This window comes from Schistocerca nitens, chromosome 2 (assembly GCF_023898315.1).
Source record: "Schistocerca nitens isolate TAMUIC-IGC-003100 chromosome 2, iqSchNite1.1, whole genome shotgun sequence".
NCBI lineage: Eukaryota > Metazoa > Arthropoda > Insecta > Orthoptera > Acrididae > Schistocerca > Schistocerca nitens.
This window is the reverse complement of record NC_064615.1, coordinates 228,480,501-228,624,679: the sequence shown is the minus strand read 5'-3', so window position 1 is coordinate 228,624,679 and position 144,179 is coordinate 228,480,501. Positions and strand designations below refer to the sequence as shown.

The window sequence follows — 144,179 nt, the reverse complement described above, 5'->3', positions numbered from 1 at the left end:
GCATATTGGTGTTGAGTAAATTCTTCTTGTTGAGTAGCAACAAAGCCGATTTGTTTGCCCATATGTGTAACAGTTTTGTTCTGGAAAAAGTAATCATCTTTTAAATTTCTAAATTGTGCTATTTTTATGAAAAAATAAACATTCAAAAAGTGTTCAGCAAGGAGATAGAACCACTCACAACAACCCAGTCCTACGACTCCCTCCGGCGGCATAAAAGTGCTTGCAGTAGATCTATTCAATGTAACAACTAAAATGCTTGAAAATAGGCAGATGAAAGTACATGTAAATCAGTTGAAGCCTTATTGTCAATGACAAGAAAAATCAAAAGGAGATAGTAGCAAGAAGAATTTTTTTTTTTCCAGAGCCAAGGAGGAATGCTCTGAACGAAACTGATCTCATGGGCACAGATCCTGCAAAGTGGATGATTGACTGCCAAATCAAGAGATCCAAAGAATACAAGACTCACCTGGGATTTACTATGGTCATCAGGGCAAAGTACAGAACACTAAAGCCACGTGGAAAATTTTGAAGTATGTCAACCTGAGAATGGTTGATGAGAAATCCTATAGAGTGGCCCAAATAGGAAACAAAGCTGTCCAACAGTGCAGATAAAGATCAAGTAAATTAAATCTGAGAAGAACAGAATGTAACCTTCTATGCAATGAGGTTGTTAGTAATATATCCAAATTCAAATACACAAAAGACTTAGATCAGCAATTAACCAAACATAGTTCAGATCCAGGAGAAGAGCTTTCAATTTTGTTGGTGAAATCCGTAAAACACTATTTGGAAATTTCCACAAATCAACATCAACATAATGGGAGCATCATTGAGAAGTCTGGTAAAAATATCAAAGGAACAAAATGTCTTAGTAAGAGCAATGTTATATGAGCTGAATCATACATTAGATTATACAGTGACTAACGAGTAAATCTTGAACAGTACAAATAAGTTCGAGCAATTCATTACTTTTCACTAGCAATGACAGATGCAGTACTAAAGAGAATAACTGTGTTTGCTGCCATCAATGAAATGATACAATTAGCATAACTATTTAGAGAATTAAGTATGAGCAGTGAGTAAGTGCCATCGTGCATCCACAGAAGGGGATCCTAGCGTAACATATCATGAATCTGATCCAGAGAGTAAAATATTTAAAGTTAATTCAAAATGATCTACCAGTCCCTGTACCCTTATGAGAAGCATATGAATACACACCTCTAAAAGTAGTAGAATTAAGATTTTTTCATGGTGGATAATGTATTAGGATATGTAATTAGCATTCCACTAGTAGCAAACAAATAGTTCAATTAATATACAATGCTGCCACTCCCAACTACAGCAAGAGATCAGACAGGTAAATGCATTTATACACAGCCAGAGAAAGAGCATTTATTATTAGACTGTTTGACAAAGTTGTATGCTAAACTCTCAGCATATCAATTAGAATATCAAGAAATTGGTATGGAAACAAAGGTGTGTAAACAAATCTTTGTAACATTGTCCACCTCCAATCAGAACAAGTGTGAATTTCAATTATTACGAAGCAGGGGCATTCCAAGGAACTTTGCCCGAAAGTTAATTACCTTAGAAAAAAGTAACGCATCTTAGGGATAATGAATGGCTAAACATAAACAAGAAGGAAGAAAGTGTGACCATTTTGTGCGAGTGACAGGTTTCCAGGCATATTCACCTACAAGGTGTGAGATTGTTACCATTCCATGGGGACACTGTGCTTAGTATTACAATGGAAATTGATTGTTGTGAAGAACTGGAGAAAAAGGATTACATTGAAAGAATCGTTGTTTAAAGAACAAACATTTTGGTCTTTCATACACACCACTATTAGCAGCCTCTATTTGTTACCAGACTCATTTCGGTTACTACAGGCATTTCACCATTTTATTGCTGTTTTACTTTAAGTTTTTACGCAATGGCAAAAAAGAATGTTATTTGTAAATACAATATAATTTTGTACAAATTTTATCATGCCAACATGTTATGTCATTTGTAATGCCGAAGGGCCTTTGTGACTAGTATGGAGACATTTTATATTTTTTATTGATTTATATTACATATTTGTAAATTTTGTTTGCCTGTTGACAATTTGTAACACAATCTGGCTATATACTTGCAAATAATGCCGTATGTGGCAGTATATTCCATACAATCTGTAAGTACTGCAATGGAATTTAGATCTACTACAATTAATAGGTGGTTACAGAATTTTGTCATCGTGTAATCTGTACTATTAGCATTACAATATTAGAACTTTTGGATTAGATAGTAAATATCTTTGTTCTATGAACACAAGCTACTAGTGGCCTCTGGCGCTATAATTTGGCAACTGCTGGTGTCATCCAGTGTCAGTTCTCTTCCTACTGTTCATTGCAACGAGCTTATAGTATGTTAAAACTATCTGCACTGCCATTTGGATTTTCTGATGTGGTAGTTCCAAACATGCTTAACTGACTGCATTTCATTTACTTATGAAGGTGGCACATGATCTTTCTTGTAATCTGTCATAACAGTAACTACTATCAATATTCTCACCACATTGGTATGACAATTACAACATCTGCTATAACTTTGTTCTTAAAGGATGGTTTGAGAATGGACCCAAGTCTGAAACTAGTCACCACCAATAAATAAAGGATACTAATCAATACAACTAACGACAAAATTTCAACCTTTTATTTCAAAAAAGTTAAAAGATACGAGGAGTGTCATTAGAATTAAAATTAAGACACATAGTTACTAGGATAAACAATTTTTGGATAGCTCACAAAAGATTGGAGAATGTGGCACATCTGATTAATAAACACCAAAGGGAAATCGATTGTGTGAGATGTCCAGCACTATTCTATAGCTACAAAGGTTTAATCTCAACTACAGTAATCATCCGTGCTAAGCAAGTTAAAGGTAACTGAGAAGACCTCAGTACACCTCGTTAACATCCTTATTGTGCCATATAGGCTACACCTTTGTCCAAAGCTGGCGCTAGAACCTGTACCAGGAAGTGACACACCATCTAAATTGTTGTCTCCCCAAAATGATCTACACTGAAGAACTTTGAAAGATCTTCACCACATAAATTCATCAATATTGGGAAAGGATGTGTTGCCACAGCAAGTCATATCAGATGGCATATAATTAAAGTGCAATTCCATATCCCACTGTGGTTTTGTTATGATCACAGTCATTTATTTTCACACTATCAGCTGACTGCAGCGATGTCATTTTCAAAGCGCTTACTCTGAAACCAATAAATAACACATATTAATTACATCATATAATGTCATACGTTTATACACACAGTACTCATTATTACTTATGTGCACATACCATATGATTTGCGTAGTGTTACCATATCCTCATATTTTATGAAGTCACCCATCTCCTCAGGTTGATTGGACTATGTCTAAACTACAATGAACAGCGGCTAAAAGATCTACCAGCATCAGCCACTACTACCCAGCTGATTAAATTATCACTATGTGCCAAAAATATAGTGCTTAACTATTACATATATTTTTTCAACAAGTTTCACATCATCATCATATTGTTAGAAACTATTCTCTACCTTAAAACTGCATCACGAATTATGGAGTACGGTGTCTGTCAATTCATGGATCCATATGTTAACCTAACCTGTTCTATTCTCATCACCTGTTTGCCTTATACTTTTTACACTTATGTTCAGGCTTATTGGCAGCACATTAGCTTGACAGGAGCAAAATGGGTGGGGGAGGAAAAAATGAACCCAGCCATGATCTATCAAATGTGCTATTTCAAACTTTATCTTTTGTGGTTTGATTTAACGATGAAACACTTTGGATCACTGGAGAGCGATTTGGTTTCTGCTAATGTATGCCACTAACATTATGAGATACTTCCTTTCAAAGGTTTTCAAACTCCACTACATCTTTCACTGCACAGTATTGTGTAAGACGATACAAAAGTCATTGAGCACAAGAACTTTTAAGGGAACAACGCCATCAAAATTTACTTTCTTAAAAATCCGAATTTTACAATATAATAAAACTGGTTATCATCCTTTTACTACAAACTAATCCCCTACTCAACATTCATTTGGTGAGCCATAATCTTAACTCAAATTGATAATCTGATAAAATTTTTGACCCCTACAATTTACCAACTGACTAATTTGTTAGTTTTTGCACTACTTTCACATTAAAATCTCCTACAGTGAGTTTCTAGTGAGGTTTGATATCATTTAACTGTTTTGTGACATCACAGAGGTTGGCCTAAAACTTAACCATGCTGGTGCATAAACCTTCACAGTTTACATGGAATATCTTCGGTTTATTTTTTAAAACAAGCATTGCTACTCTGTCAGAGTCCTTTAATATTGATTTTTTTTTAATGCTCTCGCCTACAAAACATCCTAGATCTGAATTTCCTCCCTGACTGCTCCTCTGTAATGGTTCAAAGCGGGTTCCAAGAATCATACCCATGGTACATTAGATGGCTTGGGCCTGAGGAGTTTAGTGAGACACAAATTGTGCGAAAACCTTGACAGACATATGGTCACACTAATCTCAGCCAAACTCTAGTGCTTCTGTATCTCGGGAACCCAAGATCAACGTGACCAGTTAGCATGCTAATCATGTACCATCAGAATCTTCAAGTTATCACACAATTCCATAATTTAATGTTCGGGAGAAGAAGAGATTGCCACAGGAGAGGAAATGGCGGTGCGCTGCTTCAGTCCAGTCAGAAAACCTGGAAGAAAGGTGGAACAATCTCATAAATCAAGCCATGGGCAAGGCAAATGTTTGATTGAGAATTACCGCGACAGTAATAAACTGTAATTCCCTCGTGAAAGGTAATTTACAAACTCAAAGTCAACCAATTCTTGAACATTACTCGTCAGCCTGTGGCCTTTCTTTAGTTAAGGAGAAAAATTCAAAGAAGATACGAGCATTCTATCAGGAGTTTATTTAGGTCGCATGGGAACAATACAAAAATAATGAATAAACTCAGATTAGGAATGATATAAGAAATGTACTGTGTCTTGCAAAACTTATATAAAATTAGGTACAAATCAAGAAACACATTGCTTATTCCAAATTATATTTCATGTATTGGCCACAAGAGAAAAATGAAATCTGGGATAATACAGAGCATTACCAGTAACTTTTCTTCTTGAAGAACGTAGGTGAAACAGGTAGAGACAAATGATTTGGGTATCACTCAGGCAACTTATGCAGTGCACATGTAGAGAGGTACATTGGAAACATTATCTATTGAAATCCACAACTATGCATACTTCTCAAATTCTATCTTCATAAAAAACGTTTCTGGCACCTTAACAATCCATTTAGCACTGCCTTACATCCATCAGCCCAACACATGTAGATTATAATCTTCATTATACTTTTCAACTTACTTTGCTGAAGGAAATCAGGAATGTAACATTTCAGGTTCATTACAGAGAAAATAACGACAATGTGGTTAGTTATACACGTTTATTAACAAAATATAAATTGTAATTACACAAACATTCAGCACAAAAAATTAATAATGGCAAAATACTTTATGATGCAGTCTATTTACTCTATTGGCAAGTGTTACCAAATTGTGCAATATCATTAGATTACTCCCAAAAGACGCATAGAAAACTTTACTGATGTTCCAAGCAATGCCAGAAGTCCCAAGTATGCAAAACCACCTTGCATTCTTTTTGCTGGATCTGGAACATAACAACATGGGATCATGCAAAAACGGCTTCCTTTTTATAAATGATGCATAAATTACACACTATTTTTGCTCTGTGTTTTTACATATGAAACCATCAACCATTTGCAACATCACATGGTCAATATCCATTCTGGTAAGATTATGGCTTGTGTTACACAGCAATAGCTTAATTTGCAACAAATAAAATGTAGACATCACTACAAAACTTTTGTAAAATACACTGTACTATGAAGTAATGTTTTATGCACATACTTCAGAGTACCTAAAACTGCTAAACCCAACACCAGGTATACTTTTCAAATTGTTATCTCCATTAATAACAGGATTGCCTAACATCTGTCAATCCAACACACAGTGAATTGTATAATATTCAGTGTACCTTTCAATTTATTTTCTATTGAGTACTTTAACAAATTGGCAGAATATTTTAACAAAAGGTATTCACATTATTAATTTGCGTAGCAATGAAAATATTAAAAACACATACACACAGCATGTAATTCTACTACTTAGCAGCTTATATCATTATTTATAAATCAATATAGCTGAAAGTAAACAAGTTGAACAACAGACTATCTAAAAAATATATATGTGTGTGTGTGTGTGTGTGTGTGTGTGTGTGTGTGTGTTTCTATCTGCTTGACAACACTTTCTACTCCATAGAAGACTTTCTGAATACAAGGCAATTCAAAATAAATGTAGCAGTTACAAACAATTTTAACTTTGTAATGTACAGTGATACATTCATAAGAATTACAGACAACATAAAATAATATTCATATGGCACCAGTATGATGTACCAGTATGGAGTTTTGCAAATTTTAACTCAACTGCTGAATTTGCTGCACTGGACATGACGATGCTGTGTTCTCTTCTTGGCCACTTATATGACCAGAACTGACATAAATGGATTTCTTTTCATGGATAATGTGAAAGTCTTTATGTGTGTGTGTACCACCTCTGCCAAAAACACTTCCAGAACTCAAAATGCACACTTCTAATGTGACTCCTCACATGTAAGAGCTCTGGTTTTCTTTGGTGCAATTTATTGATAAATGCTGTACTTCCGGGTGTTCTTCCTTTCATGCATATAATGGAAACAACAACTTGGCAGAACACCTGAAAATGCACCATTACTCTACAAATGCTTCAGAATTTTGGCATGAAATGGATTATCACTCAGATATTGTCCCTGTGAGCAAGGGCATCATATAAAACACCTATAATGACGTAAAAAAAATGTGAGTTCTTTCACATTCTCCACAACAGTTTAAGCCATTTGTAATTGCTAATTTTCATGTTGATATGCCCTGAATATACTGAAAACAGTTAAGTATAAATCATTGTTTTAAAGAAATAGCTTCAAGACAATTATAAAAATGGTCAGCATATTTTTCAATGAGAAAGTATTCTCCAATTTTAAAACAGACTCATTTTTGAAAACATTCAGTGTAAAGAAGATAATGTGAGAAAATTATAATTGTTATCAAGCAGAAAATCCTGGTTATGCTCAATGGTTCTTGGCTAATATCTGTGCAAGCTATCTCTTACAAGGATTATGATGAAGATTGTAAATTGTAAGCTTTCACGCCGGAACTGTCACAATTAATGGAATATTCCGGGCTATTATGCAGTGGTTGAAGGGATTTCACTGTGAAAACCCTATGTTTCATACCCAACTGCAGAGGACATTTTCAAGGAGGATCTTAGCCTTGTTGAATGCCCAATTCACACCCTGGCTCGCTAATGACTACAGCAAAATTCCACTTCTGTGCGGGAGCTCACGGAAGCAGAATTTTGCTGCAGACAGTAGTGAGACAGGGTGTGAATCTGATATTCAACAAAGCTACGATCCCCCTTGAAAATGTCTCCGCAGATGGCGACGAAACATCGAGTTTTAAAGTGAAATCTCTTCAACCACGACGTAATAGCCCAGAATATTTTATTAACTGTATGATGAAGATCGTGTACCAGTCATGCCAGTAAGCAACTGATTTGTGTGCCCAATCTCATCTTCGACCTTTGCTTTTACACGACCCAACATAATGTTTGTCAGGAGGAGCACTCATAGTAATGTGCTTGATGCTTAGGTCCAATCCCTGTGCCTGTAATCCACGTATTTTGTTTCATTTGAGACCCACCCATCCCCAAGTCCCACATATCACAATTAACAATGGACTCAATGATAGCATAGACTGCATCAGGGAAGCATACTTGGCATGCAAACTGGCAGATGGGGTGCAGTCTGCATCACCCTTCAGCCGCATGTTGATTGTGTAACATGGTGTTTGTATTACTACAGCAGTAAGCATGCCGTAACTACTATTGTTTTTTCTGCACTACCACCAAATCAACTCCAACTTGTAATGTTGTATTTTTTTTTTTTATAATTGTGTAATATAAAAAAAACTACTACTATGATATCAACCCTGCTCACTACACTTTCTAACCAATATGAATCATCACAAAACCCAGGAAGATAGGAAAGACTTATGGTAGAGAAACAGAAAGAACTGTCAGAGAATAGGTAACCGAGATCTTGTCCTCACAACAGGTTGGTCCCTCTCAACCCTAGGGTCTGAGTGAGCTAACCCTCCTTTCTAACTTTCCTCAGCTCAGTAATCTGTGTTCCCTGAAGAAGAAAAAGAAGAAGAAGAAGAAACTAATACTGAAATGAGCTGGGAACAGTTTTTTCACTTAAATGTGTCTGGTGACAGTGCCAGAAGTTTGCCCCCTGATTTTAAGTTTTGGCCATTCACTAAGTCTCTCCGTAATTTTTCACTTCTCAAGGCAATAACAGGAACATCACAACAGAAGTAGTACAACATCACTTTCAGGAATATAGGTGCATCCAAACTACCCCACAACAGGCATGGGGGGGAGAGGGAGAGGGAGAGATTATTGTTTGTATCTTGGGAAATACACCATCATGACAATTTGGGTTATTTGTTTAAAAAAGATTAATGTTTAACTAATATCTCAGTTTTTATAATTTTTATCGTGGAACATTTATCAATGGAAGATAGCTGTATGTGATCCAACTGCTGCAGTTAATTGACATTCATTACACAAGTATAACAAAAATCACAACTAGTCCACATTTACACTATGTGCTGCCAATAATTTTGTAGCCAACATATTCATTCGATGTCTGTAGCCACTGAGTTAAAAAATTTCTACTTCTTGCATGCAGCATTTGTTAAGTGCCTACTGTTATGGTCTGTATTCTCTGCGATTGCCAGTTATTTCTCTAAGCAACAACTTTTAACCCCTTTTATACAACTTTATACAACTTGAAATTAATTTTTTTCACTAAAATCACTCCATGACAGCCATTAAGCAATTTGGTAGATTACACGTATTTTAAAACATACATCTTCTCAATGCGAGGGGAACTTGCCATATGGGACACGAAGGTCAAGAAAATTACAGTTGAAGTGCACTGAAGTGCACTAATACATTAAAACATAGAAGCACAAAATAAATTAAGGTAGAACAATAAAGTCAATGAAAGCTATGAACAGCATGTCAAGATCAATGAGGGAAGGTATCTCCGCTTCCACAAAAAATTTTAACTACAGTACACTACCATTCTATTACATGCCTACACATCACAATCGTGTATAAAAAGTAAAGAGCACGAAGAAAAGGAATACTTACTGCCAGTGTAATAACCCTTTGCATAAGCAATGCGGCCGGCCAGCCACACACAGCCTGCAGCAGCAGATATGACAGGGTGTTCAAGACCACCCAGCAATAATAGAGTTAGGAACTGTGGGTAATTCTCCAGCCTGAAAAGAATGATTTTAACATTCAGAGTTATGACACAGATCAGTGTTCTACAGCGACGTGTCAGATAATGTTAAAAAAACTGGTACTGTAGCGCCTAGAACCGCACGGCCACTCCGGCCGGCCCTGCTCTCACTATTCATCATGTTTACTTGCAAGAGTAACGTATTCTTACCACATGACTCATATTCTATAAACAATGTATAGTATGACAACTGCCAAGATGACAGAAAGAGAACAAACATTTCAATGATCAGACGGACAGTTCATAATGTTGTGAAAAAAAAATAATAAATAGATAAAAAGAAATGCCACGAGTGAGTTTTGAACACGGCTTGTCTGCGTACGGCCCAACACTATAACCACTTAAGCACGACGCCGCAGTTGTTAATTATAGGTCAAGATGTGATCAAGCAAGCTGTGATAATTTTAATTCCCTCTTTTTTTGCCATCTGCCTCATTAAAATTCATGTTTTCATGTTTAACTGATTATCATTACCATACATGAGTATAATCTGCACTATCATTAAAGAGAAAGATTGGCCCTCAGTTTTAAAGAATGTAGCACCGGATCTAATTTTGTGCTTAGTTTGATGTATGTAATCGATTTTTGTAACTTAAATTCTATTGTTTTGTGTAACGATATCTGTAATTTCATCACTTAAACAAATAATTTGGCCTAACTCTTGCAGCAGAAGAAACTGTTAAAAAGAATGAAGTTTTCAATGTATTCAGTTAATTTAATGAGTTAAGTTTCAATTGTAATTTCTGTAAATTAGACATCAAACAACATACAGTTTCAGTATCTATTATTGTGAGGATATATAAGGACCCAATTTTTGGTCCCGAGACAGTCACTCCATGGTCGAGTTACATACAACAAACCAGTGTTGGTTAGATCAACAACAATGCTTAAACTTAACTGTGAAATAAGTGTAACACAATCGGGCCGTGTGTTAAAACGATCACAGTGTCTGTTCCATTAGTACCTTCCTATTCTTCAAGAACTGTGAACTTTGTGGTTAAGCTTTTACAGCTCATAGATGTTCAACAGTAAACTACTGTGGATGTTTGCCTGCATTAAATGTGTATATTGGGGGAGGGCGGGCGGGCGGGCGGGCGGGCGGGCGGGCAGAGGGGCAGGGGGGGGGGGGGGGGTTATTGTGAACAGTGAAAGTTTTTAATTTCGGACTTCAAGTGGTCCTCATCAGAAACAGTTTTTGCTCTATATACCAACGTGTTAACCGAAGTGGCTACACTACACTTTAAAGTGGCCCAAACACAGAAATCCTCGAGGTTCCCAAAAGGTTATCTTTGATGCCCCAGTACAGGTCCTCCTCGCCCAATCCATCTTTGGCCATATTGGCTCTTTAGGTGTAGATGTCACCTCACCATAGCAACAAAATGTGCCAGTGCTCCATTATCATGCATCCTCGGGCACTGCTCTACGGGAACATCTCAAACAATCTTGCAAGACGATGCTGCAGAAACTGATGTTAATTCTGATCACTCAGTTTGTTTAATGACATGTACTGCCCAATAAGATGATCACCTAGTATCCCTAACCACAAAGTCAATGAGAAACATCACCAACATGGAGACTCATTCACAGCATGTGGTGCAAGTGGCTCTTTGATTCTGTTTGCAACTTCACATCTCAAAAAGACCACACCATGTACCAGCAAGCAGTGTTTACACAGAATCATGTTAGCAGTGGCTAGTAACCACAAAGATGCAATTATCTTGCAAACCGTTTATTTGCACAGCTGCATTTACTGAGACTTCTTTGCTTCCAGCATTGTGTACTTTCAACTGTACACATTTACACCAGTACTTCTTTATGAACATTACATTAACAACAATCCCTTTTCTGTTAATGTTTCACCAGTAATTGCCATAACACAAGAAAAATTTATTACACTACTCACAGCACATCTTTGATTGGTGCGTGAAGTATTTAAAACAAATACACAGAAATATTGTAAGAATGAAGTGTCACAAGAAACCAGTCATAAGACGTAGTTTAGTTCAATGCAACATAGAGTAACATATAAATAAATACTTCATTCTGCATGTAGGAGATGCACTAGGATTTCGAGAAGGCACAAATAGGATCAACGATTACTGAAACCTGGGAAGTGAGTCAGCAATGAAATTAATGACTTCTAAAACTGGTGTTCAAGCTGTTCACAGTGTCCTGGAAGGATGAAAAATCAGCCCACGTGTTGCATAACACAGGTTTATTAGGACCCTTGAACTAGGTTTCGACAATCATAAAATTATCTTATTCAGAAGGAAATTGTCATTGCTAGGAATTATACATTGTTTACAAAAGGAGCAACTAAATTGTGTTTACCATGACTCCTAGAAAAGCAAAAAACTTCCTACTATACTAATTTATTTTAGCCAAGTAATAAAAACCTTGCTCCACGATTCTTATGAATATATTAAATTGGTAGGTGTGTTGTATTAACCCTATAGCTGTCACGCAGGGTGTTCAGAAGACCCTAACCATTACTACTGACATATTATTACATGATGGATAGTAGTGTACATTCACAATCTTTGGTACCTTTCTAGGAAGTAATGTGTGAGCCATGTGTAAAAATAGAATCGATTAAGGAAGCCAGAGTTCCAAGAAAATATGCAAGGATGTTGTCAACACACTGTGCAACTACTCTCTATGTTACTATGCACTGAGAAAGCTTACAGCTGTATTCCATAACAAATGCATGTCTGTTGTCACTCCATGTGGTTAACTCAGCAATGGATCCTTATGAAGTAGAACTAAAGAGAGTGAAAGCTTCTACAATTTATATTAGATGACAATCTTCTGAAGGAGAGGAAATGGGCAGCAATTAGACCCACTCCCTGAACAGCCACATGGAAACAGAGCATGAAGACAACATAGAATCACATGTAAGTACAGCAGATAACCACATCACACACGCCTTCTTTGTTGGAAATGATAAGGCTACTAAGCGGATGAAGAACTGTTAGTCACAATGTTAGAACTTAAGTATAGATCTTTTAAATTCACTTCCCTGGTGTGAAAGCTGTTGCATAAGCTGTAAAACCTCACATGGACTGTTTCCTGATATGTATTTATAAATGATGTAATAATTAGAACAATCACATAGTGAACAAACATTCGCATACACGACACTGCATCAAATTTCACAAGAGACCATGATGCCAAATCAAACAATGTGGAATAAATCAAGTCTCTCCTCAGTCGATTGACATTAGCAAGGCATTACCGGGCAGTCCACCAAATTTAGAACACTTATGGAGTAGAAATAGTTTTTGAATTACAAAAAGATTTCAAGCAACAATGAGTTTGCGACACTTTTGTTTCTTGTTGCACTGTTCGGGATTGAACAATATTTGAGACCGACCACAGTGTTTGCTCGCCTAGCTGAATTCAGACAAGTGTTAAAAGAGTTATTTCTGTCGAACTGAAATGCAGAAATAGTATTCCAACAGCCATTAGCTTTTTATTTAGACTACCAGTTTTGTCTCCTCAATAGAGTCACTTCAGACCCTGTAGTATAAATGACAAAAAGTAGCCAATCGCAGAAGTATATAACAGGGAACCCACATGTAACAGCTCATGTTACACATGTGAGGAGCACACATTGCTCATGAAGTCTTCTACAGAAACTAGGGACAAATATTTGTTCCCTGTTTCATAGCATATTTATCCGATTATAAGATGAGGTTTTCTCCGAAAATCGTCAGTTGAAAAATACAGGGTCATCTTATATTCGCAGCTTGAACTACTGCCGCGGAAGTCAACATTTTTACATTGCTTAGTAGACCGATATAGGGGTTGTTTTACATTTACAGATGAAACTCTGGCTATTGATGTCGCATGCAGATTTATTTTGAAGATTTCGGGGTTGGGCAAACAGTACACATGCTCGAACAGGCTGGAGATTTCCCGATACACTGAAGCACCCGATGCAGTACTGAACTTGCCTGAACAATCACGTGTCATTTGATTCGCACAGCACTAGTGCAAGAGTTGCAGGAGAAACTATGACCTACCTACAACAACAATCTATTGCTCAGCTTAAAATCAAACACATTTATGAAACAGAAGAGGACATAGCATTCATCTTACGAAGCTCGTTTGCAATTAAAGTTCCCGTACACATATGGATACCATATATAAACATTTGCAGTGCTTTTTAAGTAAAGGTAATATTGAAAGGCTAAAATTTTGTCCTTCAAAAAACATTTCCCAATTCCATACACAAATGAATATTTTATTTGGTTATTAGAGACAGTAATTATTAACCAAGTGGGTTGCAAATGAAAAATTTGGTCACTGTTCACATATCAGAATACCACATAAAAGCGTTACCACTTTTAATCAGCTTTAGAATGAGATGGTGACATACAATGAAAAAAGAAAATTAATCCATAATTAAATGTCTAGAAGCGAAACTATTAATCCATAATTAAATGTCTAAAACCGAAACTAATCATATTACACGGACTGTCGTTATTGCAAGAATAAATCACAGCGGCTACATCCATCGTGGAGACAGTGCCAACAGACATCATTAGATCACAGGACGAGCAGAAGTTCAAGAATTGGACTGAATCGTAATCGTAATCTTATTTACTTATAGGTTGCCACTGTTATATATGACTTTCACTCTACAAGATACTGCAGTTGGGTGTTTCAAATCTGCTTGAGCACAGAACTATGGAAAGTTGGCACGGGAGGGGGGGGGGGGGGGGGGGCTGTGACACCAACTTGGCTGGAAACTAGAATGAGTGTGAGGAGTGGAGTGTTGAGCAAGCAGCAAATTTCGTCCTGCTGCCAACCAAGGAAATCTACACTGCATACTTTGGCTTTTTATAAACATCTACCACGATTATAAACTACAGTTTGCCTGAATTCATTTGAACTGAGTAATATTTGACAATACACAACATTAGTATACATTTCTGTAAGAGATGGTAAAATTTTAGATAGGGGCCAGTGGTTTCCTGCAACAACGTTGTCGATGCTCACCACGAAGTATGACGGGAACGCAAGAGAGGTTATGTCAGCTATTGGTTGCGTGCAGCCAACGAGAGAGGTAGGCAGACAATATGTTGGAAGCCATAAACATTATGACATTCTCACATCAGTATAGGAGCAAAATCCGATATGTATTCAGCAAAAAACAGCTAGGTTCTCAGGTCCCCACTGTAACCACAACCTCAAAAAAAGTGATGTATTCGGAAGGAACAGCCACATGTTTGTGACAATGTAGATATAAATTTCACACCTGTGTGCTATCAGGATGTTGGTGATGATCAAAAATAGTAATACCCAGATGGCAGGCTTAGCGGGGGAGGGGGGAGAAGGTAGTGACGATTAAAGTTAATATAAACAATTTCTTTTTCTTGATTCTTCTTGTATTATCAAAATGTAGGCATTCAATAAATGGCCTCAGTGTAGACTAGGTATAATGCAAAAATTTTAGGCAGATACTTTGCCAACAAAACAGTTTGGAATTTTCAGGGTCGTCTTGTAGTCAGGTAAATACAGTACTTGTACGACTGGATGCTTTTTGTCATTCATACTACAGGGACTAACGATGACTACTGAGGAGTCTAAACTGATAGCCTAAATAAAAAGCTGTAAAAATACTGATAGCCTACATACAAAGCTATAAAAATAATTGCTGCTGAAATAATACTTTTACGGTTCATTGACCAGCCATTGTCCCACTCTCCATAACCACAAGACGGAGTTATGTTTAATATTTATTCGCTGTTTGAATGTATGATGAAGGATGAACAACTGGTTACATTTAGAGGCAAATGCAATTTCCATCAGTATATACCAAGTAAGCAAGTCAACACAATGTACATTTATGTAAAAAATGGAATCCCCTTCACACCAATGGCGGACTTTTGTTCTACGGACGTAGCGACCATCAAGATGCGGCAACGTGAGGAAGGTATCACAAGTGAGTTTGTAATGGCCTCGGCATACCTTCCTTACAAGGACAGTGCTGCTCCTCCTCCTCCTCCTGCTCAGGAGGTGAGGAGACTGACAGAAGCCTACGCACAAAAGGGCGACCAACTATTGGTTGGATGCGATGCTAAGCCCACAACTTAGTGTGGGGCAGCACCGACACCAACAGTAGAGGTGGGTACATTCTAGAATTTCTTCTTGCTAATAACTTAAGAGATCCTCAATAGTGCCAAGGAACCAACATTTAGGAATATAAGAATGGAAGAGGTAATTGACATAACCCTCGGTTCCTCTTTGATGGGCAGTTATGTCAAACAATGGCATGTGGCTTTAGAGCCATCCTCATCAGACCACATGTATATTAAGTTCGAGGTTGAAATGGGCATTAGACAGACCACGTCCTATATGAATCCCCAGAAAATTGACTGGGAGGCATAGGAGGGACCTCGACACAGGCCTATCGGAAGTCAGTACTTCAATAAGGAACCCAGTAGAGTGAGGAGGTAGCAGAGGGAGTGACCTCGGTCATCATGACCGCATACCATTACAACTGCTCAATCACCAAGAAGTGTATGAATAGGAATGTATCTTGGTGGAACAACAAACTGGAATCACAGAGGAAACAGATACGAAGACTGTTTAACCTTGCGAGAAGGAAAGAACAATGGGCAAAATATCGGGAGGCCCTTGCCAAATACAATCTTGCAATTAATCAAACAAAGCAGGCGTCCTGGAAGGTATTCTGTGAGGAGGTAGAGGGTATGGCTGTTTGGGCCAGACTTCACGAAATCTTCACTAGGATACCAACTAATCCTGGAGGAACTTTAAAACGACAGCACATGAAATGCTGAAACTCCTCCTCAAGACTCATTTTCCTCAATGTACTCTGACTGACAACGTAAAGCAGGATGAGATCCCTGTGAGATATCAGTTTTCAGGCATTCGAAGGGAAAACTGGGAATCTGCCAGAGAATGTGTTGACCATAGTAAAATCCAATGGGCAGTGGGAACATTCCAATCGTTCAAGTCACCTGGCCCAGAAGGAATTTTTCCAGCGCTCCTGCAATAAGCAGGAGCGGACTTAATAAGATTCCTACGCAGGTTATTTAGGGCTAGCCTAGCAGCAGGGATCATTCCTTACGTCTGGAGGGCAGTGAAAGTTGTCTACATTCAAAAGCCAGGGAGAACTGGCCATACCAAGACCAAGGATATGAGACCATCAGTCTGTCCTCCTTTCTTCTTAAAACATTAGAAAAAGTGGTCAACAGGCATGTTAGGGAGAGGAGGTTAACTAGGGTTGCTCTACACATAAACCAACATGCATACCAAACAGGAAAATTGTGTGCAACTGCAGTCCACCAACTTGTCGGGAAGGTGGACAAAGCGCTGCACCTTCATGAAATAGCCCTCAGCATCTTCTTGGACATCGAAGGGGCTTTTAGCAACACGACCTTCAAACCCATGGTTAAGGCAGAAGAGGCGCATGGCTTTGAGACTACCATTTGCAGGTGGATTAGAGCCATTCTTAGTGGTAGAATGGTGGAGGCCAGCATGATGCAAGAAAAAATGTTAATCAACACCACTAGAGGATGTCCACCAGAAGGGGTCCTGTCCCCTTTACTGTGTAACCCTTTGGTGAATGAACTCGTTGTAGAATTAAACTCTACACAGCACTTTTGCCAGTGGTACGCTGGATCTTGTCATAGTAATACTTGGCAAATTTTCAAGTATAGCTAAGCAGGCCAATCTCTGGACTTTAGCAAGCTCCTTAGTAGCTACCTGCTGTTCTACCTTTTTCCACCACACTGTAGCCTCATAAGTGATCATAGGTGCTTAGCTTTTCAACAAGCTATGGTGCGAGGAGCATTGAGCATTGCACAAAATTGCACGAAACATGGTCAGTCCTAAGAAGACTGTTGTAGTACCATCTATGAGGGAGCAGATCCAACACACATATTGGAATCTCAAGCTCTTCGATGAAACTCTACCAGTGAAGGGTATAGTGAAATATCTAGGGGTAACCCTGGACGAGAAACTTGTCGTGGACCCCTCAAATAAGTAACACCTCTTTCAAGGTGAAAGGTACTCTAATGAGTACCAGGAGAGCTTGTGGTAACAGCTGGGGCTTAAGCCCCTACACCACGGCAGTAAGACCTATGATCACTTATGAGGCTACAGTGTGGTGGAAAAAGGTAGAACAGCAGGTAGCTACTAAGGAGCTTGCTAAAGTCCAGAGATTGGCCTGCTTAGCTATTACAGGCAGAATTAGCAGCACAACCACTGCTGGGATGGGAACCGTACTAGACATGTCCCCATTACACCTGTGGGTAAAAATGGGGACAGGCACTGGAGCACACATGTTAAAAACTGCCAAAAAATGGAACTCATAATGGGGTATCCAGGATCTCACACTAAAATATTGAATCAGGTAGACATAGGTATCATTGGGGAAATGCCGGCAGACTATATAATAACCCCCAGCTGCTTCTACAAGCCTTTCAATGTAGTAACTGAAAGTAGAGAGCTCTGGTAGAAAAAAATTTCGACACCATACTGGGGACATAGTCTGGTTCACCGACGGTTCAAAAACAGGCCAAGGTGTTGGGGCTATGGAGTGCAGCCAAGGCTGGAGAGTGCACTCTCTCTAGGGAAGATGGCCACTGTGTTTCAAATAGAAATATGTGCTATCAGGGTGTGCATGGAGGAGAATTTGCAGAGGTGCTACAGAGGTCATAGCATTTTCATTTATTCAGACAGCCAAGCAGCCCTGAAAGCAATGGCAGCCTCTGCAACAAAATCAAAGAATGTGGCAGAATACCACAAAGTCCTTGTGGAACTATGGAAAAGCATTAGGGTAAACCTATTGTGGATCTCTGGTCACTCAGGGATTGGTGGTAATGAGCAAGCTGATTGTTTAGTCAGGATAGGGGTGATGACAGTCACCATGGCGATGATCAAAATAAAATTATGAGATTGGACAAGGAGACAGCATGTAGAATATTGGGCTACAGTCCAAGTCTCTCAATCCTGGGCTTGAACAGGAGAGAAATGAAACTCATGATTGGACTATTGACAGGCTATGGGAACTTTAAAAAACACTTGCATTCAAAGGGGATAATGAAGAAGACCCCAAATGTAGGATGTGTGGAGTGGGCAAGGAAACTGCATCACATTTGATCTTGGAATACGAGGCATTGGTAAAAGACACAGAATATTCCAATCAACCAGACCTGAAGAAATTGTGTCTAGCAAAGCACTGTTAAGGGCACTGGGTGGCTTTACTAGAGACACAGGGAATGGTACTCCACAACAAACTCTGTTTCGGTGCAGGAAGCATCGGACTTGACCAGTGTTGTCTATGCTATCCTGATCAAATCAAATCAAGCATATCAGCAAAATATGGATTGAAGAGTTTCACCTTGCACTATGCAAGAACATGGTATACTCTGCAGATGAAAATTATGCTAGAAAGAAACCACAGGGTCCCTTTGCATTGTCAAACTCACCTACGGAGATAGTAAACAGAACAACTGTACAGAATATCAAAGGGACAGGATGAAACATGACACTTGACAATTGGTTTTGTCCCACCCCACTGGCTACATAACTCTGAAGAAGAAACTGACAGGAGTAGGAACTCTTAGAAAGAACAAGATGGAGGTACCTAAAGAGTTTGTTTGCATGAGAGAGAGAATCAAGAAGCAGCCTCTTGCGATTAAGAAAGGATAGTATAGTTTCATATACGCCCAAAAAAGGAAAAAACATGCTCCGCCTGCATCACGATGTCATTGACACTAATACTGTGGATGATAAGAAACCAGAAATTATAATAATGTGTATGACCAAAACAGTAGACACAATAGAAGAAATGTACACTACTTATTCATGCTCAAGGTAAACCACACACTAGCCACTGCCCTGTTTAACTGAATGATTAACATTGCTGGCATTAACACCTTTATCATATATGCAAGTAATAAAGAGGATTTCCTGGAGTATGTTTTTATGTGAGGTGTGAAAAGCATTAGTAAAACTAGTAGTGCACAAGAGAGCAGCCATTCACTCCTTGCCTAAACATCTTAGAAAGAAAGCTGCTGAAATGGCAGGAGTTGAAGACAGCAACAATGTGGTGCCTTCTGCACAAAGCCCAGGCACTATGCCGTTTGTCCTCTGCACAAAGACTTACAAGTTAAATCGCACTGTGCCCGTATCTAACGTATGTGACTAAATTCATAAAACTGTTGTAAAATTTGACAGTATAAATGTTTAGTGAAATGTGAAATAAATCTGGAGCACAGAACAAAGAATACCAGAAACTAAGAATTTCAAAAAAGGGAAATACTGACTGTGCTTCAAAAGCGTAATCTGATATTCAATACACAAAATACACTCATATTCAATGAGGCAGCATTCAGAAGAGCCCATTTATTCAGTAAACATATTTATATTAATGATCACACACACACACACACACACACACACACCAGAGAGAGAGAGAGAGAGAGAGAGAGAGAGAGAGATTACAGAACTCTAATACATACGTATTTTGGTGTGCTCTCTGAATGCAGTTGAACTGATCATTGTCTTTGCTATACATTGTTGGATATGGTATGTTGTACTTCTTTCGTGCAACCCCGACCTAGAAATTAAGGATGGACAACACATATGATAACTTTTGGAAATAATCACACAGTCAAGTTAGGAAGTTGAAAAAAGTATTTAATTTACTATTTAAACATTAAAATAACACATGCAGCCTTATGTCACTACTTTATATGTAAGAGTCACTGAGAATCTAGAGTCAAGTGAGGAACACATGAGTAATGGAAACAGGAAATTAAGTTTGACAGAATTGTTATCTGGTACAGCTTTCACTCAAAAGTTCAGTACATCCAAAAGCAACATGACTAGTTAATGGAGAGATATTACTTATGTTGAGATGTAGATTGTAATAACCAAAATTTTTAAATTACATCAGCTTTCAGTTTCAGTCTGTATCTTGCATGCCACTTCAGGTGCAGTTCTTACTGATATCAATTAGTGCCAGTATGATGGATGCACAATCATTGAACATATTCTCTGTTTGAATATAATAAATTTCCTAGAGTGGGAGAAAGCTTCAGAATACTTCACAGTATGTGCACTGTAATTACTACCAGGCCAGTTTCATGTGCTAAAGGGGAAATACGGAAGCGTCCGATCCCATCTGTCTGCTTTGACCCATGACGTCACAAATATGGCGGACACAAAAACACACACACACACACTTTCCACAAGAAGCCTAATGACACTAACAGGACAAGCGCGGGAAATGGGGTGTTTTGGGTGGGGGGCAAACTAAATATAAACAAATTTAGACGCCTTCCGTAGCTACAAAGTGTAAGTGAAGACAGCCACGCATGAATACCCACCCACCTCCCCAGGGGTCGTAACCTCTGCAACCCATAGAAGATAAAGATGCTTCAGTAGCTGATTAGTGCTTTTTGTCTTTTAAAAAAAAAAGATCTCACAGGATAGAATGAACAGATCAGAAAGATAAACATAATAAACTAAAACAGAAATTGGAGGAAACAGATAATTAAAATAAGTAATAAGTGTTTTTAAATTAAAAAAAAAAACTCACGAGATAGAACGAACAAATCAGAAAAGTAAATAAAATAAGATAAAACAGAACTGGAGACAGCCACACTCAAACCAAACTCCGCGCCGTCATGACGTCACACACGACAACACCCTTACGTCAAGGGGTCAAAGTCGACGCGTTGGATCGGACGCTTCTGTCGACCCGCTGAAGGGAGACAGGATTAATAAACATTTATTGCCCAACAATGTATCCTTTTCTTAATAATCTGACATCATAGGATATTAATTCAATATTAAATGACAAAGCACATTTACTGTCTTAAAAATACCCATTTTAAGCAACAAACAATGTAAAATTGCAAACTGAAGAGCCATAACAACTTGCTGCCAAGAGAAGTATGAGGCACGTTTTTTTTTAAGAAAAAAAAGTAACATTTGGAAACAGAAATAAAACAAGCAAACTTTTCTAAGCAATTTTATTTTTTCTGTGAACACCAGCACTTTAACCTACTTTTCTACACAATTCCCAGCAATACTTAGGCACTTATCATATTATACGGCTAACTTTTGAATACCATCCTCATAGAAATCTGCCGCTTGACAACCATTGCAACAGGGTTGTTTTAGATTTTCATCGTTGTTGTGGCACTGACCACCCAGATGCTTCTTTAAATGCAATAATGCATGGTAGTCACTGAACACTAGATCAGACAAATGATCCGATCAGCTCTGGATTTCGACTGGCCACATGTGTGGATGGGCACTGTCATAAAGCAAAATGATCCCTTAATAAGTGTGCCACACCTATTGCTTGGAGTGCATGGCACAGTCTTTTTAAAACTGGTTCACTTAAATATGTCCATGCCACAGCAGCTAGTATCCAAAGTGTAGGAAATACCTCTTTAGAATAGCATATCCTGGAGAATTAACATTCAGATCCCCCTCCACATGGCTTAATTTATGTCTATTGCAGCTTGTTAAACCCCTTCATGCACATGTGTGTTACTTTGCAAGTATACATTTTTTTTCATTCATTTGTACACCTAAAAATAAGCATTTAAGCAGTGAGTTACTTAAAGTGTGTGTTCCACAATGATTATGTGCAAAGATAATCACTCAGTTTCTTGCCTGTACAAGCACGGATTTTGGGCCTTTTAAGTTACAGCTCGCCACAGGAACATCTCTTAATGTCGCAAAAACTGTTATACTTTTGACATTCATGTATTACTCTGTTGTAAAAGACAACATCTACAGATAGCAAACAAGCAAGTCTATATATTTCTTTACAAGTTAAACTGTACATAGGCCTAGTTGAAATTTGTTCTTGTTGCTCAGCAAATATATAACAACACATGATCAATGATAGCTCATATTTCAAGAAACTGCTGTATTAAATCATGCCTCCCTGTTTGTATTTGTAGAAGAAAGATGTTAAAGTGTGTACTTAAGTGCTAGAACAAACCTTGATCCCCTTCCACATAAGTACAAAGATTGAGCCCACTGCAACGAGAACGCAGTAGCCGTACTGTGATGGGACCTGAAGGGTAATCATCTCTTCCTTAATTGGTAAACTGAATGAGCTGAAAGCAAATAATTAAGTGTAAGTATGGAATACTAAAACATTTACACATTGCATATTTCTGCGAAGTTCTGTTAATGTTAACAAATACCATCAAATATACACTTTTTCGCCATATCTAAAGGGTCGTTACAATTAGATATAATGTATTTCATTTTGATTGGCGACGAAATTTCGAGAAGTTCACAATTTTCGAAAAGTTATAAATGAGATTCTCAAACAATGTCGTTATATTTCATTTAAAAAGAATGTGAAACCTGCATGCAACAACAGGCGCCCGTGAGTTTATTAACAGTTTACATTACGCAAAAGGGTGGGTGGCGAGTGTGATTATTACTATACCTGAACAGTGAAAGTGACAACAAATACTGTCGAAAATAGTCATTTATAAAATGACATATACACGAAGAATAGCAAAACAGTCAGAAAAATAATTGTCGATGCGATGTAAAATTAATGTTAAGGAACAATATGTACAGCTCTGAGATAAGAACAAGGACAATCCCAAAAGGCGAAACAGTTGTTCAAATAACATATACCTTCAAAATGCAGTACTGATGATCAAGACCTACGTAAAACACTACGAAAGCACCGCCGGCACTACTATACTCACGTAGCCATAGTAATCCCAAATGTTCAGCTTCCACTTTTATATATCTCTCTGTCACAGCGTCGCCGGCACGTATCTTCTATTCTCCGTATTACGTAAGCACAAAACCTGCAAGCAAGCATTGCCAACCTAACAACATGGATACATTAACCCTTTTTTCAGTTGTCACAGACTATGGTGTTATTATAGGCAGCAATGTATCTTGCTGTTGAGCCCATTCCATATCACAGTATAGTAAATAGTTTGGCCAACATATTAACCTCATGTCTAAACCTCAACTTGTTAAAAAAAATTACGTTGCTGCTGTTGGCAGCACAAACTGCTAGTTCCTAAATTGCGATGAGCAAGAATGACAAGCGTAATCGTTCTCGTGAAAGTCATGATGCGTTGTCGAGACTACAGGCTTTCTGTCACGAGTCACAGCGATTACAGTATCTCCGACTGTGGATACACATATTTTCTGATCAAAGCAAATGAAAATCCAGGCAGTTATAGATTCATTCTACGTTTCAATTAACATCCTCCCATTTCTTTATTGGAAGGCTCGTGCCCATCTCATTGCCAACAAAATGCATCAAATTTTGTTTGTACTGATAGCAACAACTGCACTATCATGGTCTGTTTCAGCTGCAGCACTAGCCTAAATGTCAAATAAAGCTATACTTAATTTCGCATTTTCATTGCATTATTGCCGTATTGTTGGCCACTGAAAACTGACATAAAAGTTCTACCGTTACTTTAATGTTATCACTTGTGGGTTAGTTTATTAGAAGTGAAATGCTTCATGTGCCAGATGTGTAAACCGACCAATACGCAGTATGAGATAAAATTTCCATTCAGGGAGTGAACATGTAATCCATTTCGGTAATATTCCATAAGTGGGGTTATTTTGAAGGACAGTAAATATGTCTAAATTTCTTGTCAACAAGTATGTCCCTGAACTAGTATGATACGTCTGCTAGATGGTGGACATCTCACCCCTTCTTTGGTCGCTCCGCCTTTTCCGTTTCGTGTACCTAACAATCGTAAGACAACAATACTGCAGCTGTTTACCGATCAATCTTCTTGCTGTGAGCCGCGGGGGTAGCCGTACGATCTAGGGCGCCTTGCATACGGTTCGCGCGACTGCCCCCGTCGGAGGTTCGAGTCCTCCCTTGGGCATGCGTGTGTGTGTTATCCTTAGTGTAAGTTAGTTTAAGTTGGATTAAGTAGTGTGTAAGCCTAGGGACCGATTACCTCAGCAGTTTGGTCCCACAGAACTTACTACAAATTTCCTATTTTTCTTGCTGTGGAGGCGGGGTGCCAACTGCTATTTGACTTTCATTAAATCCACAACAACGTGTCGGTAGGATCCCCCGCCCAGTAATTTTATCCCAAGAATTTCAACCCCACTAAAATATTGCGGGAGGAGGTGGTTTATGATAACGGGACAAACAGCAAAACACACACTACTAAAATATTTCTATTTCAAGAACAATTTTTCATTACATAAATGATTATAAAGCATTGAAATTTATGAGTACCAATTAAACTTTTAAAATATCACTAACAGTTGACTGGAAATACTGAATACTTCACTTTGAAATCCAACTCCAACAAACTCGGTTGACAACTGTTTTCAACTCGAAGTTTGACTTAGTTTTCAACTGTTGTTCAACAGTTGTTTGGAGTCGCGAGTCTGTACAACTACTTGAGGGAAGTTTTGTCTAGAGTTTGCAGTTTATGGTCAGTGTGCGAAAACACGGCAAAGTAGTGTGACTTGAGCATGCGCATTTTCCGTGTCGTCTGCTGTGTTTCTTTCTTCATCTGCTGTGTTTCTTTCGACAATGGCAACTTACGAGTCGTCAACAGATGCAACAATTCAGTTTTTGTTGGAAACTGAAATGAGGAAACCTCTGTAGTATTCTTCTGATTCTGCATATTAAAACATATAAAAGGAAAGATTTGTTGAAAAAAGTTTCTGACAAAATTGGTGTATCGCTTATGGGGTGTGAAAGGAAATGGACAAATATGAAAACTAAGTACAATCGTGAGCATTGTAAAATGGTCCAAACTAGAAGTGGGTCTGGGAGAACTGAGATCTTCGTTCCGAAATAGATATTTTACGAGCATATGAACTATTTGGGAGGCGTGAAGAAGCCACGGAGAAAAATATTTACAATCGTAAGTAAAATGTCATTTATCGCTTTAGGGCTGTTGGTCGGAAATTTTGTAATTACAACTGTATTTTCACGGAAATTTATCTATTTCTCTTGTCATATCATTTTGTCAAAATCTGGTATAAAGTACTTTGCAAATTAATGGCTTACATTGTTAATAACTAAAGCTACAAGGGTTTTGTTCGTAAATTTTAATTACATTTGTCTTTTCATTCAATATTTTTTATTCATATTCTTCTTGCCATTTCACTTTACCAACATCCGATACAAAGTAGGCCGGCCGAAGTGGCCGTGCGGTTAAAGGCGCTGCAGTCTGGAACCGCAAGACCGCTACGGTCGCAGGTTCGAATCCTGCCTCGGGCATGGATGTTTGTGATGTCCTTAGGTTAGTTAGGTCTAAGTAGTTCTAAGTTCTAGGGGACTAATGACCTCAGCAGTTGAGTCCCATAGTGCTCAGCGCCATTTGAACCATTTGATACAAAGTAGATTGCAAATTCACCCCTTATATTCTTGCGGTTCTTCGTGCGTTGTCTCCCTTTCTCTGAAGACATTTATTTTGCGGAGGCATCCTCCAAGTGCCATCCGAAACCCTGCCTGTTTCTGGACCTCCCACATCAAAACTGCCAGGTGGGGAGTAAACTGTGGCACTTTCTTTATTTCTTCTTAGAAAATTGTGCAAAGACACAGTTGCAGAACCCAGGAATGTTGCTTTTTCATGTCCTAAGTGCACAGTTGTTCTAAGACAGCGAAAAATTGTTTATAATATTCCAAAAAAATTATCCACACTTTTTCTAGCGCGAGATACACAGCAATTAAAAATTCTTTCCTGGCTGTCTTTCTTGCCATCCTGCGTATGGTTACATCATGTACTCTGAAAGAGCAAAAGCATCATCTCCCACCATAAAAAATGGTTAGTCTGCACAGTTAGAATCCATTTACATTGCTTTTTCTGTTACAAAAAATAAAACCGCCGAACGTGTGTTTACAAGAGTTTGAAACTTTTGCCAACATATTTCAACAGTCGTGAGTTTTCCAGACTCACAATAGTTGGAAGTTTGCCAAACATACAACTGTTGTATGTTTTTGTTTGTTGGAGCTGGTTTTCGGTGTGAAGGTACCTTAAAAGCTGTACAGAATGGCGCTTGAGATTACAAGCTTTGCAACTCTGCATTGAGCAGCGGTTGAAATTTTAAACGATTGTTGTCAGCCTCTCTATTGAAACAGCGGAATAAACAATGAAAACTGACTCAGTGAACGTAGAAAAGTGAATTAATCACTCATGTCTGTAAACGTGATAATGTTAATACTAATACTAACATACCATCAGTACATTCGGTGATACCACAAGGTTTAGCAAGTGAAAATGTGCACGAAATCATGAGTAAATTACTTAGAACTGATGAAGCGATCTCGGAGGTAGGGTATTTATCTTGTGATGCGAATGAAGTCTTAAGTCACAATGAAACTCAACGTACATCAGCAAAGAATGACAGTGCGATAGGAAAATCCTTTCAACTTCCTGGCAGAAAAATCGATCATGATTAAAGTTTATTACTAATAATAAAAAAGACGAGGCAGTGACGTCGTGCAGTACTTCCTTTAAACATCTTCAGCAAGTATGTAAAACAATGAGAACGTCATCAAGTGATTTTTAAGACCGTATAGCAAAGAAGAATAAAAAAATGACGCCATATATGAAAATTCGGATTGTGTGCAGCACGAATAAGATGCAAAAAGCAGATCATAGAAACATGTACAGTAAATACTCGTGAGTCATGTTTAAAAAATAGGAAGGAAAAATTAGATGCAACGGTGATACGATTAGTTTATATGGGCGCAAAAACAGATCCAGAACTTATGTAGCAACAAACTGCGAATGTCGTAGGTACGGGAATATATCTTCACACCGATAAGACGATGACTAATTTCAAAGCGGAACAGTTACTTTTAAATCGAAATTGATTAACTTTTTTTCCATTTCTGTGGATGAGTCAGACTATAGGTTTTCTGAAAATCACTGCTTTTATATGTTACGTAAGTGAACGAATAAAATAACGCATGCTACTGTTCCTATAAACTAGTGAAAAATGCTGACACGAAGTCCCTTGAAGTAGAAATTATCCAGGTTCTCTCAGAAGACAGCATAGGTGTGGAAATGCTTAAAGGAAAGCCTGTAGGATTCCGTTCCGATGGAACGGCGCAAGGTGTTGCAGCTAAAATTATGAGAAACGTACCTTCACACCCGATTACTGTACTTTGTATGGCTCTTAGGATGGAGCTTGTTTCTGTAAATGTTTTTTGTGTCGTAAATGCTGTTCATAACTTTGAATGCTGGTTAGACAAACTTTATAAAATTTTCAAGTAACCACATTTTCAGCTGCAAAACTTAAAAACACTGAGACAGTTATAGGCACCACGGGTTATCTGAATGTTAACTGTTGTTTCATATTCGTTGGATTTCTAATGAGAAGGATACTTTGTTAGCAGTACTGAAAGAGTTTCGTTGTATCATGCAGTTCCTAAACGTTTAAACTGAAAGCTGTGAATCTTTAAGTGCAGATCGTTGTAAATTGGCAGGGCTTTCACTGAGAAACAAATTTTCTATTGTTGGATTTGTTATTAAATATATCATGTGTTATGCCTCTAATTAGTACAACAGTGCGAAAATGGAGTGTTTCTTAAATTGAAGGAGAAAATAAAATGCTTGTTAAGGATGACCTTTATTTGAGTCTTTGTAAAGAAAATTACTTAACATGCTGTAAATATTGTAAACTTCAGTCTGAAGATAAAGGTGAAAACAGAGAGTTTGCAAAATATAATTCAAGAGTCGAACTGGTGTGTTATTTAACTGTCAACATGGCTTCCTTCAAACCAAGTATTAAATTCGGACATTTGAAGAACAGAAGACTACAGGAAAGCAAATGAGGTGTCTAAAAGTTCATTCTTCCAGGCACAACTATCTATTTTGCGTACATAAAGGTGTGTTGGTGTGATACTTGTTTTGTAAAATTGTTTCCTTAAATTTAGGAAATTTCGAGAACAGCTTTCTGAGCAAAACTAGAAAATAAAAAAACCGAGAAAAGGGCGGTCAAATTTTTTTGTGAAATAAAATAGATTAGAGAAGCACTTGACGTGCTTTAAACGATGCTCGAAATCATCTACAGCAAATGAAGTGTCGATGGAGAATGCGCATTCTCTTTCCTGATATTTGAAGGATTCTCTGCAGAAAAAATTTTGAGACACAAAAATTGAAGGAGCCTTTTTACACATTCAGGCGTAGGTGACAGAAATACCTCAATGCAACGCTACAGTAGACCACGTTCTACGTAATCCACCAGACGAATACTCTTTTAAGTTAAACATCGAACTTCAAACTCTCAATCGCCATCCCAGTTGCCATAGACAATTTCGAACATCACTCAAAAGATGCATTAAATGTTTTCTAATTATTGTATTCCTTATTTTCGAAAGATCAGTTCAGAGAACGTTTCACCGGCTTTCTTTCAAAGTCTTTCATTCTTCTTTATTGAAAACAACGAGAAGCCTTCAACAATCGCAAGCACGGTGCCGCCGGTCCGTCTGTCAAATCAGTTGCGCAAGTGTACCTTTCACTCCACACGTCCGTACTGCAAATGTAATACCCCGAAACTGTGGTACACTGACTTACTTAAGTTTGTATCATGTATGTCAGCTAATATTTTTTAAGTCGTCATGGTTTTTCTTGCGTCTTTCGCCTACTTCTTTTAATTGCACATGTGCTAATAATTACCCAGTAACAGCCTGTTTCTTGTTTTCTGATGCAAAGTACCAACACGTAAATACAAATTCATCAGCGATTTCGATAACACATAAGAGTGGTTCTGACATAATTGATCACTTAAACACAAAAAGGCGTAAAGATAATTCGAAACAGCAGCTTAGTGGCTCGAAAAATGGTTCAAATGGCTTTGAGCACTATGGGACTTAACATCTGAGGTCATCAGTCCCCTAGAACTTAGAACTACTTAAACCTGGTCACCAGTCCCCTAGAACTTAGAACTACTTAAACCTAACTAATCTAAGAACATCACACACATCCATGCCCAAGGCAGGATTCGAACTTGCGATCGTAGCGGTCGCGCGGTTCCAGACTGAAGCGCCTAGAACCACTCGGGCCGACCTAGTGGCTCGAACGTTGCCAAATTCCTTGAAAAGGTTAGACCTGGCTGAGAAGAAAATCTGATTCGTTCAGGCGAAGGTACATTGGTTTAGCACACAGTTTTTCACACCATGTTTTTCAAGTCTTAGGATTGCGATGGTTCCCTAAACTGAGTAATGTTTCCAGAGTGAAATACAGCAAAGAAAAAAGTAGCATGCAATTGCATAAAAGCTACAGCTATTGTGAAGAATATGTTAAGACATTTGTGGGTTGTCGAAATGAAAAGTTACCTTGAAGATGCGCCATTCATAAGTGTATCTACCCGTACTATTAATTACGGGAGCACTAAATTATTCCCCCTTGTCATTCAGTATGTTCGTCAAAAGAACATGATATCAAAGCTCCTTAAAATCCAAAGTACGGTTCCCGTACTGAAAATGAGACATCCGATATAATTACTAAGATTATTCTAAAGCAACTTGAAAGCGTTATCGTCTGTCAAAGTAAATAGACTTTTCCGATGAGAACTACAACACAAACTTTGGTGGGAGAATTGCGATGTAACAAGTCATGTCGTCCATATCCTGGAAAGGGAACTTAATCCAAATATTATTGGTTCAAATGGCTCTGAGCACTATGCGACTTAACGTCTGAGGTCGTCGGTCGCCTAGAACTTAAAACTAATTAAACCTAACTAACCTAAGGACATCACACACATCCATGCCCGAGGCAGGATTCGAATCTGCGACCGTAGCGGTCGCTCGGCTCCAGACTGTAGCGCCTAGAACCGCACGGCCACACCGTTCTGCCCATATACTCATAACGTCGTGCTTCATGGCTGTAACCTACTGTCTGTCGACGTAGAGTCTATGATATTGATAATCTTTCAACTTTTTCTCATTTTACACAGTCCGCACAGAAACCCTGCACCACAGCTGAAACAGAATACAGACACCTATTATTTCACTCAAAAACACGATGGCCCAGTGGTCGCCTATACTGACACTGTGATGTCACCCCGGGCTGCATGTTACTGAGCTTATTATTAATAAGTAACCTAGAAATGCATTATATATGCTATATACACTGAAGAGCCAAAGGTAATGGTTCACTTGCCTACTATCGTCTAGGGCCCTCGCCTTCACGCAGAAGTGCCGCAACACGGCGTGGCATGGACTCGACTAATGTCTGAAGTAGTGCTGGAGGGAACTGACACCACGAATCCTGCAGGGCTGTCCACAAATCCGTAAAAGTACGAGGGGGTGGAGCTCTCTTCTGAACAGTACGTTGCAAGGCATCCCAGTTATGCTCAATAATGGTCATGTCTGGGGAGTCGGGTGGCTATCGGAAGTGTTTAAATTTAGAAGAATGTTCCTGGAGCCACTCTGTAGCAATTCTGGACGTGTGGGGTGTCGCAGGTCCTGCTGGATTTGCCCAGGTCCGTCGGAATGCACAATGGACGTGAATGGGTAGAGGTGATCAGACAGGATGCTTACGAACGTGTCACTTGTCCGAGTCGTTTCTAGGCGTATCAGCTGTCCCACATCACTCCAACAGCACACGCCCTACACCATTACAGAGCCTCCACCAGCTGAAACATTCCCCTGCTTACATGTAGGGTCCATGAATTCATGAAGTTGTCTCCATACACGTACACGGCCATCTGCTAGATATAATTTGAAACGAGACTCGTCCGACCAGGCAACATGTTTCCAGTCATCAACCGTCCAATGTCGGTCTTGAAGGGCCCAGGCGAGACGTAAAGCTTTGTGTCGTTCAGTCATCAAGGGTACGCGAGTGGGCCTTCGGTTCAGAAAACCCATATCGATGATGTTTCGTTGAATAATTTGCACGCTGACACTAGATGGCCCAGGGTTGAAATCTGCAGCGATTTGCGGGAGGGTTGTATTTCCATCACGTTGAACGATTCTCTTCAGTCGTCGTTGGTCCCCGTTCTTCTGGCATCTTTTTCTGGCCGCAATGATGTTGGAGATCTGATATGTTACCGGATTCCTGATATTCACGGTTGACTCGTGGAATCGTCAACGGGAAAGTCTCCACTTCATCACTAGTCGGAAATGCTGTGTCCCATCGCTCGTGCGCCGATTATAACACTACGTTCATACTCACTTAAATCTTGATAACTTGCCATTATAGCAGCAGTAACCGATCCAACAACTGCGCCAGACACTTGTCTTATATTGTCGTTGCCGTCCGCTTGCTTAGCTGGGCGGTAACGTGCTCGCCTTCCATGCAAGCGGGCTCGGGTTCGATTCCCGGCCGGGTTGGAGAGTTTCTCCGCTCGGGGACTGGGTGTTGTGTTGTCCTCATCATCATTTCATCCTCGTCACCGGCGCGCAAGTCGCGCAATGTGGCGTCGACTGAAGTAAGATTTGCACTTGGCGGCCGAACCTTCCCGGATGGGGCCTCCTGGTCAACGATGCCATACTCTCATTTCATTTCCATAGGCGTTGCCGACGGCAGCACCGTTTTCTGTCTGTTTAAATATACTAGTTTCTTTGGCGCTTCATTGTGTATACGGCCCCGATGGGCAAGTTACAGAAGGGCGTGTAAGTTGATCGCCGGCTCCCAAGTACTAATTTCTGAAAATTGGCACCATTTGAAATACTTCATGTCGTCTGTTCGGTGTTTTAGATTGCTGCCACCCTCAGTGACCCTCAAATTACGACACTAATTAACAGACAAAGTTTTGCTGTGCTGTCTGTGTGAGCAGATGATTAATTGACTAAAAACAGTAATTGTACTCATATTTAAATACATTATGAGACACGAGAATGTTGACTAAATGTTTGGAATGTAATTTTTCTTCTACTCATTGCAATGTACCGTAACATCCTGAATTTGGCTTCATATTCTTTGCTACAAATATGTACCAGATGCGTTATTAATGCGCATTCAGGAACCCATGTTTTTTTGCGTTCGAAACTCATACAATAGCAGCTGATCGGTATGAACTGCACGCCCATGAGTTGTTAGTACTGGAAGACAAACAATAAAATATCCACCCCTGCCCCTACCCCCACCCCCTCCCCCAATCTTTCTAACTCCGCAGTGACCACACTATTTAAGCCTCTGCCCCTGATGTAAGCGGCCAACTTTGCTTAGCTCACGGGCGAGTTCACCAGCGTCAATTAAAATTAAGCACATCTTAAAACATTATTCCCTCATTAAGTACTTTTGTTTGCTATCGAGCACGGAAACGATAGCTTTAAGAGGCTCTTAACATTAGTTGACGTTCCGGATTCGGCTGTTGGTTGCTATAATCCGATCCACGAACGATGGTGGTTCGCGCACATGTCGAGGCATGGACGGGGACTGCATTGTTGACGCCTGCTTGAAGAAAGCGTATACCCTGCAAATTATGTCTCTCGCTTGTTTATGCAGAATTTATCACTTATCACCACAATCAGCGATGACAACTCGCAACAAATGGAATCGAAATTCACTAAACGACTGCCGGCCGAAGTGGCCGCGCGGTTCTGGCGCTGCAGTCTGGAACCGCGAGACCGCTACGGTCGCAGGTTCGAATCCTGCTTCGGGCATGGATGTGTGTGATGTCCTTAGGTTAGTTAGGTTTAACTAGTTCTAAGTTCTAGGGGACTAATGACCTCAGCAGTTGAGTCCCATAGTGCTCAGAGCCATTTGAACCAGAGCCACTAAACGACTCGCTGCTATCACGTTTAATGCTCGCATTAGCTACGGAATTTACAGCAGAGCGCTCAGAACACTACTGAAACCTCATTGGCTGTCGGAGAATGCGTGACGTAGATGCGCAGAATAAGCCTGAACTCGACCACCGTCGTTGCTGATTCCAACCATAGACGCATGTTATTATAAAATACGGCTGAGAGCCGCATGAATACTTCACTAGGGCCGTATGCGGTCCCCGGGCCGCAGTTCAACTACTGCTGGCTTAGCCTCTTTCCGCCTTAGAACGACTTTAAAACTTCTACAAGCCATTGAAGGCTTATTTCGAAAGCTTAAGTAGACTATCAGAAGCACATTTCTTTCTCAGTTACTCATTGATGCACGTTTCCCATGGCTCAATTGAAAAACTGGACAAATACAACTCTCTTACAGAAACTAGAGTCAAATTGGTTTCTTTGGGGAAAAAATTAGAAGACAGAATAAATGAAAACACTATATGCCTGTAAAGGTGCAAACTATTCTGAGCAAACAGAGTCAAACATCAAAACCGAGTTCAAAAATCAATGTATGGATTTGCACAACGAAACGAAGTTCTGTGTAGAAAAATGGGAAAAATCATTGGAAGACTGGACTGGATCATGTTATCTAACATCACAGAAAGTACTGCGTGGTGAGATGTTGAACAAACACTTGTATTCCTCAGCGAGATTAATGTCGAGATCGACGACATGAATATGCTTCACGAATAGGTGAATTTACACTGATGAGCCAAAACAGTAGGACCACCTACTTCATAGATTGTTTGTACGTCTTTGGGACGAAATACATCACTGATTCTGCGTATCAGGGAACCGACAGTTTGTTGGTAGGTTTGTAGAGGTATGTGGCGTTACATGTCTAACCACAGGTCATGCAGTTCGCGTAAATAACGGGCCGCTGATTTGCATACGCGGTGTTGGCGCCCGATAGCGACCCAGGTGGGTTCCATGGTATTTACATCAGGTGAATTTGGTCGCCGAAATATGAACGTTAGTTCACTGTAATGCTCCTCAAACCACTATAGTACGGTTCTCGCTCCGAGACGCGGACGATTATGCGCGCTGCATGTTCGAGCCGCCGTTCATCTTGAAAGACGGCGTTCGTGGAGACGACCATCGGCCTAGTGCAGCAAAAACGTGATTCACCCGAAGGGCCGAATCGACGGTCGAACCCCCATGGTCCCGTGACTAGTACAATCGCAATTAATGCCGTCGTTGGGTCAACGTGTTGAACACGTAGGGGTGGTCTGCTGTGGTGCTCCATTTTCTACAATGTACGATGAACGGTACGCTCCGGAACACTTGCGAGTGCACCAGCATTGTGCTCTTTCGGCAAAAATGCCACAGATCACCATCTATCCTGTTTTACACAGCAGACAAGACTCAGAACCCAGCGTTCTATGAAGAGTCGTGGACGTTCAGTCATTTAGCCGTAGTGGTAGTTTCACTGTCCTTCTACCTCTTTCTGTAGACGCTCACGACAGTAGCACGTGAACATTCGACCAGCTTCGCTGTTTTCAAGATGCTCGTTCATAGTCTCTGCGTAATAGTAATCTACCCTTTGTCAAAGTCGCTTATCTCAATGGATTTCCCCATTTGCAGCCTATATCTTAGCTAGGGTGATCCTACCCTCAGTGTCTGATCCGCGTACATAATTTAGTTACCGCGTCACGTGCACGCAACGCCACAGGCGGTATCCAACGTCTCGGTGGGCAGTCGTCATAACGTTTTGGCTGGTGAGTGTAAAAGCTTTTAGCTTGAGCCTTAGTAATGGAGATAAGCATTTGAGAGCAAACCAGTTGTGGCTAAGGTTGTTTAACCCTTTCGGGACGGAGCACGTTTCCCCAAAGCTCAGCAATTCAGCGGCGCTGTGCGGGTTCCATATCCTTTAGGTTTCTTTCATCGCTTGTAAAATCTACAGTTTTTGACTTATCGGTGTTTTTTTGTTTTTGTTTTTTTTTGTAAATGAAGCTTAAAACACACTCTTTACTGGAATACTGTTTTCATTATTCCATATCGCGCACTTTTTGACTTGGCGGTGGTGTTAAAATAGAAAAAAAATGTAAAATTTGATTTTTTGTTACTTTTTTTTAGTTGAGAGGTGAAGCATTGAATTAGACATATTAAAATTAGTTATATCTTATTCTTTAAAGTTTTAGCTTTAAAAGGACATATAAAACACAATTTATCTCTTATGGGACGTCCGTGAGATGAAAAATTTAATTGATGTCAATAAACTACAAAATTTCATAAAATTTGCTTAAAACAAGCTTTACAACTTTGGCATATCGATTTTTCGGTAGTCAACCATATTTTACAAGTCCTTTCGGTACTTTGCTACTTTGTGATACATGCTGAAGCACTCAGGCACATGAAGAGAAGGGTTGGACGGACAAGTTTCGCAAAAATAGGGGGGCCGTTTTCGCCCTCCTGGCTTGAAGCGATCACTGCAAACGACTCAGTCACCCTCTTTTCCGGTGTCTGTTCTTGCGATAGCATGGTACAGGCCGTGCATCCTGTGTAGGTCACCATGCTCAGAGAGTGGCCTCTTCCTCGTTGAGCCCTGACGTCGCCCACAAGCTCCTTGACGAGACTCTTCCAAAACTTGCTATGATGACATATAGCAAGACAGCGTTGACGATCCCCACCTGAAATTAGCCAGAACAATTACCCTTTTGTCAGGAGGCTCCCCGTCCCGTGTCGACACTCCAAGCCAGTCCCTAGATAAAGCGCTGGGTGTGTGACTCGACAATCGGGCCACGTATACGGGCCTCGCGTCCCGAAAGGATTAAAGGGAAGAACGCACATCTATAATGTCAAATGTTTAAACTTGCGCAGTGTGAACACTTGCCAATAAAACCCGAAATTATCTCCCATTGCGACACATAAGTTTGAAATTTGGCCCAAAGGTGCCTACAAATTTCCTCTGTAGTGCTCCAAAAGCGTGGCGACCGCGACATCACCCTCGGGCTCGGCGATGCTTCAAACAGTGAGATGTCGACACAAGTGGAAAAAAGGCCACAGCTCGGAAGTTCACGTGGCATGTAAAGTGTGTTAATGATGTCACATTGGCACCAAATTTCACCACAATTCTGTCCAACGCCGCCGTGGACGTTTCACACGATGGGAAAGTCGTCACACCCCCTGTTACCCATATTTTACCTCTTCTTTTGACGCCTCACATTGGAATCACGAGATTATTTAAGGATCGTCAGTCATACCTCCCTCAGAATCATCAAGAAAAGGCCTTAGAGGGTGGCGTAAAGGGCGTTAATGAAACCATCCCTTCCCTTTGGGTGTCGATTGCTACACGTTACACAGTCGAAAACGACTGTTGACAGTGCGATGAGCAACAGCACGACGTTTCTCACGACGTTCGACACTGATGCACTTTTTGGGCGTTTCAGACATAGTCTAAGGACGTCGTGGGTCTGCAGCCCCATTGAGCGTAATCTGGCCCCTTTGGAATGAAGTACGCCCGCTATCTGTACAGGTTGGAATCACTAGGGACTGTTCAAAAGCATTTGAACTTGATCCGAAGCAGCAAAGAGTGTTCATGCTTTTTCCGCCCTCCTGTGGTCTTATCAAGGAAGGTGCCGGAGGAGGGGGGGGGGGGGGCGTTGCAATATTAATAGAACGACGGCAAAGGGTCCCTTTGAGATCTCCCTATTCGGCAACATCCACGGTGCCACCCAAGCACCTTTGTTGAGCACTTTAAAAATGTGCCTGTCGGAAACGTTGACATCAGTTCAGCTTTGCGGCTGTTCTAGCACCTGCGACATAGGCAACCCCTTCGATATGCCTTAGGTGGGGCTTGCCTGCCGTCAGGCGCTAGAGCAGCCGCGAGGCTGAAGAGCTCTTGCTTATGTTCGTGAGTTGGCTTTAGGCAACAAAGTTATCTACTTAAAAAAATATTGAATGATAACCATCACTTATTTGGAATATAATAAGTTTTTGTGTCAACTATAAAATTTAGTTCTTGTGGCACGGTACGTCAGGAAATTGACCAACTCATTTACACGTATATCAAATATGGCAACTTTCGACAAACTTCAGAGGACTATATTTCGTTAAGTGATGTGTATGCACATATATATCTATGCAATCAATCAATCAATTTTTAAAGCATCTTTCTTTGTGGCTGTAGGATATTTATCCCTGTATTTTCTGAGTAACAAGTCATACAGTTGATTCTTAGCATTTTTGTGTTTGTACTCATATACCTAACGCCCAACAGTACAGCTAATGGTTTATACGTTTCGATGCACTGTAACAAGAACGGCCTGTCGTTTTATTTTGAAAACATTTTCAACAGAAAAACAACACTGAACAGGGAACATAAAGATATCCAGAGGCTGTAGCACATGAGCAACTGGCAAAGATATTGTCATTGGCAACCGGTTATCATGTGCTAATGTGCCATACCAAACTGTAAATATCGCTCTAAAAATGTGCCATTTTGCTTCGCATATGAGCTTGAAATCACACTAAAATTACGCCAGTTCTCTTCGAACGCATGCTGGTATGCGAATAAAATGGACGAAACCAAGTTTTGTAGCGCTGTCTCCACGATGACTAGAAACGAATGTCGTGTTACGATCAATTTAGGGAAGCGACGCAGCTTTGTTTTCAACTGCGCATGCTCTGATGTAACGGCATCCCTTCCGGCACTTAGAGTCCTACGTTTCTCACAGCATCAGGTCAAAACTTTTCTTTGAAACTGTGTATAGCGCATTGTGCAAGCGTAGAGTGTGGGGTCCGTTTGGAGACCCGTTGGCATGATAGCCCTGTGGGCGAGTGGTGTGAAGCACAGACAAGTAATGTGTGGATCTGGGTTTGATTTCTGCGGATACGAAAACTTTTTTAATTTTATTTTGTTCCTCACAATGTTAAACTGAAGTTCTTGTTCTTGTGGTCTTCAGTCCGAAGACTGGTTTGATCAGCTCTCCATGTTACTCAATCCTGTGCAAGCTCTTCGTTTCCGAGTAATTACTTCCACCTACATCCTTCTGGATGTGTTTATTGTATTCATATCTTGGTCTCCCTATACGATTTATACCCCTCCCCCCCCCCCCCCTCCACACACACACTCAAATCCTCCAATCAATACTAAACTGGTGATCCTTACATGTCTCAGAATGTATCCTACCAACACGTCCCTTCTTCTAATCAGGTTGTGCTACAAATTCTTTGCTCCCCAATTCTGTTCAGTACTCCCTCATTATTTACGTAATTTACCCACCTAATATTCAACATTCTTCTGTAGCACCACATTTCAAAGCTTCTATTCTCATTTTGTCTAAACTGTTTATCATCCATGTTTCACTTCCACACATGACTACACTCCATAAAAATACTTTCAAAAAAGCTAATTTTACTACATTCCATTATTTTCGTTTTGCTTTTGTTGATGTTCATCTTACATCCTCCTTTCAAGACAATGTCCACCCCATTCAACTGCTCTTCCAAGTCCTTTGCCGTCTCTGACAGAATTAAAATGTCATCTGCAAACCATGAAGTTTTTATTTCGTCTCCCTGAACTTTAATTCCTGCTTCAAATTTTTCTTTTGTTACCTTCATTGTTTGCCCAATGTACAGATTGAATAACATAGGGAATAAGCTACAACCCTGCTTAACTGCCTTCCCAACCACCGCTTCCCTTTCATGCCCATCGACCCTTAAGGCTGTCGTCTGGTTTCTATACAAGTTGTAAAAAAACTTTCACTCCCTGCATTTTACCGCTTGCTTCTCTCAGAATTTCTAGGAGAGTATTACAGCCAAAATTGTCAAACGCTTTCTCTAAGTCTACAAATGCTATAAACGTAGGTTTTCCTGTCATTAACCCAGGATCCAAAAGAAGTCGTATGATCAGTATTGTCTCACGTGTTCCTGCATTTCTCCGTAATCCAAACTGGTCTTCTCCGAGGTCGGCTTCTACCAGTTTTTCCATTCTTCTGTAAAGAATTGGTGATAGTATTTTGCACCCATGACCTATTAAACTTCGATAATATTCACAACTGTCGGCACCTGCTCTCTTTGGAATATTAAACTACACTGGTCAACACTGATTTTGTTGCCCATTAACTGACAGTGAATCTAGGGTAACTTTATGGCCCTGAATTCGAATGTGTCACTCGTTTTGCTTGATTGGCTCTATTTACTGTGGTAACATACAATTTGTAGATAAACAAACAAACAAATATTCCAAATATTAATTGAGATACGTTGTGTACCCAATCAAATGAAAATGAGAAAAACATATGAGAAGGATCGCAAAAATGCAGTTTAATTGTTGATTCAGCATGTAATAGAAGGAAAAAGGAAAAACGGACAGTCTTTTAAAAACATTACAATTAGCATATGGAAAAACTCCACTTGTGTGATGTTCTCTTGTCTTGATCGTCAGGACGGTCACGCAGAAGATTCCAGCAGTAGTCTGCCATCATGTGCTTGTCCCATCTACCTTGATATCGTACTTCCATCACCTCAAAATCTTAATGGAATCTTTCACCTTGGTCCTAGCTGTAGTCACCAAGATTGTCCGGATGTCTATCAAGATGGCTGTGGAGGTAGTGAATCTTAATGCTCTTATTAGCCCCCAAGCATGTTTTGCACCAGTTCCTCATAATCATATGCGTTGTGGTTACCCAAGAAATTCTTGACAACAGAGACAAAACTGCTTCAGGCAGATGCTTCAATGCAAATCATAACTCTATGGAATTCCAAATCATGTATAGGCTTCCTAATTTGAGTCTCAGAAAGATTTGTGAAAATAATCACTCCAGTGCAAAATATGAAAATAAGCCAACATGAATGACTGTATAGGGAGTTCTATGCTTGAAAGATTTTTGAGAAATGTTAAATTGTTTTAAATGTGACAATATTCTTTCTTTTAACTACTTTGCACTAGTTTTACATCAATAATAATGGCTTTTTATTATCTTTGAAGTGTAATTTCCTTACCTGACTATCGATGGTGAAATTCATTATATTTAAAAGAAACTATGTGGTAGCCTTAGTGCTAACTATGTTTTTATCGCTCTTACTACATCATTCTGAGAAGTATTGAATTTGCAAATATTAACGGACTTTAGGATCACCATGTATATTCGACTTTACGGCCTTGCCACGGGCCAAGCAGAGAACCTCCCGTGTTGTTGAGACACTGAAGATATCGAGCGAGGCGAATAATCTGCATACTTGCAGGCCTGAATCCAATAGCGCATGCGCGGAATGCTACCGAGAGAGAGATTACGCGCAGTGGTGAGCCACCTCGATGCCTCTGGGCCTGCAGTTCACACAGGGAGGGGGAGGGGGATGGGGAATGGGGCAACTAATCTATAGACGGAACAGCTTGTAGTAGACCGCGCTGGACGTTTGTTGATATGTGATATATCAGATCACGCATGCGCGTTAACTGATACCAAAAAAAGGCGTGAATCGTATAAGGGGCAGTCAAACGAAAACGAGGCAGATAGGAAAAAAGGTATGTAAACTGTTGATTATTGCAAAAGCAATTGCCATAACAGTTAATATACCGGGTGATCAAAAAGGCAGTATAAACTTGAAAACTTAGTAAACCAAGGTAGAGAGGTAAAAATTGGCACACATGCTTGGAATGACGGGTTTTATTAGAACCACCCCATATTGCTAGACGCGTGAAAGATCTCGTGAGCGCGTCGTTTGGTGATGGTCGTGTGCTCAGCCGCCACTTTTCGTCACGCTTGGCCTCCCAGGTCCCCAGACCTCAGTCCGTGCGATTATTGGCTTAGGGGTTACCTGAAGTCGCAAGTGTATCGTGATCGACCGACTTCTCTAGGGATGTTGAAAAACAACATCCGACGCCAATGCCTCACCATAACTCCGGACATGCTTTACAGTGCTGTTCACATTATTCCTCGACTACAGCTATTGTTGAGGAATGATGATGGACATATTGAGCATTTCCTCTAGAGAATATCATCTTTGCTTTGTCTTACTTTGTTATGCTAATTATTGCTATTCTAATCAGATGAAGCGCCATCTGTCGGACATTTTTTGAACTTTCGTATTTTTCGGTTCTAATAAAACCCCATGTCATTCCAAGCATGTGTGTCAATTTGTACCTCTCTGTCTACATTATTCCGTGATTTATTCAGTTTTCAAATTTATACTGACTTTTTGATCACCCGGTACCTATCCCACTGCGAGGCAAGATGGTCAATGCCTTCACGGAAAAATTTTTTGTAGTGGCCTACTGAACCATGACAGGAGTGCACCTAGTCGTCCGAAGCGAATCGACGGCAACGAATGTCTTTCTTCTGGGCTCAAAAAATATGGAAATCACATGGGGAGAGATCGGAACTGTATGGTGGATGTGTGCTGGCTTCCCAGTAAAACTTGTGCAGCTTAGTCGAAACAACCTTGGCAGTGTCTGTGCGGGCATTATCCTGCCGTAGAATGATGCCGTCCGCCAACATTCGTCGGCGTTTGGACCTGATGGCGCGCTTGAATTTTTGTATAGCGTCCACGTACCGCTGTGCGTTAATTGTGGCGTTGTGTTCCAGAAAGTCAGTGAGCAGTGGGTCGAGGGACGGCATCATTCTCTTGCTGGACAATGCCCGCCGACATGATGCCACGGTTGTTTCGAATGCACTGCAGAAATTCGCTGGGAAGCGCTAGTAGACATTCCCCTTACAGCCCCGATCTCTCCCTATGCGGTTTTCATATTTTTGGACGACTGATGAAAGACATTCGTGCCCGTCGATCTGCATCGGACGAAGAGGTTCACGCCCGAGTACGGTTTGGTAGACCACAGCAAACATCTCTCCGTGAAGGCACTGGCCGTCTTGTCTCACAGTAGTGTATTAAAAGTTATGGTTCCAGAATGAGATTTTCACTCTACAGCGGAGTGTGCGCTGATATGAAACTTCCTGGCAGATTAAAACTGTGTGCCGGACCAAGACTCGAACTCGGGAGCACTTGCCCGCGAAAGGCAAAGGTCCCAAGATCGAGTCTCGGTCCGGCACACAGTTTTAATCTGCCAGGAAGTTTCAAAAGTTATGGTGATTACTTTGGGAATTCTATTTCCTTATTTTCCATCGGACTTGTTTTCATTTGGCTTACCCTTACACACAAGGAGTTTGCCTAAGAGCGTGCAAAAATGTAACAGGACATAGAGAATATTCCACTGAACAATTTGAGGTAGGGAACCTGGGGTCGGAGAAGCCAGCTTAAGGAGATACGAAAGTAAGCTTGTCTACTGCTTTGTCCATTATTACTGTTTTCCTGCTTATTTACAGCTAACATGCGTGCAAGTTTACACGTACTGTGCTGTTTATTTACTTGTACATTCTTTATTTCCTGGTTCCTAGGAAGTCATGGTGCAGATTTTGTTTATTTTTTCTTGTCCATAAGATGGCTCTGTTGCATCATATTTACGTAGTCCCATGACAGAACGTGCTATGAATCACCGACAAAAAATGGTTCAAATGGCTCTGAGCACTATGGGACTTAACTGAGGTCATCAGTCCCCTAGAACTTAGAACTACTTAAACCTAACGACATCACACACATCCATGCCCGAGGCAGGATTCGAATCTGCGACCGTAGCGGTCGCGCGGTTCCAGACTGAAGCGCCTAGAACCGCTCGGCCACACCGGCAGGCAATCAACGACAGACCCATTCATTACTCAGTGCTATTCAGAGACGTACAGCACAATACGATGAAGTAGTACCGCTACAGTTTCGCAGAACTCGCTGACATGCACCTTTTGTATGGGGAAGTACGTTGTAATGTTCTCGCTGCTGAAAAGCTGTACAGGGAACTATTTCCTAACAGGCACCATTCGCCACAACGAGAGTTTATTTCCCTCGATCATTGTGTCAGTGATAGTATTTGCTGTTAACGTACGCCTACACCATAATTACTTTACCACGCAAACATTTGAGGTTACACTCGTCTGGTGTGAGACGTTCCCGGGACCGAACCGCACAATAACCCTGGGTTCAGTGTGGGGCGGCGGTGGGGTGAGTGGACTGCTGTAGCCTGTAGTGGGGTTGTGAACCACTAAGGGCTACGGCGGGGACGAAGCCTCTCCGTCGGTTCTAGGTCCCCAATTCCATACAATACAAATAAAAATTACACGTTAATTTGATTTTATTTCTATTTTCTCCTTAAGCTGGCTTCTCTGGCCCGAGGTTCCATACCTCATATTGTTCAGTGGAATATCTTCTATGTCCTATTAAATTTTTGCACGCTCTTACGGAAACATCCTGTATAAATTTCTTAAAAAAGGTTTGCACCATCTCCATGTCTTGCATAGTCTTTTTTCTCACAAACCCACTTTTCTTGTTATTTCTTTTTTTCTTTTATTCGTACCCAGCCTCTAATCTTCGAGGATTTTTCTTTTTTTTTTTAGAAAAAGAAATGTACTTTCCGCACGAAGGTGAACACAACTTTTCCCCAGGAACCAGTTGCCATTAAGTGCGAAAGTCGTTACTGCGTTGGAAGTTTGGTGAGACTCATATATCCACTGAATGGCTTCAATAGAGCTAATACCATGAGACCATTCTGACGTTCAAGCTTGCTCATTTAATTGCCAGTACTTGAAACTGGTCTGTTGAACTCAAACTGGCCAGTTCGCTTCATGCAATAAGCAGAATGCCGCAGAAAATGTGGGAGCCATGGTGGAAATAATATCAACATTCGATGCCAGCGTTGTCGCGCTCTCAAAGCCCAAACAATACTAATAAACGCAATTCGTGGCACTCACTGATCGATAAAATGTGGAACCCTGTAGTACGATGCCTGCATTCGCCTGCTGCGACGAAAGCTGACTGATGACCGTGATCTTTGTGGCCCCACCCACTAGTGAATTCACTGTTTAGCGACTGATGCCGTTGCCAGAAATATCTCGCTTATCTCGGAAGGTTAGTTCACGAGATAGCGACCCTCACCGCCGAGCACACTCGAGCTAGAACGCCGACTTCGTACAGTGTTTACAAGAAGCATGTGTCAGAACATAGGACACCACAACTTCACTGGCAAATGAACTAAGGGTGGGTGGCAGAATTCACAACCCCCCCCCCCCCCCTGCTCCCTGCGTACGTTGTGTCAGAACACTGCGATGCAAATGACGGAACAAGTGAATTCGAACGTTGGGAAATTTCTGTTGCTTTTCATTTAACCGTTTTGGTCGCAAAATTTTTTTAAGAAAATTAATTTCAGCTATGCAATAACCATCATTAGAAACTACAACAGAAATAAAAGGAAATACATTACTAGCTAGTACCTTAAAACATCCTATATACATGGTGATTTTTTTCCACCGTGTGCAAACTCTAGGGATTGATCGATGAGAGGATGCGGAACAGAAAAGGTCTAAAATGAACTTATGTCAGAAAAATGTATGGTTTCCATGCTAGAGAGCATTTATTCAATCATACTTTTCTTACAGAGACTGTGGTCTAATAAGCGCTGTACCATGCAGCCACAGTTACAGTATGCATGGTTTCCCCCTGAGGGTGGTACTGTTCCTCACACGTCATGCTCTAGCGTCCTATCCTGCCACAGTAATTGGTAATGTGTCCGATTCACTTCTCTTGCTGACTCACCTTGTAGAGGATGTGATACAGCGTTGTACACAATGGCTCCGTGCCGGCTGGTGTGACCGAACGGTTCTAGGCGCTTCAGTCTGGAACCGCGCGACCACTACGGTCGCAGGTTCGAATCCTGCCTCGGGCGTGGATGTGTGTTCTAAGTTCTAGGGGACTGATGACCTCACATGTTAAGTCCCATAGTGCTCAGAGCCATTTGAACCAATGGTTCCGTATTCGAATCGAGAGCTTGCCGACATGATGTTTACTCACGGAAACGCAACGGGCGGCGGGCAACAAGGTTCTATCCCAAGACCTATTCCCGCCGACAACAACCACAGCATTTACTGTTTGCCACAGTGTTCCGCCGTTTGTGGGACAGGGTCGTTTCAGTAAGTAGGAAATCACAAAGGACGTACCCGAAATGTTCGGACGCCAGACTTGGAGGAAAATGTGATGAACACTGTGGAAGGCGACCACCGTGTCAGTACCAGATAGTTGGCCCCAGAACAGGGTAAGCCAGACGACCGTGCGGAACATTCCCCACGACAGTCGTTACTACACTTATCACTTACAGCGTGTACAGGGCTTACAAGGGAACCTCCCCATCGCACCCCCCTCAGATTTAGTTATAAGTTGGCCAGAGGATAGGCCTTGAAAAACTGAACACAGATCAATCGAGAAAACAGGAAGAAGTTGTGTGGAACTATGAAAAAACTAAGCAAAATATTCAAACCGAGTAGTCCATGTGCAAGATACGCAACATCTAGGAGAATCCGAGGTTAGGAGTGCCGTGGTCCCGTGGGTAGCGTGAGCAACTGCGGAATGAGAGTACTTTGGTTCAAATCCTCCCTAAAGTGGAAATTTTACTTTCTTTATTTTTGCAAAGTTATGATGTGTCCGTTCGTTCATTGACGTCTCTGTTCAGTGTAATAAGTTTAGTGTCTGTGTTTTGCGACCGCACCGCAAAACCGTGCGATTAGTAGCCGAAAGGACGTGCCTGTCCAATGGAAACCGAAAACATTTGATCACAAGGTCATAGGTCAACCGATTCCTCCACAGGAAAACACGTCTGATATATTCTATACGACACTGGTGACGGCATGTGCGTCACATGACAGGAATATGTTGTCGACCCACCTAACTTGTACACTTGGTGAATGGGTAAAAAGATTCTTCTACCTTGCCCAATTTAGGTTTTCTTGTGGGTGTGATAATCACTCCCAAAAAAGTGTGAAAACATAAGAGTTTGTCACATAAACTGCAACAAATGAATGCAACAGTTTCACAGTCGCACAGTTTTCTCTGTGCTCTGTCAAAACATATGTTTTTAACGTTTTCAAATTTTTCCGTGTGTAGACCGTCAAATCCTGCATATGTCCAAGCAAATCTGAACATGTCCTGGAATTTTGGAGAGCGAAGTTGATTATATGTGAGTGCCTGAACTTTGATAATTGTCTGAAAATAAAAAATTAAAATTTCCTCCCGAGATAAGACTTGAACCAAGGACCTATCGTTCCGCAGCTGCACACACTAGCCACGGGACCACGGCGCTCGTGGCTGCACGCTTGCCTGGATGTTGCCTATCTTACACGTGGACTACTCAGTTTGTACATTTTGCTTATTTTCATAGTTCCACACAATTTCTTCCTGTTTTCTCGATTGATCCGTGTTCAGTTTTTCAAGGCCTATCCGCTGTACCAACTTATAACTAATTCTGATGGGGGTGCGATGGGGAGGTTCCCTTGTTAGTAACGTCAGACTTTCCACATCGGGAGGAGTTTTGTCACTGGTTCCTTCACCAGGCAACCACGATTCCGGGATTTGTGTCGTCCATCCTATTCACAGAGGAGGCCACCTTTATGCAGAGTGGTATCATAACAGTCAACTGTGGGGCAGTATGCTGAACCCCTATGGTATGCTGACAGCGAAACATCAGCATCGGCGCAGCCGGAATGTGTTAGCCGCGATAATTGCCGACAGCATTTTGGGACCAGTCTTCCTTCCACGTTGCCTAACAGGCCGGAAATGCCAGCGCTTCTTGAGGGTGACCTTGCCTTCCCTGCTAGAAGAAGTGACACTGATGAAAGGTTATGTGGCTTTACATGATAGCACTCCAGACCACTTCGTCGTTAACGCCCGGATGCATCTCACAAGGGAACCTCCCCATCGCACCCCCCTCAGATTTAGTTATAATTTGGCACAGTGGATAGGCCTTGAAAAACTGAATACAGATCAATCGAGAAAACAGGAAGAAGTTGTGTGGAACTATGAAAAAATAAGCAAAATATACAAACTGAGTAGTCCATGGCAAACATATGCAACACCAAGGAGCATGTGGGCACGGGAGCGCGGTGGTCTCGTTAGAGTGAGCGACTGCGAAACGAGAGATCCTTGGTTCGAGTCCTCCCTCGAGTAAAAATTTTACTTACTTTATTTTCGCAAAGTTACGATCTGACCGTTCATTCATTGACGTCTCTGTTCACTGTTATAAGTTTAGTGTCTGTGTTTTGCGACCGCACCGCAAAACCGTGCGATTAGTAGACGAAAGGACGTGCCTCTCAAATGGGAACTGAAAACATTTCATCGCAAGGTCATAGGTCAACCGATTCCTCCACAGGAAAACACGTCTGATATATTCTGTACGATACTGTTGACGGCATGTGCGTCACATTACAGGAATATGTTGTCGACCCACCTAACTTGTACACTTGGCGAATGGGTAAAAAGATTCTTCTACCTTGCCCGATTTAGGTTTTCTTGTGGATGTGATAATCACTCCCAAAAAAGTGATGAAAACATAAATGTTTATCACATAAACTGCAACAAATGAATGTAACAGTTTCACAGTCGCACAGTTTTCCCTGTGCTCTGTCAAAAAATATGTTTTTAACGTTTTCAAATCTTTCCGTGTGTAGACCGTCAAATCCTGCATATGTCCAAGCAAATCTGAACATGTTCTGGAATTTTGGAGAGCGAAGTTGATTATGTGTGAGTCCCTGAAGTTTGATAAATGTCTGAAAATAAAAAAAATTAGACTTTTCACTCGAGGGACGACTTGAACAAATGACCTCCCGTTCCGCAGCTGCCCACGCTAACCACGGGACCACGGCGCTCCCGAGCCCAGACTCTCCTTAAAGTTGCATATGTTGCGCATGGACTACTCAGTTTGTATATTTTTCGTATTTTTTTCATAGTTCTATACAACTTTTTCCTGTTTTCTCGATTGATCTGTGTTCAGTTTTTCAAGGCCTATCCACTGTGCCAACTTATAACTAAATCTGAGGGGGGTGCGATGGGGAGGTTCCCTTGTCAGTAGTGTTTTCCCTGGTCTATGGATCGGACGGGGTGGGGGGTTCAGTTGCATGGCCTTCTTGTTCACCGGATTTCAACCCGTGCGATTTCTGGTTATGGGACCATCTCAAAATTATAAGTCGAAACTGGTCATTTTAATGAAGTACCATCGCGACCTAGACTATTTTTTCACTGATTTTAAATAGATTACAAGATAACTGATTCCCGACAAAGTTAGTATCTCAAAAGTATCGTGTATGCAGAGGCCATTCCAGATATGGAGACACTGAAGCAGCGTATTCATGCTGCCTTTGACACTGTTCGGATGCAGCGTGGCCGATGTGAACGTGTGAGACGTATCTTGCTACGGCGCGTATACGCATGCGTTGAGGCACATGGAAACCATTTTCAGCGCATACTGTCTGGCTGCATGGTACAGCGCGTCTTAGGCCGCAGTCTCTGTAGCAAAGTATGATTGAATAAATTGCCTGTAGCGTGGAAACTATGCATTTCCGGACATAAATTCATTAGACCTTTTTTGTTCCGTATTCTCTGATCGATCAGTCCCTAGAGATTGTACACGGTGGAAAAAATCACCCTGTATAACTGGTTGAAATATGCGTGGCAGTTTTTACTCGTGTCGTTTTTACATGTTGTGATTCGTTGGAGTGCAGCAGAATGAGAGGTATATCTCGTTTTTGTTACAAATTCTGCTATTTTGTTTTGATGCCTTAATGCAGTAGGCGCTAATAATGTATTTTCTTTCACTTTTACTGTAGTTTCTGATGACGACTCTTACATGGCAAAAAACCAGTAAATCTATTAAAAGTTCTGTCAAGCCTTTTAAAGCCGGCCGCGGTGACCGAGCGGTTCTAGGCGCTCCAGTCCGGAACCACGCTGCTGCTACGGTCGCAGGTTCGAATCCTGCTTCGGGCATGGATGTGTGTTATGTCCTTAGGTTTAAGTAGTTCTAAGTCTAGGGGACTGATGACCTAAGATGTTGAGACCCATAGTGCTCAGAGCCATTTTTTGAAGCCTTTTAAACAAATTTATTTGCTATCCAGATTTTCATTTTATGGCAAATTCCATGTGGAAAATGTCACTGCATACAGGGAAAGCGGAAAAACATCATCCACTAACTCGCAACTCGTAAGAAAGTGTGTGTTGAGTGATCTTGACGGACAGTCAGTGAAGAGGACTGTGACGGGAAACAAGTGGCCGACGGGTGCAAAAGTCACTGCAGAACTGAATGTCGCACGCTGTCATCACCAAAACAACGCGAGGGGAGCTCCATAAGCAGAGAATTGCAGGGCAAGCAGGAATTCCAAAACCACTCACGTGATGCAAATGCCCATAACAGGAAAACGTGGTGCCGAAGCCATTGAACCTGGCTATGAGACTGTGGGAGAAGGTCACCTGGGCGGACGAGTCTTGCTGCACACTGTTTTCCAACTTGCGGCCGAGTTAACGTCTGGCGTACGCCGTACCAAGCCTACTGTGCAGACTGCTTGCTGCCAGGAATAAAACATGACGAGTGCACGGGGTTGATTTGTGCAGTCGTATCTTATTCCATGGGCCTCATGGTTAGTCTGCAAGGTGGCATTACTGCCATGAATTATATGACCATTTTGGCTGATCAGTTTCACCCCACGGTACAGTGTTTGTTCCACAATGGTGATGCTGTGCTCCAAGGTGACAGGATCCCTGTTGTCACAGCTCGCATTCTCCAGGACTGTGGTGAGTACGAGGATGAATCGTCGCATCTCCCCTGGCTACAGTCACCAGGTCTCAGTACCAGTTAGCGTTTGACGTCTAATTTGAATAGACGGGTGCGTGATCGCTCTCCACCTGCATCATTGTTACCTGAACTTGCCGCTGTTTTGCAGGAACACTGGTACGTACAAGACTCCCTTGAAAGCCATACAGGACTTGTATTTATCCATTCCGAGGCGGCTGGAAGCTGTTTTCAACTCAAACTGTTTTCCTGCACCGTATTAGGCATGGTAATGTGTTGTGTTTTTGGTGTTTCGATATTTTTGTCCACGCCCTATAGATTTCCACACGTACAGATGACGAATGAGACTTGCAGAGAATAGACTAGCTTTGAGAGTTGTATCAACGAGTCTTCTACATCTACATCTACATCCATACTCCGCAAGCCACCTGACGGTATGTGGCGGAGGGTACCTTGAGTTCTCCCTTCTATTCCAGTCTCGTATTGTTCGTGGAAAGAAGGATTGTCGGTATGCTTCTGTGTGGGCTCTAATCTCTCTGATTTTATCCTCATGGTCTCTTCGCGAGATATACGTAGGAGGGAGCAATATACTGCTTGACTCTTCGGTGAAGGTACGTTCTCGAAACTTTAACAAAAGCCCGTACCGAGTTGCTGAGCGTCTCTCCTGCAGAGTCTTCCATGGGAGTTTATCTATCATCTCCGTAACGCTTTCGCGATTACTAAATGATCATGTAATGAAGCGCGTTGCTCTCCGTTGGATTTATCTCTTCTATCGACCCTATCTGGTACGGATCCCACACTACTGGGCAGTATTCAAGCAGTGGGCGAACAAGCGTACTGCAACCTACTTCCTTTGTTTTCGGATTGCATTTCCTTAGGATCCTTCCAATGAATCTCAGTCTGGCATCCTCTTTACCAACGATCAACTTTATATGATAATTCCATTTTAAATCACTCCTAATGCGTACTCCCAGATAATTTATGGAATCAACTGCTTCCAGTTGCTGACCTGCTATTTTGTCGCTAAATGATAAGGGATCTATCTTTCTATGTATTCGCAGCACATTACACTTGTCTACATTGAGATTCAATTGCCATTCCCTGCAACATGCGTCAATTCGCTGCAGATCCTCCTGCATTTCAGTACAATTTTCCATTGTTACAACCTCTCGATACACCACAGCATCATCTGCAAAAAGCCTCAGTGAATTTCCGATGTCATCCACAAGGTCATTTATGTATATTGTGAATAGCAACGGTACTATGACACTCCCCTGCGGCACACCTGAAATCACTCTTACTTCGGAAGACTTCTCTCCATTGAGAATGACATGCTGCGTTCTGTTATCTAGGAACTCTTCAATCCAATCACACAATTGGTCTGATAGTCCATATGCTCTTACTTTGTTCATTAAACGACTGTGGGGAACTGTATCGAACGCCTTGCGGAAGTCAAGAAACACGGCATCTACCTGTGAACCCATGTCTATGGCCCTCTTGAGTCTCGTGGACGAATAGCGCGAGCTGGGTTTCACACGACCGTCTTTTTCGAAACCTATGCTGATTCCTACAAAGTATATTTCTAGTCTTCAGAAAAGTCATTATACTCGAACATAATACGTGTTCCAAAATTCTACAACTGATCGACGTTAGGGATATAGGTCTATAGTTGTGCACATCTGTTCGACGTCCCTTCTTGAAAACGGCGATGACCTGTGCCCTTTTCCAATCCTTTCGAACGCTACGCTCTTCTAGAGACCTACGGTACACCGCTGCAAGAAGGGGGGCAAGTTCCTTCGCGTACTCTGTGTAAAATCGAACGGGTATCCCATCAGGTCCAGCGGCCTTTCCTCTTTTGAGCGATTTTAATTGTTTCTCTATCCCTCTGTCGTCTATTTCGATATCTACCATTTTATCATCTGTGCGACAATCTAGAGAAGGAACTACAGTGCAGTCTTCCTCTATGAAACAGCTTTGGAAAAAGACATTTAGTATTTCGGCCTTTAGTCTGTCATCCTCTGTTTCAGTACCATTTTGGTCACAGAGTGTCTGGACATTTTGTTTTGATCCACCTACCGCTTTGACATAAGATAAAAATTTCTTAGGATTTTCTGCCAAGTCAGTACATAGAACTTTACTTTCGAAGTCATTGAACGCCTCTCGCATAGCCCTCCTCACACTACATTTCGCTTCGCGTAATTTTTGTTTGTCTGCAAGGCTTTGGCTATGTTTATGTTTGCTGTGAAGTTCCCTTTGCTTCCGCAGCAGTTTTAAAACTCGGTTGTTGTACCACGGTGGCTCTTTTCCATCTCTTACGATCTTGCTTGGCACATACTCATCTAACGCATATTGTACGATGGTTTTGAACTTTGTCCACTGGTCCTCAACACTATCTGTACTTGAGACAAAACTTTTGTATTGAGCCGTCAGGTACTCTGTAATCTGCTTTTTGTCACTTTTGCTAAACAGAAAAATCTTCCTACCTTTTTTAATATTTCTATTTACGGCTGAAATCATCGATGCAGTAACCGCTTTATGATCGCTGGTTCCCTGTTCTGCGTTAACTGTTTCAAATAATTCGGGTCTGTTTGTCACCAGAAGGTCTAATATGTTATCGCCACGAGTCGGTTCCCTGTTTAACTGCTCAAGGTAGTTTTCAGATAAAGCACTTAAAAAAATTTCACTGGATTCTTTGCCCCTGCCACCCGTTTGAACGTTTGAGTCTCCCAGTCTATATCCGGCAAATTAAAATCTCCACCCAGAACTATAACATGGTGGGGAAATCTACTCGAAATATTTTCCAAATTATCCTTCAGGTGCTCAGCTACAACAGCTGCTGAGCCAGGGGGCCTATAGAGACATCCAATTACCATGTCTGAGCCAGCTTTAACCGTGACCTTCGCCCAAATTATTTCACATTTCGGATCTCCGTCAATTTCCTTCGATACTATTGCACTTCTTATCGCTATAAACACGCCTCCCCCTTCACTGTCCAGCCTGTCTCTGCGGTATACATTCCAATCTGAGTTTAGGATTTCATTACTGTTTACGTCTGGTTTCAGCCAACTTTCTGTCCCTAGTACTATATGGGCATTGTGACCGTTTATTAATGAGAGCCGTTCTGGGACTTTTCTATAGACGCTCCTGCAGTTTACTATTAGCACATTAATATTGTTATTCCCTGTTGCATTTTGCCTACTCCTACCTTGCCGCGCCTCAGGAGGCGTCTTGTCGGGCCTAGGGAGGGAATTCTCTAACCTAAAAAACCCACATGTGCATTCCACACGTACTCCGCTACCCTTGTAGCCGCTTCCGGCGTGTAGTGCACGCCTGACCTATTCAGGGGGACCCTACATTTCTCCACACGATAGCGGAGGTCGAGAAATTTGCACCCCAGATCTCCGCAGAATCGTCTGAGCCTCTGGTTTAAGCCTTCTACTTGGCTCCAAACCAGAGGACCGCGATCGGTTCTGGGAACGATACTACAAATAGTTAGCTCAGATTCCACCCCGCGAGCGAGGCTTTCCGCCTTCACCAATTCCGCCAACCGCCTGTACGAACTGAGGATGACCTCTGAACCCAGACGGCGGGAGTCATTGGTGCTGACATGAGCAACAATTTGCAGTCGGGTGCACCCAGTGCTCTCTATCGCCGCCGGCAGGGCCTCCTCCACATCTCGGATGAGACCCCCCGGCAAGCAGATAGAGTGAACACTGGCCTTCTTCCCCGACCTTTCCGCTATTTCCCTAAGGGGCTCCATCACCCGCCTAACGTTGGAGCTCCCAATCACTAATAACCCCCTCCCCCCGTGTGCCTGCTCGGACCTTGCTGAAGGAGCGGCCACGTGTCCACTCACAGGCAGGGCGGGCGATGCCACACGGCTAGCCTCCACATTGACCCTCCGCCTCGTGCGCTGCGAACGCCGCTGAACCTGCCACCCCTTGGGGAGGGGGTGGCCCAACCGCGCCCGTTACCCACGAAGATGTCTCGAGAGCAGGGACAGTGGGTGAAGCATGTAACACCTGGGGTGTACCATGCGACGCACCAGACTCCCCACTGCCGCTACACTCCGAGGCATCAGCCTGAAGACGGCTGACCGCGGCCATCAAAACGTTCAGCTGTTCGCGAACAGTGGCCAGCTCCTCCTGCGTCCGTACACAGCAGTCACACATCCTATCCATCCTAAGAAATCAATTTACTGTAGAGAGTTAATCAACTTTTAACTAGACTGCTAATTCAGTAAAGGCGGCTGATTGTTGACTAAACTGTGGTTGCTAGACACTTCTTGTAGAAAACAATGAAAATACTGAAGAACACAACAACGGCAACGTTAACAATTTTAAATGCATAATAATAAAGCACGTTTCTTATTCCTGCGATAAGTAGTGCCAGAAAGTTTTGACGTCATTCTGGTGAACTGATTCTGAGCAAGTACTCTGTCACACACACAGCGACGATGTTACTCCTGGCTCCCCTCTAAGATAATGTTTTATTTGGGACCTAGGTAACACAGAAAGAAACTTAAAGTTACTTCCACAGCTACCTTTTAGGTCTTCTTTTTGTGTATGCTGTTGAACGGTAATGTGGTTTTTAATCTCAGTCAAATTTTACGACCATAATTATGCTGGAAAGTCAAAAGTTAGGAAAAAACTTATATATTGCTGCTCGGTATCATACATAACGACCCACGTAACATTTGATCGGTTGGTCCCGGCGGAGGTTCGAGTCCTCCCTCGGGCATTGGTGTGTGTGTTTGTCCTTAGGATAATTTAGGTTAAGTAGTGTGTAAGCTTAGGGACTGATGACCTTAGCAGTTAAGTCCCATAAGATATCACACACATTTGAACATTTGATATTGTGCTTCAAAATTTCGAAGCAGGTCATGCGAATAAACAAAAAAGTTATAATATTGGGTGTAGGAGTATTATTCTTTACCTTCCTGAATTACTGTATTTCAGTCGCAGACCTTCACAACCAGTTTAAAAGAAACAAAACTTTGTGGAGTCAGTACACTTTGCATTTCTTGGAACTAAATGCTTTTAAATCAAACTGCCTGATACTTGCGGTGTGTGTGAAGTGAACATATAGCAAAAAACGTTTCTCACTAATTAATGGTGCGTCCCATGCTGGGACTTGAAGACGGATCCCGGTGGTCGGGGGCAGCGCGCTGTAAGATCTCGTCACACCGAGTCAAATTTTCTACCCGTCATTAGCTCGTCTCTGTGCGTCCCAAGCTTCAAACACACGCTAAAGCTGTAGCGCTGTAGCACCACCCTACCACAAAAAAGGTATTAGCGTCAAATTCGACTTAGACACTACTTAAGGGGATCCAGACGTGAAATGACTGAAATTTACGAAAACATTTTTTTGTCACCATCTGAAAGACACTTTAATCCTGTTTCAAAAAAATGTATTTTTTATCTAATTTTCAGTTGTTGATTTGGTCTTAATCGCTCTTTGAACAAAAGTCTGCAAACCAGCCACGCTCATGCGATAGGCAAGGAATATCACCATAAAAATTTCTTGCCTGCCACAGTCATGGAAACAATAAAGCCAATATACAGGGATCTTGCAGATACAAAATTACACACGGCAGTACACAAAACCCTAATGAGAGTTTCAACAGCTGGGTGTGGTAACGAGTACCAAAAACAGTGTTTCTTGCATGGAGAGTTCAAATGGTTCAAATGGCTCTGAGCACTATGGGACTCAACATCTTAGGTCATAAGTCCCCTAGAACTTAGAACTACTTAAACCTAACTAACCTAAGGACATCACACACACCCATGCCCGAGGCAGGATTCGAACCTGCAACCGTAGCAGTCCCGCGGTTCCGGACTGCAGCGCCAGAACCGCTAGACCACCGCGGCCGGCTGCATGGAGAGTACTCAAGATGGATGTGATGGATGCTGACATCTGTTTCAATGATGGTGTAATCAGCAGGACAAAAGTAATGGACAAATTAGGCAGCCAGCCAGGAAATAATATGATAGCTGCTCTGGCTGCCATAGATCGTCAGCGATTAGTTGAAACTGAAAGGGCTGTGGAAGCCACCACTAAAGAGTCCAGAGTAGGAAAAGGCTCCCGAAGAAGTCTGCAGAGGATAACGAAGCAGCTGGCCAGCAAGATTATGCTGCTAGAATGTTCGAAACAAGCATACGGTGAGTCAAAAACAATGTGACCATTCTTTTCTCATTTTCTCGAAACTACATTTTCAGAACATTAGTTACATATAACTTCACAATGGTTTTCTCCATCTTTCTCTCAATTGAAGAATGGGATAGGATCTTTGTATTATGCCTAATACATCGCAGAAATGATCTATGTTTGTCATTCTGTATATAATTTTAGCGGTATTTTTTAGACAAAATATTAATGTGGTATAATAAGGGTTTTTCTATTTCCTCAGATATACTCCAAACTACAAAACGAGAGGCATAATGTGTTCCTATGAATGTTGACAGCATCCTGCCACAGTTTGAATGCTATTAGATTGATGATGAACCAGAAAATTGTACCAGAATGGGAACGTGTTTTATAAAAACATCTATTAGGCAAAATACTGTAATTGCTTAACTGTAACAGATATTTCAATAAATTTTCTTTTACAGCTTGAGTTAATGTCATTCATTGATGGTAAAAAACCACAACTTCCTCCGCATTGTAGATCAAGAGTAATGTGTACTGAGAGCGAGGTATAAAAATGCAGCCCGTTCACGTCCACGCCCCCTAGCTCCGGAAAGGATCAAAATCATGAAAAGTTCAATTTTTACTTTTTTGCGTTTTCTGAATCTGCAGACTATTACCTTTTAATAGATATATAACTTATTCAATTCCGAAGACTACAACTATTTTTAAATTTTTTTTGAAATGTGTTCTACATGGGCGTGACCCACTGTGGCGCTGTTAAACTGCTGTCAAATGGTGTTATTATTAACGTCCGTGTTCATCAGGTACATTTTAGTGATGTGAGATAAAGTATGTGTTGTGGCTAACCTGTGATGGTTCAATATACATCGCTGGTGTGATTGTCGATTGTTTCATGTTTATTTACTCTGTCGTTATCTCGAAAATATTCGTAATTAATTCTGTTTCTTGAGTCTCTGTTTTATTGAAGTATAATAATGAGTAAAAGTAAAGTTATTAGAAATCCTCTGAAGGCTTTTAAGAAAAGGAGAAATGTTGGAAAGCCAAAGGTATTTAGAAATATGGGAATGAAGATAGGTTCTAACATGGTACGAGCGATGCTTGCTTTAGACAAGGAACGCCTTCGGGCTGCAGACAGGGCTGTAAAGAGTCTAGAAATACAAGCAAGAGTAAACAGGAGGAGGAACAAGAGGAAGCTGGAGGAGGAGTTTGCAGAGGATGAAGATAATCCATCCTATGGACCTGGAATGCACTAAAAAGTTAATCCAATCTTTGTCGCTCGATTCCCAAAACTTTTATTTTCTCATACTAATTACATGTTTTCTAAGGATCTTCCAAACATATTTGTTTCAAACTTTCAGTAAATGTTACACAGTACCTTCTGCATAATTTAACACAGCCTTTTTCCAAAAAACTGTATATTTTTGAATATATAAATAAAAAATTGCAAAAAAATGTTGTGAATTTTCATTACAATTGAAAAAAATCATCTTTAATAACTGAACTAAAATTTTGTAAAATCCCTGTGTTAAGTTGTAGCCCATATTCCAATAAATAATCTGTAAAAAGTTCAACTTCCTACCTCAAATACTTTGTGAGGAAAGATGTAATTTATAAGCGTTATTTTAACATTGCAAGTATAGGGCGTTCCGGAGCCCCTTAAGCAAATTATTTGGCTGCAGTGGCGTCCACAGCTAAAACAAATTTTTTAGGTTGGTTAGTTACATATGCCATTGATTGCTTGAACAATTTGTTATCTTAATGGCGTGGAACGAGTCAGTAACAGGATATGCACACATCATTAGTTTTAACGTGAAAGGCCTTGTATATTTTTCAGTACTACTCATATAACTTCACTTGAAAACTACGTTTTGTTTACTATTTTCGTTTTTGCCGGCTACCAGTTACATCGGTTTCAACACCTTCGAGAAGAATATGTGGGAAAACGATTGGAATTTTGCCTTTCGCTTGTCACAAATCGCCTGGTAATCCCAGTAATAATGTTTATTGACGAAGCCACTTTCACTCACGACGGCATAACAATAACGGTCGTAGCTTACATCGGTGGTCCGACCAAAACCCACACGTTTTAAAGGACGCTTCTCTGTAAATATGTGGTGTGGTATGATAGAAAATCAATTTATTGTACCTGTTGTATACCTCATCTTCCTACATGTACCCGTTATCTATCTTGAAAATGAGCCTGCAGCATTATTGGAAGAGGTTCATTTGGCTACAAGCACAGGTATGTTCTTCCTACAAGATGGGACCCGTGCACATTGCAATCGTCAGGTGGCACATAATCCTCGAAACCTAAATATTCCCCGGAAGATGGATTGACAGAAACGGTCGGGACAAATCTTGAACACGAAGATCCTCCGACCTTGTCCCTTAAATTTTTGCCTGTGGGGCTGGTTGAAAGAAGAAATCTACAAAGTAAATACAAGAGACGAATTGATCGTTCGGTTTATGAATAGTACTGACCTCATCAAAGAAACCATGGCGACCTCAGAAGAAACACACGTCGTGTTGTCAAAAGAGTTTGAAATCATATTGAAGTAGGAGGTGGAACTGATGAAAAATGACTTAGCACTTAATCATTTGCCTATGGTTAATATCTTCTGCGAGTATTTGTGTGGGTTACGTTCTACAGAAGCGGCATCTCTATATTCGCTAAAAAAAGGAACATAAGCTAGCTATATGGAATGTTTTTAATTCGGTCTGTATTTCCATCTCATAAAATATTTAATATTTCTCCTAAAACAACATGTATAGCAGTAGCATAGGCTGTTTTAGAATCTTAGTGTGGGGTGAGGGGCAACAATAAAAGCCTGTCAACAAATATAGCAGTCAATCAAAAACATTATGTCTTCCACACTCATCACTTCATTGTCTTCGTGTAACGGAAATCTCGCGACACTCTGTTTTGGCATGTGTCAATTGACTTTCTGCACAGTTTGTCAGGTCTCGAATACCACTGCCAGACTACAGGGTTTCCCTGCGTCTGCATTACAATCATTCGAGTTTAACGATCTTAAGGCTATCTAGCTAGTAATGTTTGGTATTTCTCTTCTGTTCGTATACGGGAGTCATCAAGTTCTTTTCTCCTCTACCAATACATGTACAACTTTCCCCCTCATGATGTTCAATAAAGTGCGCTGATTCTGGATAGTGACTACGTTAATGCCTATTGCGTAATGAGCAACTCAGCTCTGATATCGTCAAGATATAACTCAATATCATGTGAATAGTGGGCGTAAACAAGACTTATCTCTAGTGCATTTGGTAATCTCAGTAGTGACCACATGTTATGCGCATAGTCATGATATTTTTAAGACAACGAAAGGCCGGATCCTGACGTAATGTTTTAATCTCTGAGTACACCTGCTGTGACAGCTGTGAGGCAGCCTCTTCATTAAATACTGGTTCTTCAATCTTTGTAAGTGAAACATTCCTGCTGAAACACCCTATGTAGCTCAACCATGAAAATATTCTTCAGTGTAAATTCCATGCTGTTTTATTATTTTCTGGATTATTAAATTGATGACCCGTTCTATTTTTAACGACTACTTTTATTTCGTGCGCTTGTTTTAATGAGAGCACTGCAAAAATACTACTCAAAACAAGAACAAAAATAGTGCGCTGCTAGACCTTAAGCACTAGCTGTGATAGTAGCCTAGACAAAGACTTGAGAATGCAGCCCCCCCCCCCTCCCCACATACACACACAGCACGGTTGGAAGGATGTATAGCGAGCAGCAAGAACACGACTATAGTAGCAGAAAATCTCCATCCCTCGCTGTAGTTGATCGTCCCTGTTGCCTTCCCTTCTACTGCCTCTTGTGCAACGCCGGACGAGTCGCGTTATAACGGTGTACATCCAGTTCTAGACTAACAAGGAGAGGCAGCATCCAACGCCCCTTTGTTCGTGCAGGTTTTGTGAATGCGGGACCTTCCGCTAAAATCCAGTTGGCTGTCTTTTCCTGCATCTGAAGGCAACGATCTGTTTTTAAATTCAGTGTATCATAGCTACGAGTGTACAGCTGCTTTCTTTGGAGTCCTCCGTATTCTGTTACGTTAAATACTCGAAATCAGCTCCTTCTACATCTACATATAAATCCCGCTAGCCACCAATCGGTGTGTGGCGGAGGGCACAGTTCGCGCCAAATTCATATCCCCCCCCCCTCCCCCTCTGTTCCACTCGCGGATCGCACGAGGGTAAAACGACTGTCTGAACGCCTCAGTACGAGCTCTAATTTCCTTTATCTTTGAATGGTGATCATTGCGCGATTTGAAAGTTGGTAGTAATAATATATGCTCAACATCCTCGGTGAAGATCGAATTTCCGAATTTAGTGAGCAGCCCCTTCCGTTTAGTGCGTCGTCTATCTGCAAGTGTGTCCCATTTCAAACTTTCTATGACATTTGTATCGCTCTCGCGATGGCTAAATGTACCAGTCACGAATCCTGCCGCTCTTCTCTGGACCTTCCCAATCTCTTGAATCAGACCCAACTGGTAAGGGTCCCATACAGACGAACAGTACTCTAAGACTGGACGAACTAACGTATTGTAAGCTATTTCCTTTGCTGAAGGACTGCGTCGCTTCAGGGTTCTACCAATAAACCACAATCTAGAGTTCGCCTTACTCGTTACTTGTGTAATCTGATCATTCCATTTGAGATCACTTCGAATAGTCACACTCAGATACTTGACGGATGTTACCGCTTCCAAAGACTGGGCATTTATTTTGTACTCGTACATTAATGGGGATTTTCGCATTGTTATACGCAGTAGGTTACACTTACTAATATTGAGAGATAACTGCACAGTCCTTACACCACGCATTTATTTTCCGCAAATCCTCATTGATTTGTTCACAACTTTCGTGTGATACTACTTTCCTGTAGACTACAGCATCAACGGCAAACAGTCTAATGCAGCTGTCACTACCATCAACCAGATCGTTTGTGTAAATCGTAAAAAGTAGCGGACCTATTACGCTGCCCTGGGGCACACTTAAAGTTACGCTTGTTTCTGTTGAAGTCACCCTGTTCAGGACGACATACTGCTCCCTGTCTGTTAGAAAACTTTCTATCCAACCGCATATGTAATCGGATAGACCGTAAGCGAGCACTTTTTGGAGCAAGCGACAGTGCGGAACTGAGTCGAACGCCTTTCGAAAGTCGAGAAATATGGCATCAACCTGGGAGCCGGTATCTAGAGCCTGTTGTATATCACGCACAAAGAAGGCCAGCTGTCTCTCGCATGACGGTTGTTTCCTAAAACCGTGCTGGTTTCTGCAGATGAGCTTCTCAGAGCCTAGAAAGGTCATTATGTCTGAACACAAAATATTTTCCATGATTCTACAACAAATCAATGTCAGTGAAATTGGCCGGTAATTATGTGCATCCGATTTTCTACCCTTTTTGTAGATTGCTATGACCTGGGTCTTCTTCCAGTCCCGTGAAACTTTCCGCTGTTCCAATGATCTCTGATAGATGATGGATAAGAATGGTGCTATATTTGTAGCATAGTCAACATAAAATCTTATGGGGATACCGTCTGTGCCATATTCCTTCCTGGCGTCTAAGAATCTTAACTGTTTTATAATTCCAGTTTCACTAAACACTATGTCAGCATTCCTTGAGTTTGTTCGATAATTGAAAAGGAGAATGGTGCTGCAGTCTTCTACCCCCCCCCCCCCCCCCACGAGTTTTTGAAAGCTAGGTTTAGAACTTTGGCCTTCTGTTTATCATCAGTTACATTACGCGTACTGTCAGCAAGAGAAGGTATTGAATTATTTGTAGCGTTCATAGATATTACGTACGACAAAAATTTTTTGGGGTTATTTTTAGAATCTGCAGATAAACTATTGCTTTCAAATTCGTTAAAAGAATCTCTCTTTGTCCTTCTGACAGCTGCTTTCATTTCGCATAATTTCTGTTTGTCAGCGGGGCAGTGACTACGTTTAAAACGACAGTGCAAAATTCTCTGCTTCCTCAGCAACTTCCTAATATGTTTGTTGTACCAAGGTGGATCCTTTCCCTCCCCTATATTTTTGCTAGGTACGTACTTCTCTAGCACATCGTGGACAATACCTTTAAATTCCGACCAAAGATGCTCAATATCTTTGTGTCCCGTGGTGAATGCTTGGAGCTGACTATGAAGATATTCATTAATGACACTTTTATTTGCTTTCCCAAACAAGAAAACTCTTTTTTTTCCAACTCCCACTGACGTAGAAGCCACAACGACATTTTGGTCGCTAATACCTTCTTTAGATTAATTTCCTCAAAAAGATCAAGTATGTTTGTCGCCAAGATATCTAATATGTTCCCATCTCGAGTTGGTTTTCTAATCAGTTGCTTCAGTTAGCATTTGTAGACATAGGCAAGCGTATGATAACACACCTTTATGCTGTTTCTGGAAGACTTCGAAATCATCTAATATTAATCCTACCATAACTGTAGCAGTTCAGAACCTACATTAAAACTCTACAGCAAGACTAAAAATACAAAACTTTCTCTCATCTGGATTTAAAGTTACATCAGGATTATGTCAGAGATGCAGTCTACTGCCGACAATACAAAATGTACGTAGAGAAAGTGTTGCAAAATTAGAAGGAAACATGTAAGAATATAATAGTACTATATATTCACTATAATGTGCTGATGACCAGCTAATTTTGGCACAAGATGAAAAGACATTGGATGTATCGTCAGGAAATTAACAGAGGAGTATAAAAAAATGGGGACTTCAAGTAAACACGAACAACACGAAATGCATGGTAACAGGAGGACAAATCAAGATTTGACACTGGAAGAATGGATGGGAACAATTACATATACAGAAGACTACAAATACCTAGGAGCAATGGTCTCACAAGATGGTAAAGAAAATTTGAAAATTAATTCAAAAATACTCGTATATGCTGGAAAGTCCACTATTGGAACATTTAAATGGTATTTTATAGGATCAACAGGTTAGAAATGAAACGAAAGGAAACATCTTCACAACAATTATGACATATAGATCAGAAGTATGGACAGTTAAATTCCATTCAACGAAAAGATTGCTGGCAGCTGAGACGGACTCTTTGAGACGGTTCTCAGGGGTATCCAGGTCGAAAAGGGTCAGAAATGAAGTCATTAGAAAGAAAATGAATGGCACAAGTTCGCTGGTTGATTTTGTGGAAGAAAGACAACTAACGTGGTATGGACATACGAAAAGAATATCAGAGGAGAGATTTTGGCATATAAACCATCAGGAAGGAAGAAAAGAGGGAGAATACCGGACACACAGATACAAGGAATTCAGTCGTTTATTAGAAGAGAAAATACTGAAGAAAATCTACGAACAGACAGGCACAAATTGAGGATGAAAATTAAATCTGATAGATAATCTTGTGTTAACGCAAAATTTTAATATACGTAAAACCTTCATGCCAGTAACGTGGCTATAGGAAACTACTTCGTATGCTATAATTACAGAGGGTATTATGTGGTACGATAGTAAACGTGTGCGTACGTTGTCAAAAATAACATGAATATCGCTTTTTTTTCGTTTCATTCTGCAACTCTTTGTGCCACTGCAGCCAGATCAAAATTCTCAGGAAGCAACGTCACAACACAAGGCGGGGGTACTTCCGACGGTTGTTTCACTGTATCGTTCGTTTGAGAGACGAAAGAAAATTTAGCGTAAACTAACTTATTTTGCCCTCTTGCTCCTTAGGCGAAGTATAGTGAGGTGACAAAAGTCATGGGCTACCTCCCAATACGCAAGTAGCGAACGTAACCGTTACCAGTCAATAATCCGTTCAGTTGGCCCAGATTACCCAATCCATTCCATGTAAAGACAGCGCACACATTGATTTCTGCGGTTATTTCACACAGTGTTGGTTGCCTGTTAGCGTTGACAACTCTACACAAACACCGCTGTTCTCGGTCGTTGAGTGAAGGCCGTAGGCCAATGCGTTGTCAGTTGTACGTGGTAATGCCTGAAACTTGGTGTTCTTCCCACACTTTTGACATTGTGGCACGCGGAATACTGAATTCTTTGAAGATTTCCGAATGCAATGTCGCACGCCTCCTTCTGCGCGGCGTAGTGCAGCAGCTCGACGTGGCATGGACTTAGTACGTCGTTGGAAGTCCCCTAGAGAAATATAGAGCCATGCTGCCTCTCTAGCCGTCCACAATTGCGAAAGTGTTGCCGGCGTAGGATTTTGTGCACGAACTGATCTCTCGATTATGTTCCATAAATGATGGATAGGATTCGTGTTGCGCAATGTAGTTGGCCAAATCTTAGCTCGATTTGTTCCAAATTTTCTTCAAACTAATGATGAACAACTAGGGGCCGGTGACATGGGGCGCTGCCATCCTTAAAAATTACAGCGTTGTTTGGGAACGTGAAGTCCGTGAATGGCTGCAGATGGTTTCCAAGTAGCCGAACATAACCATTTCAAAAAATGGTTCAAATGGCTCTGAGCTCTATTGACTTAACATCTGATGTCATCAGTCCCCTAGAACTTAGAACTACTTAAACCTAACTAACCTAAGGACACCACACACATCCATGCCCGAGGCAGGATTCGAACCCGCGACCGTAGCAGTCACGCGGTTCCAGACTGTAGCGCCTAGAACCGCACTGCCACTCCGGCCGGCTAAGGTCATCAGTCCCGAAGCTTAGACACTACTTAACCTAAATTACCCTAAGGACAAACACACACACCCATGCCCGAGGGAGGACTCGAACCTCCGCTGAGACCAGCCGCACAGTCCATGACTGCAGCGCCTTAGATAACAATTTCCTCGCAATCATCAATGTAAGCACAGCCCACGCCATTAGGTAGCCACCAGCAGCTTGAACAATGCCTTTTTGATAACTTGGGTCTATGGTTTTGTGGGGTCTGTGTCACACTCGAATCCAGCTGGCAGGCTATGTCGTGCTGTTAGCAAAGGTACTCGCATCAGCTGTGTGCTGCCACAGCCCACGAACGCCAAATTTCTCCAGACTATCCTAACGGATAATTTGTCCTACGTGCGACATAGATTTCTGCGGTTTATTGACGCAGTGTTGCTTGTCTGTTAGTACTAACAACTCTACACAAACGCCGCTGCTCTCGGTCGTTAAGCGAGGGTCGTCAGCCAAAGCGTTGGAAATAGTACGATAGTTTGTAGGAGGGGTAGGGGGGGGGTCATGTCTGGGCGTTTTTTTTTTTTAATATTTTGGACGTCGAATGGCTTCTTGTAAGCAGCCATAAGTGTTGTATTCTCGAACATTCTTGACACTGTGGATCTCAAAATATTGAATTTCCTCACGATTTCCGAAATGGAATGTTTCATGTGTCTAGCTTCAACTACCATTCCGAGTTCAAAGTCTGTCGATTCACCTCGTGCGACCATAATCACGTCGGAAACCTTTTCATATTAATCATCTGAGCACAAGTGACAGCTCCGACAATGCAATACCCTGTGTACCCGATACTACCGCCATCTGTGTATGTGTACTACCGCCATCTGTGTATGTGCATGTCGACATCCCATGACTTTTGTCACCTCAGTAAGTTTTGTCCTATTGCTCCTTAGGCGAAGTATGCATCCAGGGCTGTAATTTGAAATAGTGGCGCAAATTCTCCTACCCTCTGAAATACGGGACTTAAAAATTCTCTCAACACTCTTTAGTAGGCTAATATTCCAGATAACATGTTACGTTTTTTTGGGGGGTACTCACAACGGCGCCGGTTTATTAATGGGTCCCGATCTAAATTTTCTGAGCACTTTCATGTTGGTGCTGTGGTCTTCAGTCGAAGACCGGTTTCATGCAGCTCTCCACGCTAGTCTATCTTCTGCAGACATCTGCATCTCTTCATTACTATTGTAGCCTACAGGCATTTGAACAAGCTAGCTGTATTCTGGCCTTGGCAAGGGCACCCATACGATATTTTGTAGGGCGAGTGGGCAGGAGGCTAAACCTGGGGTATGGAGCAAGGGCGCTCGTACGATAGTTTGTAGGAGGGGTAGGGGGGCGCCGGCCGCGGTGGTCTCGCGGTTCTAGGCGCGCAGTCCGGAACCGTGGGACTGCTAGGGTCGCAGGTTCGAATCCTGCCTCGGGCTTGGATGTGTGTGATGTCCTTAGGTTAGTTAGGTTTAAGTAGTTCTAAGTTCTAGGGGACTGATGACCACAGCAGCTGAGTCCCATAGTGCTCAGAGCCATTTGAACCATTTTTGGTAGGGGGGCATGTCTGGCCGTTTTTTTTTTAATATTTTGGACGTCGAATGGCTTCTTGTAAGCAGCCATAAACAATTTCCAGTTCTGACTCTGTTAACAACCTACGTAATACCGAATTAAAAAAAAAAAAAAATTTGTTGGATGCACTGAAAGACCTGAGTCGAAACAAGGCCCCGGGAGTAGACAACATTCCATTAGAACTACTGACAGCCTTGGGAGAACCAGTCCTGACAAAACTCTAGCATGTGGGTAGCAAGATGTATGAGACCGGCGAAATACCCTCCGACTTCAAGAAGAATATAATAATTCCAATCCAAAAGAAAGCAGGGGTTGACAGATGCGAAAATTACCGAACTATCAATTTAATAAGTCACAGCTGCAAAATACTAACGCGAATTCTTTACAGACGAATGGAAAAATTGGTAGAAGCGGACCTCGGGGAAGATCAGTTTGGATTCCGTAGAAATATTGGAACACGTGAGGCAGACCTTACGACTTACCTTAGAAGAAAGATTAAGGAAAGGCAAACCTACGTTCCTAGCATTTGTAGACATAGAGAAAGCTTTTGACAATGTTGACTGGAATACTCTCTTTCAAATTCTAAAGGTGGCAGGGGTAAAATACAGGGAGCGAAAGGCTATTTACAATTTGTACAGAAACCAGATGGCAGTTATAAGAGTCGAGAGGCGTGAAAGAGAAGCAGTGGTGGGGAAGGGTGTGAGACAGGGTTGTAGCCTCTCCCCAATGTTATTCAATCTGTATATTGAACAAGCAGTAAAGGAAACAAAAGAAAAATTCGGAGTAGGTATTAAAATCCATGGAGAAGAAATAAAAACTTTGAGGTTCGCCGATGACATTGTAATTCTGTCAGAGACAGCAAAGGACTTGGAAGAGCAGTTGAACGGAATGGACAGTGTCTTGAAAGGAGGGTATAAAATGAACATCAACAAAAGCAAAACGAGGATAATGGAATGTAGTCGAATTAAGTCTGGTGATGCTGAGGGAATTAGATTAGGAAATGAGACACTTAAAGTAGTAAAGGAGTTTTGCTATTTGGGGAGCAAAATAACTGATGATGGTCGAAGTAGAGAGGATATGAAATGTAGACTGGCAATGGCAAGGAAAGCGTTTCTGAAGAAGAGAAATTTGTTAACATCGAGTATAGATTTAAGTGTCAGGAAGTCGTTTCTGAAAGTATTTGTATGGAGTGTAGCCGTGTATGGAAGTGAAACGTGGACTATAAATAGTTTGGACAAGAACAGAATAAAAGCTTTCGAAATGTGGTGCTTCAGAAGAATGCTGAAGATTAGATGGGTAGATCACATAACTAATGAGGAGGTACTAAATAGGATTGGGGAGAAGAGGAGTTGTGGCACACCTTGACTAGAAGAAGGGATCGGTTGGTAGGACATGTTCTGAGACATCGAGGGATCACCAATTTAGTATTGGAGGGCAGCGTGGAGGGTAAAAATCGTAGAGGGAGACCAAGAGATGAATACACTAAACAGATTCAGAAGGATGTAGGTTGCAGTAGGTACTGGGAGATGAAGAAGCTTGCACAGGATAGAGTAGCATGGAGAGCTGCATCAAACCAGTCTCACGACAGAAGACCAGAACAACAACACATTGTTGGATGAAGGACACCTAACCACACTATATTTTTTTTTCTTTCTCTGAGAGCTAGGGAGGGTCAGGGGCGTGTTCCCGCTTGCCCCAAGGTGTGGGCGCCCTTGGACCTTGGTCTCAGCACTTCCGTCCTTTACTAATCTGAAGATTCTTTGATGACTCAGGATGTGTCTTACTAGCCAGCCTTTTCCTTTACCGAAATTGTGCCATAAATTTCTTTATCCCCAGTGCTATTCATTATCTTTTCATCTGTTATTCGATCAACCTGTCTAATCTTCAGCATTCTTCTGTAACGTCACATATCAAAAGCTTAGATTGTATAAATGTGGTATCTGTTCTTTCAGATATTTTGATCCTGCAGCCACTATGATCAAGACACAAAGGAATTGAAGATGTTAGCTGCCAATGGGGATAGATTTACATCAATGGGGAAGTTGAACATTTGTGCCAGACCTGGATGCGAGTTCAGGTCTTCAACTTAATGGGCAGGGAGCACTACATCTGTCGTGTGTGGATAATTTGAGAATTTGGGTCTGAAACGAGGCGTGCTAGGGTAGTACGTGCAGTTGTCCCGACGACTGTTTCCGAATAGAGTAGTGGTCAGTGCACCTGCATAGTGAGCAGGAGACCCGCGTTCGAATCCCGGTCTGACACAAATTTTCAACTTTCCCCATTGATACAAATCAACGTCCAGTGGCAGGTAATGTCTTTAATACCTTTGTGGCGTAGATCGTTTTCTGTGTGTTGTCCACATTTCGCTTCCGCACCGGTTTTACAAGTCCCATAGTGCTTAGAGCCATTTGAACCATTTTTTTGCCGGCGCACAGTTTGTTCCGTGAGCTGCTGTTGAAGGCAGTCATCGTGACGAAGTAAAATCAAAATTACCGTGCTGTGTCGTCTATCAATCATCGCTCTATGTAATATCTTAATATAGCCTTATCTCCGTTGGACGTATTGTTACCACTCTCATACGTGGTAGGCAGTGGAATCTGCACCGTCACGGAGGCTGGTGGCAAGAAGCTACCGACATTTTACAGAATCGTGGATCGACATTTACTGTACGAGTGTCATTCAATTACTGAACAGACGTGCAAAAATAATGTATAAAATCAAAACAATTTTTTGCCTATTTTCCGACATAGCCTCTCTTCCATTCTCCAACTTCTGTGCACTTGTCCCATCTACTTACAAACCTTCGTTTACCCTCAGCAAAGAATTCCTTACTTTGATCTCGAAGCCAGTTTTGTACTTTTTTTTCTTCATCTTGTTTCTTTTATTGCCGTTGAATTTGATGAGACGAAAGGTTCTGTCATCGGACCAAATGGATAAAAATTCGGAGGGGCAGGATCAGGGCTGTAAGGATGAAGAGGGAAGAGCACCCAATTCACTGTGTGTGTAGTTTACAGCGTAAGCTGTGCCTTATGAGATCGAGCATTGTCCTTCTTCTGCCACCGCGGAAATTTCCTCTTCAACCTACGCTTGAGTTTGTTTCCAGTCACGCATGAGTACAAAACGCTGTTGACATTGCGTTCCTCCTCGAAAAAATCAAAGAGAATTGTACTACAGGTACTCCAAAATACAATGAGGTGACCGAAGTCATGGACACCTCCTAACATCGTGTCGGTCCTCCTTTTGCCCGGAGTATTTTAGCATTTCGACGTCGCACGGACTCAACAAGTGGTTCAAATGGCTCTGAGCACTATGGGACTTAACATCTTTCGTCATTAGTCCCCTAGAACTTAGAAATACTTAAACCTAACTAACCTAAGGACATCACACACATCCATGCCCGAGGCAGGATTCGAACCTGCAACCGTAGCAGTCGCGCGGTTCCGGACTGAGTGCCTAGAACCGCTAGACCACCGCGGCCGGCGACTCAACAAGTCGCTGAAAGTCCCGTGCAAAAATATTAAGCCACGCTGCCTCTATAACCGTCCATAATTGAAAAGTGTTACGGGAGACGGATTTTGTGCACGTACTGACTTCACGATTATGTCTCATAGCTGTTCGATTATTAAATCCATGAATGGCTGCAGATAATCTCCAAGTAGCCGAATATAACGATTTCCGTCAATGGTCGGTGCATATGGACCGGAGGACCCAGTCTATTCCATTTAAACTCAGCCCACACTATTACGAAGCCACTAACAGCTTGCACACTGACTTATTGAAAACTTGGGTCCATGGCTTCGTGGGATCTGGGCCCCACTCGAACCCTACCATCAGGCCTTACAAACTACACTCCTGGAAATGGAAAAAAGAACACATTGACACCGGTGTGTCAGACCCACCATACTTGCTCCGGACACTGCGAGAGGGCTGTACAAGCAATGATCACACGCACGGCACAGCGGACACACCAGGAACCGCGGTGTTGGCCGTCGAATGGCGCTAGCTGCACAGCATTTGTGCACCGCCGCCGTCAGTGTCAGCCAGTTCGCCGTGGCATACGGAGCTCCATCGCAGTCTTTAACAGTGGTAGCATGCCGCGACAGCGTGGACGTGAACCGTATGTACAGTTGACGGACTTTGAGCGAGGGCGTATAGTGGGCATGCGGGAGGCCGGGTGGACGTACCGCCGAATTGCTCAACACGTGGGGCGTGAGGTCTCCACAGTACATCGATGTTGTCGCCAGTGGTCGGCGAAAGGTGCACGTGCCCGTCGACCTGGGACCGGACCGCAGCGACGCACGGATGCACGCCAAGACCGTAGGATCCTACGCAGTGCCGTAGGGGACCGCACCGCCACTTCCCAGCAAATTAGGGACACTGTTGCTCCTGGGGTATCGGCGAGGACCATTCGCAACCGTCTCCATGAAGCTGGGCTACGGTCCCGCACACCGTTAGGCCGTCTTCCACTCACGCCCCAACATCGTGCAGCCCGCCTCCAGTGGTGTCGCGACAGGCTTGAATGGAGGGACGAATGGAGACGTGTCGTCTTCAGCGATGAGAGTCGCTTCTGCCTTGGTGCCAATGATGGTCGTATGCGTGTTTGGCGCCGTGCAGGTGAGCGCCACAATCAGGACTGCATACGACCGAGGCACACAGGGCCAACACCCGGCATCATGGTGTGGGGAGCGATCTCCTACACTGGCCGTACACCACTGGTGATCGTCGAGGGGACACTGAATAGTGCACGGTACATCCAAACCGTCATCGAACCCATCGTTCTACCATTCCTAGACCGGCAAGGGAACTTGCTGTTCCAACAGGACAATGCACGTCCGCATGTATCCCGTGCCACCCAACGTGCTCTAGAAGGTGTAAGTCAACTACCCTGGCCAGCAAGATCTCCGGATCTGTCCCCCATTGAGCATGTTTGGGACTGGATGAAGCGTCGTCTCACGCGGTCTGCACGTCCAGCACGAACGCTGGTCCAACTGAGGCGCCAGGTGGAAATGGCATGGCAAGCCGTTCCACAGGACTACATCCAGCATCTCTACGATCGTCTCCATGGGAGAATAGCAGCCTGCATTGCTGCGAAAGGTGGATATACACTGTACTAGTGCCGACATTGTGCATGCTCTGTTGCCTGTGTCTATGTGCCTGTGGTTCTGTCAGTGTAATCATGTGATGTATCTGACCCCAGGAATGTGTCAATAAAGTTTCCCCTTCCTGGGACAATGAATTCACGGTGTTCTTATTTAAATTTCCAGGAGTGTAAAATCGGGATTCTTCCGACCAGGACACGGTTTTCCAGTCGTCTAGGGTCCAACCGATATGGTTACGAACCCAGGAGACGCGCTGGAGGCGACGTCGTGCTGTTGACAAAGGCACTCCCCATCGGTCGTCTGCTGCCATAACTCATTAACTTCAGATTTCATCGCACTGTCCTAACGGATACGTTCGTCGTACGTCCCACATTGATTTCTGCGGTTAATTCACGCAGTGTTGTTTGTCTATTAGCACTGACAACTCTACGCTGCTGCCCTCAGTCGTTAAGTGAAGGCCGACGGTCACTGCGTTGTCCGTGGTGAAAGATAATGCTTGGAATTCGGTATTCTCGACATACGCTTGACGCGGTGGATTTCGGAATATTGAATTCCCTAACGATTTCCGAAATGGTATGTCCTACGTGTCTGGCTCCAATTACCATTCCGTATTCAAAGTCTGTTAATTCCCGTCATGCGTCCAAAGTCTCGTCGGAAACTTCTTCACGTGAATAACCTATGTACAAATGACAGCTCCACCTACACTGCACTTTCATATCTTGTTTACGCGATACTACCGCCATATGTATATGTGCATATCACTAGACCATGACTTTTGTCACCTCGCTATATGGCTAAAATGGTCTTACCAGCCGATGGTTGCGTTCTGTATGGCTTACGGACAGGCGATTCTGAGCCGCGTCGGGTAGCTGAGCGGTTTGAGGCGCCTTGTCACGGTCTGCATGGTTCCCCCCCCCCCCCCCCCCTCCGTCAGAGCTCGGAGCTTCGAGTCCTCCCTCGAGCATATGGATGTGTGTGTTATCCTTAGCCTAAGTTAGTTTAAGTTAGGTTAAGTAGTGTGTAAGCTTAGGGACCGATGACCTCAGCAGTTTCTTCCCATGAGACCTTACCACTAATTTCCAGGCGATTCGGTGTATTTCCATTGCATACTTTCACGCTTGGACTCTGGCTGAAAATAATGTATCCAGGTTTCACCACAAGTTAAAATCCTGCCCAAAAATGCGCGACCTTCACTATCTAAACGACATTTGAGCTTGGTGGAAATGCGAAATCTCAGTTCTCTCTGATGAACTCAAGTTCTCTGGGAACACACGTTGAACAAAAATGGTTCAAATGGCTCTGAGCACTATGGGACTCAACTGCTGAGGTCATTAGTCCCCTAGAACTTAGAACTAGTTAAACCTAACCAACCTAAGGACATCACACACATCCATGCCCGAGGCAGGATTCGAACCTGCGACCATTGCGGTCTCGCGGTTCCAGACTGCAGCGCCAGAACCGCGCGGCCACTTCGGCCGGCTCACGTTGAACAGGTTTTATGATAGTTCAGTTTGTTTTGAATGACGGGATGAGTTGTGTCAACACTTACTCGACATTAAAAAAAAAAAAATGTTTAACTGTAAGTCGTCGGTTTCCTAGGAAAAGTGAATTAATGCGAGGTTGCACCGCCGATATCGATACTGTCAGCAGACGCCCGGAGTAGTGCTCTATGGTAACTCTTTTGCGGCCAGTTTTAAACATATCCCCGACGCGTAAATCTAGAACGGTTCATGCAACTGCTGAAGTTTTATTTGCTCATCCGACAGAAAATTTCTGATGCTTGTACAGTTTCCGAACGTAAAAATCGGATCATGGAAAGCTGTTTTTCAAAAGTAAATTCTTTGAGTGGACACGCCTTCGTAACTAAGGCCTTAGATTTTAGACGTCATGTTTACATCAATATTAATCGAACAAATGCTTAACACTCTTCGCGAGGTTGCCAACTATCACTTAACAAAAGTCTCAATTCCTTGCAAGTCTCAACTATAAGCGTTTACATTCTGAAATTATTACTGGATGACCCTTGTAATTAACCAGTAACCCCCAACACCTGATTCCTTAAATAATCAAACTCCCATGTACAAAACACCTTCAAATGTCTAATTACTTTACCAGTGAGTTATTGTGTCAAATATTTGACGTTAAATGTGTAAAACCCTTATTATGTTGGATTCGTTGCTGTCGGATTATTGACACATAGACTAATGAAAAAGTGAAACCAAAACTAGTAAACCAAAAAAGTAGTAAGCATTTTATATGTTCAAGTAGAACCTTTCAGGCAAATAGTGCATATTGTCAAACCGGTTTATATTGGGCTTGATCACAGTAAAAGTAAGTTATAAAAGAAAAGGTCAGTAAATTATATTTGTTTGGGTGCATTATTAAACACTATATGAGTATACTGTGGCTAGTCTGCGCTCCGTTTTAAGACAAGCATACGGTGATGTGCATTGAGGTGAAAAAAGTCATGGGATACCCCCTAACACCGTGTCGAACCTTCATTTACTCGGTGTGTGCAGCAGCTCGACGTGGGATGGATTCAACAAGTCGTTGGAAGACCCCTGCAGAAATTTTGAACCATGTCCCTCTACAGCCATCCATAATTGCGAAAGTGTTGCTGGTGCAGGATTTTGTGCACGAACTGATCTCTCAATTACGTCCATAAATGTTCGGCGGAATTCATGGCGGCCGATTCGGGTTGCCAAACGATTCGCCTGAATTGACCAGAATGTTCTCCAAACAACTGTGGTCTGGTGAGATGGCGCATTGTCATATGTAAAAATTCCATCGTTGTTTCGAAACACGAAGTCCATTAATAGTTGCAAATGGTCTCCAAGTAGCCGAACAGTTTCTGGTCAGTGATCGGTTCCGCTGGACCAGAGAACCCAGTCCATTTCATGTGAATACAGCCCACACCGCCGCCCGGTGTGGCCGAGCGGTTCTAGGCGCTTCAGCCTGGAACCGCGCTGCCGCTACGGTCACAGGTTCGAATCCTGCCTCGGGCATGGATGTGTGTAATGTCCTCAGGTTAGTTAGGTTTAAGTAGTTCTAAGTTCTAGGGGACTGATGGCCTCAGATGTTAAGTCCCATAGTGCTCAGAGGCATTTGAACCATTTTGAACAGCCCACACCATTATAGAGCCACCACCAGCTTGCACGGTGCCTTGTTGACAACTTTGGGTTCATGGCTTTGTGGGGTCACATTCGGACCCTACCATCAGCTCCTACCAAATGAAATCGGGGCTCATCCGATCAGACCATCGTTTTCCAGTCGTCTAGAGCCCAAGCGATATAGTCACGAGTCCAGGAGAGCACTGCAGGTGATGTCGTGCTGTTATCAAAGGCACTCGCTTCGGTCGTCTGCTGCCAAAGCCCATCAACACCAAATTTCACCGCACTGGCTTAACGGATACGTTCGTCGTACGTCTCACATTGATTTCTGCGGTTATTTTACATAGTGTTGCTTGTCTGTTAGCACTGACAACTCCTTCAAACGCCGTTTCTCTCGTTAAGTGAAGGCCGTCGGCCACTGCTGAGTCTGTGGTGAGAGGTAATTCCTGGAATTTGGTATTCTCGGCACACTCTTGACACTGTGGATATCGGAATATTGAATTCCCTAACGATTTCCGAAATGGAACGACCCAAGCATCTGGCTCCAACTACCATTCCGCTTTGAGAGATTGTTAATTCTCGTCATGCTGGCCATAATCACGTCGGAAACTTTTTCACATGAGTCACTGCCCTTTTATACCTTGTGTATGTGATGCTACTGTCATCTGTGTAAGTGCATATCGCCATCTCATGATTTTTGTCATCACAATGTAATTTTCGGAGTACAATCAGTAGAATATGTGCATACCGTTTGGAAAACGTGTTGTAAATAGAGCTAATAGTTAAGAAGCAATAAATTAAAACGTTATTTCCCATGCTGAGGTTTTACTGCGTGAACGAAGAAAATGTGGCCGGCTATATGTAAATTTTATAATTTTTTTTACTTTCATTATTTTGTGGTGGGTGTCAGTGAGAAATAGTTTCGTAAAGGTTGGAAAATATATGTAAAGTTTGTTGGAAGTTGCTAAATGCTCTCGTTCTCAAACACTGAATGAATGTACAGGGCGCTCAAAAGTTAGTTAACATTTGGAAATGATATACTTCACGGAATATTGTAGGCAGAGAGATAAAAATTGACACATATGCTCTAAATGACATGGAGTTTTATTGAAACCAAAACAAAGTGCACAAACAAACAATTGGCCCTCCGCCGCCAATTTTTCTCTATTTTTGGCGCCTTCCAGGGCTCAGAGATAGTCTACACTGATGGCTCGACCCTCCCTAGCTCTCAAAGAAAGCAGCCTACAAGCTCTCGACCAGTGTTACCCTCACCATCCTTTGGTAATGACTATCCACGAGTCTTGTTTACGTCCTCGAACAACGTAGACATTCGGTGGCCTTCATCTGAACGCCAGGCCATGTCAGAATCCTGGGAAATGAACTTGCTGGTCCGGCCGCTGTGGCCGAGCGGTTCTAGGCGCTTCAGTCTGGAACCGCACTGCTGCTATGGTCGCAGGTTCGAACCCTGCCTCGGGCATGGATGTGTGTGATGTCCTTCGATTATTTAGGTTTAAGTAGTTTTAACTCTAGGGGACTGATGACCTCAGATGTTAAGTCCCATAGTGCTTAGAGCCATTTGAACCATTCTGAACTTGCTGACAGGCTCGCCAAACAGGCTACCAGTAAACTGACTCTAGAGATTGGCACACCGGAAACCAATCGCCAATCGATGTTATGCTGTAAGGTTTATGGGATCTGGAATACCGAATGGCACTCCTCGACTGTGCCAATAAATTATGTGCTATGAAGGAGGCAACAGATGCGTGGAGGTCATTCATGCAAACCACTTGCAGGGACTCCATTGTCCTTTTCTGGCTCCTCATTGGCCACACTTAGCTGACTCATGGTTATCTCCACTGTCGCGTGGAGCCACCCCAGTGTTGCTGCGGTTCTCGATTGACAGTCACCCACATCTTGTTGGATTCTCAAAATTTAGCCGTCCGTCATAGTCTCCCTGACATCCTCCCTTTGATTTCAGGTGACAATGCCACAATGGCTAATATAGTTTTAAGTTTTATCCATGAAAGGGGTTTTTAACATTTTATTTATGGGTGGTCACCTTAGCCTCAACTTTCAGGCCCTCACTCTACTTACATTCTTCCTCACTCCATCTGGAGCTGTCTGTTCTACTTGGTGTCCGTTTTCTCAGCTTCTGTGTTTCTCTTGCCTTGTGTTTTTTGGCTGGAGATTTTAGTGTGTTGCAGAGTGACTGGCTAATCCTTTTTTTATTCTTGCAATCAACCAGCCAAGGATGGTTGTTATATTCTTTTATCACCTTCTACCATCTTTTCCTTTTAGTTCATGTTATCCATTTTGGCTTGACTCTTTGGTTTTCTGCTTCAGTGTGGTTACACACATAGTTTTATGCATTTTATCCCTTTCCTGAATTTCAGACGATAGGATACTTTTGGGTATGGTTTTAATCCAAGACTCGTGTGACTAAGGAAAAAGGAACTGTTGACTTTACAGTTTGGTCCCTTTAATCTACAAACCAACCAACCGTCATACCGCTCGTCTTGCCAGTCATATGGTAGCAGGCCTGGCCAAGATTTGCACTCCCAGAGCATGCTTGCACCCTGCAAGTGTAGCCGAGTCTGCTCTATGCTCTGGCTTCCTCCAACACTGCAGGTGTGAGAATAAGACGGCTATATGCTGAAGGCTGCAAGCTTGGAAAACTTAGGAAGACGTGTTTGCAACACAGACGAACTACTTCTAAGAGGCAAATATTGATGCATGGATTTATAAGCAGGAGTCTATTTTCAACTTTTTATTTTTCTGTCCAACAGTAACTTCTATTGCTTGACTAAATAAATACATTGCATAGTGCTAATAGATGAGCAGATCTACGTACAGGCATTTAACATTAATTTGCAATGTTCATATATTTATATACATTTCTGTTTTAATATATGACATATCTGGGATTACAGTTCATGATACACTATGTGATCCGGACACCCCCTGAAACATATGTTTGTCATATTAGGTGCATTGTGCTGCCACCTACTGCCAGGTATCCATATCAGCGACCTCAGTAGTCATTAGACATCGTGAGAGAGCAGAATGGGGCGCTCCTTGGAACTCACCGACTTTGAACATGATCAGGTGACTGTGTGTCACTTGTGTCATACGTCTGTATGCAAGATTTACACACTCCTAAACATCCCTAGGTTCAATGTTTCTGATGTGATAGTGAAGTGGAAACGTGAAGGGACACATACAGCGCAAAAGCGTATAGGCTGACCTCATCTGTTGACTGAGAAAGACAGTTGAAGAGGGCCGTAATGTGTAATAGGCAGATATCTATCAAGACCATCACACAGGAATTTCAAACTGCATCAGGATCCACTGCAAATACTATGAGAGTTAGGTGGGAGGTGAGAAAACTTGGATTTCATTGCCGAGCAGCTGCTCATAAGCCACACATCACACCAGTAAATGCCAAACGACACCATGCTTGGTGTAAGGAGAGTAAGCATTGAATGATTGAACATTGGAAGAACATTGTGTGGAATGACAAACCACTGTATACAATGGCAAGGTTTGGGTATAGCGAATGCCTGGTGAACATCATCTGCCAGGGTGTGTAGTGCCAACAGTAAAATTTGGAGGCGGTGGTGTTATGGTGTGGTCATGTTTTTCACAGAGGGGGCTTGCACCCATTGTTGTTTTGCATGGCCCTACCACAGCACAGGCCTACACTGATGTTTTAAGCACCTTCTTGCTTCCCAATTTGGGGATGACAATTGCATCTTTCAACACGATCGAGCACCTGTTCATAATGCACGACCTGTGGCGGAGTGGTTACACTACAATAGCATCCCTGTAATGGACTGGCCTGCACAGAGTCCTGACCTGAATCCTATAAAAAACCTATGGGATGTTTTGGAACGCCGACTTCGTGCCAGGTCTACCGACCGACATCCATACCTCTCCTCAGTACAACATTCCATGAATAATGGGCTGCCATTCCCCAAGAAACATTCCAGCACCTGATTGAACGTATGCCTGGGAGAGTGGAAGCTGTCATCTAGGCTAAGGGTGGGCCAACACCATATTGAATTCCAGAATTACCAATGGAGGGCGCCACGAACTTTTATGTAATTTTCAGCCGGATGTCGCGATACTTTTGATCACATAGTGTACAAACACATGGAGTTACGGAGATCAAAACCTGTTGAACCCTAACATTGGCGAGATGTCCATTTCATAACAGTAAAAAAACTTCGGCACACATGTTTTGAACCAAGCACTGAAATATCTGTATGGGCTTCTTTGCACGGTCACAGATATTGCTCTGGGGGCAACATTTTATGACAGTCTTGTAAATTACTGCATTGGACAAATAGGTCATTGAGCTGGGTGCTGCACTGTGAGTGTCCTCAGCTCAAGTTCAAAGTAATGAGGTGCATTAGCAGCCAAAAGCAACAATGGTCTGACAAATAAATCGAAATCTGTCTTCAGTCATGCAATGTCTTGGAATCTTTGAGAATTCATGATAAAATGTTTCAGTTACTGAGATGTAATGTCACATCTTGCTCTTGTATGGTTGATTTGAGTTACTGGAAATGTCACAAACTAGAAGCTCATTTGTCCATAGGCTTACTTTTTTTTATAGCATCAACCTTGTCTGCCATACATGTTACCAGATTTTTCTCCCCTTGGATTAAAACATTTAATGAATTCAGATAATTGGTGATATCGACCATAGAAAGATTTTGTCATCACTCTAATTACCTTTAACTCAGTTTTTCTCCTTAATAGCAGCCTTCAGTACGGCCACCATTCACTGTCGTTATGCAGAAAAATTCATACTGTAGATAGTTTTGTAACGAAGTTCCAGTAAGTGTTTTCTCTGCTCATGAAAGTGCGATGATATATTAAGCACTTTGGATGGCACTGAGTAAAACAACGCGCATTGGGCACTCAACGATGTGGCTTCTACAATTTTTCTTCTTTGGACAAGTGCGTAGACGCCATAGCATTCCTAATGCAGAACATAAATCCAATTTAACGCAAATAGCATTGTCAGCAAACTGCTTGGCGTCTGGCAACTTAATATTTCTCATAATAACATCAACATGCGAAAAATAACGTATACAGAACTCGAAATCACGAACAGTATGCATCATCATATGATGTTTCACTTCAAAAATGTAATTATACATCCTTGATCTACAAGGATAAACATCAATTAAAAAAGAATGACATTGTGTTGTGTAAGACAAACAATGTATTGTTAGTTTTATTTACAAAATAAATACATAAAAGGTATATAGGAAAAAAATCTTAGGCTAAGGCATTCTTGTAACAAATTTTCTGCATATTATGTACCAGTTTATGCATATTTTCGATACTTGCTCTTAAATAAACATTTCCTCTTTGAAATGTGAACTTTATTTCACCTCTTGCTCAAAATTTGTTTCTCTCTTTCGTTTAGCTGCAGGCATGATTTTGACCTCACTTGATTCATTTGGTTTTTGACGAAATCGTTTAGTACCATATTATCTGCAATGTGTGTAATTCATTCCTGGATCCCTCTTCCAAGAATGACACCTTCCAGCTAAAATTTTATATCGCTCCACTGATTCTCTCCTTGCAGAAACTGCACCCTGAAGTGGTTGAGTAACGCGTTCATCACAGCATGTACATAAGATGCACATCATCACTCTTAACAGAACACTTTCTAGAATATTTTTTGTTGATAGTATTCTTAAACATATGTACCTGCAGATGTGTGCACACTCCGCTATTAAATATTTTAGTTCTTCCAAGGAAGTCAATATGATCTCACAGCATGCCAACAATGCCATACGATCATTTCATTTCATTACTAATTGCGAGTGAAGATGTTGTGGAAATAGTCTCCATTGACGTATCACATAGTCGAAACCACTGATCAGTGGATAATACCACTTAAGCATCACACAAAATCATGAATTCTCAAAAACAACCACCAGAAAGAAACCCCCAATCCAACGTCATAGACAGCCTTTGTAGTCTGGTACCTTCAACCCCCACAAACCAACCAACCAACCCAACGTCATACGGACACTGGCGTTTACAACCGGTGTCGTTTAGACAGAATATTTACCACGTCATGTAGCTGCTTCTTGAGCTCACCTACTGTGCATATCCACATCTTCACCCTTTGCCAGTTCTCTCGTGACTGGGTGAACATTTATCAAATGCTGTTAATATACAGTATCTGCAGCATTGTGTCAATGTTTTTTTTTTTAATTATCATCACATTATAAAATACGAATATAGTTGACTCTACAGCCAGTTCGTCCTTGGAATGAGCAAGATTATGTTCATTTGAGGAGCGATGGTGCTTGTTGTTAACTAATCCGAGAACAGTTGAGTGTATACTGTAAGTACGGGTCCGCCATTACCTCTCAATTGGGGGGAGAACAGTAACTGCACAACTTCGGTGTATTCAAGAAAACAACTTAACCCTGACGTTCTGGATATTCCTGAATATGTTACAACGATTCAGCCAGAAGATTATGGTTTCCAAGGTGATGGCGATTGTGTCACTATCTCTTCTTCTTATTTCGAATAACCCATTTTGGAGGGTACGATGAATCAACTTTGGCTACTCTTCATTGTATTAGATTTCCTTAGTTTCCAAATTTCCTTCATCCTTTTAGAGTTTTGTTCCCTTTCTTCTTGAGTCCACATTTGTCTAGTTGTTTTCTTTCTCTCCTGAAATTTTACCTTTTGAACTGCCTATCTGAAATGTGTTCTGTTTTTATTGTGTCTATTGCAATTCCAGCGTTTTCCATGTCCTTTTCAGTCCCTATGAACCATAGGGGCTTGGATTTGTAGCTATTGAGTAATGTGAATATCTGCTTGGTCAGTCTGTTGTTATCCATTCCGAATATATGTCCAAAAAACTGTAGTCTTCTCTTCCTCATTACATCAGTTAGTTCTCCACGTTTCAAGTATAGCTCTCTGTTTTGTCTTAACCTGTATTCAGCATTATCGTTTGTTTTAGCTCCCAGTATTTTCCTTAAAATCCTTCTTTCGACCTTCTCTACTTTCTCAAGATCTCCATTTCTTGTTAGTTTAAGTGTTTCTGCCGCCTACAGAGCTTCAGGTCTGGCCACTGTTTGGTAGTGTCTTAATTTAGTGTTCCAGCAAACAGATTTTTTGTTATAAATGTTTTTGATCATATGAAACATTCTTTCCATTTTGTGCACTCTTAGTTTCTATAGCTGTCTTTCTTTTCCATTTTATGTAATCCAATCCCCTAGGTATTTAAAGGAATCAATTGTATTGTTGTGAACTGCAATATTTTGAGGAGCATCACAGATTTTGTCATGAACTTTGTTTTTTCAAAGGATATTTGTAGTCCTACTTTGCCTGCTTGTTTTTGCAGTTCTCTTATTTGTTCTCGGGCATTATCTAGCGAATCTGTAAGCAACACCATGTCATCTGTGAAAGCTAAACAGTCAACAGTGATCTTGTTTGGATTTCTTCCTAGTTGACTCTCTTTATAGTATTGATGGCCTCCCTCCCTTCTCGAACTACGTTCTCTAACACACAATTGAAAAGCAGAGGTGCAAACCATCTCCCTGTTCAACACCTGACTATTTCAAACGATTTTGAGAGCTCTCCCCTAAATTTTACTTTTGATTTTGTATTTGTCAAAGTTGCTTTAATTATTCAAGTTGTTTTAGTATCGAGTCACAATTCTTCTAAGATATATAGCAGTGTATTTTTGTCAATTGAATCATAGGCTTTTTTTAAATCCACAAAAGTAATTACATATTTTAATTTCCTGATTTTCCTCATTTCTACTATGTTCTTTAACTTTAATATTTGTTCTGCACATGACCTTCCCTTTCTAAATCCAGCCTGATACTCTCCTGGCTGCTTGTCAAGTATTTCTTCTGCTCTTTTTAAAATAGCCTTAGACATGATCTCATAAGTCACTGGTAAGAGGGAGATTCCCCTATAGTGGCTAGGGTCTGTGCCACTACTGTTTATTACATATTCGAGTGGCTGAAATTATGAAATATTTGTTAAGTCCTTTTAAGCATTTATAGGAAAATTACTGAAAGTCGTGACAGTCTGAATGCTGTAGACCATGTGTTGGCAACATGGGATCTGAGGACAGGAACCCCGAGATTGGTTTCAGTCCTGGCCACGGGAGAAATTCACGAAGTTACTCCTAATCGTTCATCGCCTGGAGTTGCCTATCTCATTGCCATATTATGTTTTCTATTCTTTCTCGTATTAACAGTAGTAAGTAATTCTTACCTGTTATGGATGCATAAGAACACTGAATCTATTTAAATCTAAGGTAATTAATAATGAATTACCTGCAACCAGTTGCTTCTATTGGTGGTTGTTTTTCTATGATGACATTTTCAGATGTTTACAAGGATTTACATGGCGTGAACATTGTTTCTTAATTAATGGCATTGCAGAATTTTGCGACAGAAGTTTTTAGACAGCTATTATTAAACACCATAAGTAAAGATACAATGTTAACGATGCACAAATAAATATAAATATTTGAAGATGGGGTGAACATAAAATGAATTTACGGTAGAGCGTCGATTATCCGAACGTCGGTCAACCAAACGACTCCTTAACCGAACTGTGTACTCGCTCACACCTGTTACTCTCCCATCCTACCGTCCATCATCCCCTTCACTTGACTTGAAAGACGCATCCTACATGATCAGCGCAGCATGGAATAGTGTAAAGGAAGAGAATTTGTAGAAAGCCGGGAATAAAATTTTGGCCACAGAAGAAAATTCACAAGATATGATTGAAAATGACGAACAGAATGATATGTCCGAAATTCTTGGTATGCTAAAAGAAATAGATTGCCATGAAATTGATGAAGAAGACGTTCATGAATGGATGAATATCGATGATGCAGATCCAGGACACCAAATCATGCAGGACAGCGAGATTGTAAACGTCGTCACTGATAAATATGACGCCGCCAGCATCTCATCAATCAGTGCTCCAGAAAGTGAAGATGGAAGTATACCAACAGCTTCTGAGGCGTTCACTGCCTTGCGGGGGTTTGAAGCCCAAGATGAAAGTGACCAGTTTCAGATATGTGTAATGAAAAAAGTACGTGACTTAGCTGCTCGTAAGCGTGTAGGCTTGCTTAGACAGACCAAAATAAAGGATTTTTTTAAACATTAATTTTGTATACTGTGTGTATTGTTCATACAAAATGCGTATGTAATATGTATATATTTTTGTTTAATAAACTGTGTCACATACTATAAATTCCTAATGAAGTTGCCTTTGTATGTTACTTTGTAATACTAAAAGAGATGCCTGTTTTTATGAATAAATTTACTGTACAAAACTTCTTTTTGGCAAATAAACATGTACAGTTCGATTATCCGAACAAACCAGTTTTCCGAACACCCATGTCCCCCAATTACTTCGGATAATCGACGCTCTACTGTACTCTGAAAAACGTATGTTTTGCGGCATAATTTGTTTGTGTGGACATTGGGAAAGGGGTGCCATTCATATTGATGCGTTACCTCATAAACAACTTCATGGACACTATTGTTTTGCCTTTATGAGATAGGAGCACTGCTGTCATCTCACGTGACAACATGGCCCTTGAGCTGATGGACATATGTGTATCAGGCTCATAGGGCACTAGATGTTTCCCACGGCTGGTGTAGATTACTCACTTCCTACACAGCTTGTACCTTTGCTATGTGATATTTCACATAGATTTAACTTGCTGTGTCAGGTGTTTAAAAATGATGTGTTTCTTTCTGTACGAGACCTGCTAGAAATATTATGATGCGGACGCATTTTGCCAGACTGATGGGACTCCTGCTAAACTGCACAGTGTTATATGCAAAAATGAAAATAATTTTTTTCTACTGAATGTATTTTTTTTTAAACAATTAGATGTGTAGACACAGCAGCTTAGTAGGTATATGGCAGTTTTAAAGACACTTCTGACTAAGCCACAGTGTCTACACCTTTTCACAAACTCTTTCTTTCATACATCAATGAGGCGGCTGTCTCTCACTCCGTCCACCTGTTCCAAAGTGCAAGGGATGTATTCGCAGTTGCAAATATGACAATGAAAATTTGTGCCAAACTGGTTATCGAACCTATATTTCCTGCTTGTCATGAGTGGTTGCCTTACCATTAGGCTATCTGAGCACGAATCATGGCCAGACCCAAACTTCCACATGTCACAACCATTCACCTACAACTTGTATTCGTACATTCGGTAGTCACTTGCCTGGTGCCAGCAGAAGTACGCATGCATGGATGCATGTCTGAAGAAACATTGCATCGTAATTCAGGCTAACATAGGCACTGCAATATCGTGTTTATCTGGTAACACCGGGCAAGCGACTTTGATGTAAAATGTCTTACCTGTATGTGAATATACATAATGGATGTACAAGTACAGGTTATAGACAAATGATTGATGACACGTGGAAGTCTGGGTCTAGCCGTGAGTCGTACTCAGATAGCTTAATGGTAAGGCAACTGCTCACGTTAAGTGGGAAATCCAGGTTCGAGCTCTGGTCCAACACAAATTTTAATTGGCATCATCCCATTGTGCAGTTGCACTAGCTAGCAATTTGATACAAAATTATCCACAGGAAATTATTGCATATGTACCCATACCATTCCCTTGCCAAATGTCAAAGGTGGCGTCCTAAAGTACTTACATTTGATCTAAAGGTAGAGTGAGCTTTTTATTGTAATGGATTTTACTGAAAACTACTCATTTATCATTCAGGATGCAGGGCAAGGTTTCCATGGGAAAAATAGTAAAGCGCCATTCCATCCGATTGATTGTATTCCTCAAAAATCAGCAGGTGGAATCTATTAGTTTTTGCATTGTCATTAACTGACTAGGACATGAAATAATTACTGTTCATGTTTTTATCGAGGAGCTGATAAAATATGTAAAAACTCAAGAGGTTCACATTTCCCACACCCCTTATTTCAATGATGGCTCAACATCCAACACAAAACTTTCAAAAAAATTTCTCAGTTTGTGCTACGATAAAAGACTTTGGAATGACAACAGAATGAAATTTTTTTGCTACAAGTCATAGAAAGTCGCCTTGCAATGGGACCTCAGGTACAACACAGTGATTAGCAGCAAGAGTAATGCCACAATTTAATAGGCATATTTCTACACCTGTAGATCTATTTCATTTCGGCACTGAAGGTATTAAATTTGCTTTCATCAGTAAAGGAGAAATCAAAGGAAAACAGTCACAAGAAGAGATGTTTATACATGAACAACTCTTGCAGGAATGGGAGAAAAATAATCATTTTTGACAACTGATAAAACAAAATTCAGGTCAGGAGAGTTTCAAAATATGCATAATCTTTTCTGGCCAAAACTAGTGCCAGTAGAGAATGAGATATGTTAACATTGAACCTAGAGCCAGGACAATATGCTGCATGCAATTATGAAAAAAGTGGTAAATTAAAATTTTCTGTGAAATACCCGCTGAATGGAAGGATGCTTAAGATACTTTATGTCTCCACATGGCCCAGCAAATTAATTTCATTAGCCATCAAACAGTGAAAAGTGTTGGGTTGTGCACCACAACATTACTGTAGTTATTCCAGTTCTATCAGTGACAGTGTTTGGCTGGCAATGGAGTCCTCCTCACGATATTCAACAGCAAATTAACAAAACCTTTAAAAAAATTCAAGCTGCTTGGAGTAAACATAAGCTTAAGATCCAAAAAGAAATCTCTTCTATCTTTGGCCTGGAACATTTAAAGAAAAAACATCATTAGACTTGGGATTTTGTGGAAGGAAACCCTTATGTTTGTGATCCTGTGCTAAAGAAAACCACTCATGGCTGCTGTTTGATGCCTTCAGGCATGACCCTTAAGTTGGTGGGGATGCTGGTTTTCTCACTTTACAAGAAACCTGCAATGGTGAAGCCACCATGAACCGTAGCAATGCAATTTATACAATTTTTCAGTACATATAAGTTCCACATAAACAGCAAACTATACGAACAGAAAATATGCCACACTCTAGACCTGAATTAAACTACTTCATCAATAGCATCAAAGAATAAAAAAGATACACTCAAAATTCTCATTAACTGCGTTTTATTGGCAGGACACTTAGAAAATGTAACAGACCTACTAAGGAGACTGCCTACACTACACTTGTCCATCCTCTTTTAGAATGCTGCTGCGTGATGTGGGATCCTCACCAGATAGGACTGATGGAGTACATCAAAAAAACTTCAAAGAAAGGCAGCACATTTTGTATTATCGCGAAGTATGGGAGAGAGTGTCACAGAAATGATACAGGATTTGGGCTGGAAATCATTAAAAGAAAGGAGTTTTTCATTGCGACGGAATCTTCTCATGCAATTCCAATCACCAACTTCCTCCTCCAAATGCGAGAATGTTTTATTGACACCGACCTACACAGGGAGGAATGATCACTGTGATAAAATCAGGGAAATCAGAGCTCATACGGAAAGATATAGGTGCTTATTCTTTTCGCACACTATACGAGATTGGGATAATAGAGAATTGTGAAGGTGGTTCGATGAACCCTCTGCCATGCACATAAATGTGATTTGCAGAGTACCCATGTAGATGTAGAATATGAACCCTTTTTAAAAGATGCCAGGCAGACTGCTATGCACATCACCAAAATTTACACGTGACAAGATGTGTGCAACTATTCTGCAATAGGTTTACTACTAAGTTTGTAGCAGTTGTTTCAACTGTGGCATGTATTATACACATGCTTCGCATTATTCTTACTCTGAGGAACAGAAAATAGAGGATAAATGCATTTACTTTTCGAACAAACAATTCAGTTTTTTGGAAAGCATCAGTAGTAGTGAAGATATTACCATACACCCACAGTACAATGAGTTGTACGACGGTGATGTTAAATGGAGAGAGAGAAAGTGTCTACAACATGAAAGTGACACAAATGTTTGTGAGTAAACTAAACGTTTTTACCGTTTAAAGCAGACTTATTTCATCTTTATGTAACTGCAAAAGTTTAAACAATAACTGGACAGTACGAGGATAAAAACATTTAATAAAGTAAAAAGTGTGCGGTCACATTACCTAAAAAATGTCTTTTTGAACATGACATCTGTGAACAGTGATTGCAAATGTAAAAACATGTAAACAGCAAGGAAAACTCCAGAATATTCTGTCTCTGATTGGTGTAGTGAGGTTTTGTAATTGTGATTTGGTTTTCACATGAGAGGATTGTCATTTTACAAGTAAGTTAAAATGCTCTTTTGGGTTAAGATTCGAACCAGTAATCCATGAACATCATCTTATAAAATTTGATATTATACTGTCCAAACAACTGACTTGAAGTTGGGTAAAATGACAATATTCACTAGGAGTTTAATTTCATTGAAAGATGCTATCCTTAGTTGCAACAGAGGAAGAGCATATCTCAAAGGTAAGTTATTGTTAACTTCACAGAGCAACACATTTTTAATTAAGTTCGTGAACTTGTGCATCGACGTGATGACAATTCGCCAGTACAGTGCCACCACATTTTACACGTATTCTCATTCCCTGGACACTCAAAAACAATTTTTCATCAGTTTTTACAAATGTATTTGTACTAAATGCCATTTGTAACTCATTTTCCAAAACGTAAATCACAAAACAATACATCAATGTGAATTAGCATTATGACAGTCAGAGCAATGAGCTAGCCAGTGACGTCAGTCATCACATGATTCGAATGGAATTTCATTTCAATTCTTATAAAAGAATACTTAAATTCAAGAGGGGGAAAAAGCTTGTTAGGAACATAAAATGACATAATTAATCAATTAAGACCATTTCCAGAAAACAGACAAATGCCCTATTGTGTACACTAAGGGTAAACCGAATGAGGTAGCACTGTCTTAAACAAAATGCCCTTGTATACGGGAGGGTGGAGGCACTTCATCCAGCCATCCTGACTACAGTTTTATATGGTTTCACTAAATTATTTCTGGCAAAGACCACGAAGGTTCCTGCGATAAGGCTATGACCTTACCTAAATCGTACTTATCATTCTAGACCTGTACATGTGAATTACTTTATTTTTCTTGTTCTTAAATTGCAATACCAAGGTATGTCCAATATCTTTGTAAACCACTACTACTGTAAATTACACTGCAGTTGTATCATTGTCATTGGCCCACATTAATCTCGAAAATTAATTTTTTATTATTGAGTACAAAATGCAGACATTAAGTAATCTGATACCTTTTTTAAGTTCTACCACCATTTACGGTGATGGTTCTGTAATCATATCACATATGTAACATATATTTACAGATGAATCTGCAACTGCGTAAGACGACATTGGCATTTTTCAACGACTGAAGTCCATAAAGATAAATAAAATTTACTTTAGAAAGTTACTGAATAAAACAAGGGATAATGATAAACATTCCATTTAATTTTTATCATGTTTATTGGAGTTTTCTTCAAAATATTTACAACATATACTATAAAAAATCTTTAGACAGTTCCATACATAAGGGTTGGATGAGCCTATTGAATAAGCTACACAATATATGGTACACATAAAATAAAATATACAGTCGACACATTTCAAACCATTCTTCGTAATGTTCAAACAGATTTATTTACTGTTGCAATAATGGGTTTTGGACGCGACTTGAAGAGAAGTTTCCTTTTTACAACAGCACGCACAAGGTACTCAGTTCTGGTGCTATCTTCTGACTTGTGCCTGACACGCTCTGCCACAATAAATGGTTTCTCCAGTGCTTGTTCCTTGCCATAAAGGATATGATGGCCAACTATTAGAACAGGAGCTCCCTGTATTAACAAAAAGCACCCTGTATTAACAAAACAAGAGTCATACAAAGCAGGCTTTCACAGCTGGTATTTAAATTCTTGGCCATTTTATTTGTATTGACTGTGTGCTAGACACAAGACCATGCCTTAGACCAGGCCTAATGCCCATTAAACTACATTAACAAGAATCAAAATCCAAAGTTTTAATCATAAACATGAGCATTCATTTTATGACAGCTGTTAAAATTACAAACCTAAAACCACAAAAGGGTACAATGATTGGAAGGATTTAGATTGTTCATTATACAAGGGCTGTTCGGAAAGTAAGGCCCAACTGGTTGCGAAATGAAAACCACAGAGAAAATGAAAAATTTTTTATTCACAACAGTTAGCCACACCCTCCAGCTACCTCTCTAAATAGTCACCACTCTGACTTAAGACATTTGATGTGGGGTTGTACAAACTTTCTAGTATCTTCGTCACAGAAAGCATCAGCCTGTGCTTTCCACCACTTCTCTACGCTGGTCTGCCTTTCGTTACTTGTGCCAAAAAGTTGTCTTCGTAGCCAGCGGTTTGTGTGAGCAGATGAACAATTAAGGGCTGTATTGTGTGTTATCAAACACTTCCCATCGAAAATGCTGCAGGAGCACCTTCTTTGCCTCTGCAGAATGCAGCTGAAAATTTTCTCGAAGAAAGAAATTTATAACATTTATGTTATGTGGGTTGCATAGCTTCAGGTGAAATCTCTGACCAGATTCACATACTTTGCAGGAGATACTGTTGTTTTAGGCATTTCTACGTGATCAGTTTTCACTCTGAACTGAAACAAGTGACGTGATGCGATGCGATCGTCAGACACACTAAAGACAATGCCACCCAAGTGGGTGCAAAGTTCCATCGGATTTTCACAGTGTTTTCCATTTCGTGCCTAATTGGACAAAGAGACTTTACATACCTCCTGGTGTTTTATTGTGTATACGGATGGTATTATATGGAAGTGAAACACATTGTTTGAAAACTAGAACAAAATAAATTTAAGCATTTGAGGTTTGGTGCTATAGAAGGACACTGAAAATTAGGTGGACTGATAAAATTAGAAATGAAGTTGTTCTCTGGAGAATTGGAGAGGAAGGGAACATGCGGAAATCATTGATCAGAAAGAAGGACAAGATGATTCTACATGTCTAAGACATCAGCAAATAACTTCCACGGTACCTGAGGGAACTGTTAAGGGTAAAAACTGCAGGGGAACGCAGAGGGTGGAATACATCCAAGAAATAACAGAACATTTCATGCAGCTCTGAGATGAAGTTGGCACATGACAGGAATTTGTGGTGGGTTGCATCAAACCAGCAAGACAAACAATGGATTAAGTTGAGTTTGTGCTTACAATGTGAGTCAAGTGGTACTTTATATAGGAAGACGTTCACATAGTTAGGGGAAAAATAGAAAACTTAACATTAGCATTCTCCTCTTGGGGAAACAAACACAAAAGAATAAGTACAGACAGAACTTCAAGCAGTCGCAAGATGCACTGTAACAGTGCTGGGATATAATTGAACAATGGAATGGATAGAATCATGACAATATTACAAAAAAGATAGATCGTTACCATGTAATGGAGAGGTTTAACTGCAGATAAGCACAACAAGTAAGCTTTCAGCCAGAACGGCCCTCATCGGAACACACACACACACACACACACACACACACACACACAGTCTGGCAACTGAGGCCAGTCTGGTGTGTGTGTGGGGGGGGGGGGGGAAGGTGGGGAGGGGGGGTTGCACGCGTGCAGGCACATGCGTATTTTGTCTCATTCCGATGAATGCAGTTTTGCCTCAAAGCTTATCTGTTTGACAGTCATTTTGTTGTGCCTGTCTGTGACGTAACACCTCTGTTATATGGTGAGCAGCAATCTATCCTTTTCACAATATTTTCATTAGTCCAGGGATATAGTTGGAATTTTGAAAAGATGTTATGCAAAATGACAGTACTCAAATATAATACTGACAGAGAAACACAAACATTGTTAATAGCACTGCTAGACTTCAGTAGAAGTGTAGGATGCTTCTCGGAGAAGTGAAAGAAATTGGTTGAGGTATGTTTGCCAGGAGGAGAAAGAGGGAGGGTGCTGAATGACAACATAGGCTGGAGCTACTATTACGTGTAGGCATGTCCAGCCTAAGTCCAGAGGGCGGGACTTCGGCTGGTCAATTTCCAATAATAAAATACCAACAGCCGTTATTTCGGTTTTATTTGTTAGGCAACCGGTTTTTGTATTACATTATGCCATTTCAGGCCTGCATACATCGAGTAACCCTCATGTTAGGAACCAATGCAGTAATGTCAACTGGTATTGTGAAGTACTGTGATGTACAAGGTCACAATATAAGAGAAAAATAATTTTCATACATACTTTGTCTCCTTGTTGCGGTTCCAGGGTTGCCACAAGTTTCCCCAAGCAAAATTCCCTGATTTCTAGACACGTCTTAACATTTCTCCCTGACAAATTTTGATACTGACTGATTAACTGAGAGGGTTTATGGAGCCTAACAGCGAGACCATCAGTCCCACAACTCCAAAGTTACTCACAGAAGAAAGAGGGTCAGCTAAAAGTGGGTGGATCCGGTCAAGGAAGTCAAATTAGAAAACAAAGTTAAAACACACAAAGTAAAAGGAACAGAAGGTTAGACCAAATCTAAAAATGGAAAAAAGAATGATCTTTCCATGAGGGAGTGGTCATGGGGTCCCAAACAGAGAAACGGTGAAGAGAGGCACCAACCACAATCACACTGCCTCTGCTCCTGGAGTAAAGTAAAACCTTATACCCAGAAATAACCACTTTCACAGAGGAAACTGAGAACATTCTATCATCCGTAAATTGTCTGCTAATACTGAAATTAAGGAAGACTATACTTAGGGGATATTCTACCAATGTGGGATATCACCAGTCTGGCTCGGCAACCATATTGTTGTTGTGGTTCATTAAACAGGACACAATGGGTGAGCCTGGTACAACCAACGCGTAGACGGCATAAAGAAGTGGACTCCTTCTGAGAAGAGGGGAAGGAAGAGCATTAAAGCGCAGCAGTCTCCTTGATAGTGCGGAGTTTATTATTGAGAGCAGTAGCGTACAAAATGTCATTACAGTTTCATGCAAAGAGAGATTAGACATAGATATGCACATCCGCAGCTGTAGTCACAAAAGGGAATGGAGCGTGAGTATCAGCTTATCTAGCCAAAACAGTCAGCCCGTACGTTCCCTGGGATACCCACGTGACTTGGGACTCAGAGAAAGATAAATGAGCAGGCAGCATGGCCAAGGAAGGAGAGTAGGTCATGGAAAGCAGAGACCAAAAGATGAGGACAGCAGGCTGCTAAATGAGTCAGTACATATTAAAAACTGTGGAGGGATGCCTGAGTAACAAAATGGAGGGCCTTGGTAACAGCTAGCAGCTCTGCTGTGAACACACTACATGATTCCAGCAATAAATGGTGTTCTAAGCCAGTAGGAGATGTGAAAGTGTATCCCACTTTATCTATCGTCTTAGAACCATCAGTGTGGAAAACAATAGCACCCTGGAACTCTGCTAGGATGGAATGTAGAAAAGGCCGAAAGACCATAGGGGCAACAGAGACCTTAGGACACTGGAATAGGTCAGTCCTAATCCGTGGTCTAAGCACCATCCCAGGGGGTGCGAGAGGAAATACACAGCACACATTTCCGTGAATGGAGATGGAGATACTGAACAGAGGGAAGTGAGATGCATTCCAATTGGCTATCCCACCCTTGGGCAATGATCAGGAGGGAGATGTCCCTTGCTTGCAAAAATAACAGGGTATGTGGGATGGTCAGGGAATCTGCGAATGGCGATTGCTTAAGAAACCAGGAGTTGGCTTCATCATATTTGTAGAGTGGAGAATCCCCACTTCTGTGAGGAGACCGTCAATGGGACTAGTGCGAAAGAAACCAACAGCCTGACGCACCCCACAATGGTGAACAGGATCAGGTACTTTCAGAGTGGAAGAAGCCACTGAGCCATAAACTTGACTTCCATAATCTAGTCTGGACAAGAGCAGAGCACTGTGAAGATTGAGACTAGTAGCATGGTCTATGCCCCAATATGTGTGGGCCAGGAAGCAGAGAGCATTAAGCTTCCGCATGCATGTAGTCTTCAAGCGGCAAATATGGGTTAGCAACGTCAACTTTTTTTAAAAAAAAAAAAAGGCCCAAGAAATGGAACTGTGCTATGACATCTATAAGGTGGTCACCTAGGTGAAGTTCTGGAATAGGGTGTACTATGAATTGATGACAAAAATTCATAACCCGCTTTTGGAGGGAGAAAATTTGAGGCCATGGAAGACAGATCCATCAGATGGCATCTAGTAGTTGGCACTTAGCAGATGCTACAGAGTGGGAGCTGCACGAGATGTAAAAATCATCGACATACAACGCTGGGGTAACATGAGGGCCAACAAAGGTTACAAGCCAATTGACGGCTATGAGGAAGAGAGTGACACTTAATACCATTCTCCTGAATCTGAGAGATGCTGAGTGAAGTACCAACTGGTACCCGGAAGAGCCGGTGGGTTAAAAAAAATCGTGAATAAAAATCGCAAGGGGGTCTCGAAAGCCCCAGTCAAGGAGGGTAACTAAAATGTGATAGTGCCAAGCCATGTCATGTGCTGACTGTTAGTAAAAGCCAGTCGGATTGCAGTTTCGAATCTGAGTAAATGGTCAGTTGGAGATAGTCATTCCCAGAAGTCACACTGATATGGGGAGAAAAGACTTCGAGATTCTAGTACCTAACATAACCGGAAGCTAACCACCCTCTCAAGCAGTTTACAAAGTACGTTCGTCAGGCTAATTGGGCAGTAGCTGTCGCGAGACATTGGGTTCTTCCTAGGCTTAAGGACAGGGATAACTATACGGTCTCGCATTGTGAGGGGGAGGTATCTGTGAGGCAAATGTGGTTAAAGACCCTCAGTATGTATTGCCACTGTGTAACGTCCGAGTGTCGGATCATCTGGTTGTCGATGGAATCTGGGCCTGGGGCCATGTCATGTGCCTTCAAGAACTCCCATTCAGTGAAGGAGTGAAGGGTTCATTACAGGGTTCAGCTTGGTAAGGGCTGAAACAGAAGGGGTGTCTGTTCAGTTTTGTGTTTCTGCCAGAGAAAAGTGGCAGGATAGGAAGAGGACGCCGATACTGTTGCAAAGTGTGTCACAAGGTGTTCTGCAAGGACCAATGGCTCAGTAGCCAGAGCACCTTGGACGATAAGCCCCTGTACAGTTGACTGTCACTGGTGGCCCAGAGGCTACAGAGCTTGGGCCAAACCTGTGATGAAGAGCCCTTATATAAGTCCCCAGGGAGGAAACATTGCACTTCCAGCATTCCTTTTTACTCTACTTAATAAGGTAACGAGCCTTAGCACAGAGATGCTTAAAAGCAAGGAGGTTGGCATGTGAAGGGCGTCGTTTAAATCGTTGCAGCGCCCGTCAGCGGTCCTTGACAGCAATTGCCACAGGACTTTTGGATAAGGGGACAGCATTGCCAGCATCATGAAGAATATTGGCACAAATACCGTGCACGACCATATCAATGCAGTTCAAGAGAGAGGTATCGAAGTGCACAGCAGACGTATATAAAGGCCGATTAGCCCTGTGCAATGCCCAATGTGCGGTCCTGTCTGCCTGGCCTGGGAAGTGGTCACTGTCACAAGGATCATCGGGGAGTGACCAATGTTGGCAAGCCAAGAGAGCAGGTGAGGAGACTATGACATCAAGAGCAGTGAAGGTTCCATGAGCAGCACTGAATTGGGTAGGGAAACTGTCACTGAGGAGAAACATGTGAGCAAAAATCTTAACATCGCCATCTTTTGCAATGATCTGTTTTTAGATGGAGAAAGCAAGTCAAATATTATATATGTTTCATTAAGACCAGAGATGTTATTTTATTTCTATAAAACGAAACACACCTGGTAACAAAAATACATATTTCATTGGAATTGCAAGACAGATTTAAAATATCTTCACTGATTTCAGAAATAACCTCAGAAAAAAGTAGGCCTCTTGAAAGAAGTGTATAAGGCACAGAAGAGTTGTGTAAACCAATGCTATAGGTGACTGCCAATAAAATGTTAGTTCTACTATGTTTGTTACTGTCAGTTATTGCCCACTGTGTTGTGTCTATTATTTTACAGGTATTGTGTGGTTTTTCCTTCATGCAATATGTGAGTACACGGTGTACAAACTGCCAGTGACTCCACTATTTTCTTTCTCTTATTAAAGTACCAAAATGTACTAGAATAAATAAAATGTCGCGGTGAGACAGTCAATTTCTGAAATCCATTGCACATGGGCTCTGGCCTGCCAAGGAGCACCACAGTCCTGAGTCCACAGATAAATCACGAAAATCTGCAGCATTACACAATACACAAACAGACCTGGCCTGCAGGCATATCGGTGAGACTAGATCCAATGGGCAGGACTTGCACATTAGTGGGAAATGATGGGCTTCAAATTCGCAGGCCCAATCAGTTAGAGATACTCACAGAAATGTCCTGCAGTTTTGGCCCGTTATGGAAGTCCACTGGTGTGGCCAGCTATTTACATGTCACAGACACCATGTTGACAAAATGAGACCGCAGTGATCAATCCATGCAACAGATAACTTGCGTGAATACTCTGAAAATCAATACTAATTATGATAGGTAACAACTCACCGTGAAGATGATCACCAAGTCGCAAACAGGCACATAGAAAAGACAATCACACTCTCACAACTAAATTTTTGGCCATAGTCTTTGTCAGAACACAAGAGCATACACAACCATTCAGACACAACTCATGCACACATGACTGCTGTGTCTGGCCACTTCATCAACAGTCTCTGATAATCAGATGCCTCTTGTCGGCCACTACTAGGCTAGCAGCAAGTAGTAGTGACAGCACTGACAAAGCTGAGGGGAGCAGCAGAAAGGGAAGAAGCAATAAGAATGAGGGAGTAGGGAAGCGGCTCACATACTCAGCTGCACCCAGCCAATAATGATGCATGATGTCTCAGTAAACAAACCATTCCATCTACTGAGACAAAAGCTAGATTTTCCCAAGTTTTTTTTTTTAATTTCCCTGACACATTTGAAATTCCCTCCCTGATTTCCAGAACTTGTGGCAAACCCTGGGTTCAGAATGGATTTATGTACTGTGGTGTAAAGCTATTCAATAAATACCCAGCCAGCACAAAGGAAGAAATTTGGAAATCAAACAAGTTCAAACGAAAATTAAAAAACATCCTTCCTTAGCCTCTCTTTTTGCCAATTATCTGAATATCTAGATCCAAAAATCTAGGAAGTTCTGTTAGCTACATGATACAGCAGAATCTCTATAGTATGTCGTTCTTTTCAGCATTTTCCTGCATTCTCCCTCATCGCTTAACATGCTCAAATTTGGTGGTATCAGTACTGTTTGACCACAGCAACTTTTGCCGCCGTGAGTTCTGTAAGTGGTGGGAGTAGGATGTTTGGAGCCAAAGGGGGTGAGGACACTTGAGGAGAGAGATTCCTGTTTAGTACAGGTAATTTTGCCACATCGTACAGATAATTTGCTATGGTAGAAATGACCTGTAGAAATAGCTCATATGGCCTGAAAGACTCTTGGACATGCAGCCGGATTGGTCGATCATCCTAGGACAAATTTTCGACAGTATAAAATGTCATCATCATCATCATCAAGTTATTCCTGTTCACTGACTTCCTGGGCCAGTGGGTGCAGTATATATACCAATTTGTCTCCTCCCTCCACTGACCCTACTAAGTTGAAACCCATTATTCTTGTTGATGAGGTTCTCATGTAGCCACATTTCGACAACATGCTTGTACACAGTTCCAATAGTGGGATGTGTTTTGCAGAATTTTTGTGTCTTCGTATTTCATTTTGTGGTTAGTTTCAAGGCAATGTTCAGCAATTGCTGATTTTGTGGGCTGTACTGGAGGTCGGCGTGCCACTTGTGTTCCTGCGCACCTTGATTCAACTGTGCAAATACTTTGTCCGATATATGCTTTCCTACACTCGCATGGTATGTAATAAGCTCCAGATTTCTGCAGTCCCATATAAACTTTTACTGTCGCCATATAGTCTTTTACTGCCCCAAAATGGGATTTGGTCTTTCAACATCTCTACTCAGATCTAGTTAATTAATCTTTGCTAGTTCCAGCAGCCTACACATGTGAAAGACAATGACTGTGGGAAGGACGCAAAGAAAAAGTTATGAGAGCTACCAATGAAATCTTGCATTTAAACGTATGATGAGAAAGAAAAATAATAATCTGAAGAAAGAAGCCAAATGCAAGACAATCACCCTTTTATTAGTTTGAAAATCAATTATGACTCGTAAAAAACTTTTTAAGTATAGAATTGGTGGCAGAAAGCAACTGTTCACACTGTGTAATGCAACAAACAACAGTTTTGATTAATTTGTTTCTACTGTCTCACCGCTTTAACATTACATGTTGTTGTTGTTGTTGTTGTTGTCTTCAGTCCTGAGACTGGCCTGATGCAGCTCTCCATGCTACTCTATCCTGTGCAAGCTTCTTCATCTCCCAGTATCTACTGCAACCTACATCCTTCTGAATCTGCCTAGTGTATTCCTCTCTTGGTCTCCCTCTATGATTTTTACCCTCCACGCTGCCCTCCAATACTAAATTGGTGATCCCTTGGTGCCTCAGAACATGTCCTACCAACCGATGCACATGATCTGTTGTTGAAAAACAACAACAACTAAAAAAAGGACGCAAAACTGAAACATAACAACTGTCATTAAACCAGAACATACCTATGTTTGAGAACCATTAATTCTGTACAGGAAAGCAGATACCAAACATTTTGTATAAAAAAAGAAAAAATTTAAGAAAAATCCTAGGGCAAAAATGCAGAGATGATCGGATTAAGAAGCAACCTATAACATCACACAGTGCAGAAACATTTGCAGTGACATTAGAAAATGCCAATTAAACCTCGGGTAAGCGTGTTAGTGTATTTTATACACCAGTCACCTTTTGCACTTTATTGGAAAAATGCCAAGTCTTGAGCCATCTCACTGGTGATACCTTTCTAGTCACTGTTCAACTTCTGTTTAGTTGTGTCAGAGCGATTGCAGCATCAACAAGATGAAAAACAATAATAAGTTATTCGTGGAACTGCATCTACGGTGTAACGTATACACCACGCACCTGGTCATGTAAGTACTATTTCAAATTAACGTTGTCTCTTGTACGTTTACACAAAAAATTGCACTAAAAGTGGTATACTTTAGAGAAATCCATTATTATATTTGATAGGTACACACAGAAGAATGAATACCCCCCCCCACACACACACACACACACACAAAGTACCTACATGGTGCTAGCTGGAGTAACATCGCCAATACTATTTTTTTGCCAGGTGGACTGTGTGTGGTGTGTAGAGGGAGAGGGAGGTGGGAGACAGGGAGAAGCACTGAGGTTGGCTAGTGGCTCGGATGGACACAGTCGGTTTGCCGGCTAGTAATGAAGGAGGGCCGGGTAGCAGGTATACGGGCTGGCATGACTGTATCAACTGGTGCGAAACACCACAAGCTGAAGGCAATGTGGGGACATGAATTGGAAGAGTGCGATAGAATGCAGGAAGTGGAAGTGTTGGGTTGAGGGTGAGGGGGCAGTGGATTATGTGAGATTAATGCCAGAGCGATTATAGGAGCAGAAAATGTGCTGTAAGGGCAACTCTCATCTGCATAGTTCACATAAGCTGGTGATGAAAGGAATGATCCCGATGGCATGGGTTGTGAAGCAGCCATTGAAATTTAGCATGCTGCTGCACATTGTGCCACTGGATAGTCAACTTTGTTCTTGACAACTGTTTGGCTGCAGGCCATTCATCCTAGTGGACAGCTGCTTGATAGTCATACGAACATAAAAAGCTGTGCACTTTTGCAGCAGAGTTGATATATAACATGGCTACTTTCACAAGTTGCTCGGCCTCTGATGGGATAGGATAAGCCTGTGAGAGGACTAGAGTACGAGGTCCCGCGTGCATGGATTGAGACCTTGGTCTGCCACAGGTATATGATACCAGTGGCAAAGAGTTGGGATGGCAGTGGCAAAGTGATGAACTAAGATGTTCTGTAGGTTGGCTGGGCAATGGAACTCAATTTTAGGACTGGTGGGAAGGTTCTTGGGTGGGAAGTCCATTTTAAGGCAGGATGAAAGATAAAGCCCTGGAAAAGAAAATGGTTCAGTTGCTCCAGTCCAGGGACATACTGGGTGACGAGGGACTGGCCTTCCGCATACTGGGGAAGGGAGTTGTCACTGCAGAGGTGCGGATGTGGTGTCCATGGGTGGCTATGCTATATGGGAGGGATTTTTTTGATGTGGAAGGAATGGCAGCTGTCAAAATGCAGGTACTGCTGGTGGTTAGTAGGTTTAATGTGCAGAGAGGTGAGGACAGAGCTGTCAGAGAGGTGGAGATCAATGTCCAGAAAGGTCACGTGTTGAGTAGAGGAGACCCAGGTGAATCAGATGGGAGAAAGGTATTGAGATTCTGAAGGAATGCAGATAGGAGTCCAGATCATGAAGCCGATATGAATGAACCTTAACCTTTTGCAAAATGTAAGTTGGTGGCAGTAGGGTTATTCTACAACCAGCTTTAGATGCCAGATCTCTAAAAGAACATTGCCTTCCCTACAAGGATTCACATTTGAATTCATGAAGCACCTCCGTAACACTTGTGTTGATTGAACATGCCAGGAACAAATCTAGCAGCCCACCTCTGAGTTACTTCTATGTCTTCTTTTAATCCAACTTGGTGGGGATCCCTACCGCTTGCGCAGTAGGCAAGAATGGATCGCACTTATGTTCTAAATGTGGTCTCCTTCACATGTGAACCACACTTTCCTAAAACTCTCACATTAAATCAGAGTTGAGCATTCGCCTTCCTCACGACAATCCTTACATGCTCTTCACATTTCATATCACTTTACAGAGTTACGCCTAGATCTTAAATCGACCTGACCGCATCATGTGGCACTCTAATACTGCTGTTTTCAAGAATCATGAGATTTTTTTTCCACAACTCATGCTACGGTCACTCAGTGACATCACCACAGCATCATCAGCAAACAGCTGCAGACTGCTGCTCACCCTGTCTGTCTGATCATTTACGTATACAGAGAATAATAATGGTCCTATTACATAATTTCGCAGTAGCACTCTTGACGATACCCTTATCTCTGAAGAACAACTGCCATCGAGGACAATGTACTAGGTCCTTTGTGCTATTCACATATCTGGGCACTTATTTGGTACAATCTTGCTTTTGTTAGAAATCTGCAGTGGAGCATGGTGTCAAATGCTTCTTGGCAATATAGGAAAATGGAATCTGCCTGCAATTCTGACTTGTTCCATTTCCACATGCAACAACACACAATAGGACTTCTGGGATCAACAAAAATCAAATCAATTTAAATAATGCAAGAGAGGTGGAAAAGGAGGTTCTCCACATGTTATTCATGGTTTCACTGCATGCTACAAGAGAGCTTTAAACTTCCGTTGCCACAGCTTTGAAAATAGTTTTTAATATAGTAAGCAGTGCTAATAGTAGTATTGACAGACTGTCCTGCTACTTGGCCTGGTTGGTTAGATTAGACTGGAATAGGTAATTAGGTTGTGAGCTGGCACAAATTATGAGTGTGATACCAGTTTTCATGCAAGTACTGAACAGTTAAGAAGATATCCTGAAGACAGGCCATGAACAAAAGTTACACATCTTTAACATTACTTTACACTATAATGCTGATTGTTTCTCATTTACTATAAAACAATGTTTAATGTAACCTTGAACAGTCTGTGAACTTTGGGCATCACAACCAATATTCTTTCGAATACATTGAGCATTTCACACTTTTTCTCATCTGAGGATTTGGCATAATTACTTTTAACTGATTGCTATGAAATATGTTGTCTGCTTGTTGTTCCCTTATTAGATATTTACAGTCAAGTGTTCATTTACCTCCAAGTCCTCCCATCAAACTTCATAATGAGTGCAGCCAACATTGCTCCACAAACACACCTACCAGTCTTTGTATTTTATTTATGTAAATACATAAACTGGACATGCAACAAAAGAAGCAGTGTGTCTCAACACTACCAGTGACAAACTGGTTGTTGACATCAAGAAATGCTATTGCGATTACGTCAATAAGTGAATAAAAGAAACAGATACCTTTAAATAGACTGGGAGCTTCTGATAATTCAAATAAAGTTTTCAAAAGTGATTTACAGTGTCTCTCATTGAAAAATATACAAATGTGTATCACCTGGAGAGAAAAGAATACAGGTGCACGAAACAGAATGACACAATGGAAGATGTGTAGATGACAGTGGAAAATATTTACGAGCAATGTGGACGCCTATATCAGAAGACCATTACGCATGAAGAAATCTGAAAGGCATTCTTATTCAGCAGAGGGTTTCAAACAGCTTATACTGCAGCTCACAATAGTCTCAATGGTGTATCTTTCAACAGAATATATGTGATTTGATGCCAATTACAATTCCTGAATTTTATTAAACAGAGGGCGACTATATTCTAAAAGTAGTGCTATTTAAGGCTCTAAACGTTAACTTAAGGATTATATTGGGTAGAGAGGACCAATCTGACACACAAAAATGAACATACTTCACAACTATAATGATTAATACTAGATTAGCAATAATGATGATAGTAATTTCATAAAAGCTTCTCTACAGAGAAAGCAATATATGATCTGAGCAACGCACTTCTGGTAGAACAAACCAACAAAAATTTCACTGTTGACATTTTTTCTGATCTTGTCAAGGTCTTCAACTGTGTACTATAAGATTCTATTGGGGGAAACCAAAACTGTTTTGTATTAAAGTATTCCTCTTGCTTAACAACAAAAAACAGAGGGTTGAATAGAAGTAGATTCAGAGTGGGGAAAATTTAAATATTGTGTATCATATGGTTCGGTGTTTCCCCACTATCATTTTTGACTTACATGACTGATTTGCCAATCCACGGGGGGCGGGGGGAATTGTTAAGGAACCGATGTGCAAAAGACTTGTAAAGGGTCCAGACATACTCAAGAGAATAATGGAATAAGCTTACAAATGATTGACACCAAACAGCTTAGCCCTTAAACTTAAATGTCTATATTATGCAATTCCAAACATGTCAAAATGACTTACAGGGTAGAGAGAAATATGCACATACTAGCTGAGGCTCAAAATGTGAACTTTTCAGGCTTCCAAGTGGATAATAAACTACAACGGCGCCAGCATACAGATACATTGGCCAAAAAGTTCAGTTCTGCCTGGTTTACACTCAGAAAACTTTCACGATGTGTTGACTTGCAAACAGGATTGCCGGCATAATTTCACCCAATACTGCCCTATAGCATAATATTCTGTAGCAATGCAGTTATTCCAAAGAAACAGTAAGAATATTGTGTAAAATTTATAATCAAACCCTTGCAGAAGTTGGTTTGGATACCCAAAGTGTCTTACATGACAATACAATTTCTCCCAAGTGGAATTTGTTGTTAACAGTGAACGGGAACCTGGAATGAACTGTGAAATCCATAACGACAATGGTAGAACCAAAAATAATTATATATAAACTATGCATTCCTATCTAAGTTTCAGAGTAGTTTTGGGGTCTGGTGCTAAAGTCTGTAAGTCTTGCTGGGAGATATCTGGCAGGAAACTAGTACCCCATTAGCCACCTCTACATGAGAGGCTGTTCATAAAACCAAAGAGGATAAATCTTTTATAAAAATGTGTGTCGCTTTGAGGATGAAATGTAAATTAAAAGCTAAAGAGCTAAGCGGCTGACAATGACACAAAGAAGCATGTTTACTGTTATTACATAACAATAGTAAATTGATTAACCCTGTTACATTCACCTTTTCTGTGTAATGCAAGTCTCCAATCAACTGGGAGTGTAGAGTGTCATTTGATCTGTTCCGAAGGTCTCCTTGTAACTCAATAATGGCCCATTCACCCAGTTTACTGCCATCAGCGCTGAAAAGGAAAAATACGTTTTGTGAATATAAAAAATGTCAAAGTTGATTACATTCACACACTCCTAATAGCTCATATGATTACAAGATCAATAATAAATTATTACAAGTAAAGACCATCTGCCCATTCAAATTCCAAAATCAATAGTGGCAAAATTTCTGCTCCAGAACATGTAGTGTGCAAACATACTTGGAATAAAAGCAGCAATAGAAAGGTCAGTTTGAACATTACTGTACTTTACAAGGCTTATGTTTCTTGTAGGCAGTCTGTCCTTGCCATTCTTTGACCTTGACGTGACTTATCAACCCGGATCTAAGTGGACTTATAATTCAACATGTAATCAAAATAACAGTAAAACTTGGCACTTTCCACTGTGAAGTAAGCCCTATTACTGGAGGAGAAGGTAATGAAAGTAGCAAGAAACGTCCCAAAGGTACCATCAGAGCAAAGCTAAATAATGTAATTACTATAAAAAAGCTGAATGCTGAGATACTGTATGTATCGGGTCATGTATGCTTATGTACAAATCGCACAATTTTACTTGGCCCCTCTCTGATGGGTGCATTTCAGCTGACTTTGTGCCACTCTGGAATGTTTGTGCTCATTGCCAACCTTAGCTATGTAACAGTACTGCATGCTGTAGCAGTAAATGGGCATTGGGAATCTAGTGTTGATTCATGAGTGGTATTGTAAGCATTAACTGACAATATTATTTGTAAAAATAATCAAGGAGTCTTTCTAGTGACTCGCTATCAACTTCTATATAACTTCTGAGGCGCATTAATAAATTATGTGTTCTTTCTTCTAAGAGCTATAAGCTGGCTGCTCTGGGAGGAGGAGGTGGGGCTTGTCCTAACAGCTAATGTTCTATGAGCCAATCACAAGCTTCTGCTTCCAGTACCCTCTGCTCATGGGCCAAGTTAAAGTGTGTGATCCGCCAATTATCATTTTGAAGGAAATTTTTAGAAGCCACAGAACTGACAAGATGTCTTACAATACACCCATAATACTGATTAAGATTACCAAAAGGAAAACAAAAAGGATGCACGCAAAAATTGTAATTGTAAGACAATAGCTGCCCAAGGACTAAGGCAGCATTGCACCACACTGTGGCCCATATGAGTCAAAAGAACCAACTGATTGACCACCATGTCGTGTTGCATGACATTTCGCAGATGCGGTAAGCATACCAATCTCCCAGCTGTTGCTGGTTTGGAGACCTTGCAGCCACCACGTTTCATTTAAATAGCTCCTCAGTTCAAAGTTGACATCACAAAGTCAAGTGCACCCATACCAGTCCTCCCACCAAGGAAAAATTCCTGACACTATTGGGAATCAAACCCCGACCCTCCGCATTGCAACCAGATATGGTGATCACTGAGGGGCAGACTGTCTCATACACAGCCAGATTAAATTCTAGCAGTGGCTGAATTTTTCCATCAGCAGAACCCAGTAGTAGGGGGAGACAATGTGGTAAAATTCAACTTCTGAACACCGCAACTAATTTCTTAGAAAATGTTGGGTGAAACATCAAACAATATTTTTAGTCATATAAATGTTTAACTTCGTCAGGTTACCTTCTGTTAGGAAAGTGGGTGCACATGACGACAGTGATATGATTTATAAATTATGGAGTGCTACAATCAGTCGTCTTATGCAGATTTCAGCTAGTGCCTAGCCATTATTAATGCACTATTTTCTAGTCTCAACATGTCCGTTCCTTGTTGTTCGGGCATCAGTCACAGTTCTTTGAAAGAAAATAGTGCAGTGATAATGGCTAGGCACTAGCCGAAATCTGGATTTAGTCGCGGGGGTGGGGAAAGACAACTGATTGCTGCGCTCTATAATTTATGAATGTTTAAAATGGCTGTGCACAGTGTGGCAAACAGATCACAGAAAAGAAAAATCTAGCACAAAAAAACCATACATTTTAATGCTGTGTAAGAATGAAAACAATGGCTGAGATGCTTGAGGAAAGCATATATAATACCCTCACCAATGTTACAAATAGATATACAGTGTGTAAAATGTATCTAGTAAATATTCTTGTGTCTCAATAGTTAGTCTGTTTAAGCAGAAACACAAGTACACTTGTAACAGACATACTGATTAACAATGTGTTCTGACACTAGAAAACAGCCTGTGCCTCTATGCAGATATTTATCTACTATATTGACACATGAACTCTTACACTAGGCAATGCCAAACAAATAGTCTCCAATTCCTGAAAATAAAAGGAAAGAAAAAGGATTATTAAATCTATTTTGGAGTTTTTTAAGAACTGGGAACAGTGTGTTTCTGCATTGGTATTAATATTGAGATCTAGAAAATTTATGGACTTGTCATGAATCTCTATTGTGAACGTAACTGTGAGTGTTTCTTCTGTAAAAGCTGTAATCTCCCTTGGTTATCCCAGTCTCAAAGACATTTGCAGCCTAACAGTCCCATTGTTCCTCTCCCACAAACAGCACAGTTCAGTCAAGGGGAAGGGGAAACAGGCATGAAGGTGTAAGAGGAAAAGTCGAGGCAGCAGGAAGAGAAAAGAACAGTAGGGGCGTGGAGGGAAACGGTGAGGACACATTTGGGCACCAGCACCACTACCAACCCTTCTTGATCCCCATACCATTCCATGATCACAATACAATGGAACACTAGGGGGGGAAAAGACAAGGAAAGGGGAAACAACATGGCAGAAAAGACCAGACAAGCCATAAGGAAGAAGGGGGGATAACATGGCTGGTGTGGAGGTAACACCAAGGCCTTCACAACCATCAATGCTAACTGAGGGACTCCAATTCCAGAGGGAAATTCAAGGACATAAACCTGGGAGGAACATTGGCCACTGCTATACAAATAGTCTCCAATCACTGAAATGCAATGATCGTCCACTAATAACTGTACAAGGAAGGTGGGAGGGCACATTTAGTGTGCAGGGCCAAAATGTGGGGGCAGTCCAGCACAATATGCATCACCATGAGGGGGAACTTGGCAACCACAAACCGGGGGCAGCTCATTGTGGAGTAAAAATCCCCGTGTCAACCTAGTACAGTTGATACAAATATGGTAGAGGATTAGATGGCAAACTCCTGCCAGGAGAGGTGGAAGGAAGAATGCTACATGGTGAGGGTCTCTTTGATTGTGTGAAGTTTACTAGATGGGGGAAAAGGGGGGGGGGGGGGTTAGTCCCCAAGAGTCAGCCTAAAAGGGATCTGACGTAAAGCTGCAAATCTGCCCCTGGAGGAATCACGGAGAACGTAGAAGTGGTGGTGGGAGGAGGGTACATCTAGATAAATAACGTGCAAGGCCAGGGATTTCCTCAAGAAATTTAAAATTTAGCCCCTCATGACCTCTGAAGTTGAATTTTTTTTTGGCACTCAAGTGTTCAAGTGATGAAGCAGTATTCAATAATGTAAAATGATGCAAGTTTTAAGTATTTTCCATATCATGGTGTGTCATATTTGTTCCCACACAAGAAGAAAATTTGGAAACAGATCACCATAAAATTTATTGGCACCCTTAAAATCTGCAACCATGTCCTGACTTGAGATCTTACATACGAGACAAAACTTATGCTAAGAGGAACCCACACTATATTAGAAGGAATTTTGGCACCTTTTACAGGTGAAGACTGACACACAAACCTGAGATCTACGAATGCTGTCATTTATTTTTAAGTACCAATTCATAAATCATAGCCAAATATATTATCTACATTTATTGTAAGTAAACTCTTTTTGAGTTTGCTAACAAATATATTTCAGGAAGTTTTAGGGAACTAGTAATTTTTATTACAGGTTTTTGTGTTGCTTTAACACAGGGTGTATACGTGGACAAGGAAAAAAAATTCCTGGATTTTTCCCGGATTTCCCGGTTAAAAATATACTTTCTCCCAGATGAAAACACACTTTTTCCATGTAATTAAGTGACAGTATATTTTCCCCTCAGAACTGTAAAACTTATCAATCCTTTGAATGGATATGTTTTTATACACGGGCGTAGAATTTCCCGGCACTTTAGAAAACAAAACTTAGGGAAGAAAACTCCTTTTGGAAAGATTTTTGATGTGCAGCAACATGTATGCTGCATATTTTCGTATTGCGAAAGTATAAATTCGAATTCCACTAAACACTGCATGTTACTTTCCGAACCATTGTAACGAAGATTGTGATGTGCTTTTGTAAGACAGTCATAGCTCTTGTCACACGATCCCGCCAGCCGCTGACAGCGGATATTCAGACCACAGGACACGTGATGTAGTAAGCCAATACCAACATCACTTAAGTAGCGTGGATACACAAACAGGAAAAGTTAACGTTTTAAATTAATATACATAGTGTTGCTACAAGAAAAGCAAAGGTTTCACATATAATATTGGCCTCTAATGTTAATAAGCTTCAAGAGAAGCTAATCTTTCACATATAATGTTGATATTTTTTGAGCATGTTACGCTTTAAGATATATCATTGCACAAATGTGCCAGTACAATTTTTAGACGAGTCCAGTGATTTGTCCTCAAAGTTTTCCACAAATAAATTAGCTACCGCAGAGGACAGAGAGCTTCCCATTGCACTACATCAATTTGCTCATAATAACAACATGAATGTCTGATCTTCTGGGCTCGAAATACTTCCAAATGGCTCGTCATCAAACACTCTGTGGTTTAAGAAATTTATCATACATTCTCGCACATAGTTCAACTTGCGTAAAAGGAAATTTACTTTGAAAGTAATGTTTTCAAACCACCATTGGCAATATTTTCCCGCGACCTGTTAGAAATAGGTTCCTTTCAGTAGTCGTCCGAGAGGGCCAGGTAACGCGCCACTGTGCTTTGGCAGCTGCTATGACGCAGGAAGCCTGTATGTTCGTGTGTGTAAAACAGTAGAAGATCTTCCATTATGTCAAAAAAGAAGAAATCAGAGGACACTGCAAGATCATCGGATTTTCGTGAACCAAACTAAAATGGCACATTTAAAGTGCATACTTAAAGAGCATTTTCATATGTCCAGATTCCCAATGAAGTACGCCTCGGCCTGATATTAAGCTTTTCAGTGTGGGTTTCGGGATGTAAATTTTCTTGGAGTACCAGTACTGTATTAACTCATTTTTGATTCTTTACTATGGCATAATGCCATACACGCTAGAAGATGAAAACGTGCACTTGAAATGTAGCGAGCAGTTGAAGTTAGCCAATAGTGTGGAACTAAACACTTTGTTTCAAACACATTGACTGCCTCAGGGTAAAAGATTAATAAAAATCAAATTTCTTTAGCAAACCGACAAAAATAACTTCATTGTTGTACAAGGTGATTAATGCATGCCTGTCAGAAAAGAGGAAATAAAATAAAATCTGGAAACTAATAACATATATTAGCGTTCTGTAAATATGTGAATGTATTTTCATTCACTTGATAGCTCCCGGCCACAGAAATCCATTTTGTTTTCATTTGACGTGAGAGCAGTAAACGAAGAGTAATCAGCAAATTCACTAAATGTAAACACGGGTCACGTGGAGACTACACACCTCACTGTAACTCAGACTGCTCTGCACATCAGCCTCAGATCTACGATATTTCCTAACCGGGGCAATCCCTTGAGTGTTTGAGATATGACATCAAAATTTTGTCGCTGCCTGCTAGATAAATCAAAATAGGTGTTTCTAACACTGCAGAAATTTTAACACACACTAAATAAACAAGACTGTTTTGGCATCAATGGTCATTTTTATAACAAGACAGAATATAATTCTGCGAAGACCAACATAAAATGCCTATTAGGTCTACTACAAGTTAACAGCTTTATTAGAAAAAAATTTCACATTTCATTCATACGCTCCAGTTTCTCGAGCATGAGATCGAAAATTTGGGATCGTCATATTCTTCCCTAATTTATGTTATGTTCCCGTTTCTTCTCCTTCCTCGTTCTATCAACAATCTTTTCATGACTAATTCTGGATCTATTCCTGCATTTGTCAAAACTTATTCGCCGGTTAACTTCACTAACCCTGCCAGAATCACGGCTTTAGTTATCCCTGATTAGGCTTTGTTATGTTCGTACAAACCATTTTCCGCCTACTTCCAGAATAGAACTTAAGAGTCTGCTAGACGGGAATTGTACAACTGGCCTTTACTAGTGTAGCGATCTGGCCAAAAATTTTCTGACAAAATTTCATTTTCCTGGATACACCGAGAAGATAATACGTAATCTTTCTTACCTGTCATTCCTGTTAGTTGTTCATTTCCACTCTGATAGTCTGAATCTATGGACTTCCCTAGTAATTATAACAACACTGATCATTCGCAAACCCAAGCAACAACATAATCAGACAGCGATCGGCATTCACTCGTTCGGCGTTACTCTTCTCAGCTTGTATAGCCCGGTCCCCTTTTGCCTGCAGGAAAGTTTATTTCTAGATGCGACGAGGATTCCCCTGACAGAGACTTTACATACACTATGCACGCATTCAAAAATCAACTTATGATTTTTTTCCCCATGTGACCAAACTGCTGATGTCATTGGTCCCTAGGCTTACACACTACTTAATCTACCTTACACTAACTTACGCTAAGGACAACACATACACCCATGCCCGAGAGAGGATTCGAACCTCCAACGGGGGGAGGGGCTAACCATGACAAGACCGCACGGCTACCCCGCGCGGCTTAAGATTCATTCAGAAATCAACTTACAGAGTGTGTTCAAAAACCAACAGGGATGCGCATCAAAATTGTATGAGTAATCGATAGAACAAACATGCGCTGGATGCTAGGCGCTTTGTGAAACAAGGTTTTCTTCCCTCAAGAATATGAAGCCCCCCCCCCCTCATATATCAGGGCCCGCTGTGCATGCGTGAATCTAGCAGGTTGGGCGCGACAGTAAAATTTTTCCCGGCATCTGGCTGCTTGCTGTGACTGCTCACACAGCCAACAGCCCTGTTTCTGTACCCAGAAATGGGAGAAGGTACTACTCATACGCCACTCAACTGCGCATGCGCATGAGCCCGCTCGTAACTCATCTAATGTAAAAAGCTGTGACGTCACGCTCATCGAAGGCAATTTGTTGTTATGAAGCACTGCATAGTCTTCCTAAATCCTTTGATACATTTTGCTGTTGGCAAACGCTTGTATGAGCACTGTGTTTTGTTGTTGTATATGGCACATTTCCCTTGCAATTTATGTTTTATTTTCGTTTTTTTCTCATTAACGTTTTATTGTTGCAGTATTATTCTGCAGTAGCGGGATTCAGTAATATCCTTTGTTATAGATTCTGCAATATCTTTTGTTAGAGTATCGATTCTTACCAGTCAAAATTACAAAAATTTAACTGAAAACTAAAACAATGAAAAATTCCCGGAATTCTAAAAAATTCCCGGTTTTTTCCCGGATTTCCCGGTTGTCCAGGGTCGTATCCACCCTGTAACACAAATCTCGTTTTGTATATTTGCTTCAATTCTAATAGGGAATTAACAACTTTCTGGCTCAATAAAGCAAAAGATAATTGCTGGGCTTAATTTAAAGTTATTTGTTCACTGCCCCATAACTAACTGCACCATCCCAAATGCAGTCCCACTGTGAATGCTGTTCATGAACACACAATGAGTTGGTTGACGTTTGCAAGCAGCTGGAAATTGCTCTGACTACTGTCAATTGACTGGCAGCTGCTGTGAACTGGTGTGTTGGAAGAGCCCCTGAAAGTCGTGTACCTGCGATACCAGTACGAGAGACCCCTCAAGTACTATCCTCTCTGTAGATCCTGTCTCCTCTGCAGAAAGTACACGATCTGTCATTATTCGTCCACTTGACTGTGAGTGGCATGTCAATGGTAGTTCCAAGCACCCCGTACAGGGTGAACAGGGACCAGGGAGGACTCAGGGAACTGTACCCATCCGCGTAACCAACAAGGTCGAGGTGCTATGTTTCGCTGAAACAGAGAGAGTTGTCACCGATTTGTATGGTGTCAAGATGCAAAAGCAAAAGGGTAGGGGTTTATTAATCGTCAGCAGTTCAAATGTGCGGCGAATGATAGTACCCTTGGAAATGGCATCAAGGGACAGGAAAGGACACCAGATGCACTCAGTGTGTATTCCTGGGGCCTCGTTCAGCGTACTGAAGAGACTATTCCAGCAGCCATTGATGGAACAGCATGCAACCAACTGCACATTGTGGCACATGATGGAATAAATAATGCCTGCCCTCTGGGCTCCGAGGTTATACTTGGGGCATTCCAGCGACTGGTAAAGAGAGTTGAGAAGACCAACCTTGTGCAAGGAGTTTCAATGAAACTCATAATTTGCAGCATTTGTCCCCAGAATTGATCTCACCCTTTGTTTCTGATTTGAGTGGAAGGACGGAATGAGAGACACTGGAGGTTCTGTGACAAGCTAGGCTGCAACTTCCTGGACTTGTGGCATAGGGTTGAGAACTGCAGCGTTCCCATAAATGGGTTAGGTGTGCATTACACATCAGAGGCTGCTATTCAGGTAGCTGACTATGTGTGGGGTGCACACAAGGGTCTTTTAGATTCAGTGACTCTCCATCCAATCCGGAAAACGATAGCTGTAGTAAAACCAGAATTATCAATGTAAGATAAGAAAACCCGAATTATCAATGTAAGATCGAAGGGGTGAAAAAATTAACTTTATAACGGTTAACTGTTGAAGCATTTGTAATGAAGTGCCAGAGTTTGAAGCACTCCTGAAGAGAAGTGAAGCTCACTTAATACTAGGTACAGAAAGCTGGTCGATAGCTGAAATTGATAGCAGTGAGATTTTGAGGAAAATTTAAGTGTACATCAAAAGGCTAGGCAAATGGGAAATGGAGGTGGTGAATTTGTCACAGTAGACAAGAAACTCAAATCAACTCTAATCCACTGAGGTAGAGACTGAAGCTGCATCTGAGATTGTTTGGGCAAGACTCAGTACCTGATTGGGCACAACTGGACCCTCCTCTTGCCCACCAGACTCATCTTGTGACGTAACCAAAAACTTCACAAAAAACCTGTTTTCTTGTACCTGAGTTTCCCAATCACACTGTAATCATTGGTGGAGACTTTAATCATCCAACAATAAACTGTGAAAATTACAGTTCTGTTGGTGGTGGGAACGATAAGAAATTCTGTGAAACATTACTAAATACCTTCTCTCAAAACCACCTAGAACAGATAGTTAGGAACCCCATTCATGATGGAAATATAGCGGATCTAATGGCAACAAATAGACCTGACCTCTTTGAGGACGTTCACTTCGAAAACGGTATTGGATCATGATGCGGTTGTGGCAACAATGATTACCAAAGTACAAAGAACAACTAAAATAAGCGTAAAGATATGTGTGTTCAGTAAACTAGATAAAAAGTCACTGGTGCCATACATCAATGAACAACTGGAAAATATCAGCACAGGGCAGGACCATGTTGAGGAACTATGGTTCAAGTTTAAAAGAATAGTTGACCATACACTGGACAGACATGTACCCAGCAGAACAGTTCATAACGGGAATGTACTTCCATAGTACACAGTCACTGCAAAGAAACTTCTGAAAGGAGATTATTACATAACAGGTATGAAACAAAGTGTGGAACTACAGTTAGAGATGCTGAATGAAACTCATTTGGTTGTCAGGAGAGCATTGCATGATACCTTCAGTGACCAACGTAGCAGAATATTGTCAAATGACTTTTCAATAAAGAGCAAACGCTGAAATGCTTAACTCTGTTTTCAAATGTTCCTTTAAAAATGAAAACCAAAGAGAATTGTCCTAATTTAATCATCGTAGCACTGAAAACATGAAGAAATAAGTATTAGTGTCAGTGGTGTTGAGAAACAGCTGAAATCTTTAAGATTTAACAAAACTCCAGGCCCCGAAGCAATCCCTGTCAGATTCTATATTGAATTTGCAGCTGAATTAGTCCCTCTTCTAACTGTAATGTATTGTAGAAACCTCAAACAAAAAACAGTGCCCAATTCTTGGAAAAAGGCACATGTCACACCCATCTAAAAGAAGGGTGAAAGTGATCCACGAAATTCCTGTCCAGTACCCTTGGCATCGATTTGTTGTACAATCTTATAACACATTCTGAGCTTAAACATAATGAGATCTTAAACAGAATGACCACCTCAATGCCAACCAGCATGGATTTCGAAAATATCGATCGTGTGAAACCCAACTTCCATTTTTCTCGCATGGCATATGAAAACCTTTGGATCAACGCAATCAGGTAGATGTAGAGTTTCTCGATTTCCGAAAAGCACCTACATTTATTGTCGAAAGTACAATCATATGGGGTATCAAGTGAAATTTGTGACTGGATTGAGGACTTTTTGGTAGGGAGAACACAGCATGTTACCTTGGATGGTGAGTCATTGTCAGATTTAGAAGTAACTTGGGGTGTGTCCAAGGGAAGTGTGTTGGGACCCTTGCTGTTCATGTTGTATATTAATGACTTTGCAGACAACATTAATAGTAAAATCACACTTTTTGAAGATGATGCAGGTACCTATAATGAAGTACCATCTGAGAGAAGCTACATAAATATTCAGTCAGATCTCGATAAGATGGTGCAGAGACTGGCAATGTGCTCTAAATATTCAGAAATGTAAACTTGTGTACTTCACAAAATGTAAAAACATAGTATCCTATGACTATAATATCAATGAGACACTGTTGGAATCGGCCAACTCATACACTTTGTAGGGATATGAAATGGAATGATCACTTACACTCATCATGGGTATGGCAGATGTTACACTTCCGTTTACTGGTAGAATAGTGGGCAAGTGCAATGAACCTATAAAGGAGACTGTTTACAAATCATTCGTCAAGTGGTTCTAAAATATCACTCAAGTGTGTGGGACATGTACCAAATAGGTCTAACAGGGGATACTGGAAGTATACAGAGAAGGGGCATTTTGTTGCCTGACATAGGTCAACAAGAGCATATTTTAATCAGAAACAGTGCAGTTCACGACTTGACATAGACATGACATTCATCACTGACGATGGTCTTTTTATCAATTGATGATTGTTACTCTGCAGCATACTCTACAGCAAACCATTGGACATTTCATTTTAACAGTTTTAAACGTGTTTTAAAACACAGTTCACTGTATGAATTGTCAAGCAATCATGTCAACTGGATGACCCTTTAAGATAGATGTAGACTCTCCTGATGAAGTATATTAACAAAGTTCCAAAAACAGACTTTAAATGATGATTTTATGAATATACCTACATATCGCTCATATAGAGATAGTGAAGGTAAGATTATAATAATCACTGTATGTAGAAGCATTCAAACAATCTTTCTTCCCATGCTCCATATTTGAATGGAACGGGAAGAAACCCTAATAACTGGTACAGTGGGATGTATTCAGTGTCATGCACTTCATGGTGGTTTGCAGAACCAAAGATCCTCAGTCTCCCCATCCCTAGTGCATCTTGTGTCACACAGAAGAATTTATGTCCTGTTTGACCCAAGTGCATCAGCTGGTGCAAATTCCTAAAATGAGATCACAAAAGCAAACTTTATTAAAATGAATTTTGGCGTTGAACTTGTACTTGGCTGTAATAATATCCCTCACCTCCTCTTATGAAGTGTGTTTTCTACTTCTTGGAAACTTTTTATTGGGACTTCTGTATTATATTTTTTTAGCATCTCAGCATTCTGAAACAAATGTATTAACAGTAATCTGTGTGCCAAATGTAGTTACAGGCACTTTGAAGAGAGAGTAATGCAGCTGAGCTAACTTTGAGGTAGCTTGTGATGTTGCAAAAATTGAAGACATTGTTATCTGAAATATCAGCTTGAAAACATCAGTAGAATATTTCAATGAGCAGCTCATACAAGTTTAAATGAGCTTTTCCTTGTAAAAACCACTGATTATGTGTATGACTGATTACTTGAGAACTCTTAAGTATAAAAATTAGATAATAAGTTCTAGCAAATTGTAGTACAAAACAAAAAGGTACTCATAAAATTAAACAGAAAATAACCAAACATGGCCACCGACCCCACAACTCAAGACAAAACGGAAATATTGCTTGTAATGAGTTAGTGCAAAATAGTGGCAGAATATTTCACAAACCACCTCAACTGTTAAGAACTCGTAGAAAAATGGACTTTAGCGCCTCAAAAACAACCAACCCTACCTTAGAACCACCCGCCGTGTCAAGCTGCTACAATCAACTAAAGTGAATCTCGAAAACTATAAGACCTCGGGAGGAAACTAAATCACAGCTGAACTTTGCAAAAGTCTCTCTCCAAAAATCTTTGAAACAATTTCGATAAATGAAAGAATGACAGATGAATGAAAGATGGCCTTCATTCACCTACTGCATAATAAAGTGTCCAAAGCAGATCCCAAAAGCTACAGAGGGAGCTCACTCCTAGACACAACCTACAGGATATTCTTTTAAGTCCTACTAAACAGAGCAGAACCCCTACTAGACCATCAACTTAGAGAATACCTAGGATTTCTCAGGAAAGGAAGATTCCTCTCACGACAAACTAAAAACCTCAAAAACCTCAGGGCCTACGAAAAATAAAGAGGAAAACTATACACCCTCACTTTCACTGACTATCAGAAAGCATATGACTAAATGGACTGGGAATCCCTCATCTCAATACTAAAAGAACCAAACTTACATAACAAACCTAATCAGAGAAACCCTAACGAACACATACTCCAAAGTGAAAGTCATGTGAGAACACACTAAACCTTTTAGGATAAAAATTACTGCATGGCTAGGAGATGGACTCTCCTAACTGCTATTCAACTACATTACATAAAAAGTAGTCAGACAGTGGAACACGCAGTCCCATAGCAGAATCCGGCTATGAACAAGAACTAAGGTATCAAAGTAAACTGCCTAGCCCTTGCACAGACCTGGCAAGAAGCCAAAGAATAGATAAAGAACAATGATAAACATAAACACAGAAATATTTTACAATGGGCGAACAAAATAAAGAAATCATAAGTCCTTTAGAAAACACAATGGAATATAGAAAAAATAAAGTTTAACTGGCATTCCAAAAAGAATATCCTCTCCTGAAACACACAAATAGACACTATAATACTTAAAATCAGAAACCTACTTACCCAAAGGTGTCACGTTAAGTTGCAGATAGGCACAATTAAAAAACACTTACACACTTCATGACACTACAATACTACAATTTGAAACATGGTTGTGAGCCAGCAACTACACAAGAATGTGTTGTGGTCTTCAGTCCAGAGACTGGTTTGATGCAGCTCTCCATGCTACTCTATCCTGTGCAAGTTTCTTCATCTCCCAGTACCTACTGCAACCTACATCCTTGAGACTCTGCTTAGCGTATTCATCCTGTGGTCTCCCTCTACGATGTTTACCCTCCACGGTGCCCTCCAATAATAAATTGGCGATCCCTTGACGCCTCGAAACATGTCCTACCAACCGATCCCTTCTTCTAGTCAAGTTGTGCCACAAACTTCTCTTCTCCCTAATTCTATTCAATACCTCCTCATTATAGTCCGTGAGACGAGTGATTGGTACTGACAGTTCTGGCGGGCAGACGGCGCTGTTGCCGAACGTGGCTTACAGCACGCGGTGCCCTGTCTGCTACACGCATTCTCTAGCAGCAGAAATAAAAGCGAGACAAAATACAAGTCGTATTGGTACGCAAGAATTTATTTAAAGTTGATGCTTGAAATATATTAACTCGAAAACTGATAAGAACTATTTAGTACAAGTATCTAAGATGCTGAAACATAATAAAGTTATTTGTTAAACTTCACAACTGAAATGAAAACTATTTTCGCAAGTTGTTGAACATTAGCAGTTTTGGTTTCCATTGTTAAGTATTAGCATTATTAATTTGTTCTACTAAAAGCTACAGAATAATTGGTCAGTGTATTAAGAGTTATAATCTGAAGAAAGTACTCACAACATGATGATCTGGTTGTAGATCGATAGCAAACTCCCTCCTTACATTCCTGAATACGTTGTAGTTACTGTAATGGAAAAACACCACTCGCATCACTGTCAGAATCTGATTTGACACTGTCTTCCTCAGCACTACTCGAACTATCACTGCTCTCTCCCAGATGTATAATTAAATTTTCGATGCATTCTTCCACAACCCGTTCGGTTTTGGCCGCCTCTCTGATGGCCCTTGCAGTGCTGTTTACAATTTTAGCCCACGTCTCGCTTGTCACTTTATTGATAGCTGCTGGAAGGAGAGTTTCCACTTCAGAGATCGTGAATTTTTTATTGTTTGCAGCAATGTAATTTTTTATCTGCGCCCACACTCCTTCAATTGCATTGAAGTGACAGTGGTATGGAGGAAACCGAATGATTTCATGCCCGTGCCTTTTAGTAATCTCGTCAATTACATATGTTGGAAATTGGGGTTTCTTTTGTGCCACAATTTCGAGCAGTTCCGCATTCCTTAAATCTTCTCTGAAATCTACTTTTCGCCGTTTCAACCACTGAATGATATTGTCTTTTTTTGTTGCCAAGGTTGGTGCCTTATCGTGAACAACGGAATGATAAGGCGCATTGTCCATAACAATCACTGATGGACTTGTCAGATTCGTCATAAGCGATGTCTCGAACCACTCTTGAAATACTACACTGTTCATTTCTTCATGGTAATTTCCCGTCTTTTTTGACCGAAACATTTTCAACCAGTTTGGCACAAAACCTTTCGATGTTCCTGCATGTAAGACAATAATACGCCCTCCTTTACCAACAGGCACTGCCATTGTCCCCTCGGGCGTTCCATCATTCCAGCCTCTACGTAAAGAATGGCTGGCATTGACCCAAGTTTCATCTAACCACACTATACTTTCGAATTCCACACCCATGATCCTGCGCAGAAATCTGCACTGCCATGCAACTACATCTGTCCTTTCCATTAATATTTTGCGTCCGTTAAACAGTGAATAGCTGAAGCCTATGTCTTCCAACACTGTACGCAATGAAAATTTGCTCCCTTTAAAAAGATCGTCTTTCTGAAGCGACACTAGTAATTTAGATAGAGTGGGATGTTCCCTTCTCTTATAATAGCTGTATATATGACGACGAATAGCGTCTTTCTGAAAATCGTCCAAAGCTGTCACCTGCTTATTTCTCTGTCACTTCTTTCCTGGTGTGTGCAGCTTTGTTGTGCCACTCTCGTCACAATCTACACTATACAGTTCTTTCCCTATCTTTACAACAGTGTTCTTACTTATTTTCAATGCTGCTGCAGTTCTCTTCACAACCTGAACAACAGGAATTAAGGACCCACCTTTGTCCTTTTCTTTCTCAAAGTGATCCCTCACAGAGCACACGAATTCACGGGCCTGGGTGTGTAGCACACTTTTCTTCCTCCGTTTCACTTCTTGTGTTGGGCTGGTACTACCCGCCGCACTAGACATTGTTTACAACGAAACATAAACAAAGAAACACTAAAAATAACAAAAACGAAATAAACTGCGAATTCAACTTCAGACAAACGACGAACGACCGCACAGCCTGCATGTGAGACACTGGTAAGTTTCATAAGCGCGCGCAACCGAGTTTCAGAGTGGCAACGTGGCCCTTGCTACCCACTCAAAGTCAGGCCGTCATTGGCTGCCTGCCTGCGGTCGCTAGGCAACGGAAAGACGCTACCGAGCTGTCAATACCAAAGACTCGTCTCCCAGACTGTAGTTATGTGATCTACCCATCTAATCTTCAGCATTCTTCTGTAGCACCACGTTTCAAAAGCTTCTATTCTCTTCTTGTCTAAACTATTTATCATCCACGTTTCACTTCTATACATGGCTACACTCCACACAAATACTTTCAGAAACGACTTCCTGACACATCTATACTCTATGTTAACAAATTTCTCTTCTTCAGAAATGCTTTCCTTGCCACTGCCAGTCTACATTTTATATCTTCTCTACTTCGACCACCATCAGTTATTTTGCTCCCCAAACAGCAAAACTAATTTACTACTTTAAGCGTCTCACTACCTAATCTAATTCCCGTAGCACCACCCAATTTAATTCATCTACATTCTATTATCCTTGTTTTGCTTTTGTTGATGTTCATCTTATATCCTCCTTTCAAGACACTGTTCATTCCGTTCAGCTGCTCTTCCAAGTCCTTTGCTGTCTCTGACAGAATTACAATGTCATCGGCGAACCTCAGTTTTTATTTCTTCTCCATGGATTTTAATTCCTACTCCGAATTTTTCTTTTGTTTCCTTTACTGCTTGCTCAATATACAGATTGAATAACATCGGGGAGAGGCTACAACCTTGTCTAACTCCCTTCCCAACCACTGCTTCCCTTTCGTACCCCTCGACTCTTATAACTGCCATCTGGTTTCTGTACAAATTGTAAATAGCCTTTCGCTCCCTGTATTTTACCCCTACCACCTTCAGAATTTGAAAGAGAGTATTCCAATCAACATTGTCAAAAGCTTTCTTGAAGTCTACAAATGCTAGAAACACATAGGTTTGCCTTTCCTCAATCTATTATCTGAGGTAAGTCATAGGGGTCAGTATTGCCTCACGTGTTCCAATATTTCTACAGAATCCAAACTGATCTTCCCCTAGGTCGGCTTCTACCAGTTTTTCCATTCGTCTGTAAAGAATTCATGTTAGTATTTTGCAGCCGTGACTTATTAAACTGATAGTTCGGTAATTTTCACATCTGTCAACACCTGCTTTCTTTGGGATTGGAATTATTATATTCTTCTTGAAGTCTGAGGGTATTTTGCCTGTCTCGTACATCTTGCTCACCAGAAGGGCTGGCTCTCCCAAGGTTATCAGAAGTTCTAATGGAATGTTGTCTACTCCCGGGGCCTTGTTTTGACTTAGGCTTTTCAGTGCTCTGTCAAATTCTTCACACAGTATCATATCTCCCTTTTCATCTTCATATACATCTTCTTCCATTTCTGTAATATTGTCCTCAAATACATCACCCTTGTACAGACCTTCTATATATATATTCCTTCCATCTTCCTGCTTTCCCTTCTTTGCTTAGAACTGAGTTTCCATCTGAGCTCTTGATATTCATACAAGTGGTCCTCTTTTCTCCAAAAGTCTCTTTAATTTTCCTGTAGGCAGTATCTATCTTACCCCTAGTGAGATATGTGTCTACATCCTTACATTTGTCCTCTAGCCATCCCTGCTTAGCCATTTTGCACTTCCTGTCGATCTCATTTTTGAGATGTTTGTATTCCTTTTTGCCTGCTTCATTTACAGCATTTTTATATTTTCTCCTTTCATCAATTAAATTCAATATATCTTGTGTTACCCAAGGATTTCTACTAGCCCTCATCTTTTTACCTACTTGATCCTCTGCTGCCTTCACTATTTCACCCTCAAAGCTACCCATTCTTCTTCTACTGTATTTCTTTCCCCCATTCCTGTCAATCATTCCCTGATGTTCTCCCTGAAACTCTACAACCTATGGTTCTGTCAGTTTTTCCAGATCCCATCTCCTTAAATTCCCACCTTTTTTGCAGTTTTAATCTACAGTTCATGACCAATAGATTGTGGTCGGAGTCCACACCTGCCCCTGGAAATGTATTACAATTTGAAACCTGGTACCTAAATCTGTCTTACCATTATATATCTGAAACCTTCGAGAATCTCCAGGCCTCTTCCAAGTATACAACCTTCTTTTATGAATCTAGAATCAAGTGTTAGCTATGATTAAGTTATGCTCTGTGCAAAATTCTACCAGGCACACAAGAATATGATTTGTATAATAGGCCTACAGCTAACAGATTGTAACAAGATTTAACTTGGCCTGATTTCAACAGCGACTGTGGGTGTGTCTTCTCTCCAAAAATCCAAAATAATTACCTAAAAAAATTACAAAACCATTAACACGGAGGAAAATCAAGAATAGATGGTTATTATACCAAACAAAATTATAAGGCGACTATACTCACTTGCACTGACAGATGAACAGATTTATGGGCACAATGCACCCATCATATAAATATTGCAGGTACTGTAACTGACATAACAGTGGTACTTGTCAGTAAAAATTATAGATACACGATGTAGCACACATCAGTGACAACTCAGTAAGTATTAAGCAAATCATCCAGATTAGACATGAAAAGAAATTACGTTAGCTTTCTTGCCTTCTGCCTGTAAAAAAAAGATATTCATTTGATGCTATAGCTTCCAAAAACTTTGTACAAATTTTGTATCAGAATTTTAAACAGAACTGACAAATTTTACAAATGAAGTTTTCTTACTGGAAAAAGGTTTAAAGTATAATTTAATGATTAATTTGTCTTATCAAAATCTGACTGTAGATCTAAAAACTGGTCTCAATAGCATACAAACTGATAGCTCTTACCAGGCCAGAATAGCTCATGATATGTATAATACCGTAAACAAAACTTTGGGTTATTTTCAAAGTACAGATAATTGTGACAAAAACTTAACTAAAAGCATTAATGTAAAGCTTAATGGGTATCATTCATTAATAATGAAATCTTATAAAGGCAATGGCCTAGTTGTTGCTAGCAAACAGGAGTACGTAAAAAAAATTTGACAGGTTTTTGAGGAAAATCATGTTTTCCAGGTACATGAGAACCCACTACAGTTTTGCAAAGAGAATTGGATCCTCTACACAGTAATGATGCTAAATTTCTACTCAGACCGTTTCACAAGACAGCTAATTAACAAGAAGTCATGGCCTAAAAGTCACGATCTCAGTTTAAATTCTGTGCGAGCATACTGAGTAACTGGCTCAGTGTTTTTCAATTAAATCAAGGGAGAAGGTGGGTGTATCAATGTTTATTAATATATAGAATGTGCAACTCTATTATTAATAAACACTAATCTACCTACCCGCTCCCATGATTTGATTAATAAACATAGATCCACTTAGTCTGCTAGAACAGATCGATTGCGTCGTCATTTCACCATCACATTTGATACATTTTCATGTGTGTGCAATTAATCCGTGAGACATTCACCAACGGAGGACATTGCCATGTACAACTATAGCACTTGAATCAGTCCACTTTATAGCAGTCGCTGCCATAATCACAAAATATTTCTGTCGAAACTCACTAATACACTGGTTTCAATTTCGGAGCTAGAAATACACTGCCTCTTTTCTTGCCTCCCATTGGTTATGTCAAAGAAACATCCCATTGGCTACACAAACAGATGCGTTGCCAACCTCTGAGCAGTAGATAAGCAGTCCTGTGTGCCACTGGATCTACATCTACATCCATACTCCGCAAGCCATCTGATGGTGCGTGGCAGAGACTTCAGCCCCCTCATTCTCACAAAAAAGGCTTTTTCATTCTTCCATTCATAGAACTGTTTGCATTCCTTTACCTGACGAAAATCTCGATGCTGAGAGCAATTTGATTAAAACTATCGCAGTCAATAATGGATGCAAACCATCCATAGTGGACAATATTTTCAAAAATAAATAAATAATAGAATAACCACTATTTGCACTTCTTTAGCGGTTCCTATAAAACAAACACCATCATGACTGTAAAATAGCATTTTCTACTAATAACAGGTTGAAAAATAATGTTATTCATAATTTACATAAATCAGCTGTCTATAAAATTCCTTGTGACACATGTGTCTAGCCTATTACATAGGACAGATAGGATGAGCAATTGCTGTTGGATTTAAAGAACTTGTCCTAGATAAAGGAGGTACAAACGTTTATAACTCATCCTTTGGTGATCTTATTAATCACAAGCCATAAGCTTCTGTTCATGCCAGCATCCTGGATGCAGAGAATCTTCAGACTCATGAATTAGAAATTTTCGAACACCAACCCCTTGATGAGGGTTTTGTTCTGAATGACCAGCTGCAACTATGCAATAAAAATTCTTTAATGGTATAAAGCCATTACTTATAAATGCCTGAAATTGACACTTTGTCCTTAGAGTAAACTCTAAAATCTTACCTTCCCCCTCCTTTTTATTTATTACATGGTAATTCATTTTTACATAAAATGTACAGAATATCAGCTAGTCTGTTGTTCTGTATAAATTTTTATTTTACATAAAACTAGCTGTTGACTTGTGAGATGAACACTTATATGCTATTTAAAATATATATGTTTAATGCAAGCAGCTGATTTCTTTGATTGTTAATAGGGCGGCAAGACTTGTTTTGTGTCCATATTGTGGCAAATTTGGCCTATGAGACTTAGTCAGATGCCACCTCCAGTGCATATTTTCCTCATATAGTGTGCCACGTCAAGCAGCTATAATTTTTACTGACAATTACCAATGTTATGTCAGTTCCAGTACCTGTGATTTTTATATAGTTTTAAATGTAATTTTAATAAGTTATTTTATATGATGAGAGCTTTTTGCTCATAAATCTGTTCGTCTATCACAACATTTGAGTATAGTCGTCAAATTTGTTAAGTATAATAATCATCTATTCTTGGTAACCCTGTATGTTAACAGTTTTGTAATTTTTTAGGCTATTGCTTTGAATTTTCTGATGAAGATACCGATAGCCAGTGTCAAAACAAGGTCAGGTTCAATCCTGTTGCAACCAGTTGGCTGAATTACACAAATCACACCATAATACAGAAATGAAACCGGAGGCACTATACACAGTCACAACCATCACCAAGCATGGCCCAGATGAAAGGCTGCAGATCAAAGAAAGGAAAATATTAAGAAGAATTCCATAACAAACTAATCCACATCAGAAATGAAACCCTTTACCAAATAACTGAAATACCCTCGTACACAATTACGAAACGAATAATTGATATTATTGATACATTCTCAGAATGTACCCAAACACTGAACAAAAATTTTTTTTATTAAATACATAAAAAAGAGGTTTATGGAAACAGAAGAACGTCAAACAATTCCAAATAACAGAAATTATGCTCACAGGTAAAGCTCTGAAAAAACATTACCAATGACAAAAAAATGAGGGTCTAACTCAAAATCAATACCAATGAATAACATAAATCCCTGAAGAAGAAACGAAAGCAACACCAGAAAGAATGAAACAATAATGAGTTAACAGAAAGCCAATGAACATTAAAAAGGGGTTGGTCTAATGTACTCCAAAGTCACGTGAAAAGAAAGAAATTTGGTGGTTCACTATTAAGTTCTAAGTTGATGTACTATAAGACTATTTACAATTTTGTAAGGAAATTAAACTTCGCTATTTGATTAAATGAAAAAGTTATGGTGCTGACTTCAAATGAAAGTGTGTTGCACTATTTGTATGACAAGCAACTTCAAAAGTAATTATACGAATGTCTGGTGGTTAAAATATACAAGGCTATATGGTCAATGGAAGTGTCCGATTCCACCTATCCGCTTTGACCTGTGACGTAAGGGTGTTGTGGTGTGCGACGTCATTATGGCACGATGTTCATGAGTTGGTTGTTTTTGTAGATGCCATCTTGTTGTGTTTCATGGTGACCTCTAGTGTGTGTGTGTGTGTGTGTGTGTGTGTGTGTGTGTGTGTGTGTGTGTGTGTGTGTGTGTGCGCGCGCGCGCGCGCGCTTTTGGAGGAGGGGGGGCAATGGTTGCGCTGGCTGACGTAGTTTGCAGCGCCAGAATTTGTTGGTGGTAAGTAATTTTTTTTTTTGTCTTTTCTCCTCCACTTGTGGTGGTTTGTGTATTTACGGTACATTGAAATTTATGTTGAGATGTCTGATATGTGGATTTTTGAGGTTGTGGTTTTGATTTCATTTTTCATAGTTGAAGGTATTGTTATTTTGGTATCGTCACCTGTTGTTGACCTATATAGATCAACGGAAATGTCTGATTCCCGCAGATTTTTTTTTTCTTTTTGTTCGTCATTTTATGTTTTGGGATTACTGTGTGTGTGTGTGTGTGTGTGTGTGTGTGTGTGTGTGTGTGTGTGTGTGTGTGTTTTGCTATTATACACACATGCTCATAAATTAAGGCTAATGCTGATACAAGGTGAAACAACGCTCTGGTGGACAGTTTGCCAGTTTAAATCACCTCGGGGTATGACCATACGGTGCATTTGACCTGCGTCGCACAATGGCACTGGTAGCAGTCCACATACGCAGAGGTGTGTCGGTGCATGCCAGAGTACGGTGCAGACGTTTTCAGATGTGCTAATGGAGGCTGTGAGTTGAAACTGGCTCAAAGAACACACATTGTTGACATTATGAGGGGTAGAATACTTGAGCAGCTGGAGGCTGGTTAAGCAGCAGGTTGTAGCACGGGCCCTCCGTGTGCCATAAAGTGTGATCTTACAATTATGGCAACAATTCCAGCAGACAGGAAATGTGTCCAGGCACTACAGCACCGGATGTCCACAGTGTTCTACACCACAAGATATCTCACCATCAGTGCCTGCAGACGGCCACAGAGTACTGCAGGTAGCCTTGCTCGGGAACTTACCGCAGCCACTGGAACAGTTGTCTCCAGACACACAGTCTAAAGACGACTGAACAGACACAGTTATTCACCCGGAGACCTGCAAGGAGCACTCCACTAACCCCTGGTCACAGGAGAGCCCATAAAGCCTGGTGTCAAGAACACAGCACATAACACAGCACATGGTCATTGGAACAGTGGTCCCAGGATATGTTCCCGAGTTTTCATCTGGCGTGAACCAGGAGCCAGACACTAACCCCTTAACGTCCTCGAAAGGGGCCTGTATGGAGGTCGTGGTTTGATGATGTGGGGTGGGATTATGATTGGTGCACATACAACCCCGCATGTCTTTGACACAGGAACTGTAACAGGTCAGGTGTACCGGAACGTCATTGTATGTCCACGTTTTCAGGGGTGCAGTGGGTCCCACCTTCCTCCTGATGGATGATAACGCACGGCCACACCAAGCTGCCATCATTGAGGAGTACCTCGAAACAGAATATATCAGGCGAGTGGAGTGGCCTGCCTGTTCTCCAGACATAAACCCCATCGAGCATGTCTAGGATGCTCTCGGTCGAAGCATCGCTGCACATCTTCAAGCCCCTACGACACTTCAGGAGCTCCGACAGGCACTGGTGCAACAATGGGAGGCTATATCCCAGCAGCTCGACCATCTGATCCAGAATGTGCCAACTTGTTGTGTGGCCTGTTTACATGTGCAGGAAACAGTGGCGTTTTGTAGCACAAGTGTTTCGGTACAGTTTTCTCAACTTATCTCCAATACTGTGGACTTACAGATCTGTGTCGTGTGTGTTCCCTATGTGCCTATGCTCTTAGCGCCAGTTCTGTGTAGTGCCACATTGTGTGGCACCACATTCTGCAATTATCCTTAATCTATGAGCATGAGTGTATTTAGCATTTAGCTTGTCCTCACCCAAAACCCCCCAGTTTCCCATGGTTGTCCCGTCAGTTTGACTGTATTTGTCGAGGGAGATGATATGGAAATACGGAAGCGTCCGATCCCACCCGTCTGCTTTCACCCATGACTTCACAAATATGGTGCATATAAAGTCATTACGTACACATTATGAGGATGAAAACACACACACACACACACACACACACACACACACAATCACAAAAAGCCTAATGACACTAACAGGATGAGCGCGGGAAATGGGGGGTTTTTGGGTGGGGACAAACTAAATATACACAAATTTAGACACCCACCCCCATACAAAACCACACAAAATGACGAAACAAACCGGCATCACAAAACTCCCCAAAGACCACTAAACACAATATCATCTGGAATCTGACACTTCCCTTGACCTATATAGCTGAAAAACATCTCCCAATACAAATACCAACATTCACTGCCACACATTGGGATCGAACACTTCCCCTGACCTGATGTCCTTACATCATCTCCACATACAGCCGTCCCTGGTCCGAGACGCCGGAACTTTAAGCAAGCCTAATTTCTTCATGACATACTGAACACTTCACGACTTCATTCAAAAATCCGAATAGTTGAAGAAATTTTATGGGAGACAACGCACTGTCCCCCCATCATAGCCAACAACCGAAAACTGTTGACCCTGCCAGTCATATCCATACCTACCAAAAACATAAAAAAAAGCAATTTAGCAAAATTCACACACAACGCCACACTCGCAATCTAAACCAAAACAATCACGTAACTCACCACCAGAGAGCACCACAGATCGCTTCAAAATGACACCTACAAACACGCCACTCTCATAAACTAAATTCCGCGCCGTCATGATGTCACACACCACAACAGCCTTACGTCACGGCTCAAAGCCGACGGGTGGGATCGGACGCTTTGGTTGACCCAATATCATTGTCTTATTTTTATGTATTTTCATGTTTGTTGTCGTGCGCGTGTTATGACATCATAGGTGCCATACTGGAGACGCTTAGAATAGCCATTTCCGTCATATTGATGACATCATGGGTCAAAGTAGACAGGTGGAATCGGATACTTCAGTAATCCCGAAATATGTCAAAGAATGCAAATTTATAAAGAAGAAATGTTATTGCTCCTTCTGTGAAGAACATGCATCCTGTGATGTGAACCCAGGGCTCCAGCAACCACTCTCTAACAGTATGATTATCTCAATATCAAAATGGTATTTATCTGCATGACACTGAACATTTTTTGCCAGTAGTAACACTTAACCAAAAACTCAGAATTGCATTTAAAAAAACATGTACTAACAGACAAAGAATGTCTATGGGCTCATCCCATGTAAACTCACTGATATTTTGATAGAGCCTCAGGTGAAAATTTCAGAATTTAGTAACATTTGTTACATGGGTACCTACAAGCCTTAATAGTAAAGCTGCCAAATAGGATTGCCGTAACTAATTATCACTGACAAATTCGAGTCTAAAGGCACAAGGGTGTTACCTGGTCATTAATGAGGCACAAACTCCCCTGTGTTCAGATATTTACTACTTAGTAATGGGTTGATCTAAGACCTCTATTTTATGCATCTAGTACATAGGCCATAAGTTGATCAAATGTATAATAAGTAGGGAACATCATGTGGATTTATTATGAAAAATACATGTTTTCCATGCTGTGCTTTAAATTTGTGATTTTTAAAAAGGTGCAACTTTGTAGAGAGAAATAGTGCAGACCTCTGCTTGTGATGAGTATCAGTATTAAGTACAAATAATAATGAAAAATATTTGGCATTGGCAGTTAATAGTTCTTATCTTCACTTAAACATGACTCGATCTGAAAAGTCAAATTTGATGACCTTCAGCACAGGGAGAATAGTTTTAGAAACATGATTGTACTGCAGTTACTAACACCATGCTTTTACGATACTTTCAACTGATGCAAATGTGACCACTGCTGCTACAGCACCTCATGAAAACACTTAGTCAGGACAGCTGAGAGTGAGGCAGAAAAATGGTATATAGTACTCATTTCCCAGGTACCATACAAATTTAAAGATGTTGAGGTTAACTGTATGTCTCCCGATGAACAACAGTGCCTTTCATGGCCCCAGAGGAAAAGTTGCTGTTTGGGTTTCCTTCTTCAGTGTTAATTGTAAGGTATATGTCCCATCATTACAAAGCGACAGTGCACAGTTGTATAAACTTTAAGTGCTATGAGAAGATCTTGTCTATCACCTTTAAACGAACTTATCAGTTTTGGATCAAGACATCAAAAAAACAATGCTATCTGCATGGAGGTACTGTTTTAAAATAGCATTTCCTCCTTTACATTTGAATTTGTTTCGGAAACTATTCTTCGCCGAATCTATGTTTATGTGTAACAGTATATATGTAAATAGAAATATTAATGTCTCATTATTGCTTGCAATGTTTTATTTAATTTCATACACGATGTCTTTTTAATTTACAGTAACAAAATAAGGATATATCATTCTATTTGTGCACCCAAGGTGTGTGTGTGTGTGTGTGTGTGTGTGTGTGTGTGTGTGTGTGTGTAATTCTTTACACTGAAAAGACATTTAACTATCAAATACAACATATACATTAATAAAAATGACTGATAACCGTTTCCAGTGCTCGTCTGGTTACAGATCTGACCTACAGGTCAACCACAAACAATGTAGGGCTAACGAGTTTTCAAGGAATACACATAGTTTTTATTTACCAATTCCCAGCAGTGTTGAACATGGATGGTATGCGTAAATGGTATTTTCATGTTAGTCCTTGCTAATGAATAGAGTCAGTTAGCATATTCTTCTTTGCACTTAAGATTGCTACCAGGTACGTAAAGATTCCAGCAAAAAATCAAGTTCACATTAAGACATGTACCAAATATGACTAAATTCTAAAATGGTTACGTTATTACCTGGTGGGAGATTGCACAGGGTGACCCAATAGTAAATTTTGTCAGAAAAATTCTTACGTACATGGTAAACGTACACAATGCGACATCTACATAGATGTCCTATGCAACTTATATGCTATTCATTTCAAATACTGATCATTCGTTTTATTTATACGCAAAAAGTTTTTAATTTGAACGTAGGAAACCAAATCGCATTCTGCATAATGTAGATTAATAAGAAACTTACACTTTCACTGGTATCTGCATATTTCATTAGAAACGTCAAAAACACTTCCGATCACTTCCCGCCAAAAGATGAACAGTAGTGTACACAGTAGTTAAATGCGCAAAGAACTTCGTCACTCGCATGAAGCTGTGAATTTTATACAGAGAACACAGGTGTGTATGTACAATTATATACATCTTTGGTTCTCGTGCTATGCTATACATTTTGGAACACGAATACAACGTTGCAGCAGGTGTAATCTTTTAATGAGCTTACATACATTAAGCATATACTCTCAAGGAAATTGGAAAAATACACTGTCTTCACAGTGCTTTGCAAATATAGATGTAGAACTGTTGTATGCCATATAAAGAATGGAGGAGAAATAACGAGGCTAATGGAATGCGGTAAATCCAAATAAAGTGCACTATTAAAGTTATGCACCTATTACAATTTTTACCACTTTCATCTATAAAAATATTGTGCTCAGTCCTACCTACAGTTCCCGTTGCCCTTTATCAAATGCACGCTTGACAAAGTCCATTTATTTTATCACCATCAAGCAACTACAACAGTAGCACTAATAGCATTCAGTCCGAAGTCTTCGATAAGTAGTACCATTTGTAAATACGCCCAATGCAAGTTCACTGGCTTTTGGTTCTCTTTATTGTGATACCGGTAATGTTAATGTATGCAATTGCTTTTGTTTGTATACTTCCCACTAACGAGTAACTTCGTGTGACAATGTTTTTTTTTCGAATTTATGCAGAATTAATGTTGAATCATTACTTCCCACAACGTTATACACTTTCATTAAGTATCCTTTTGTTTCTTGAAAAAGTAGCTCTCATTTAGGGTGATTTGCCGTCAACCAGCTCACAGTAGATGATCGTTGTTGCAGATATACTGTTGTGTTGGCGCTATCGGTAATGGGAGCAGGAGAAAGAAACTAAATAGTTGACAACACATATCCTCTGCTCCCCTCCCCTTCTGCTGAGTAGCTGTTCAACAGAAAAACCACAGATTCCTAAAACCGGATGTGTCACACACGCCTTCAACATACGCTACACCTAAAGGTCTATGTCCAACCAATCACATCCTTGCCAATGTTACCATATAGGATGACGAGGGCGTTGCGGTGCTGGACACACATTGGTAGGAATGCGCGTCAAACCCTCTTCCGCTTCAAATCGTCTTCTGACAATCCAAATTTAGATTTCCCAAGGTTCCTCTAAACCGAGCAAGACTAATTCCAGGCAGAATTCTATGTAAAGGACAAGTGGATTTCTTTTACCACTCTCATCCTGTTTGAATTTGATCTCTGTCTCTACTAATTTAATAGTTTACAGAATTTTATATCTTAATCTTTCTTCTCTTATCAGTATCAGCTATATTTCCATCGAAATGATACTATTCAATCCATATCCGAAAACTCTAAACACTCTGGCTTGATTTCTGCTTTCAGCTTTCTTTCTAGTCCTATGTTCATCTCAAGTCCATGAAGTTTTGGTCTGTCCTCTCCAACGTTATACAATCATGAACCACCAATACCTTCCTTAAATGCAACACAGAAATATCTGATTATTTCAACTCTTATCGCTGGTCTTGAAACTCTGCAATGCATCTGTGGACAAAACAGCAATTCCACATCAATACACCTTCTAAAAACTCTTGCAGTCACAGTTTAACTAAAGGATCTGAACAGATGAATTTGAGTTTAGGGTGTTCGAAATTTGTGTCATTAGGGTATTAATAATAATAAGAGTAGTAGTTTTATTCATTTCAGGATGACTTTTACGAAGATAATGGACTTGTCACAGTGTTACAGCAGTTCCTACCACCATATAACTAATAAATAAATTCGCATGAGATAAGAAATGTTAATGTCATGATGCATTACTGCGTCAGACATGCTGTTACCGCAAGATGTTCTTCACAAATTGTTGCATTAGGAGAGCTATGTTAACCAATTTGTAAAGAGAAGACCCAACGTGATTGCAAGTTACCTAATTCACCACCTAGAAGTTTGCTTTACCTGTGTCTTGTAAAGGAGTCTTGATTTCCCAGTTGGTCTTCTTCTCCACTGGTCATGGCTCCACACATGCATACAACGAACTTTAAATAATTGAATGGATAATGAGAAAAACTCAACGTTTCTTTAGCAAAACTCTCGAAATAATCGGATGGCACATTGCTTTTTAATAGAAAAAATCAAGGAGAAAAACAATCAGTTTAATGGCAATACTTGAATGGAAATTCAGGGATTCTTATCATCATATATTGAGAACTATTTCAAATTTACACAGATATCTCCACATGAATATAATGACAGTGTGAAGTTGCTCACTTGCAAATTTGCATACAAATGTTTTCCAATCCACTTTTAACTTGATATGGAAGTAGGGAGTTGGGGTCTAAAATAATTATTCACAGAGTCAGTTGATTGAGTATATAACACAAAGTCAAATTGCTTTTATAGAGACCTCAAGTACAAACAGCATATTTAGTGTAATGTAATGACTGCAGATTAACATAAGAATTATTAACAGGATAAACCTGCTAAAATTGAACTGCTGCAGCAAAAACTTTTTTTAAAAAACAGTTTCTAGCCTTTAACTTCCATAATATAGTTTCTGATAATCAAAGACAGCAGAATGTTGAGACAAGAATCTTTAAAAGCAATAAATCCAAAATTATTACTTTTATAAAAGTATAATACAAGCATCTTGATCTATCCCCTTTATCAAACAAACATAATAATGGAACCCACTGGTCTTTCGACCCAAGTTACAAACCTGTAGATGAACACCCTTTTCAGAAATAGAGAAATCTATAATGAACACAAAATGATGCTTCCCTTCTGCTCAGCAGCCCAAAACCCCTGCCACTATCTTGTCCAGTAATTCAGCAGCACAAAACGTGTATGTAGCGTATTTTCCATCTACAGAAGCAACATTATATCTCCCCACTTTTGCTTAAAACTTCGCAAATTGTGTTACGTCCTCCTGATGTCACATCAGTTCCACTAATCAGTGCCCTCTGAAGCAGTAGCTAGCCTTGCATTACAGATCACGGGAAAAGCTATAAAACTTTCTGTAAGACTTCCTCTTTCTAAACCTGTAATATGCCAAAGTTGTTTTTCCATACTGAAGCTGCACTCTGGGGACATTTTTACTACATTATTGAAGAAAGCACCGCAGCTCCTAATGATATGTCGATATAGATGTTTATCAGCTGATTATACATTTCTTAGTATGGCCCAAACGCTCATCTCTTGCCAGGCAGAGTTCCATCGTCCAGAAAAAGTGCTTTCAGCTTGATTGTCCAAAGTGGATACATGCAGTAAACTGCACAATGGACTGGGTGCCAGTATGACGCTAACCAAGGCCATTTTCCCCAAGACAACGCAAGGCTAGCTTATATCTGTCGATTTCCCGCACCTCTCCCCCCCCCCTCCCACTAGCAATTCTACAAAGGCCGCACTCCCTCATCCCGAAGGGGGTCAACTTCAGTACCACACTGTTGCGACTCTCCTGTCCTGTATCCTCAGCGCGTCTCAATGCTGAAGTTCCCTCATAAAAGCCATTGAAACAGCCTGTAGCATGCTACATTAGAAAATGTTAAAAAGAAGAGATGACATCAGTGCGTACAACCACTGTGTTAATCCATATCAAAATTTATATTATCAGACCCCATCTAAGTCAGCTCATTTATGGTCAAATTATTTATCAATGATGAATGAAAGAGACCAGCCACACAGCTTGCTGCTTTCCAAGGCTTCTTGCATGAGACCACGGAAACATTTTCCTGCAGACCAAGCCATTTGTTTTCGTCCGCTATGCGAGAGATGGCATGGCACAATTATAGGAGCTGAACTTTACAGATGTATTTGCGAGTTTTACTAAAAAAAATACTGAAGCTGCACTCTGGGGACATTTTTAGTACATTATTGAAGAAAGCACCGCAGCTCCTAATGATATGTCGATATTTCAAAACTGTGTGACCGTTTAACCATAGAGTAAATATCTCTGGAGTGAGCACTCACATGCACAGAACAGATTTTGTGTTGTCAACATATTTTGCCGGCATCCCTAGTACAGACAGATTCTTTTCGTACGTGTCGTGCATTATTTATATATGTTGCGCAGACTTTTTAACAGTATCCATTTGATACCGGGAATAAACCAGCTACGTAATTTTTAAGGGCAAGTGATATTACATTCAGCTTCTTTGCGATAAGTGTCATAGTTCAGATGCGCTCGATTTTTGGTAGTTTTTGGTATGATACCGCACTTTATAGTATTACAGAGCCTGAAGTACATTTTAGCAGTGATAGTCCTGCAAAACGACTTGACAGTACATTAGTACTTTCGCAAGTGTCCGAAAAACACCGAATTTACCACACATTAGCGATTATATCCCTGCTAATTCGTCCTTTTTTCTTGTATTTCTGCGTTTTTATTTTCTCGTTTTTGCGACCTAAAGCACAATTTTTCTTACTGGTGGCACTTTGAGGTATTTATTTAACGCATTTTAAGTACTTGCTCCCAGTTCATTAAATAAATAGTAGACAGAGTAATCTATATACATAATTGACAAGTCACTGATAAATGCATGGAGGATAGTATTTACTGAAACAACTAACCTTTCTCTTTCCCGTTCCACTAGCAAATTTACGAGATAAAGCGATTGTTTGTAAGCCTTTGTACGAGCCGTAATATCTATTATATAGTCATAAAATCGTAGAAAAATAGGTCTACAGAATCAAGTCTTAATTATAATGCGTGTCGAAATTTTTAAACGTATACAGTGTCTCTTACTAAAATGAAAACTATAATTAGAGCTATATGGAATGTACCCATGAAAAGTTACTATCCCCCCTTTCACATATTTTTGTTTGCATCCGTTGTTGTTGTTGTGGTCTTCAGTAATGAGACTGGTTTGATGCAGCTCTCCATGCTACTCTATCCTGTGCAAGTTTCTTCATCTCCCAGTACCTACTGCAACCTACATCCTTCTGAATCTGCTTAGTGTATTCATCTCTTGGTCTCCCTCTACGATTTTTACCCTCCACGCTGCCCTCCAATGCTAAATTGGTGATCCCTTGATGCCTCAGAACATGTCCTACCAACCGATCCCTTCTTCTAGTCAAGTTGTGCCACAAACTCCTCTCTCTCCAATCCTATTCAGTACCTCCTCATTAGTTATGTGATCTACCCATCTAATCTTCAGCATTCTTCTGTAGCACCACATTTCGAAAGCTTCTATTCTCTTCTTGTCCAAACTATTTACCGTCCATGTTTCACTTCCATACATGGCTACACTCCATACAAATACTTTCAGAAATGACTTCCTGACACTTAAATCTATACTCGATGTTAACAAATTTCTCTTCTTCAGAATCGCTTTCCTTGCCATTGCCAGTCTACATTTTATATCCTCTCTACTTCGACCATCATCAGTTATTTTGCTCCCCAAATAGCAAAACTCCTTTACTACTTTAAGTGTCTCATTTCCTAATCTAATACCCTCAACATCACCCGACTTAATTCGACAACATTCCATTATCCTCGTTTTGCTTTTGTTGATGTCCATCTTCCCTTCAAGACACCATCCATTCCGTTCAACTGCTCTTCCAAGTCCTTTGCTGTCTCTGACAAAACTACAATGTCATCGGTGAACCTCAAAGTTTTTCTTCTTCTCCATGAATTTTAATACCTACTCCGAATTTTTCTTTTGTTTCCTTTACTGCTTACTGCTTGCTCAATATACAGATTGAATAACATCGGGGAGAGGCTACAACCCTGTCTCACTCCTTTCCCAATCACTGCTTCCCTTTCATGCCCCTCGAATCTTATAACTGCCATCTGGTTTCTGTACAAATTGTAAATAGCCTTTCGCTCCCTGTATTTACCCCTGCCACCTTTAGAATGTGAAAGAGAGTATTCCAGTCAACATTGTCAAAAGCTTTCTCTAAGTCTACAAATGCTAGAAACGTAGGTTTGCCTTTTCTTAATCTTTCTTCTAAGATAAGTCGTAAGGTTAGTATTGCCTCACGTGTTCCAACATTTCTACGGAATCCAAACTGATCTTCCCTGAGGTCCGCTTCTACCAGTTTTTCCATTCGTCTGTAAAGAATTCGCGTTAGTATTTTGCGGCTGTGACTTATTAAACTGATAGTTCGGTAATTTTCACATCTATCAACACCTGCTTTGCTTGGGATTGGAATTATTATATTCTTTTTGAAGTCTGAGGGTATTTCACCTGTCTCATACATCTTGCTCACCAGATGGTAGAGTTTTGTCAGGACTGGCTCTCCCAAGGCCGTCAGTAGTTCTAATGGAATGTTGTCTACTCCCGGGGCCTTGTTACGACTCAGGTCTTTCAGTGCTCTGTCAAACTCTTCACGCAGTATCGTATCTCCCATTTCATCTTCATCTACATCCTCTTCCATTTCCATAATATTGTCCTCAAGTACATCACCCTCCGTAGCAACAACGTAATTCACCATCGCTATTACACTATCAACAAACGGTGAAACACAACAAAAACTCTTGGTATTATAAACTTCAAACGCTGCAGAAAGCACACAGGCACAGCGAAGTCCCGAGATCACGTGACAATCCTGGTTTAATGTTGACAACATGCGCAGAACGCAATGCTCACTCCAGAGATATTTACTCTACGCGTTAAACCACAGACGTGCGTCTCGTGGGCCCCGAGGAATCGCTTCATGACGTCATCAACAAGGCTGAAAGCGTGACAGCGCTGCCTGGTGACTAGATCTGTAAACAACTCTGTTGACGTAAGTGATGTCACACGTTGGCTACAGTGTTTACACAGACTTGCCTTCAGCTGTTGTTTTGGAATGTCAAATCAATCCAGATTGTTTGAATGAAGCTTCCGTTAACAGAATAAAATGTAGAAAGAAGGTTTAAATGCGAATAATCTGTATTATGGTGACATGATAAATCCGCAGCGTAGTCAAGGTTACATATTAGAGCCGTACGTGATTGATTGAAACCAACTCATTAGAAATTATTGGACGAAAGGCAGAGTGATTTATAGCATAACACATATTACGCATTGCGGACAATGTGTCTAAATGTTTTTAACGCATTAACTGCTGCTTACTAATGTAGGCTAACTACCACTGAGACGTTTGCAGCACGACTTTGTCTTTGAACCCATACCAGAAGTAGCAAATGCGGAAAAACGAATCAAATATGGTAAAGGATGCGTAGTGGAACGCCCATTGCATTTTTCCAGTTTGTGTACGATATCTGTACGTAATATGCATCAAAACACGTCGGATGCTTGTTCATTTTGTAATATATGTTTTTTGGGGATGACCTAGTAGTTTTATTTTTTTTATTATGAGAAATGCGTTAAATGTGGGAAAGTGCATTTAAATATGCCACAAACAAGTATTAGGCAAAGACACACGTCTGTCTGTTACCACAACCTTTATTTCTCATTCGCTGTGTTCCACAAGTGTCAACGAAATTATCGCTTTTCAACCTAATGTAGACCTCAGACTATGCTACAAATAAAGTTATTACTCCAGTCAAGGTTTCTAGGGAAAAGGGGGCGAAATCCAGTATAGTGCTCTTGCCCAGATATGTGCTCTTGCCCTGTGTGCGTTACCGATATGCTTAAATTTTGATCGTTGTTTTTCTGTAAACAAACAGCTATATGCCAATCAGATCTTCCTGTATGTAGTTTCTCAAAAATCCAGTTTATGTGATCTTAAAATAAAAAGAGCTCAATGAGGGAATATTAATAGATCGAAGCAATACTGACATCTCCAAATTGTAAGACTGCTATAGATGGAAGTCACTGATTGTCAGAGTGTGTCAGTGGGACAAAACATTTGAAGTAAATCACGAAGCTTTAGGTTAGTTCAACTATTACTTCTTAATGTAGCAGGCAGTCACAATTTTCTTCCGTATTTTTATGTATATACATACTACACAAGCAACCAAATGGTACCGTTCCACTCGCAAATAGAGAGAGGGAAGAAAGGCTGTCTATCATCCGAGCCCTGATTTCTCATGCCTTCTAAATTTTCTCAGTAGTGTTATACAAAATAATACTCGCACATAGTTCGAAACTACTGTTAACCTATCTAGCATCCAGCCTCTGAGTTGCTTCAATGTGTTGCTTAAATCTGACATGGATCTCAAACTTTGGAGCAGTACTCATGAATGTGTCACATAAGTGTTCGATACGGGTGGTCTAAGTGATCTTCCCCTCATTTCCAGTCACAAAACATATTCATCTTCCCAGAGGAAGAAAGTAATGACCCTGAAAGCTAGAAATGGTTTTTTTTATTCAAGTGCTGTTTCTCTAATACTTTGTACAAAGCATTTCTGAATTTTGCAATGAGTACTGGCAGCCCTACATATAATGGTAACATTAAAACCCTGTTAATTTGAACCTCAGTGTTAACTATCATATGCATCCTTGAGTAAGAACATTACGTTTAATTATAATTATAGAAGGAGAGGCTAATAAAATAATTTTTTTACTTTGTATTTTATTAATATCTTAAGATTTTCAGTTTGCTGCCTGATGTCTTGCAGCAACCTCTTAAAGACTTTCAATCAGAATGTGAAATTCCATTTCCTTCCAGTATTTTGCAAGTTCATTTCACTGAACAGAGTAAAATTACCCCTATTATGGACAACAAATACTATTAGGGAGTAAATATGTTGACATGTAAGTGAAAGACTCCGAAGGCCCTGAAGAGACTTCTGTAAGAAGCTGCACTATCGATTTTACACAATAATTTTACTCACATGGATCAAAAGTTCTGCTAACTTGCCATATCAGATTTGAATAATATCGCAAGCTTTTCATAACAGCCCCCATCACCGTCACCAGTAATGGTACTGGTATGTAATGGTATGGTGTACTGTAGCAGCACATTAAAAGTGTTTCAATTGAATTGATTCTGCATTATCTCTCTTCCCCATGTCCTTGACATTAATGCTACCAGTTATTTATGTTCTTGTACGGTAATTAGTTTCCATGTTATTTTATTTATTTATCATGTCAAAGCAAACTAAAAAAAAATATTATTAGATACATTACTACATACATTATGGTTTATAAATTAAACTAGTCAAGAATGAAATAAAGGATTAGACAAAGATTGTGTTGTCAAACATAAGGTAATTTTAATCTATACAGTGGATGCCCAAAAATATGCAACGTCCAGTGCACTTTGTGTAGCGTTTACGAGGTCCTACATGGTGCACACAGTTGGAGGTAATGTGCATTGTAGTAGATGTGTTGATGTCTGCACGGCAGCTCCGCAGTCACGCTGGAGAGAGTCCACCTGAAAGCCCCACCCCTCCTGATTACTCTTGGATCTTGTGACAGAAGAACACAGGCGGTTGAGTGATTTACAAGTGGACCATTTCTCTGTGTGGCCTGGGGGAACTACTTCTTGCGGGATCAGCCACTCCTCCAGACGCTGGCATCTGACCTGCCATCTCTTCTCCCGGTGTTGATGCGGAGTGTCAGCGAGTGGTTCTGTACTGTGAAGGAAGCTCTTTTTAGACACAAGTCTTTGCTGTGCCAGTTGGTGGCCATGTAGTGGGTGGGCTTCGGATGTTAATGCCTTCTTCATTTCACTCCATTTCACTCCGTGCTGCTGTATCTCTTCGGATGTCCGGGGGGGCTATGCCGGATAAGCAGTACAGTTTTTCCACAGGTGTGGCTCTTAGACAACCCGTAGTGATACGACATGTCTCATTCAGAGCAACATCAACTTTCTTTGTATGTGTAGATCTGCACCATACTGGGCAAGCGTACTCAGCTGCAGAGTAGCAGAGGGCTAATGCGGATGTGCGCACTGTGTCTGGCTGTGCTCCCTATGTTGTTCCAGTCAGCTTCCTAACCACATTGTTCCTGGCAGCCACTTTTTGCTTTGTTTTTAAACAGTGTTCCTTATATGTAAGAGCACGGTCCAGAGTGACTCCGAGGTATTTTGGAGTCTTGCAGTGTTCTAAAGAGGTTCCTTCACAATCTATCTGCAAGGTTCTACTAGCCTGTCTGTTTCGGAGGTGGAAAGCACAGGTCTGAGTCTTAGAAGGATATGGTTTCAATTGATTGTCCCTGTAATAGGCAGTTAATTCTTTCAGAGCATCAGTTAGCTTCCGCTCCACCCTCTCAAAGCTGTGATCTCGTGCTGTGATTGCTCGGTCATCTGCATATATGAAGCTTTGTGTTCCTTCTGGTAACAGCTGGTCATTAGTGTATATATTGAAGAGGGTGGGTGCCAGTACACTGCCCTGTGGCAACCCATTTTTCTGCTGCTTCCATCTGCTTCTTTGTCCTTGATATTCCACAAAATATCTTCGGTTCTGCAGAAGATTTTTAATTAGAAAGGTTAGTTTATAGTCCTTGGTGAGGTTGTATAGCTTCAACAACAAGAGTCTGTGGTTGACAGTGTCGTAGGCGGCTGAAAGATCTATAAACACCGCTCCTGTTATCTGCTACCTTTGGAAGCCGTCCTCTGTATGCTGTGTCAAATTCAACATCTATGCTGTACAGCTCTTCCCTTGTCTGAATCCTGCCTGTTGAGGGATCAGTAATGGTTCTATCATATCTGTAATTCTTTGGAGGATCAACCTTTCCAATACCTTATACAGGTGGCATAGGAGGGAGATTGGCCTATAGCTTTTGGGTTCATCCCGGTCTTTCCCTGGTTTATGTATAGCTATAATTTTTGCTTTCCGCCAAGATTTTGGTATCTTGCCGCTCTTGATACAATTATTCATTAGCTCGAGTAGCCAGCACTTTGCGCCTGGACCAAAGTTCTTGATCTGTTCACTTCTTATGTCATCTACCCCTGCTGCTTTTCCGACTTTGCACTTATTTAGAGCTGAGTCGAGCTCATTCAAACTGAATGGTCGAGACAGAGTGTTTCCCTCTTGTTCGGGCTCCCTTTCCAGGGTTCGTCTCCCGATTTTACTGGTATGATCAGGTTTACCATTTTTCAAAAGCTGGTATGCGATCTGGTCTGCCTTCACATTTGTATGCGTATTGGGTTGGGAGGGATCATTGTTAAGCTGTCGTAACAATCTCCAGGCCTTTTGACTAGTTCTACTCATCTCACATTCTGTCATCAGTTTAATCCACTGTTCTCTCTTCGCCTCAGAGATTGAGGAGAGAGTATTTTGCGCAGCCAGATAAGTCTCCTCGCTATAAGGGTTTTCTTCATGTAGTCGATAGTATCCGTACAGCAGAGCAGCTGTTTCAGGTGTCACACCCTGCAGATACATTGTCCTACACCCTCTTGGCACTGATGCCCGGGAGCAATGTTTGGCAGTTTGAACAAAGCTGTCATACTCTTCAGGAATAGGTCGCACAGACTTAATCTCCTTGTCCAGCATCTTAGCAAATTTTTTCCAATCAGCTTCCTTGAAATTGTATCTCCGTTTGAAATTCACCTCCTGTGGCCTTATTGCTGGAAGAACTTGACACAGCAGTGGCCTGTGTTGCGTCTTTGGTATGGGCGAGCACACTGATTTGGAGCAGAGCTGTGTGATGTCTTCACTCATAAAGAGGAGGTCAGGGTTAAATCCAAGTTGCCACCTGCCACTGTTGAAGGAAGGGGGGTAGCTTGCTGTCATGTATAAGAGACAACTGGCAGGATTCAGCCCAGGAGAGGACTGCCTCCCCATTTTCGTCATCTTCAGAGTATCCCCACAAATGACTATGGCTGTTAAAGTCACCGATTACTACAGATGTCTTGCTGTTATGGAAGTTCCTGGGTGGTGTGAAGAAAATGCAGCCGAAGGGGGCTTATACACAGAGGTAGCCACGCAGTTACTCAGCCCCACTGAAATGACTTCGATGTTATTTTCTACGGTGCAGTGAGCACTGATTATCTGAAGCCCTGGTCTTACAAATATAGCACTTCCATACTGAGAGTGCGGTGTTTCTGCAGCTAGTTTCATGCCCAGTATTTTTGGTCGTCTCTGTCGCTCATCTCTATGCGTCTCTTGTATACACAGGACGTTGCATGTTTTGTTACAGCATAGGTTGGATAACAGATGTTCTTTGGCTGATGATATGCCTTCAGTATTTATAGATATGATAGTTAAAGTTGGCTCTGATAAGGACCGTTTATTTCCATGTTATAACATGTTAAATATAGAAAGTTTAACTGTAGCCAAGCAGTAGTTTTCTTTGGTGACAATATCAGTTCCAGTGCACAACTGAATTTAAAAATCTGTCTTGTGGGGTGAAAATCCGTTACTGCTGCTATCTTGTGCTGACAATGAGATGACTTTCATAGAAATACTGAGTTATTTCATTTGTAATACAGTTTCATAGTTTTTGTGGTTGCTCACGATCTTTACACTTGCATGCAATGGGTGTAGCATCAGCATACAGAACTATCCTTGAATTTGAGGAGCAGTATTTTGTCATTTACACAAATCAACAAAAGAAAGTATCCCAGTACAAAGTCCTGGGTACCCTGTATTGCCTATCAGTAATGTTAGATCTGTGTGTGCCACTCGCCATCCTTATGAGTGAAAACTGATTTGTGTTAGATAAGGTTTTATTAAACTGTGAACAATTATCAGCATAATTACCAGCCATTTTCCCTTAGTATTTACTATCTCTCTCTACAAGCAACTGATAGAGATTAGCTAAAACAAATCTGTAATTTCAGATGGAGGTTTGTCTATATCTAAAATTATGTTTCCTTTCCCATCTACAGCTTATCGCAGAAAGTTGAGTAACACCTTCAACATGTAGGAATTACATCTTTGAGCACCAATTATTGCCACTTTTTGCAACATTACCATAAAGTTTGATATCCCTACTGAAAGATGAGCAGAAATTCTTTGTTAATGGGTGCATAATAAGATTCTTTTTTGGTATACCAATGCTCAGTAATAACTGAAACATCTGGTTTATTAAAACATGCTACTATGTCCAAATCATTGTGCTTATTTCCTAGGCTCGTAAAGCTTTGGAGGATGATCTTGGTTTGCAGGTTGCATTGTATCCACATATTTATTTATTTATTTTTTGTAACCATAAATATCCCCATTAAGCAAATCAGATGTGCTTGTCAAACAAAAAGGCCACACATGTACAAGATGAAACAAAAAGGCCACACATGTACAAAATAATAATAAAAGGAAAGATTCCAAAAGAGTTCCTGACAGCAAAATGTAAAACTTAATTGTTTTTGGATATATTGCTTCTTATATCCTTCATTCAAAAACTTAAGAAGGCTGTTAGTTTAGTGTCTTCAAGGCATAATGCTGTTTCATTGAGCATCGCAACAATCAAGTCTGAGATAGTAGTGTACTATGATACTACCTATGAAGAAATTGATGCACTGGATGTGAAGTGCACAGTTTAGTCTACCCAGCAGAAGATGGCCCTGCACTGTTCTATACCATCATGAATATACCTATACATTAGTGATATATTCATCACTGACAAAAAATTGAATAATCACATTTTTGCTTCAAGTTTCTGAAATGGCAGTTGATGAGATCATATCTGAAGAGACAGCTATCAACCCACACTTTCAGCATGAGGTGGGACTAGCAATTACCAGAATTCTGAAATGTGGATCTTGTAAACCTAGAGTTGCTCTAAGAAAACAAGTAAGATGTGACACGTGTTCCAGATCAAAGATGAGAAATAAAAGGTTGCTGTATTAGTTATAGCACACAAATATGCAGTGAATAAGAAGTGTGAAAGGACTGTGTTCGCCGGCCGCGGTGGCCGAGCGGTTCTAGGTGCTACAGTCTAGAACCGCGCGACCACTACGGTCGCAGGTTCGAATCCCGCCTTGGGCATGGATGTGTGTGATGTCCTTAGGTTAGTTAGGTTTACGTAGTTCTAAGTTCTAGGGGACTGATGACCTCAGAAGTTAAATCCCATAGTGCTCAGAGCCATTTGAACCAACCATTTTTTGGCTGTGTTCAAAGCTATGTAGACTTGTTTAATTCCTGGTTTAAGTAATTCACATTATTTCATTGCTGTTTCCTGCTGTCATCCATTAATATCTCAATGTCAACAACTACTTTGTTACTTTAAAACCTTCAACATGTTCACTGTGGCTGACACAAAGGTCAATAAGAGCTACTAACACCATGTTTTTAAGTATCATCCATAGTGAATGTGCAAAACAAGAACATTTTTGCAATTTAATTGAAAGTCATAATTCAGCTTCCTTTTTCAGGCATGTTTATTTTTAAATATTAAAACTGATGAGAGTTTCATTACTAGACCACTAATTTTGAAATCTGGATGACATCATCCCAGCACTGTAACAAAATGTGCACCATACACAACAGCTTAAATGCAATCTCTTCTCTCCACAAATTTGCACCTCAGATGTGTTGTATGTCATAATACTACA

General features: G+C 40.8%; 2 protein-coding genes across 3 annotated transcripts; both read right to left on the bottom strand.

Moving 5' to 3' along the window:
- Positions 1-5,475: 5,475 nt before the first annotated feature.
- On the bottom strand, positions 5,476-23,391 carry LOC126235951 (microsomal glutathione S-transferase 3-like). 2 transcript variants are annotated; one of them, XM_049944921.1, is made up of 5 exons: positions 23,272-23,391; positions 22,542-22,659; positions 20,038-20,135; positions 9,385-9,515; positions 5,476-5,716 (listed from the first exon to the last, which is right to left on the bottom strand). In XM_049944921.1, exons 1-5 carry the CDS (start codon positions 23,277-23,279, stop codon positions 5,616-5,618), a joined length of 456 nt encoding a protein of 151 aa, XP_049800878.1. In that variant the 5' UTR covers positions 23,280-23,391; the 3' UTR covers positions 5,476-5,615. The 2 variants fall into 2 exon arrangements, with proteins under 2 accessions (XP_049800878.1, XP_049800880.1); XM_049944923.1 differs by having other exon boundaries at positions 23,198-23,350.
- A 65,531-nt stretch (positions 23,392-88,922) lies between these two features.
- Positions 88,923-129,837, bottom strand: LOC126235950 (chromosome transmission fidelity protein 8 homolog). The gene is made up of 5 exons (XM_049944920.1): positions 129,794-129,837; positions 121,456-121,476; positions 121,272-121,339; positions 103,246-103,363; positions 88,923-89,303 (listed from the first exon to the last, which is right to left on the bottom strand). The coding sequence occupies exons 1-5, from the start codon at positions 129,818-129,820 to the stop codon at positions 89,097-89,099; spliced, it is 441 nt and encodes a 146-aa protein (XP_049800877.1). The 5' UTR covers positions 129,821-129,837; the 3' UTR covers positions 88,923-89,096.
- Positions 129,838-144,179: the final 14,342 nt, after the last annotated feature.

What these genes read in the sequence shown, in the direction of transcription:
- LOC126235950 (XM_049944920.1), bottom strand. Translation starts at nt 129,820, where the DNA reads ATGAAATATGCAGATACCAGTGAAAGT. An exon ending in ATGCAGATACCAGTGAAAGT is followed by an intron (nt 121,477 to 129,793) that starts GTAAGTTTCTTA and finishes TTTTTTTTACAG; the next exon opens with GCAGAAGGCAAGAAAGCTAA. An exon ending in CTGTTCATCTGTCAGTGCAA is followed by an intron (nt 103,364 to 121,271) that starts GTGAGTATAGTC and finishes TTTCCTTTTCAG; the next exon opens with CGCTGATGGCAGTAAACTGG.
- LOC126235951 (XM_049944921.1), bottom strand. An exon ending in TTATGTGGAAGGGGATCAAG is followed by an intron (nt 20,136 to 22,541) that starts GTTTGTTCTAGC and finishes CTTAATTTCTAG; the next exon opens with GTCGGGGTTGCACGAAAGAA. An exon ending in AAAGGGTTATTACACTGGCA is followed by an intron (nt 5,717 to 9,384) that starts GTAAGTATTCCT and finishes GTTATGTTCCAG; the next exon opens with ATCCAGCAAAAAGAATGCAA.